Source organism: Coffea arabica, chromosome 3c (genome assembly GCF_036785885.1).
Source record: "Coffea arabica cultivar ET-39 chromosome 3c, Coffea Arabica ET-39 HiFi, whole genome shotgun sequence".
In the NCBI taxonomy this organism is placed as follows: domain Eukaryota; kingdom Viridiplantae; phylum Streptophyta; class Magnoliopsida; order Gentianales; family Rubiaceae; genus Coffea; species Coffea arabica.
Window position 1 is genome coordinate 15,219,871 of NC_092314.1, and position 138,288 is coordinate 15,358,158.

The window sequence follows — 138,288 nt, forward strand, 5'->3', positions numbered from 1 at the left end:
TAATCCCAAAAATGCGTCCTTTTCTTTTGGATCGACTTTCCTTTGTTTTCTAATAAATCTAACGCATTCTTTCTTCTTTTGGCTATCTACATTGAATTCTTCTAATGTTACAATTGCAAAGCTTTAAAAATATGTTAAGAAAAATAATTTTTTCTCTTTTTTTTTTTTCATTATGGAAACACCAAATCTCCTTAATTTTTATTTATTGCTTTAGGGAATGTTATCCTTAAATGTCGCACTAATATTGCACCAAATATTCATCCAAGTTATCTTTTAGAAAAATATTTACAAGAATTCTTACTTTTATCGCCTGTCAAGGGATTTTTTTTTTTAATTCCTTTACCCAGCTTATCTGATTTTTTTTTTTTTTTTGTTTTTGTGGATAAATAAGGTGGAAGAAGAGGATGCCTGCGGCAAGTGATGAGTGATTATGATACAGGTTTTGAGATTCAACTCTGATAACACTTCAGTATTTGTGTTCACTTGTAGCTTTTCTAATATTGTTTGACTTTTAATTGTAGTAATACCCTTTCATATTACAGCAATCATTTGAAAATTAAGTTTATGGCATTTTGTAGTCTGATTCATGCCTCACAAGCTAGGGCATATTTGTTAAAGGACAAATCTAAGATCAGCTTACACCATCGTACTTCTAGCTAAAACAAAATGCCAATAGACAATCACTATGAAACGCTTTTGTAGAAAGGATCTACCTTTGTAGAAAGGATCTACGGGCTACCCGCGCTGGGCGCGGGGGCCAAAAACTAGTATTGGTGTAAAGTGAGAATCGAGTATAAGTTAAAAGGGGGGTGCAATGCAGCAAATCCAGAGACAGCAGTTTACTATTGCTTTATATAGTTCCGTCTGCAAATGGTCGGCAGATAATCAACACCGCCAATGGCGGCAAAATCAGCTCTCAAAAATCTCTTTCCATACAATTGTTCCCTTAAGCTACCACCACCACCTAAATTCCCCCTCTTTTTCCGCTTCACCGCCGCCAAAGCCATCACCCCTGCTGCCGCCGACTTTTCCACACTTGAATGTAGTAGCAGTAGTATTTCAAACTCTGCGCAAAAGAAGCAGAAGGCAAAAAATGCAAAGGTGTTGAAGCAAAAGACCAGTAGCTTTGTGGAGTCGCAAGTGAAGAGGCGGACGCGTTCGGATAGGGAGATTGATGAGGATAGCTTGTTAAAGTACTATGGAAATGATAATAGTTGTCCACATGTTCCTGTTTTGCTTGGTGAAGTCCTGGATGTCTTTGCTTCCGTGCCTCTCCGCTCTTTCGTTGATTGTACCCTCGGTGCTGCCGGCCACTCCTCCGCGGTATGTGTTTCTGCTGTATTTCTCATTATTAAGGTTTCATTTCCCTTTCCGTTTCTTTCAATTTTGGGGGAATTAGTTAGAATGGCCCGTTCAGAGCCCTAATTCGTGAGAAGTGTACAATTTTGGGAATTTTAGTATACGATAAAGTGGACGTTATTGAAATCGGAATTAATATGAATGCCCTTTACGATATGAGAGAAATTTAGAAAATTTCCCTATACTTGTTGTTGGCGGATGTTGTATCAAGATTATTATGTGTATGGAATGTGAATGAACGTATATATCCATACACTATAGGTGAATAAGGATGATTAATTATCTCACCATTTATCATCTGTCCTCGAAATGAAATTTGCTAATTAATTACCTTCCTATTGATATATGCGTTCTTTTTTACTTGTTTTGAGATTTCTTTTTTAGTTAGCAGGAATATGACCATATATCACAATTGTATAAGGAATCGTGCTAAATTGTCTACCTCACATGGAAATAAAAGCACATTTTGAAGAAGATAATGTTGATTTTGGGAAGTAGACTCAGGGGAATACGTAGAATAGTGTTGATCTTGCTTTAATGTAGTGACTGTATCGTACCTAGCTTAGTTTAAGTTTGTTTATGTTGCATTTAATTTGTAATTGCCCCTATGTCTTTTTGTTGTAAAATGGAGAATAATTCTGAAATACTCCGTGTGAGTCATGTTTGCTGCAGTTATTTAAGTTAGTCGTAGACAACCAATTAATGATTATTGGTAGATCAAATTGCAGTCTGATGATTAGTGGTGTTAAAGTAAGGTCAGAGAAGGATGGGAAGACTTCAAACCTTGAATTTTTGATTTGGAAGGTCTAACAGATTTTGAAAGGACAATTTGGTGCATTTTCTAGCTGAATACAGTTGCTTGATTGTAACCATAGAAAAGTTTTCTGGAAATAGCATGGATCTAGGCAATAATTTTTCCTTTGGAAGAAGAACCATGGGCGAAAATCAGCAGAAGTGTGTACTGACTGTAAAGACTCTTCTAAGTAGCGGTGAGCACTATCCATCAAAGCAATAGTTTCCTCTTCATATGTTCCTCATTAGGATGAACTATTTCTTGCAACATGTACTTCTGTAACATATATTAGCACATATAAAGGGCTTTTTCCATGCTAATTGCTAATTAAATTCAAGAAAATTGCTGCTACAATTGAGCACTTACAAGCTGTCTGATGCTAATTCTCAATCTCAGTGGGAGGATTTTTCTCATATGTTTATCCAATATCTTCTCTTGTTTTAATTTTGATAATCTTGCCGCTCATTTGCTTCTTGCATCAGCCCATGTACCAACTCCTTGGGGTTTTTTCTTTCCTGCACCAATCCCCATTTTTAGATGCTGTTTCTAGTCTATTAGACTCTTTAGGTATTGGGTGACTGATTTTCCTCTTCATCACCTGTGTTATTTTACTTTAATATGAGAAATTATTATAAGGCTTGGTTCGCTCTATATAGTAGCGTCCTTTGATTTCTTCTGAGGGATCTTCTTCTGGAGAATAATTTGATTGCTCTGAATATGTTTCTACATCTACAAATTTTTATAAGGTTAGAATTGTGTTCAATTTGTGAGTAAACCAAATTATGCTGAGAAAATTTTGTTAAGCTTTTCAAATTAACTAGCCCAGGTATTAATCTTCCCAACCATCAAATTGTTAGACCCCATTTCCCTCCTCTAGCAAGATTTATCAACTGTAGATCGCCTAGCTCTGATAAATTCTTCATGTAATGCAAGCTGAATGGCTCAGAGTGATTGATCTTACCTTTAGAAAGATCACCTATTGTTTTCAAAACAACAGATTTCATGTTACAACGTACATGAATTCATCATTTGACCCTCGAGTGGTTGTAAGCATGATAGAACTCTGGTTTCTATGCTGGATGCCTGGATCATTGTCTGAGCTGTGCGGTGTTCTAACAATTGCAGGTGTTTTATTTGACTTATGTGAGGGGTCTCTAAGAAGCTGCAGAGAATTAAATTCTGATGTGCAACTCAAAGTCAACAAACGGGAAATAGTTATATTAGTCAGTATTATACAAGTGGTAGAGCAATAGCAATACCTAAATTATTGGTGGAAAAGTGACACCTGTTCTATATTAGGTTAACAGTTCTTGATTGTCTAAGTACATAGATAGTGATAAAACTCATGAAATTGCTTCATGTTAACTGCACGTGAGGCTAAATTTCCTAATAAGCCAAATGAGTCCTACCTGAAACTCTCTTCACACAATTTACCTCTCATTGTCGAACAATATATATAAATTTGGAAAAATTTAGAAAGAAAAACTACTAGCTGTTGGATTGACCATTATTCAGTAACAATTATCCATAGTAACTTTTTAAGCACAACTAGTAGCTTGTCCTTGTCCATTGGTGTATTTCTAATAAGCCAAATGAGTCCTACCTGAAACTCTCTTCACGCATTTTACCTCTCATTCTTGAACAGTATAATTTAAATTTGGAAAATTTTAAAAATGAAAGATACTAGCTATTGGATTGACCATTATTCAGTAACAATTATCCATAGTAACTTTCTTGAGCTCAAATAATTAACCTATCCTTGTCCGTTGCTGCATTTCTAATTTAAATTGTAGGAGGTTAACGTATCTGACTTCTAGAAAAATACCCAGGAGTAATTGCTGATCCCTGTGCATGAACTGATATGATTCTTAGCTTTGCCTGTTAAGGTCATTCTCTACTTTATATCAGGTAGACACTCAGCACTGTTCTGGCTTCTTACCCCTTTCTTGCTCCTCCTGGACAATTGCATCATAGGAACCTGTGATATTTCTTGCTTTGGTAAGTCTTTGTGTGGCTGGTGGATCTTTTCTTTTTCTTCTTTTTTCCTCCTTTTTGTTGATGTATTTGGAAAGTGAATCTCTTTGGTTTGTTCAACCCAACATTCAGCTATACTATTAGACTAATCTCACCCTAAGTATACCAAATAGGATAGTTTTCTTGATTCATCTCAAAAGGGATTAAAATCAAGCATGGGGAAAATCAATGGGGTTCCTGCTAATCGATTTTCATGAGGGATAGAGAGTAAAATACAAAACTCATTATAATTTTGTTGTTCATCAAAGCACGATGTTTTTGACTTCTTGTTAAAGCCTATAATAAAAGGAATTCTCATTCTTATCCTATGCCAAGCAATAAGGGAATTTGAGCCAAGTTGTTTAGCTTGAGGGAGTTTCTATTTGCATCCCGGTTTCAGTTCTAAGAAACAAAGGAAAAACGGTCTCACTTAGAGCTTAAAAGGTAGTCTTATATTATGTCCATTCTTTTCAGACTAGAAATGGATTTTCTTATCCTCGTTCAACTTTTGAGTGGCAAGGCATCTGTATCCTATTGGCTTACTTTTGTCTTTTGAGTTTTTCTTGTACCATGAGAGGGTCAGACTGGTGCTTTGAGAGTGTCATGTTTTCTTCATTTTTGCATGGTGGATGCTAGTTGATGGGGGCTTTCAGGTATCTAGAATTAAAATTCATATAGAAGATTATGGATACTTCTTTTCTCACTGCGAGTAGACAATGAAGCTTATTTGTATGTCTATTTGAGAGGATTTTGCACGTGAACTATGAGCTTTGTGCTTGACTTTATTACTGTATGCTAATGTTTGCTAGCATTTTAACATAGTAAATCATATTTCTACTGATCCTATAAAAGTATTTGGAAACTTCCTTGGTTTGGAGAAGGGAATCCCTTTTTCTACTGGTAAAAGTTTCCAGGGAGGTGACCATATGTATTACTCTTCCTACAAAGAAGGATAGTAATCTCTTGTAGCTTGTTTTCACTATTACATTCTGAGCTCTTGAAGATTGTCTTTTGCTTTCTGAAAGTATCTTGCTGAAAATAACAGATAATTAAGGCACACCCTGAGATGAAATTATTTCTTGGCCTGGATGTTGATCCTGTTGCCCATGAGATTGCTCAAGCTAGGATAAAAGGTGACTTATACCCGGATTGTTGCAAGTTTACTTCAGACTTACAAGTAAAGACTTTTGTCAATAATTTTAAGAATATCAAGTCTGTCCTCCATGATATTGACGAGAAATTATTGGTCGATGGGATATTAATGGACTTGGGGATGTCATCCATGCAGGTTTGCTCTTTTGACTTTATGCCTCTTTCTATCTGAATATTATCTAGGAGACCATTATTCACCTCTCATGTTATCAGGCTTTGCTATTAACCGCTATTGACTCGGTAAAACTCTCACGTGCAGGTGAACAATGCAGAAAGGGGATTTAGTGTGCTAAATAATGGGCCACTTGATATGCGAATGAATCCTCAGGTAACCGCAGCCACATCCTTGTGGAGTAGTATGTTTTAAGTGTGTGCTGAATATGTTAAAAATCTCGTAAAAGAGGTAGGAACTTCAGCATTTTTTATTATAAGTGTTGAAAACAAATCTTTCTTCAATAAAAAGCGATAAATGAAAGATGAGAATGATGTGCAAAAGTATTCCCCTGCATCTTTGGCATCTTTTTGCTGTTGGGTGTAGTGGGTGTGGTATACAACTATTATTTTCCCTTAGGCTGGCCAAATTGCGCAGAACTTCAGTAGCCTTGTCCGAGGATTTATTGCTTAAGCTGTTAAAATATATATATATATATATATATATATATATATATATATATACTGTCCCCCTGCTATAGCATATTATCATGTTTTATTCTGGTTAACATTTGATGCAGCCATAAGTAGAATGAGTAGAGCACAAATGTTCAAAAGAAAACAGTTAGGTAATAGATTATACACTGATGTCCAGTGTCACTAGCTCAAATAATTTGCAGAAAGTTATTTCTCTCCAACAGTGGTTGCATGCACCAAACCAATTAGAAAGTTGGATAAAATACCCTAAAGAATATATTTGTGTGGATACATTACCATAACCAATTTGCAGATGTGACTCCCTTTTTTTTGCAACCTTTCTTGTGATATTATTCTTCTCACATCCTCAGCTCTTGTTTGCTTACTTTGCTTTTTCTTTCCTATAGACCTCAAAAGGGCTGTCCTTACTGATTCTTACCATTCAATATTAGAGATACAGCTCTAATTTTAGACCAAGAATTATGTAATAAAACAAAAACAAAGATTTAGCCAACTTTGTTGACTTTGTCAATTAAGAATTATAAAAATGAATTAAATAGTGGCCAAGATTTTTAGCTTTTGGGTTTTGTCTGACTGTTGAAATTAGTAATTTTCATGGACTGAAGTAAGAACTTCAATACCAATTTATTGAGGTAAAAATAAAGATATAGCTAGTGGTATAAAGTGCATAACAGGTTTAATCCTTCCATGATAAAATGTGAATCTGGCGGATGGAGTAAGATTTGAGAAAGTTTGTAGTGCTTGAGGAATGAAATAATGAGAAACACGAAAAAAGATTGTTTGCTGAAGAATTTAGATTTGAGATAGGGATGAATGGCAAAGAAGTGTTAGAGCCACTACATTCTTTTACTATCAGGTTTTAATGTCCACAGAAGGTTATACATGCATGTATCTTCCTACACACCACACTCTGCATACATATATATGAGTACATATGAATGAATGAATGAGGGGGGAGGGGGGCCGGGGGGAGGTATACCTGAAGAATAATTTTTGAGGTCTTATACCTCCCTGCTTTTTTTCTGAAGTAATGTGAAATGTTATGATGATAACTATAGTCTTGGATTTTAAATGGAGTTTGCAACTTAGATTTTATGGAATTCAGTCTTTCCCTGTGGTTGGGCATTACTATACATAAACTTTGAACTATCTATTTGTGTCAAGTAGCAAGTTCTTTAATATCTTACTTAAAGAGAAAGTTTTGCTATGGAATACTTAAGTGCCCTAGACAAAACCGTCATTATTTACCAACGAAGAGATAGACAAATTCTACATTCAACACTTTTTCCTACATTAGTAGAAATGCATCTTACTAACGGTCTGTTTGTTTCAATGTAGAATATTTTCCCTAAGAAACATATTCATTGAAAATCCTTTCCTGGAAAATATCTAATTTTCCCTTCATTTTCTGGTGTTTGGTGCAATTTTATGAAAATGCTCCAAAAAAATTAAAATCCTCCAACAATAATGTCGTCCCCGGATTTCTCCTTTGCTAATCGCTACTACTAATTATCACTGCCTCTACCCACAAGCAATCCCCAATCCAAATCCTTTCAAGTTCCAAAAAATAAATCAAAGACCAGAACCAGGAACTCATAATCTCTCAAATCCAGTTGAGTATCATAGACATAAAGAGTTTAAATTATATGCTTCCCACTGATTGAACCATTATAAGAAATTAGCAATTGAAACTTCATGTTTATTGTATTAACTCTTCTTCTAAAAATGTTCCTCCTGCCTCAATTCGCTTCACTTATTTTTCTTCTCCAAAACTTCTCAATGCAAAGCCCAATCTAGATCTAGAATTGTATAATCCATAATTGTGTTTGTGTGTGGCGCAAGAGAAAAGGAATAGTAGGGAGGAACATAAGAAAGAGGAAGAGCTCACAGAGATGGAAAGCTGCGGGATTTGCAGCAGCAAGTGCAGGGATGCTGCTGTTGATTTGATCTGTGGTTTAGTACTTGATGGTTTTGTACAATAGCCAAGTGCTGAGGAGACTGATAAGTTGCGATATTGTCAGAAATTAACTTCCGCATCTTAATTCCGGAAGTCATTTTACACCAAGAGATTTCTAATTCCGTATCTTAATTCCGGAAGTTGCGATAGTTGTCAGAAATTACCGAAGTTATTAACTTCTGTAAAAGATTTTCTACCAGAAAATTTTCCTAACCTCTTTTGCAGCCAAACACCAGAAATTGAAGAAAATATTTTCTGGAAAAGATTTTCAGTCCAAACAAACAGAACCTAAATCTCCCAAAGTGCTTTAAATTCGGTTAATAAACCTTATAGAAGGACTTGAGTTTGGCGGTAGAAAAACATGTATATTGAGATATTGCTGCACAAATAAATCATATATGCTATGCTCGAAGAAAATCACATATACAAATAAACACTAATGTTAAAAGGAGTATGGAAATGCATCGTATCCATATTAGTAATAATCTGTAATGGGACGTGGCATAAGGCCAGTATTGGAGACATGTCAGAGCCTCAGCCAATATCCTAAATTCACTTTGGCTATTGTCAAAGACCTCCCTTCAAGCTTTACATACAACCTTCACTGAGTTGAGCTGTCTGCAGAATTCTATTTTTATGAGATTTGAGTATGGGTTTCTGTTTACACACTTTAACTTGAGTGTCCCATTCCTGCAGCTTTGTTGCAATAGAGGGAAAGTTGTGTGGTAAAGTTAAACACAAGAAAGTGAGGTAAGCAAAGTTAAAAGTCACATTCCCGCGCACTTTTGGTTTACAAGAAAAAAGTTGAGAGAGTGGTCTGTTACTCAAATTTAGTGGTAGTTATTTTGATTTATGTGTCTATCTAACTATTTTGGTAATAACTCATTGTTGATTAGAACTGCAGAGACATTGAAGATTCTAGTGCAGGAAAGTCTAGGAATATTTTATAGCAAGCTTTAGGCATCATACCACCAGGAATGTAGCTGAGAAATCTTCAGGTGTCAAGCATATAATGGCTTACAAAATCTCTCATAACCAGAAAGAAATGCTTCTGAACTGCATTCTTTGCTTTTAAATGAATTTTGAATAATTGCATATATGGACTTAAAAAACCTTTTACTAATCCAATCTTCAATATTGAAAATGAGACACTATTACTAAGAAGGCTTAGTCCAAATTAAGTTAAGAATATGGATGCGGTTGCATGTAAGACAGAAGAATCAAATTGTGAAACTACAGAACAATGGTAATTTCGAATTACTGAAGCATAAAAGATGACTAATGTAATGTAGAGCACATGAAGGAGACCACGAAACTAGTTGATTACGGAAAACTGTTTGTATATGGTTAAAGATCTGATGATTTACTATAAATTGCCCACATTTTCCAATATGTGCTCAGTTTAATCTTGAACTAAGATTTCCACAATCTTTTCCCTTGCAATTAGTTTTCTCAGTTAACGAATTAGATCGGTGCTATGACAGGCCAGTCTAAAAGCAGAAGACATTCTAAACTCATGGCCAGATGCTGAAGTGGGGAAGGTACTGCAGGAGTATGGAGAAGAAAGCAATTGGTACCACATCCAGAACAAAATAGTAAAGGCCCGTTTACATGGTGGTTTGCATTCTACTGCTGAGCTAGTAGATCTCATTCGGAGCTCAGCTTCGAGGACAAGAGGTTGGTTGATTTTTTTCATCTTTTAGAATGTTACATGTTTTTAAATAATGATCAATTTTGTATTCTAAGACGCCCATAATGTCAGAAGTGCTATACGCTTGATCAAATAATCGTATTAATATTTCTTTCATGGTCAAGGATTTCTTGTGTTGTTGGTACTGAGACTAGTTCTCTCTGTTGCAAGTTCTTTATGATTATCTATGCCTGATAAATAGTTAATTCAAATGTATCAGGAGGGAGGCAAGGTTGGATCAAGACAGCAATAAGAGTGTTTCAAGCTTTAAGAATTGCAGTGAATGATGAACTCAACACGCTACAGGATTCCATCCACGCTTGTTTTGATTCCCTAGCTTCAGGAGGGAGGCTTGCAGTAATCTCATTTCACAGTTTGGAGGACAGGATTGTAAAGCAGACGTTTCTTGATATTATTAATTGCAATGGAGGCAAGGATGAAGTCCAAGATGGATGGTCATGTGATCCAGCAAAAGTCATTGTTGACAGAGGTGAAAAAGAAGCATGGATCAGACGGATGATATCAGGACAGATAGGATCTATCCTCACAAAAAGACCCATAACACCTTCTGAAAAGGAGGAGACATTGAACCCTCGCAGCCGAAGTGCTAAGCTCCGGGTGATTCAGAAAGGCTAAAGAAAGATTTGGCCAGCAACTAACAAGAAGACCTTTACATACACAAGGTCATGAACCATCTTTATCCAGCAAAAATCGATTCTGACAGGTGAAAAAGGAGTTTCGATCAGACAGATGATATCAAGGAAGGAAGGAACTATGCTCACCAAAAGACCCATAACACGAGAGAAGTAGGTGATATCGAACCCTCACTACCGAAGTGCTAAGTTCCAGTTGATTTTAGATGGTTTGATGAATGCTTTGACCCAGCAACTTTCAAGAAGAAGATGTAAGGTCAAGTACCATGTTAAAAAGGCACCTTCTTCAATTTGTAACTGCATTGTTGTGTCAGGGGCCAGCTAAATTCAGGTCATCTGATACCGAGATGCCTTTTGTATATACCGGGATTTTGGGAGTTTGATCTTGGGGGTTTGCGTTCACAATATCCTCTATATGTAATGTCTTTGGTTTGATCCTTTCAGATGTGGGAATTTATGTGGAAGTGCCATTTTACCATGAAAAAGGGGAGTTCTAATCTTTGACTATAGAAATTTACATGTATTTACTTATATCGTATTTCTTATGGGAATTGGGCCAGCAGATGTTTTCATTGCCACTAGTTGAAAGGAGCATTTCATCTGTAACTTCTCAATCTAGTCCTATTATCAAATCTGGAATCACCTCAATAGCTTGTCTAGTGTCAATTACTTGTAATGACAATTTTCATGTTTGTAAGGCCGTTTTTGTAATATTCCCATCTTACGGCTGCCTTTATGCAAACAATTACTTTTAGTACTTGTTTTGGCTTTCTTGGGTGTGGAGAATTTAAAGGAACTGCTGCTACACATAACTTTGAGTACTCTGCAGTATTAGGCAATTGAGAACTTTAACAGCCTCAGTACTTTCAGAAGTCGTGGTTTTGGGGTTGAGATGTCACACTGAAGCTGATGGTGCTTGTATCAAATAACATGTGGTTTTATTTATTTGAATATGACAATTCCTATATCACACATATGTAATTAATTTATTGAGACATGGACCTAATTTGATGCAGCTACAACAATGATTGTTTTCTAGATTCTAGGCTTTGTAATGGGTCTTTCTAACAGATGTCCATAGGACATTCGTTAAGATATATTTTCAGGTGCCATATTTTAGGAAATGTAAAATTAATTTGAAAAAATAAATAAATATAAGGGAGGGTTAGGGTGGGTAAGATTGAATAGAGAAAGTATATAAATGCAAGAGAGGGTAATAATTGTTAATCTGTGTATATATATGGTGGGTTAGGTGAATATTAGATACGTTAACAGAGTACCCCGTTAACAAAATTCTTGTAAATTAATTGGAATGGGGCAACTTCCAATTGCAGCTAGCCTATATTTAGCCTGTCTTCAGAATATGCATTTTCATAGTTTAATGTCATGATATTATGATTCCGAAGTACCTTTATTTATACGACATTACACATACATGTAATCAAGATCACTTTATTCAAACATGGTATTATGAGCTTAAATTGAAAGGGAAGAAAAAAAAAATACTCTAGCATCACTATGGAGATTGTTGAAGTTTTGGTGTCTTAGATTTAATGGAGAAGATAGGAATTTGAACTTCCAACCTACTAGAAATAGGAAAATAGTGTTGAGTTATGCATCATTGATTAGATTAGATTGCTCGGACATTTCTTCTATATCTTTGTGTAATGTATTTCAAGGTAGTGCTTTTATGTTCCAATCTTAATACAAGTAGAGTTCCACACCAAATCCCATAATATATACCTGGTGGTTTTCCTTAAAAGAATTCAAAATTAAAAAAGTTTTTTCTTTTTCACAAAATTAACAAAAATTGATCTCTATAAGCTATAAACATATGGCCTTAAACATAGAACTAATGAGTGTATATCCTCAAATGAAAACATTACTCTCCAAAGGCAAATTTTTTTTCCAAAAAAAATTTCCTTCCTTCCCACCTCTGAATTTTTTCTTAGGTAGTCTTGACTCTCTCAGAAGCAATTAGCAAGAGTAAACAATAAAAGTAAAGTTTTTGAAACATTGTGCTCTTAAATTTTGGAGGTAGTCACACTTTATCAATATCAACTTTAGGAAAATGCCTTTTGTTCCCACTATAGACTAGTTAAATATTGGAGATGATTGCAACTAAAACCATAAAAAAAAAGCTAATGAATTGTACTCTTTCCCATGAATTATTAGTGCATTACTTATAAAAAAGAATGAATTATTAGTGCATTGAAAAATTATCATTTGGCTTTTAGGTTCCTTACTAAATGTGACTAGGGGCAATTATGGACAAATGCACACTTTTATATATAAAAGAAAATGTACGCTTTTTAAGAATAAATAGTTATGATAACAGAAGGTCAAAATTTATTTTTATATCTATTCTTAGTAGAAAAAAAATATTAAGTGATATTGCAAACAAAAATTTATTGTGGATAAAAAATATTAAGTAATAGAAACACATATTTACATTACTTTACTCCAAACAACATTACTTTACTTCAAACAAAATTACATAAGCACCCACTAATGATTGTTGTTTATGTGTCATTTGTTATCTTTTATAATGTTAATCTTGACACCAAGTTTTTCCAAATGTTTTTGTATAGAAGTTATTGGTCAACTATTTGTTGTGGCCAAACTTGTTCCCTTTTACAAAACTCAACTCTAGTTTTTTTTTCAAAAAAAAAAAAAAAAAACATTTGGGTTATATGAGGCAAAAGTACTTGACAAGTTTCCTTTTTTTTTTTTTTTTGCAATTATTAAAAGAACCTTTAATATTTAACCCATCACATTTATTCTTTAATATGTAGTTTGAAAAATAAAATTTAACAATTGTCTAGCTAGCTCCATCTTGGAAACATTAAATGCAAAAAAAAAAAAAAAAAAATCAAAGAAAAGCTTATGATATATCATTGTTTAAGATTTTTATCACTAACTTTAGAGTAAAATAGATTTGATGATATGCAAATTTTATGTTGTAATTTTATAACCATTACAAACAATATTCTAAACGAAGCTGTTAGCTCTCAAATAATCTAAACTTATGCTGTAATTAATTTTATAACCATTATAAAAAGGGCTTTTGTTGGAAACGTATAAATAGTGTGAGGAGTAGTACTGTAGTAGTAGCAACATGCAAATAGAATAGTAAACCCCCGAAGTACAAAAGTCCAATCTCCAAATTCTACTCGATGATTCGGACTCCATGCCCTTTGGAGAGTCTCTGAGGAAATTCATGTCTCTGGACAAAATGTGCAAGATTTGCTTGATGATTTTGACCAGTGTTTTAGAGAGTTTGGGATTCTTGTGCCAATATAACCAGCACATGAGGTTTTGTTGAACATCTTGGATTAGACAGTCTGGTTAAGGGGAGTAATGAAGATTCTTCCACAGGTTGCAACAAAGTCTTGGAAGAAAGATGTAGTAGTTTATACATGTGCTATGAAAAGATTGTTGGTCGTTATGGAAAAGATGATTTTCATGTTTGCCTGTTTGGAAAGATGTTGCCTAAGTGTCCTAATAAATTTCAAGAAAATTTCAACTGAGAGTGAGAATTTTATTATAATGTCTCGAAGAAAATCCTATCGTATTGTGTGACGTGTGTTCCTCGAGTAAGTACATTAATTAGATAACTTCTAGTTGCAAGCATTTGTTATTAACAATAGAGTATGGTGGATTAGGGCTTTTATATAGTTTTGAAAATTTAGATATACAGAATTAATTTGTTTCATTACAAACTATTTGTATGAGTGTGGTGGATTAGGGTTGATACGTAGTTTTGAGAATTTAGTCGTACTGAATTAATATGTTTCATTTGCCAACTATTTGCTTGCATAGACAAATTTCATCATCCATGTTTCTTGGTAATTAAATTTCAAACATACGTAAAAGTTCACTAAGCTCTAAAAGTATCTAATAAAGCAGGACAACCACCACTTTGCATCCCCGAACTTGTATAATTTTTTCACTTTGCACCTTAAACTTTAATTTTGGATGCTTTACACTATAAACTCTTAATTTTGGATACTTTGCAACTTAAACTCTCAAGTTCGTCCTATTTGAGTCTAATTAATGACAATTTTAGTAAAATTAATAATATAGAAGACCCAACAAATCAATGATAATGTGACTAATGTAGTCAAAAGGTGCCAAGGTATTATAACAAGGGTAAAAAACAAAAAAAAAATCCCTGTGGTAAACCTAATACACAGAAAAACCCCGCATGGTTTCAAAATATACAACACGACCCTTCATACTTTGAACTAAATTGTAAAGGTGACAGAATCCGTTAAACTTAACGGAAATGGACATAATGACCAAAATGCCCTGATATAATTAAGCAAAAGACAGCTCAAAAAAATCATTTGTTTTATTCTCTAAATAGAGAGAATTGAGGGTTAAGGGGTAGAATAGGTATATTTGATAAAAATTAGGTATAAAAAATTTTTTTAGATTCCAACAAGTCATTTTCGTTAAATTTAACGGATTCCCTCTCCTTTACAATTTAGTTCAAAACATGATAGGGGTGAGCAATTACGGTAATAACTGAATTACCGATCGAAATCGATTTGAATTTGGTAATTCGGTAATTCGATCGGTAAATCGGTGATATCGAATTAGTAAGAATCGAATTAGGGTCGAAAATGGTTTTGGAGTTTTCGAATTCGAATTTACCGAATTCGAATTTATTTCGGTAAAATGGTAAAATATTACCGTTTTCAAATTCAAAATTCCGAATAAAGTTTAATATAAAATAAATATATTCAGAACTTTGGATGCTTAAAGAAGTGGTTTTTACTTCTATACAAACAAGCAAGATGATTGCTTGTCATGATTGTGTCCAAGTGCCAAGGCCAGGAAATAATTGCTTGTCATTATTATGCTTTTGACTAAGTTGATTACTTGATTACTGATTAGTGCTAAACTCGTATTTCATTTTCTAAGTTTATTCATATTTATTGATATCTTATTATGGTGGAAGGCCAATAGCCTTAGATTTCCAATCCTTTCCAAAGTTGCTCATGATGTGTTAGCAGTCCCAATTTCTACCGTGGCCTCCGAATCTGCTTTTAGTACCGGAGGTCGTGTTCTTGATACATTTAGGAGTTCTTTGACTCCTAGAATTGTGTAAGGTTTAATATGTGCTCAAGATTGGTTTCAGTCCTCCAAGACAGAATTAAACGTAGAAGAAAATCTAGAAGAGCTTGAAGGAATCTGGTAAGCTATCAAAATTTTTATTGCAAATTTTGAAGTATTTATTTGTTTCTAATAATTGCCTTTATGATACTTGATAAATTTTGTTTGTTCTTGCAGAGTTGCTGAAGACCGGAGGTTGAACCAACTATAATTGACCTTTGAGAGGGTCACAAATGCTGAAGTTTGCATTTTGAGAGTTGAATCAACTCTTCTTGCAAGTTGCAATTTCTGGACAATTGGCTTTCTGGATTGTGTATTGTAGTTTATCATTTCTGGACAAGTTAATTTAGACTTTTATCTCTGTTGAGTTATGATTTTTAGATTGATTTATAATTTTGGAGTATTGTTTCATGAATTTTATTTGTGGACAAGTTAATTTCGACGAGTTCATACTTTTATGGACTGTGGAGTGTGAATTTTAGTTTCATCATTTTGTAATTTGTGGATCAGTGATCCAACTATTATGTGTGTTATAAATTGTGGAATATCAATACTCATCATTAGTTCATGTTTGTTTCATTGTTTGTGGCTCAGTTAGTGTAATAGTATTGCTATTTGCTGATAAAAAATGGTCCAAAGAATTTGTTTTCTGAAATTCGGTTAAATCGATAAATGTCCGTTTTTCGAATTGAAATCGGATTGAATTCGAATTCGGTAATTTCTATTTCGAATGCGAATCAGGTCAAATTTTCCTAGAACCATTTACCGAAAAATACCGATTTCAAGCTACCGAATTACCGATTTCGAATTCGATGCTCACCACTAAAGCATGAGGTGTCGTGTTGTATATTTTGAAACCATAGGGGGCTTTTCTGTGTATGAGGCTTATCACAGGAGGTTTTTTTTTATTTTTTACCCTTATAACAAAAATAAAACAATACATTGTCATTAATTTGTATCATCTTTTATCTCGTTAATTTTGCTAACAATATTAATAGTTGAGACCCTATAAATCAATAATAATGTACTAAAAGTGGTAATAAAAGTTAATGGATCACAATTAAAATAAAATGGTACACTGTCATCAATTTTCACCGCTCTTTGTCTCATTAGTTTTGCAAACATAGTCATTGATTGGATTTAAATTGGACAAACTTGAGAGTTTAGAATTCAAAGTATTCAAAATTAAAAGTTTAGAGTGTAAAGTGTTCAAAATTAAAGTTTAGGGCGAAAAATGAAAAAGTGATACAAGTTTGAAGGTGCAAAATGAAATTAATCCAATAAAGCATGACTGCTGCTGAAGTAAGGGAGGTCAAGGCCTCAAGGGTGATCAACTCTAAAAGAAACTTCGTAAGATCCCAAGAAGAAACCAGTTATGCCTTGCCAAGGCAGCCTATAGCAACTTTGGGATTTAACCCTTATACTGAACGATGTTTCCATATCCAAGATTCTTTCCCACTAGCATAATTGGTAGGGTTATGAAATTGGTAATTCAATACTTAATTCTGTAATCTATTTTAATTTTCATCTAGGGAAAGAGATTATAATTGGCCGACTGAACCAAGGGAGAAAGAATAAGGAAACTTGATTCTCTTTTTTCCCCTTTTTATTCTGGCATAAACAGAGTAACAAAGGCTTGAATTGTGTGCTATAAGAAGACGCCCTTTTTCCCCTTCTTTTAATTGCCCCAAACATGGCATTCAATCGCTGTTTCTTCAACAAGGGTAGCTTGATCTTTAAGCCTCCAAAGAAATCAATCTGGTGGTTGAGAATGGTGGTATGGATGTTCTCAATTGTTTGTGGAGTTTATATATGTTATGTATCTCTTAGGCAAATCAGTGCCCCTTCCAGTGGAAGACTGTCAAGGGTTGAACTGGCAAGGCCATGCAAGAATCCTAGGATTGAACCTTCAGAAAAGCCTTTCTTGCACTATCCCAAACCCAAAACTTTTAGCAGAGCTGAGTGTGAATGCAATCCTGTTCGATATTTTGCTATTCTCTCCATGCAAAGATCAGGGAGCGGATGGTTTGAAACATTGTTGAACAGTCATATCAACATAAGCTCTAATGGGGAGATCTTCTCTGTCAAACCCCGGAGAGCTAATGCTTCAACTATAGTTGAAACTTTAGACAAACTCTACAATCTAGATTTCTTGACTAGTGCTTCCAAGAATGAGTGCACTGCTGCTGTTGGATTGAAGTGGATGCTTAATCAGGGTGTAATGCTGCATCATGAAGAAATACTAGAATACTTCATGAGTAGAGGAGTATCGATAATTTTCGTCTTCAGAAGAAATCTTCTGCGCAGGATGATCTCTGACCTTGCAAACTCGTACGATAAAAATGCGAAGCTATTGAACGGGACACACAAATCACACGTGCATTCTCTTGTGGAAGCTGAGATTCTAGCAAGATACAAGCCAACAATTAATGCAGCAATGCTGATAGCCAACCTGAGGCAAGTAGAAGAGACGGTAACTAAAGCTTTAGAATACTTCAAGAGCACTCGACATATTGTTCTATATTATGAGGACATAATAAAAAATCAGACTAAACTGATAGATGCTCAAGATTTTCTGAGGGTTCCAAGAATGGAGTTAGTTAGTCATCATGTTAAAATACATAGAGGGTCCTCATCTTCCCTGGTTGAGAACTGGGTGGATGTTGAAAAGGCGCTTGCAGGAACATCTTATGAGAGCTTCCTAGAGGAGGATTACAAGATGTAGACTTTCCTGAAAACATAGGATATTCATTTTGCTCTCTCTCTTTAAGTTTTTCATTCATTATTTTTGTCAGTAGAAGCTAGCATAATCTCTTAATTAACAAACAATGTACTCCATATCTTGTGAGACCTTGTCTATGTTAAGTCGTTTCAAGTATCATGTCTTGAAACTTTTTCTAGCTTTACATGATTCATATTTCAATATAGAAGGTTTATGATATAACTGTTGAGTGGTTTGGTCAAATGTTGAAAAGTTTACATTAGATATCAATTATAATAACTATCCTTGAAATGTAAGAAGTGGGTTTGAGGTTTTTTTTTTTTTTTTTTTGGTGTGGTTTGGGGGGGGGGGGGTCTCAATCGTGACAGTATCAATGGGATGAAAAAATGCAACCAATACCATGAGCAAATCGTCAAAAATAAAACCAATTATTGTTTAAACCCTTCAGTCCTAAGTTAATCTAACATTTTCAAGAAATCTGAATAATTTCACCTGTTCTATTCATAGCAATCTTGAAAATATATAACAGATCTTATGAATTGAGATTATTGGCCTTATGGTCACAGCCAAAAACCAAGGATTTTCAAGGCATACTCAATTATCCAGCAAGTCTAAGATGTATACTACAAAAATTGCAAAGCAGCATGGATTTCAAATGATAAGGTTTTGTAAGTCGTAGCTTCCTAATTCATAAAAGAAGAACCTCCCACACTCTCCAAAGCAAGTAGGTGCATCTCCATTCAATCTTCAGCACTGTTAGTCGACCTAGATTGTACCTTCACATCAAACTGAGCATGAAATGCTTTCAGATGGTACTGGAGTTGAGGACTGTAATTAGGATGACATGACCACATCAGTTGGCTGCTCAAAGTTTGCAACATTCCTTTTCAATAGAAAAGGCCAAGCACCCATGTGTACATCTCCTACAGTTCTGATAGGATGTAAAGATAAGAATATGCAGTCTTTAAACATTTGTACATATTAACTATGCATTAGGTACATGTATATTTAAGGGGACGGAGAGTGACTGCAATAACATCCCAAAAAGTTGCCTGTAGAAACATATGCTGTTGATTTCCAATCTTATGAGGCTTTAATCCATCTATTGTTCTTATTGACTTACAGTCTCATCCAGAAATGTAGTGGACACATTTAGGTTCATAAATTGTAACTTAAGCAATGAGAATATCCATGATTCTTATCATTCTGTGCCATTCTTACATTCTATGTCGATAACTTACCCATTTCTCACCATTTTACAAGATTTGGATGTTTCTGTTTCCATGGAGGTCTGTCACATTTAACCATAGGCCCCCATTTGGAATGCAACCCTTTATTTTATCCTTAGCTAAATGCTGCGAAAATGAACATGTAATTTTACAGGATATGCTCCTAAAGCTCTATGGTACGCAATCTATTCTATGACATTCAGGACATGCTCCAACAGCATGTTTTTGGAGCTTAAATATGCAAATCTACTAGAGGACATACTCTGCTTTTGTGCATGTTGTGTTATTTTATAATGCAAATTCTCGTTTGAACTACTACTATACTTTTATGCAAATTTCTTCAGCTTCTTTTTTATCTCTTTTTTTTTTTTTTTGGATACCCCCTCCAATGAAGACACAACTGGAGGTTATATCCCTCCTTGATAAATTTCAACTTTAAGAGTAAATAAAGTTTTATTTTCCCCTATTTTTAGGAATTCATTAATAACCCAGTTCTGCAAATTGCATTCCCTGTCCTTTAGAAAATTTAACATAAAGTTGGTCGATACATAGGTTTTGTTGTTTGATTAAAAAGCTATGTTCAATTCTAAAACATTGAAATCTTAATTTACTAGTAACAGCTCCATTTCAACTTCCTATCTTCATTTCCCAGCATGTATTTACCAAATTTTCATTTCTGTCTAAAAGTGGAGAAGTTGTAGTTTGTCATTCTTAAGCGTTAAGCGGACATGCCTTAGCTTTTCTCTCTTTTTTTTTTTTAATTAAATCTTCTAGCACGGGAGGAGTGGGATTTATTTAAGAAGCGGGGAGGGAAGAAGGGGGATTTGAACCCAAGACCTCTTAAGGCATGGGGCACACTTACATGTTTTAGTTATGAATTCATTATGTATCCTATCTTGTAGTATTTGCGTACCATTCTTGTCTAAGAAAACATCTTATTTTATGTGTCTAGATTGCTTATCATCACTTCTTATGCTTACAAGAAGTAGTAGGAAATAGTATGAAGTCTAAATGAAGATGTAATCAGCGTGCCAGAACCTCATAACTGAACCTCCAAAAAAATACAATTTTGCTGGATTCTTGAGTTACAAAACAACAATTAATTTTTTGTATCATTTGCATTCTCAAATTAAATAAATAGGTCAACTTAAAATCCTGGAAATTGTTAGCAGTCCTCCGAATCTTAATACTAAGTGGTATGCCCAAAATGGGTACAATCCTTATCTACATTGCAAAATTCTAAAATTTTTGGATTATGTCCCATTTGGTTTGAGAAAATAATATTAATCTCTTCTCAAGCAAATTGGGGCAACAGGATATAAGTCCTTAGGGCTAGGTCGAAGGGGAAATAAGCCTTCCCATCTTGGAAATGAGAAAAAGAAAGGTAAACCATATATCCTGTGTTTATTCGTTTGTCAACAAATTTTTTTTTATTTTTTTAGTCAATAAACAAAATATTAGGATATCTAGAAGATTTCGGCAAGCGCTTCCACAGGAAAGAGAAAGGGAAGGAGGGAAGTTTAATTAGTCAATCGATCTAGCTTTGACACTTGAATGAGAAAGACTGAGAATTTTGTCCATTTGAAGCTGAACGGGATAGCTTGTAAAGGTTTCGCTCACTAGATAGGAATACCCAAGCCAAGGCAAATTCCTAAAATTTTTGGATTAAGTCCCATTTGGTTTGAGAAAATAGAATTGATCTCTTCTCATGCAAATGGGGGCAACAAGATATATGACCTTTTCCTAAACCAAGATAAGCACTATAAGATAATCCAATGAGGTAATAAAAACACTAAATAACTAACATAAATCCATATGGTACAACGACATACAGGACAAGCTCAATCCTTTATCCATGTTCATGCAGTCCATGTATAAAATATTCATTTTGTAAAGATTCAGAAGAAGCTGTAACTTACTGCCCAAGGCTTTAAAGAATGAATTTCATGTCTTTATTCCAAAAAGACTTGAATCCTATCACCCATCCTGTCTTTGAAATCTAGTAAAACTTTGCCACCTCCTCCATCAGCATCATCCAAGAGCGCTTTGATGTTGATACCCCCCAACGCTGTAGAAGTGGAAAGATTATTCTGAACTTCACTGAAGATATAAGTCATTAATTTCAATTATCTCCAACATATTAAAAACGTATACCTGGAACTATATTGGTTATTCCTTCCAAGAATCCAGCCTGAGGAAATGAGCTAGTCAAAATATATTTCTAAAACAGATTCTGATTTCAAGACAAGTCATGCCAGAAAACTAACAGTAGCTTGAATGAATGACATTTAAAGATTAGGTGATTACTCTATTGACTACATGTACTTGTTATTCATTCACATACGATGAACAGTACAAAATGAAAAAGAAAATTCTGAACAAACTAGAAAGAGGGATTGCATAAATTGGGCAGGTCCAATCATCAAGATCAACAAGAAGGAATCCCATTCTTGGCTTTAGAAAACATAGAAAGGGAAAAGAAATAGCTTGATTCACATCGAGAAAAGACTAGAAGCAGAGAACAAAGAGCATAATTCTAAATAACATATGCATAAACCATAAACCATTTTAGTCCACTTCAAGTGGCCAAAGATCAGGGCATTAATCTTTATTGTTTTATTGATTTGATTAGAAGTATGTTGAAGTCAAAATGCATGAACCAAAGCCTTACTGGAACTTGTGGATTTGGTGATCCATGTTTCATAGAAAATATTCTTGTATGCCCAGCTTACCTGACCAAGGATCATGATTTTGAACTCAGCTGTCTCTAGATTTAGTGATTTCACAAACAGAAATGAATTTGCAATTAACTCATTGAAGCTTTAAGATTGCAGATCTCATATATGTATGTCCACACACACACAAAAAAACACACATACATGTATATACAAGTACATAAATACATACATATATACACTTGATGGAAAAGATAAAAATAAAAGAAATCAAACAGCAATAAAAAAGAGGGTGGCTGAAAAAGTAATGAGAAGATTAAAAGAGGAAGAGGAAAAAAGTCCAGCTAACAACATGGAAGCAAAACTAAGCTGTGCTAAAAGTAGTGCAAATGGTGCACAAGTTGTGGACATTTCTCTCCGTCTCTCTCACACACAACAGAAACACATGACCTCACCTCCTGCAGAAGAACCTTCACAAACATTACAATATCCGTACATAGGCTCAAATTGAACCTACATATATCTACAAATTGAACCTATGTACCTGTGGAAGAACAACGCCCAGAAATTGAATCTATGTACCTGATATTGCAATGTCCATTGAGGTCCTTCCACAGGAGGTGACGCCATGAGTTTGTGTGGTGTGTGAGAGAGATAGAGAGAAACATCCACAACTTGTGCACCATTTCCATTACTTTTAGGGCTTAGTTTTGCACTACTTCTAATTTTCCTCTTCAATGTTCTCATTACATTTTGAGTCACCATCTTTGTTATTGCTGTTTGATTTCCCTGATCATTTATCTTTTCCATCAGGTTTATATATATGTGTGTGTGCACCAGTGTGTGTATCTGCGCACACACATATATATGTGGAGCACATAGGTACTTACCTACTTGCTGAAACATATCTAAGTAATGGTCATTAAGTAATTTAAAACATCTTCTCAAAGTGTTCTATTAGGGAATCTCTATTTTTTTGCATTTCAATTAGTAGTGAAGCCTTAGAATTCTTGAATAAGTGTTAATCTTAGTAAGCATAGCAAAAGGTCCTAGAGCCTATGTAAATAAGGTACTCTTCAAATTGTGATGCACTCTAAGCTTAATAATGACACCTAAAGATATCAATGAGCAATTTGAAGGGTTTAATTCGTCTCTTCTTTATCTTTCTAACTTCCTACATTTTTTTTCTAATTTTAGCCCGTAAATGTTGTTTAATTTCTACACCCTCGCTTCCAAAACCCTAAACTGTTGCCAAACAAGTTTATCAACTTCTTGCAATCTTTGAAGCTGGGTGCTGTAACACATACCGAATGACCTGATGAACAAATGTTTGTCTCGTCTCAATCCCGGCCGATCAAATGACCTGGAAACAGAATTCACATTCTTGTTGCATGAATAAGCCCCCTAGTAGATGACTGGATTTAGCAGTCCACTAATGTTGTAAAGACGGAACTTTCTGCATTTCAAATTATCTATTTTTCACTTTCATTTTGCAACAATCGTAGATTCATAATTCATAATTTATTCTATAATGTTTACGAGTATCTAAAAGCAAGTTATAATAATTGGGTTACCATTCCTTAGATTCTAAATGGATTGTTTCAGTTGTTAATCTGCAGGTCTTGAGCATTCAGCATCTACATTCTTTCATCATTGCACTGCATGGCACGAGTTTTGAAAATCATTCTCAAGTTTCAACAATTGATTCTCATAAGTTCTAAGCTGTGATTCAAGTCATTGTGAGCTTCAAGTTCCAATACCTAATATGAACTGTCTTAGCTAAGCGATTCTTGTAATTTAAATATTTATTTTATATCAAAATCATTTGACATGGAATCTTGTCCAATGCTTGTAGTACCATGATAGGCAGTCTAATTTTTGGTTGATATTGACCAGTTTTTCAAGACATCCAGAACTTCATGAACAGAAGAATTTGTTAGCATGCCAGGGAGTAAGACCTTCTAACCGTTGAGAATTGAAAGCACTACACTCTGGAATGTCCTCAAGTTTGCCTTCCTTAACATACAAGGAAAAATCTCTGATTCTGACTGTTCTAAAGAAGAAAGGTACGCTTAGCCAAATATTGTTCCTTCTATGTCGCAGTGTTAAAACCAAAAAATATTTGTTGTTTTCTCACACAATAAAACCTTCTCATAAAAGTATTTTAATGATATTTTCAGTGCAGCGGGTCGACACTCTCCTTATCAAGAAACCAGGGAATTTTAGCGTAGCCCCTACCACCTTTATCTGATATTACCGCAGGAAGAGTGCATTCAATTCATCCACACAGCCCACAAATCGTTGTTATACCAACCACTCGGGTGTTACTGTATTTATCCTCAGATAATGCTTCACCAGGTGCTTTAATATTCTTTGGAGGACTTGTCATAAAAGCCACAAGCATCACACATACAAATATTTATAGGCATTGTCCAGACCTAGATTAATTGCCTAGCACAATATTTGTTTGACAAGTGACTGAAATATGCATGATGGGATCATAGAACTAGTCAGAATTAAGTTTAAGTGCTGAATATTCTATTAAAATTCTGAGGAATGTAGAAAAAGTTTGGTTTAGCGAAATCTGAGGGAAGCTTGATACTATCTGTTGAAGATATGTAATCTGATATAATAGAAAGATTTTATATTTTAAATATTAGGAAAGATTAGATTTGATTGATTATAGTATCATGTGATTATAGTATCATATATTAATTAGGTAATAGTATGATTATAGTATCATATGATTATAGTATCCACTTGTGTATATATATTTATATATTATGTAGTCCAAAGAACTATGAAGAAGAGTATTTTCTCTCCCTTTTTCTTAGTTTACATGGTATCAGGGTTTCAGGCTCTATTATCAGTTTGTCTTTTGACGTGACCCTAGTGAGTCACTTTTAGATTTTTTTTGTGTGAATCTCTGTTATCAGTTTGTCTTTTGACGTGACCCTATTGAGTCACTTTTAGGTCTTTCTTGTATGAATTATAATGGCAGATATGAAAGGTAGTAGTAAAGAGATGAAAACAGTAATTTCTAATGTTATTCCTACAACATCAAAAATTACTGAATATAAATTGAGTGGAAAAAATTTTTTGGATTGGAGTAAAACTATTCGAATATATCTGCGCAGCATCGATAGAGATGATCATCTCACTGATGACTCACCCGTTGATGGGGGAAGAAAAGAAGGTTTGGCTAAGGGAAGATGCAAAACTATTTTTGCAGATCTGAAACTCTATTGATAATAAGATAGTCAGTCTCATCAATCATTGTGAGTTTGTTAAAGATCTCATATGAATTATTTGGCTTTCTTGTATTCTGGTAAGGGTAATTTAAATCATATATATGATGTTTGCAAGGAATTTTACCGTCCCGAAAAACAGCAAAGATCTCTTACAAAATATTTTATGGATTTTAAATGTGTATGAGGAATTGAATTCTCTCCTTCCTTTTAGTACTGATGTAAAAACTCAACAGTCTCAACGGGAACAAATGACTGTAATGAGTTTTCTTTCAGGATTACCAATTGAGTTTGATGCTGCTCGAACACAAATTCTCTCTAGCCCACAGATTGTTTCCCTCCATGAAACTTTCACACGAGTGTTGAGAACCGAGGGATCTTTGTCTACTTCCAATCTTACTAGTACTCTCGCGAGTCGAAGTGAAGCTGGTCATAATGGTAGAAACAGTGGCAAACAAGGGACTGGTGGGATTGCTGGTCAAGAACAATACAACTCAAATCAGCGAGTCTGTTATCACTGTAAGAAATCAGGTCATACCATGCGTACGTGTTGGGACCTTCATGGTAGACCTCAACAGCAGCCCTCGTTTGCAAATTTCGCATCCCATGAAAAAAATTATGTGCCGTCTGACAAATCCATACTCATCTCTGTTGATGAGTTTGCCCGCTTTACTGAGTTTCAGGCCTCACAAAAATCTGCTAACCTATCTTCTAGTACCAATTCTCCTTCTATTGACCACTCAAGTAAACCTACTACATGCCTTGTGTCATCTTCTAACAAATGGGTCATCGATTCCGGTGCAACAGATCATATGACCGGTAATAAAGGTATCCTCTCCTCTTTTAATCCTAACAAAGATCATTCGACTGTTACTTTGGCTGATGGATCATGTGCGTCAGTTGTGGGTTCTGATATAGCAATTGCTGTGTCATCTATCCCCCTATATTCAGTCTTATGCTTACCTAATTTTTCGTTTAATCTACTCTTAATCAGTAAAATTACAAAAGCTCTCAAGTGCTCTGTCTCATTCTTTCTTGAATATTGTGTTTTTCAGGATCTTATGACAGGGAAGATTATTGGTAAAGGACGCGAGTCTGGCGGTCTGTATACACTTGAAACCCCTTCATCAAAAGTGCCAAAACCTGTTGCATGTTCCTCCACCTTGACTCCGCTTGAAATTCACTGTCGTTTGGATCATCCATCTCTACCCATTTTGAAAAAATTGTGTCCAAATTTTTAGAATTTATCCCATTTAGATTGTGAGTCATGCCAGTTTGCCAAGCATCATCATTTACCTTACTTGCCTAGAGCCAATAAACGGGCTTCATCCCCCTTTGAATTAGTGCACTCTGATATATGGGGCACTTGTCTAATAGTATCTAAGTTTGATTTTAAGTATTTTGTCACATTTGTTGATGACAATTCTCGTGTTACTTGGTTATATTTAATGAGAAGTCGTTCAGATTTATTTAATATCTTTTGTTCCTTTTGTTCTGAAATAAAAACACAATTTAATATGTCTGTCCGCATTTTGCGAAGTGATAATGCAAAAGAGTACTTTTCTAAACCTTTTAATTCATATATGTCAAAAAATGGAATCCTTCACCAATCTTCATGTCCTGACACACCACCACAAAATGGTGTTGCTGAAAGGAAAAATAGGCACTTATTAGAAATTGCTAGAGCCCTTCTATTTCACATGAAGGTTCCTAAGCAATTTTGGGCAGATGCGGTTTCAACAGCCTGTTTTTTAATTAATCGCATGCCATCTTCTGTGCTTGCTGGTGAGATTCCTTATTCAATTTTGTTTTCAACCCAATCTTTATTCCCCATTGAGCCACGCATATTTGGGTGTACTTGTTTTGCTCGTGATACCCGTTCTCAGGTGTCTAAATTAGATCCCAAATCGCTCAAGTGTGTGTTTTTGGGTTATTCACGTCTTCAAAAAGGGTATAGATGTTATTCTCCAAGTTTAGATCGTTATTTAGTCTCTGCTGATGTTACATTTTTTGAGATGCATCCATTTTTTCTTGAGTCTAATATCTACAGTAGTCGGGGGGAGGGAGATGATTTTCTAGTTTACATTGTTACAACAATTGTTCCTACAAAACCACCGATCATTCAAATGTATTCTCGTCGTCCTCAACACAGACTCACATCCTCCACCACCTTCTCTGTCTACAGATCCGAGTCCTGATCCACCGCTTCTTCAGTCTCTAGATTCCAGTCTTGATTTGCCTATTGCTTTAAGAAAAGGTAAAAGACAGTGCACTTACCCAGTTTCATCATTTGCTTCATTTGTCTCCCTCCTTGCATTGTTTTACTGCTTCCTTAGATTCAATATCTCTTCCTCAACCCTTATCTGAGACTTTGAAACATCCTAGTTGGCGGGCTGCTATGGAGGAAGAAATGATGGCCCTAGATAATAATGGTACCTGGGATTTGGTTCATCTACCAACAGGTAAGAAACCTATTGGTTGTAAATGGGTATTTGTTGTAAAAGTCAATCCTGATGTTCTGTTGCTCGCCTCACAGCTCGTCTTGTTGCAAAAGGGTATGCTCAGACATATGGAGTGGATTACTCAAACACGTTTTCTCCCGTAGCAAAACTCACCTCTGTTCGATTATTTATTTCCCTTGCTGCTACTAATAATTGGCCTTTGTACCAGTTAGATGTTAAGAATGCATTCCTTCATGGGGATTTGCAAGAGAAAGTTTATATGGAGCAACCACCTGGATTTGTTGCTCAGGGGGAGTCTGGTAAGGTTTGTAGACTCCGAAAGTCACTATATAGTTTAAAACAGAGTCCTCGTGCTTGGTTTGGGAGATTCAGTGAGGTGGTTCAAGAGTTTGGCATGAAGAAGTGTAATTCTGATCATTCTGTCTTTTATCAACAATCTGAAGTTAGTATTATCCTATTAGTGGTATATGTTGATGATATTATTATTACTAGTAGTAACAATGCAGGTATTGCAGCTCTTAAAGATTTTCTTCAATCGCACTTCCAGACAAAAGATTGGGGTATGTTGAAATACTTTTTAGGCATTGAGGTTACAAGATGTAAACAAGGTATCTTCTTATGCCAAAGGAAATATGTTCTTGATCTTTTGAAAGCAACGGGAAAGCTAGGTGCTAAGCCATGCAGTGCACCAATGATCCCCAACATGCAACTTACAGCAGATGATGGGAAGTTATTTTCAGATCCTAAAATGTACCCGAGATTAGTGGGGAAGTTGAATTATCTTACTGTGACTCGTCCGGATATTGCATATCCGGTTAGTATTGTGAGTCAATTTATGTCCTCACCAAGAACCACCCATTGGGCAGTTTTAAAGCAAATCTTATGTTATCTTAAAGGAACTCCAGGATGTGGTATACTATATGATAATCATGGTCATTCTCATGTTGAATGCTTCTCAGATGCGGATTGGGCAGGTTCTAAAATTGATCGAAAATCTACAACTCGATATTGTGTCTTCGTTGGAGGTACTTTGGTATCGTGGAGAAGTAAGAAACAAAGTGTAGTATCTCGCTCTAGTGCAGAGTCCGAATACCGATCTATGGCACAATCCACTTATGAGCTTGTATGGATACATCAATTATTGTGTGAGGTGAGAATCAATAATTCACTTCCAATGAAATTATGGTGTGACAATCAAGCTGCCCTTCATATAGCATCAAATCCAGTTTTTTATGAGAGAACAAAGCATATTGAAGTTGATTGCCACTTTGTTCGTGAAAAAATTCAGCAAAACCTGATCTCAACCAGTCATGTGAGAACTGGAGAACAGTTAGCTGATATTTTCACTAAACCTCTAAATGATCCGAGAATTGATTACATTTGTGGCAAGATGGGCATGATTAACATCTATGCTCCATCTTGAGGGGGAGTGTTGAAGATATATAATCTGATATTATGGAAAGATTTGATATTGTAAATATTAGGAAAGATTAGATTTGATTGATTATAGTATCATGTGATTATAGTATCGTATATTAATTAGGTAATAGTATGATTATAGTATCATATGATTAGAGTATCCATTTGTGTATATATATTTGTATATTGTGTAGTCCAAAGAAATATGAAGAAGAGTATTTTCTCTCCCTTTTTCTTAGTTTACACTATCTTTAATGGCTTTTTTTTTCTCCAGCTAGGAATTAATATATGAGAGAACATATAACTGAACCATGGCACACTGCCCATGGGCCTTGCTTGCAGTAAGGCAACAAAGTTCTGCCTAAGAGAAGTGGAAATCTGAAATATAGCAAGCTTGCCTCGCTGCAAAACTAACAAAACTACATTGCCAGTAAGCTCAATCTTGAAAAGTAGAACTATAGCAGAAATCAAGCTCCAGATTTATGTTTATTGTTAATGTTGATAGTGATAGGCGTCTAGGAGCCAACGATGTGGGAACTTCCTCTCCTTGGCTGGTTCTATATTAACATGCTTGGATAGAAGAATGAATCATGTGCGTAGTTAATCTCTAGCTAGATCTCATGAGATGCACTCCTGTAAGATGTAAGATCCACTCGACAATCATTCTTATGGATTATGAGAGCTTGGACTCAACCTCAGGCCAAGCATGATTGGAAACAAAGAACTGGAAGTTGGAATACCTCATTTTATTTAATCACAAGATCAAGTAAGATAACTAGAATCGAGATTTTGTTTCCCACGGCAGCAAGAAAAGCTTAGCTTGTCAAAAATTAAACAAGAAGACAAAGGAAACAGGAAAATGAGAGAGGAAGAAACATAGGAGAAGAAAATGCAGCAATGCAGATACAGAGGCAAGACGTGTGTTATGATAATTATGCATTAGCAAATACTTACTGTTACAAATACTCTTCGCATGTTCTAAATGACTTTGACAAGTGACCTAGAATTTGTTCAAAGACGGAATTTATACCATGCTGCAAATTGTCATACATTCAATTGCTTTCCTACGCACATCCAGAAGCATGTTTACGTGTAGGTGATTATCAACAAGCTACACAGTCCAATCAATTAAGATATTTGAGATAAATATCGATATACTACCATTTTAATTGCATTCCCTTCCTTATTCATAATTTCTTTTATTTTCACCAACACAAAATAAGTTAAACAAAGATATGGTATAGTCATTAAATCATTAACAAGATCACTTACAGGAATTTGGATATCAAGCTTCTCAAACCCATCACGTCCAGTAATTTTAACTCTCAACTTTATTGACCAGATCCCTGAAAATGGACCGCTAGAATTATCTGCAGCATATTTATTATACACTTCAGGAGTGAATACTTCAACCACAGGATCTTGTACACTTTGATTTTTCTGGTCTTTATCACCTTCAGAAATTTGTTGAGTACTGTATGTATCGCTGCTTGCCGAAGAATAACCTATATCACCAAAAATTGATAAGTGAATTGTGCTCAGACTAACTGTTCCAAAAGTACGACAACAAGAAAGTCATACATCAAGCTGCACATCTCAAAAACAAGACGCAAACCAGTGTTTGGAAATTCTAGAGACTTCAAGTGGGCTCTACTAAAACATATTGACTTCAAACTGGTATTGTTTCCAAACAACCTATAGGATAGAAAATTTAATTATATGCCAATCCACAGTCAAGACAATATTTTTTCTCTTTTGCTGGGTCCAAAAACCTAAACATTTTATTACTCACTGCCAATTTAGCTTCTACAAACATGACAAGAACAAAAACCTAAAAAGAAGTTGATATTCTACTGGAAGAACAGCTTTTCTTTAGAAAACCTATCCAGGCCAAGTATACCTGAAAAAGTCACAATTACATCAAGAAATGACTCTCTATGAAAAGCATAATGATTCTGGCTTGAATTTCTCTATTCAATTTTCACCCACCGCTTTGTGAAGTAAGTTGAGAAATGTTGGTTGCATAACGTTTCTCTTCTTCATAGTACTTGTTAAACCCTAGTATGTCCTTAATTTCTTCGAAGGACGGCATACTTCCAGGAGATGGCATCCGTCCTCCTTTAATAGCTGTGAGGGCATCCTGCAAATATTTCAGGGTAACTACACACCATCATTTATGATCAATGAGTAAATGCAAAATTAAGAAATAACAGTAGGATTCTAGAGTAAAATTCAGCCAGATTGAGAAATTGGAACCTAATCACACAAGGATTAAATCAGCCAGGCCAGCCAATATATGCCAAAAAATTGCATTGCGTGACTGAAATCCAATTTACACCTTACTGTGTGCAGCAGCCAAACTAGATAAATCAAGTACGATGCATCTGAAATATTTTATAGTTAAATAAAGAAAATTCATGGATGCTTTATCACACCATCATTCAAAATGGACGAGTGTAGGCATTTTTTTATGCATCCGGAAAAGAAGTTTTCAACAACCTCTAAAACTTGTATGACATTTTAAAGTTGTTGACCACTGATGCATTAAGAATGCATGACACTATCAAACGCATTTTCTACTAATCATATGCGTAAGTAGAGATATGATTGTAAACCTATCTAGAGACAAGAATTTTTGTCCATAAGATAGACATGCCAAGGTACACAGGGATCACTTGGAAATTAGTTCAGAAAAGATATGTACATAAAATTACGAAGCACAGAAAAAAGTCTGAAATGTTGAGCTTATGTTGGAAATTCAACTCTCTATCTTTTATTTGTCATGACCAACATGGAGTATGTGTAAATGCCTTATTAATGTATATGCACCACTGACTTTGGAAACATCAGAAGTTATATACGAACTTTATTTAAACCCAATGCTGAACATTCTCAGCATTTTGAATGTATTTACCAACTTGCATCTGAAGTATTAACTTCAAAAAAAAAGGTAAACAATAGTTTCTAAAGTTTTGCTCTTTCAATTATACCAAAATGTTCTCTTTTGTATGTTTTATTGGTAAACTAGAATTATCTAGATCAAGATTTGTGAACACATCAAGTTTTTGTAAACATCCCTTGTAGAATTAGATGTGGGGGATTTGACCTGGGAGGAGAGGAGTACTAATTTTAGATATCCAACTTAAAGATGTCCATCCTAAAGTATCCAACAGTATTGAAGAAACATAGCCTTCAAATGGTGTACATTTTCTCGTTTGCTTCAAATTTTCTAATACCTTTCCCTTTCTGTTCCGTCCACATAGTTACATGAAAAGTTCCATGGTGATTGTTCTCTTTCTAAAGAGATACAGATGTTAAACTACTCTTCATGTTGCTGGCATAGTGCCAAATCAAAGCACTCCATATATTGGCACTAGCAGAGCCATCTCAACCATGGAACATAATATTCAAGTTCAGATAATAGATTTGAAGTCCTCTTGCCATCAAGGGAAAAGAGTATCCAGCTGACATTTTACTTAAACAAGAAAGACAAACAGCATGTCCCCAAAACTTTGAATTTAAGTGCCAAATGACAGAAGTGCGCATTCTTTATCAATTTCTTTATGTTATAGTTCTTTCACTTGACCAGCAGAACAATAAATTCTGAGTTCCCAGTGATTAGAAAGAGTCTTCAGCAGCAGTTAACATGCAGATCTCTCAGCAATATAAGCATAACATCATAATCTTCGATTTTTTGCCTCTTTGAATGCCTTTCTAAACCATATGTTTCCATCATGCTTGTACTTTCATTCTGATTATCCACTCTAAGCCTACCTTTAGAAGGCCACAGGAAACACAGAAAAGCAATTTTAGTTGTGTCAACTTCTGAACTAAAACTGTTGCTTCTTTTGCTTCCTTTCTTCTTGGTTTTTTGTGGTGATGATAAACTAAGAATGAAGAAATTAACTGAAATGCAATTACCATACATTGTCCATGTTCGCAGAGCTCATACTACAGAACATACTAAGATCTGAGTTTACTCATAGCCGATGTGCTTCTTTATGTTTGATATTTGTCAGACTGACAATCTTTGGATAATAAAAACCAAAGAGAAAAGCAAACAGGCAGGGAAAAGAAAAAGTTAATGGACGAAATATCACCATCATATCAGAATTCATGATTCAACAGTTGAACTTATATCTGAAGAAATTTTTTTTACCAGAAAGATATTAATAGTTAAATTTGTTCTTTCAACTAAGCAAAAAGAAAACATCTGGATACCTTACCTGCATCGCACGAATAGATACTCCCATCAAGGAAAGTGGATATACCACAAGCTTGTATCCAATTTCCTCGAGTTCCATAGGACTGAGAATTGGTGTCTTCCCTCCTCCTTCAAGCATATTGGCCTGGAATTCAATAGGTTTGTCAATGTATATATTTGGTACAGGTGCACTGGATTACGTTGCCCCCAAGTAACGGGCAACAATGTCATGTCTGTCAAATTTCTACTGATTTTTTAAATTAGAAAAGAGAGATGGCAAACCAATGTTGTAGCTGATAAAGTATTGTTTAGGGTTTAGGGTTTAGGATGGCTACTACAAAGATGGCAAACGGTGAATACTTGAAAGCAATGAGGTTGGAAAATTATCAAACTAATTAGAAAATAAGTTAAGGTTAATCAACCTCATGGTAGAGCACAATATAAGAAAGAAAAACTAGAGATAGCTGTTTGTTAATAATCTTAGGAATAAGGAAATGTGTAGTCGCTCATCATGACTTGTTCCCCCATGCTCAAATATCATAGACAGAAAAACAGCAACCACCAAAATATATGCAAAGCCAAACCCTTGGAAGAGTCACTCAAATAATAAATGATGTACCATTTTGGGGACAAGTGGATAAACTTCACAAAGGGCCTTCATTTCTTCTTTTGATTCAAGTGCATCAATAAATAGAACATCAGCTCCAGCATCAGCCAGAGAACGTGATCTCCAAAGTGACTCTTCTACAGACACTGCCTGTCGGGAATCAGTTCGTGCAACTATGACAATATCAGAGCCACTTTCTTTTCTAGCATCAACGGCAGCTTTTATCCTCATGACTGCTTCCTCTCTTGACACAACTTTCCTGCCACGGGTATGGCCACAAGCTTTTGGAGAGACCTTTCCAAGACAGTATTACCAATAGGAAAAGTTTAATACTAACCAGGCCACCGGGTCTTGCAACAAGAACAACCAACACAGGTAACTAAATATAAATTCAATTTTATTCTGAAAAAGGTATAAAAGTTTTAAAATCACCTAAAGCAGAAGACGCAAAGATACTCAGTTGTAATTCTCTTTGCATATGACAAAGGATGACCAGCAAACACATACTCATACACGTGCTCTTTTTTTATACCTTTTCAAATCCAAATACATACTTCACATTTTGGTTTCTTGACCAACCAAGTATCCTACCACCATATTTTAAGATTTAGAGTATCATATTGCCATTCCATTAGACAAAATCAGGCATGTTTGCCCTCCAAATCCCATGAAAAGTGCTATCATTGAATTTAAGCTATTTGATTTTCTGCAAAAATAACTCTAATATGTATTCTTCAAATATTAATGATGAAAAACTTAGCTGTAAAATTCTTGTTTTCATGATTAGGATGCTCCAGACAGAATTCATTTTCCTCTAATATCTTATTATTGTATTTCTTAACTTGAGACTAAGATGTATCTTTCTAAATCTCAACTATGTTATGCATTTTGCAGTAAACGAAACGATGAACATTATTAGATTGGTCTTTTGGCCTCAAGATATAGAATTTGAACAACTTGGTACATGCAAGTTTGCAAGATGTTGAATTCAACTTAGCTAGCTATGAACCTTTGAGGTGCATTATTAATATAGGAGATAGCAAACTTGAATTCCCAGTTTTTTTTTCGTCTTTCTCAAAAAGAACAATTAAGGATGGAGGAACATGAAACCATCTACTTTCCCTCATGTCTAAACAATCATACATGAAAATAGTGAACACAAGGTGAGGTTTTGGGACATTAAACGAAGTGAATTTGTTCTGACAACACAGTCAACCATCAAAATGCCCTTCATTGAATTATCCTACTTCATGAACTTTACTGATAACTACCCCCATTCTGGTGCCTGACTATTAATAGAAGTCCCTTCTATCAAATCCATCAACCTTACCAGATGGAATTATTTAGTCATTTGTTAGGATGACTACTAAATAGAGTAAAGTGATTCACATTGCTCAAGAAAAACCTTAAAATCTTCCCGTACCTATTTTTGCTTCATAAAAGATAATTATTTCAACTTATGTGTCCAAAATTGATATGGTTATTGCTAACTCATCCCCAAGCATATGTTATCTTTGTTTGACATTTGTCTCATCAGAACAAATACTAGTAGAAATCTGAAACAAACAAGATATACATGTCTAGTAACACAGATTTGATGAGAAAAGCAATGAAAATGAAATTCACAAAAGCTGAATTCAACCATGTTGAATTAAAAAGGAGAGTATCCAATAGTGCAAACCTGATCTTCAAGAATAACTCCAGCAAATCCTGCTCTTATATATCCCTTCACAGTTCTTTTGACATTGATGGCATTACCATATCCGTTATCACCATCCCCAATGATGGGTATTGATACAGCTTGTGTAATTTGCTCTCCTTGATCCACCATTTCCCCATAGGAAACTAGTCCTGTGTCTGGCAGCGCCAACCGAGCAGCCGATATTCCAAAACCTTTCAAAAGCATGAACTCAATTAGTACCTTTACTATCTAAGAGAGTAGAGTAAGCTGAAGTGGAATAGGATTACTATCATGATCTATTGAGCATAGAAAAGGCTTTAGATGAGACAACTTAGAACTCAATCTCAGTGAAAGTAAACAATATGCTTCCACTCTGCAACGAAAAATGCCATAAATTGCTTCCAAAAGGTCAAAAGAGATATATATATATATATGCAGTAGGAGTTCAAAAACTTCTAGGAAACAAGATGTATTACTTAGTTCCAAATATGGAGTTTCAGCAAGCACACTTGCTTCTTTCCTTCCATTTTTTCCACATTAAGCATATTGGAGCAATTTCCAAGTTCTAGCTCCATCCTCCCTAAAGTGCATACAGCAGCTACAAAATTTTATCCAATCTGGTAGGGCCATACCTACTGAATACCAAGAACTGCAGGTTAAGGGAGGATCACAATTCTCATGGAACTTTGAAAGGAAGCCAAACAGGCTTAACACCTTTTCCTTGCTTTACAAGTGCATAACCAAATTGCATGCATTTGCCTCATTTTCATAGAAATTTTGTAGTTAGAACAGTTTTTCAGGCAGCATTTTACATGGAAAACAGAAAAGAACAAGACACTTATACTAGATCCTGGATTGTCCAATGGACCTTCTATGTAGGGCCACAACTTTTCCGTCTATTAGACATCTACCAAAAACTTGAAGTCTCACAATTCCTGAGTCTAATTATTAAAAATCCCAACCAAGTCTTGTTACTGCCCCTGTCAGTTTGCATCATTTCATCCTTGATGCTAACTGCAGCACCTAGAGCACCAAGCTAAAATATTGCATGTCGCAATGTCTCACTTCCACTTGACTCAATGGTCTCCCCTGAAAACTGGAATTGCAAGTAACAATTTCAAGGACTCGAGAAAATTTCATTTCAAAAAAATTCTCCAACTACCAAATCTTAAATCCAAAGAAAATTGGTTCACCATTTCCCATTCTCCCTTTCTATTCAATTGGTACAACTTTCCAATGCCAAGTTTATTATCAACTTCACTACGTTTCTGGCAACACATGGTTGGTTCTCCAAGGATAATATTACCATATTGCTCAAAGAAAATAAATGAAAAATACACACAAAACAATAACATTCAACTGACCACATAAATTAGAAGCAAAAAAATTTTGAAACTACAAAATCACTCTTATGGCGAGGGATTTAAAAATAACATAAATCTAGCCCTTTTCTTACAAGCAGTTGTTGTGAGAAAATGAAGAAAGCTGAGATTCGAAAAAATGAACTTTTTGATTCTATTTTCCACAAAGAATAATACAATATGACAAAAAACACTAGTGGGACCAAAACCAAAGTATAAACCTCTGGATGTATTCAGGTAGATGACCTTACAGCCTTTTGTACATTCGAGAAGCCTCAAACCTTAGTATTCCATATAATCAGACCCAACTCCCATTGTTCCAATGGATAAATGGACTTAGAAGTTGCTCTGATCGCATTAACCAGAATCTCGGTACAATTACTTACTATTGAATGCAAAGCAACCTTAGCAAATAGGGGGCATTGTGCATTAATCACATAACAAGGATCTCACCTGGTGCCTGCAAAGTTACATTGCCACCACCTATTAGACCTTTTCCAGCTAATAAACAGATCTGTACAATTTCACAGCATATTCTAATTGGTTATTCAATCGCCACATGTGCAAGCATAGTTCTTGATTTACAAATTTTGCACAAACATCACCATCTATGTGAAGCTTATTGAGATGAAGAAAACCTACAAGAGGTAACTGTAACCTTCGGCAGTTGCACACTAGGCTATAGAAGTTGTACCTTGTCTAAAATTCGGTAGAAAGCACAAGAAATTAAGACAAACGGGCATTCACACGAATAAATTCAAACAAACAGGATAAAATGATTAAAAAAAGGGGCTGAACAATCTATTAATAAGTCAAAAATTAAAAGAATTTGATTGTGATGGGTTGGGAACCACATACCAGTAGTGAAGCAGAAATCAAAGCCAGCTTGCTCCACCAGCTTAGCACTCAGAGCATCGAAACAAGCCGGGCCCAGATGAATCCCCGGGGAGCCCAGAAGTTTCCTGAGCTTTTCGGCTTGATAAGAAGAAGAAGGGGGGGAAGGAGTAGCATCAACATTGTCATCATAGCTAGCTGAGACAGACATGGAACTGTGGAAATTCTTCGAATTAATTCTTGCATTTTTATTGATTGAAGCTGAATTGATGATTTTCCTGTGATTGATTCCAGAGGCCAAGAAAAGTAGCCGTTGTAGGTGCGAGGGTGAAGAGATGTTGCTCAAGCCCATCTTCATGCTTATGGCTGCCTGCATTTGCATCGATGTGTTTGCTTGACTGATTGTGGAAACGGAGGAGCGAGAGTCTAAATGTATATTTATAGAGGCGGGACTATTTACATTTTCGTCCTAACAATTTTGGCAGAATTGTCATAAGGCCCCGTTATATTTGGCAAATTAAGTATTTCGCGGAATAATAAAAATATCTCTATTCACAAGTTGATTAAAACATAGGGGAAAAAAAAAAAAGAAAACAAGTTATTAAAGCATACAAAAAAAAAAAAAAAAAAAAAAGAGTGGGGGAGAAAGAACTAACAAATAAAAGGGGCATTTTCATTCCCAGAGTTTCAGCCATGTATGTTTTTAATTTATAGCCGGTGACTTGCTCTTTGATTTGTAGGGTCATATGATTTGCATATGTATTTTTCTTTCAACTTTCATCTATAAACACAAAATGAACAAAATTTCAATTAAGTTGTTTGAAACCCATTGCACTTGCTAATTGTGGCACAATAGTCAGGATGAAAGAAAATATGTAAAGGAATGATCAAGAATAATCTTAAAAGATAGGATTCAAGAAAAACTTTACAGTTTTACCGGCATGATATATGTAAATTTGAAGTTCGACTTCATACTTTTTATCCAAGTTCAAGTGTTTCTTATGTGGTAATGTTATAAAATGAATTGATGAATTCGCAATTCTATTTTATTAGTTTGAATCAGAGAACAAATGATTAGTGAATAGTTTGAACTCAAGAAAGAAGAATGCCTTATTAATAATCTTCGATCATTCAATACTTTTGATTAGGTAAGATAAGAGAAAAGCAGAATTTTCTTGACCTCAAAATATTAATAATAGAAACTTTTTGACTTCAAAACAATAAAAATGGTGTTTGGGTAGTATAGACTAAAATAAAGATATTCAACAATTGCATTTCATTAGTTACACCTCGCAATAAGCTTCTTCTCATTTTTTGTGGGAAGAAATATTGTATTTGATGGTTGTATAAAGATTATTTGAGGTTGAGTTGTAAGATGAACTTTAGTACAATATTCTTCTGTGTAGGTCAAGAATATGGCGAGACTGAGAAAGTAGTGGCAAAGAATTTGAAATATTTTTAAAAGACCAATACAATGCCTGCTATCATCATCTAATGAAAGTGGAGGTGAACCACATAACAGCAGCAAGTGATGAAAAAATGGTGCAACCCAAATATCTAGTACTGATCATAAGGGATGGATGGAATAAGAGTAAAATGCAGTTCTAGTATATAAACTTAGACCCTTAAATGATTTTGGTGTTCAAATTTTGGATGAAAGCAAATTTGATATCCAATGTTACAATATTTAAACAAATTGGCATCCTTGATGGGTGTTTTCAAAATATAAACATGAAATCCTTTTTTTTTAGTATTTCATTGTAGGGCACGTGACAACATATAATTTTTCAATAGTAATTTGAAAAAAAAAAAATCCATCAAGGGTACCAAGTATATTTAATTATTATAACGTTAGGATACCAAATTTACTTTTGTTAAAAGTTCAAGTACTATAATCATTCAAGTGTCAAAATTTAGGTTCTAAAACTGCATTTTACTCCTAGAAATAATGTAATCAAATAAATGTGGTAAAAAAGAGATAGACTTTGTCAATGTTTCCAGTGGTGTGTCAAATCATCTGAAGAAATATTTAAATTGAATATGAATCTTAATCAATTCTACTATCTAACATCATAAGCTGTGGGTAGTCCCCATACATGTTGGTGGATAATATGATGAGGAAATGTTGGTATTCCATGGTACCAATTAAATCCAATTTTTCAATACGAGAAAGATAACCCTAGTCAAAGCCTTGATATGATTTAAGTTTGAACGAAAATTCTAAGGATTGGTATAGTGGTTTGTACCAATGCATCGGTAAAGTGGTGTAAAAAGGTGTGGATGAAAAGGGGACGAGACACGTTAGCACAAGCAAAATTGAAGGTTGTTTTTGGTCTGGCAAAGGCAACCGAAATTGGAAGTGACAGTGGTTCCACACTGAAAAGACAAGATTGTTTGTCAGTGGAGGGGAACCCTTGTGAAGGATCAGAAGAAGACTTATTTCGTCAGTTATTTTGCTAGTCCGAGGAACAATGTGACGTAAAAATTGGCTAGCATCATACGAGGTATAAAATCTTATCTGGCAAGAGAATTAATGAGGGACATTAATCTGTACAATTACTTTTACCAACCAATGTAGGGTGGAAATTAATGGTTAAGGTAATAAATCAAGATGGATGGATCAGCATGAAATAATTGTAAAAAGAGCAAACAACTGAGCAAAAGTCTTGTGAATAGTGGAGAGACTGCATCCGGGAGGAAAAAGACGCAAGTAGATATAGGTGAAGGGACAGCTGGTCTGTGGATAAGGTAATATGTTTGGTAACAATGATCAGTTAGTGGATATAGTTTTGAAATATTCATTTTGTGATCGAGGAAAAAATTGAAATGTGGAATAAATTTGCTTATGCATTATTGTTTGTAGCTGGTTTAGATCAAAAGAAAGAACAGTTTGATTGTAGGCAGGAAAAAATCAAAATATGTAAAAGAATATGCTTTTAGATTATAATTTGTAGTTTTTTTTTGAAGATGAAATAAAGAGCTGTTTGAATATATGTTGTATTTTTGTTTATGAATGGGAACTCTTTTCATGAATCAAGAATCATAAAGTAGGATGTAATTAGTTTATATATGACATAAAATAGGTAAGAGCAATTTAAAATATTTGTTAATATTGTTTTCTAATTTATGAATAATAGAGTGGTAGAATTGCGAATATAGAAGAAATAACAAATATTGTTTTTAGATTGATTGTGTAGTTGTAGAAAGTAGAAAAAAAGAAACCGTTTCGTAGAGGCAAAATATTGTATAAGGTAAATATTAGATGAATTGAATCTATTTGAGCACGATTATTTAATCAATGTTTGTATAGGTTGGATAAGAAAATGCTAAATACAACTGAAATATTTAATAAAATTAGGCACAAATGTACTGATTCATATGGAAAACCTTATGGAATATTGTAGTTGGATAGCTCGAATCGATTATGGACCGACTAATTTCAGATTAAGTGAAATGTTGGGATCATTAATGAATTTCCACTAAAATACAAATTTTGAAGATTAAATATAATTTTGTACCTGTTGTAATTGAAGAATTAGAATAAAATTGTTAGTAAAGTTTGTTGTTATATTAGTTGAATCAAAAATTATTGACCATGTTGCTTGGTTCAATTGAAAATTGAGTACCGGCCTGATTTGTAGGCAAAAATAATATGGCACTGTGAAAAATATTGTCGTAATAGGAAAGGCAATTAGTGCACGTTAATTGAGTGAACAATAGACATAATGAAGAAAATACAAAGTTAGATACATAACTGAAAAGAAGTTAGAAAAAATAAATAAATTGACATCAAAGTAGATAATTTAAATATTTTGAAAGAAATTTCGGACTAGATAATATAAAATTAGGTAGTCGTAGTACAATTACATGGACAACAAAAAATAAATAATATATGTATATGCAAAATTAGATTAATTTAATTACGTAAAATGACATAAGAGCAGAAATTTCCAGCCTAGATAATATAAAATAAGATAGTCGTAGTAAAATTTGGATAAATTAACTATAAATAATTATATTGTGTTCATTGACAATCGTAGATGGATCGAGAGAAAGGAAAAAATGCAATAATAAATTTGAACAAAGAGAACGAGGATTGCGAGTCATTTAGCTCAAGTGAAAAAGAATCCATTTCCTTAGAAAAGATAGAAAAAGATTATCTTGTTGATGATATGGATGAAGAAGTGATGAATATGGTATTTGACAGCGAGGAAAATGCATATGAGTTCTACAATTTATATGGCAAACTTACTGGTTTTGGCATCAAGAAGGCAGATGTTAAAATTAACCAAGATGGAACTACACGGTATAGAAAATTCGCATGTTCTAGGGAAGGAAAAAGGCACGCGAGATATTACAATCTAGCACAGAGGATTAGGCAACCCAAGCCGGAGACAAGGACCTGATGTCTTGCATGTCTGTGCATCAGACATGACAAAGCCTCTGAAAAATATGTGGTGACGAATTTCCTGAAAGAACACAATCATAAAATGGCTTCCAAGTCTAGCATTCCATATCTATGGTCTCATCGACACATATCAGATGCCGATTATGCTCAAGTACGAACAATGAAAATAACAGGGATGAAAACAAGTCAGGTTATGAAATTTTTTGCAATGCAGTGTGGTGGATATGGTAATGTTGGATTTGTATAAAAGACATGTATAACCGTGTTGATGAATAATGGAGAGTGTTGATTGAGGCTGGGGATGCAAAAAATGCAATTGCATATTTCAATAGGAGGAAAGCCACCGATAAATCATTATTCTTGAGTATGATATGGACGAAGAATCAGGTTGAAAACCCTTTTTTGGGCAGATTATGAGTCCCAATTGGATTATAAATGTTTTGGTCATGTTCTAATATTTGATTCGACTTACAATGTCAATGAGTACCATAAGCTGCTTGTTGTATTTTTTGAAGTGAACAATCATTATAATATTGTTGTATTTGGTACAGCGTTGGTATCAGGTGAGAGTGTTGAAGACTATGAGTGGCTCCTTCACACATTAACCAAAGCTATGGGAGAATGAAAGCCAAAGGCCGCCATAACAGATAGGGACAAAGCAATGAGAAGGGCAATAAATAATGTGTGTTCCCGGATGACTGAAATAGATTATGCACTTTGCATTTGATGAAAAACGCAGACGCCGAAGCCAAATCAAATGTATTCAAGCCAATGTTTGGCAGGATGATGAAAAAAGCGTACCCTATTTCTGACTTGGAGGAAGAGTGGTTTGCCGTTGTGGGTAATGTGGACTTCGCGAAAATAAATGGTTGGAAAAGATTTTTGAAATGAGGTTGTTGTAGGTCGAATCGTTGTTTCGTGATAATTTTTTTGCTGGTATGCAAAGCACTCAAAGGTGCCAACAATTGAACGCTTTTCTTAAACAACATTTGAAGAAGAACATGCGATTTTATGAGTCAGTCATAATCCATGAGTTGGCTCTTACTTACTTGAGGCACACGGGGGCCTGGCAGTTCATGAAACAAAAAATAAAACAGAAGTTTTGGCAACTGAATTACAAAAGTTGGAGAAGCATGCATCCGAAGTGTATACCCAAAATATTTTCTTTCGGGCAAAGAAGCACCTTAATAGATAAGGTCTATATGATTGTTATGAACGGAAGGAAACTTGGAATGGTTGCATATTTTTTCTCAACAGGTATACCGATGATAGAACATGGATCGTAGAGTTCAATCGGAGAACCCAATCATTAAAGTGTTCATGCAAGAAAATGGAATGGAAAGGGTTACCATGCGCACACATGTTCCGTATAATGCTAATGAAAAACATGCAATCAATGCCAAAATCCTGCATTTTGGAAAAATGGACATGCAAGGCTAGGGAGGAGGTGAAAAATGAAGTTCTTGAAGGGAGACAGGAGATATATGTTGAATTGGTTCAAACTGCAAGATTGGGAACTTTGACATCAATTTGCAAGGAAATGTGTTTCTTTGCATCCCATATGGATGATGGATTTGCCCGTGTACGAGATATTATTACAAAGGAAACTAATAATTGGAGAAGAGTCTGGGTGGAGCGTGGATTTGATTGTGGCACTAATGGAGGGTTAGTCGTGGATCCAAATGAATCATGCTTAAGCCAATATTATGTGAAGGACTCCAAGAGGACAAGAGTTAAAGGTGACCGAGTTCATACCAATAAAAACAAACATGCTAAGTGTGGAAACTATGGGTTAGTTATCATAAATAATAAGTTCGATTATACACAGTGTTTTGAAACTCAAACCGCTAAGTGAACCGCCTAGGCTTCCAGTTCGCGATTTTTTCGGTTCCACCAGTTCAATCGGCTGGTTCACCCGTTCAATATTTTTAAATTAATTTTTAAAAATTAAAAATCTGAATAATATGGTATTCTATTAAACGAACATAAATATCCTTGAGAAAATACATCCCACAAGTGCCGGAGTATTAAACAAGAGAGAAGTAAAGGAAAAATGAAAAGAAATGAAAGAAAAAAAATATTTTTTTAAAAAATAGCACATAAATGATAAATCCATAGTACAAAGCTAATCTGATGTATTCAGATCTAACCTTGAACATGATTACAACTCCCAAAAAAAAATATTTCGAGCAATAATAGTAGAAAATGGAAACATGCTTCACTTTCTTTTTTTTCCCTGACCCACTCACCTTTTTTTACCAATCTATGAATCTTGCCTACTTTCACAGCATCTTCTTTAATGTTCCAGGACCCATGGGCCGATAGAGCCAAGTATTAGGATCAAGACAAAAAACAAGAACAAGATTTGTCCACTTGTTCACCCTGGTTTCAAACAACAAAGGCCCAATATTTTGCTTTGCATCCTTTCGTCCGATGTTTTAAAACTTCCACAAAAATGTCAGATGCGTTTGTTGAGAAAAAAAATATCAGATGAGCTACCTTGCAAGGAAGAGTTCAATCCCATAATTGTTTCATTGTGTGCACAAAGACAATTTCAGCCTAAAAAAAAATAGCTTCAGCCTAAAAAAAAAGCTAATTTCAACAAAATAAATGAAGAAAGTAGTGTCAACCTCATATCAAATCTTATTGCCTTCCGACATAAATTAGGAAAATTAAAAAAATCAATAAATAAAAATGAATTTGAAAAAAAGAGCAAAATCAGAGAGTTGATGGAAAAACATTAACCTAGGCCAAAATTAAGAAAAACCATGTCATGATATGGCAATTCAAAACCGTGAAAAACAAGAAAAAGAATAATCACAGCAAATTAATTAGCACACAAGTAATATAAAAACAAAATCGTAAAAAGAAAAAGGAGATTGAGAAGCTTTGGTTTCTATAGAGCCATGGAGATTGCAAACTGGAGAAAGGAGATAAAAGGTTATAGTCCTGAGGAGAAGCCAAGGAAACTGTGTACATTTGAAATGGTAAAAAGAAACTAGAGCAAAGTTAGAGAAAAGAGAGAAAAATAGAGAGGAGAAAGAGGGAAGTTGACGGCTGAACTTTAGGAAGCTAACTTTAGAGTTTACAACTATGCCTTTTATGTTCTTTAGTGGGGTTATTTTGGAAAGATATAGAAAATCGCGGGTCACGGTTTGATTGGATTTTTACCGGTTCACCGGTTATAATCGATTTTGACCGGTTTCTTGTCAATCCCGGCTTTAGTATTGAACCGGACCGGAGGAATGGTCGGTTCGCTGTTCAACCGATCGAACCGACCGATCCGAACCCCAATCACAAGTTGCGTGATGGCCACAACAAAAGGACATGTCCCTATAACTTGCTTAGTTATAATGCATGTGGTATTTTTTGAAGCCAAACGATTCATTGTAGCAACCTAGGATCAAGGACTATGGGTAACTCAAGATTCTAGCTCGGTGCATCCTCATCTGGTGATTCTCAAGAAGTCCAGTATCCACTCCTGAGTCGTTCAGGAATGTTAAATAGAGTTGGCAGAGATGGGAGCAGTAGTCCAACGTTGATCATAGTCAATCTCACATGATGTAGGGTCCCTGGAGTGAATGGAATGGAATAAGATTATACACAATTGCAGGCGTTAATGAAACATAGTGGACCGAAATAGCTATTCAACTTCTTTTTGGAAAAGTTAATCGTTGGGTTGTACTGTGATAGGAAACAGTAGGCCTTTTTTCGTGGGCCCACTGACTAGCTCATGTGATTTTATTGTCTACTCCTGCCTATTTTATTTTTATTATCTACTTTTTACGCACCACTCTATGTTTACAATTTTGAATACCAAATTCAAAATTTTCATGATATGAAATTTGCACATGTGTTTGAAAAATCAAAAGATATCAATTCGTTTCTGTAGCCTAATAAAAGGCCATCAAAAGCCTTTCAAGTGGCCATTTCAATAGCTGACACATGAAACAGCATGTCTTCAGCTTCATCTCAATTTCACCATGGCTATGCAGTTGAATGACTCCAATGTTTGCGTTTGTGTAGAAGGGTTTGTGACATCAAGATCGTCGAGAAATCGGAGAAAAATCTAGGAAAATATTACTATGCTTGCCCAAAGGAATCGGTAAACTATTTATTCAACTTGGGTTGCCTAGTTTGGAATATGTGATTAACTCCGACCCATGCGCATCATTAACTTGTTCTTTTATTTTGTCAGCAAAATGTCCCAGATTTAGTGGGTAGTACGATGTCTATGCAACAGCCATTAGAAACTCAAATAAGCAATCCATCTCAGGAAATGAAGGCGAGAATTCGACAACTAACCCCATGTCCCCTAAGAACACCTTCGACCACCGAGATACAAAGATAGACATCGAGCATGTGAGCATAGATGTTGTCCAGTTGAAGGCGGACATAGCGAATATAACGGATGCTATGTGGAAGATCAAAGCAAGAGTTGTTTTGTCATTGAAAATTGCATTCGTTCTTCTATTAAAGCTATAGAACTTTTCTATTTATTTATCTATTAAAGCGGTAGAACTACCCAATTTATTTTCCATTTGTTGTTCTATTTATTTAGCGTGTCAGTATGCCGATGAGTGGAAAGTTATTATGGGATAATTCCAATTTTACTTTGTTGCCTTCATCTCATTTGCATCTTCCTAGTGTTGTGTTTTGATGGGACTAAAAACAATAGTAAAACTTTTCTTCTGAGCTTATCACATTCTCTTGTTTGAGAATTATCTACGTGACATCACGAGGATGAGATTGCTTTCTAGCCACAAATTCTAGACAAAAAAGGACCACCAGTTTAAGGAGGCCAAGGAAATAATAAATCGATTTGGTGGATATTCTTCAAACACAATTGTAAACTTTTTATATCTCCCACTATGGGCTAAGCTCTCTTTAAAATGGTAGCTTAAATGGTTAAGTTTTTTGGTAGTAATGGTATTTGACTGATTTTATAGCTACAAAATAACCAGAAACAACTTTAGGAGATGAAGAATAGTTTTCGCCAGGAATATGTTGCCCACCGAGGAGTAAGAAGGTTCATAAAGCTTGACAAATGGAAAGTTTTTGTTTAACTTAAAGATTTTTTTGTTTAACTTAAAGATTTTTTTTTAAATTCTTGAAGTTGTTGTTTAATGAACAGTTTTTTCTTTAAATTCTTGGAGTTTTTATTTAATGAACATAATTTTTTAGTTAAACAAATTTTTTTTAAATTCTTGAAATTGTTTAATGAACAGATTTCTTTAAATTGTCGAAGTTGTTGTTTAGTAAAAGGGATTTTACTCTTAAAGTTGTTGTTTAATGAACAAGTAATTATTTAAATTCTTGGAGTTTTTTATTTGATGAACATAATTTTTGTAAAATAGATGTTTATAAATTCTTGAAGTTGTTGTTTAATGAACAGATTTTTTTTTATTTCTTTAAGTTATTGTTTAATGAACACAATTGTTTAGTTAAACTTTCAAGGTTGTTATTGAATAAACTAATTTCTTTAAATTGTCAAAGTTGTTGTTTAGTAAAAGTGATTTTTTTTAATGAACAGATGTTGCCGAATGAGTGCTTATAAGTTGCGATGTATGCTTTCCAACAGAGAGCTGCTTTTTAGTGTGTTTGGCTTCATGGCTTATATATTTGGAAAGAGACCATTGAAAGAGGCCATTGAGAGGCCATTGAATGATAATTTCTTTCTAATTATCACAAAACAATGGGAAAGTCTTCAGCTACTTCTGGCAGGCTTAGATTACAAAAAATATTTTCAACAAAAAACCTACAAAGGAATGGGAAAACCTTCAGCTCCTTCTAATTGTAACCGTATTCGAGCTCCTGCTGTTTACAAAAAAAAAAAAAAAAAATCAAGCACACTTGTTTATTGTTCATAGGTTTATGCCCTACGTATCAATTCCCAACATGTCCATTACTCATAGGTCGCGTCCCTTAAGCTGGTTTTTATCATCCAAGAGTAGTCTAACAACCACCTTCTTACGCAACAGCAGTAGTAGATAATGAAATTGGTGAGTATGAATGCATTCCTTGGTCTAAAAATATTGGTGCATATATTGCTAAAATCGGGATTGTAATACCGATAATCACAAATTCGAACTTAGAAATTGACACTTTTTCATGAACGGTAGCACGTATATCCCACAATCACATCTATAAATGAATCGAGCATGCAATTTTTTTGTACAATCAATCAATGAATTGCATTAATTTTTTTTACAAACTGCAATGATATCTATGCAAGTACTAATATTATCACGAGCTCCCAAGGGATATTACTCACAAGTTGGGCTGCCTTGGGCACCAATCGGGTGCATTAATGATGAAATCTATAAAAATTCTGTGAATTTTTCTCCCGTTCATCCCAACAAACAAAGGCATTTGAAATTTGCCCCACTGTGGCTAATTATCGTATTACCAAATAATATTACACAGAATGGGAAGTTTGCCAACAAACGGTCTATTGAAATTATTCGAAATACTTACTGGTTTTTTCGTCATTGCCAACCGTAAGTTGTTCTCCAACTCATTTTTAGCTGGCAATAAGTCGAGGAGAAACACAGTTTCAGACATCAAATCAACTACGATTAATAGCCAATGGACCCTTTCCCAATTGAAGTGGATGCATATCCTCTCACACACGTCAATAGGCCCCTCCAAATCGATCTTCCATAAAAAATGCTCTATACAACATATCATCACACTTGTTCAAATCCAGTATTACAACCTATCCTTAGGCAATGTTCCAATTCATAAGTACGCGCTCAGCCTATCATTTCATTTCCCATTTCATAGTATATTTAGAAACTAATCACAAAATCAACTGGTAGATACCACATGAGATAGCTTATCTCAACTATGTATTTCCTTTCTCTTCATGTTAGCATTGACACGTAGCAAGAAATCACCTAACATGAATCAATTGCGACTTAGGCCAACCATTTCCATTCAAGTATAATTTGATTTGGAATTACATAAATTAAAAAATCAGCACATTAAGTTCATAATTGGCTGACTTCACCTCGGAGCTTAACTATCCTCCAGGAAGCAATGTCTACATGGCCTCTTTAGATGCCGTGTGAGACAGAATATAAATGATTATGGAGCTGCAATTCAAAGAGAGTAGCATTCTTACCATGCATTATTTCACCAAAATCTTCAAATATATATACATGATAATTTGTACATCAATAGCAAGAGCTTCTCACCTACGAGGTATCGAGTCATCAACAATATAATCGAATATCCTATTTATTCTTTTAGAATTTTCCTGTGATGACTCCGATATCTGTTTTATCTACCCATCACCAGTATGTTTTATATCTAAGGTCACATCATTGGAAATCAAGGCAAAAAAAATAAAATTGCAATGACTATAAATGGAATATGTATTATCACATTTACCTGGTTATGTGCTTTCTTCCCATGCTTCCTCCCCTTCCTAACCATGATCCCTATTTCAAAGGGACTCAGTCTTTGCCCCTTTAGTTCACTTCTACCTTTCTTTCCTTTACATTTTTCTATCGTGACTACATTATTACAGCTTAACATAGCTGCAGTTATTGCAATTGCTGTGTTGGCGCCAATGCCATCCCTCCTTTTACTAGACTTTGGCTCTCATTTTGTTGGCTTCACCTCCGGAATCCTCTGACGCAATGATAAGATATCATCCACATCATAAATTTTCTCACATACTGTATGACAACCTTCCCCTAACTTTGGTGGTGTTATTGGGTTATGAGAATTAGTTTCTAGATATCCACTCCTATTCCCAATCTCTTTAGCTGCCTTCTTTCCTTCCTGCCTTCTGTCATCGAATTTCTCAACTTTTTTGGCGTTACTAAATTCCTCATACAAGTCCTTTTTGAGGCCATCGTCTTGCCAATCACACTTTTCATTACATCTGCTACATCTCTATCAACCGAACACCCTTTCCCCTCATTTATTGTAGCAACAATGCTCAATAAGATCCTGTGATTCGCGTCTATCTTCGTCTCCAACCTAAACATCCCCGCTTTCAATTCCTCTTGCTGGCCTCCTAATTTCATCATAGCCATTAGCACGTCTCACAATGCATCATCTATTAATTGGCCTGTACTATCTTGTTCAGCTTTTTCTTCATCATATAACTTTCGATCAACTACTCTCTCATCCACTATAATATCAATCTACAATAATAAGCAAATTTTAGGAAACTTAATCGAAATAAGTATATGATCGTTAAATTTATTTTTTATGAAATCTTACCTCATTACCATCAAAAAATCCAGCACCTTGGAGTTCTATTATTCTGAATTACAAATCAATTTCAGCCCAATACCAAATTCGTGGCATTGGCCTCATGCTCGTTAGAATAGAATATCCTTAAATTCACATGCTCCAAGTAGTATTGCAAATCTTTACCAAGTTAGTTACTAAAATGTAAATGCAATTCCAACTTTTAAACAACAAATTGAGCTCACCATCAACAAAACCATGCAGCCCCCCATTTCCGAAAATGGTTTCTCTACTCTATTTGCTATGCCATTGGCCAATTCATCTAAAACGTACTTCGACTAGTTTATCATTTCCAGTAGGTCCACCTTTGCCACTACAGGAATTAAAGTCCTACTTGCTTTGATCTTCCATATAGCATCTGTTATATTCGCTATGTCCGCCTTCAACTGGACAACATCTATGCTCACATGTTCGATGTCTATCTTTGTATCTCGGTGGCCGAATGTGTTCTTAGGGGTTAGCACGCGTATTTCCCTGACACAAACCCAATCATGTCAATTGTCACTATTTTAGAGTAATTAAACAATTACTGATTTAACCCCCCAATTGACAATAGATTACCAAATCAATTAATTATCCGGATTCAAGACAATCAATTAATTGAGCAATCATAAGCACTGTAATTAGAAAATATGCGAATACCAACAAATAAAAAAAGATAAAATTAAATCGATCTCATAATTTTTAGACTAACCAAAACCTCCATTATTTTTCGACTAGAAAAAGAGATTAGCTCATCCTGACAAGAGAGACCCACGCAAAATTGATGAAACAGACGCAGGCATGTTTGTTTGGATTGTAAGTTATTTGAAATATTTTTACTGTAGCACTTTTTGTGATGTGATGTTTGTGAGATAAAAAGGTAATTGGGAAGATAAAAAAGTGTATTGAAAATTGTAATGATGATGTAAGCAAATAAAATTGGAGAAATAATGCTCAATCTAAACAATTATGTCTTTCGAAATTGGGAATGCCTCTGACATACGAAAAGATAGCAGAGAATGATTTTGTCTTTCTATTGCCTCTGACAGACGAGAAGAAAAACTACGGAAACTCAAAAGCCAAAGAGAAAAGTCCAAAGCTATCTCCCCCTATTTCCTATCTAAGTCCTCTCTCTTCTCGTATGCGGCGCCCCCAATTGGAAAAGAAACTCTTCAGTCTTTTTCGGTCCTCCCCATTGGAAAACTCTCGAAAGGATAAAGGTTCCCAACTTCCAAAAATGCCCCTGGAATAAGGAAGCACAGTAGACTCGTTCTCCACTGTGTTGACTGCTACTTGAATTCCTTTCTTACTACCAATCAAATTGGCACTTGTTCTGGTATTTTTGCCAAATTGCCATCAAAAGCCTTTCAAGTGGCCATTTCAATAGCTGACACGTGAAACAGCATGTCTTCAGCTTCATCTCAATTTCACCATGGCTATGCAGTTGAATGACCCCAATGATTGTGTTTGTGTAGAAGGGTTTGTGACATCAAGATCGTCGAGAAATCGGAGAAAAATCTAGGAAAATATTACTATGCTTGCCTAAAGGAATCGGTAAACTATTTATTCAACTTGGGTTGTCTAGTTTGGAGTATGTGATTAACTCCGACCCATGCGTATCATTAACTTGTTCTTTTATTTTGTCAGCAAAATATCCCAAATTTAGTGGGTAGTACGATGTCTATGCAATAGCCATTAGAAACTCAAATAGGCAATCCATCTCAGGAAATGAAGGCGAGAATTCGACAACTAACCCCATGTCCCCTAAGAACACCTTCGGCCACCGAGATACAAAGATAGACATCGAGCATGTGAGCATAGATGTTGTCCAGTTGAAGGCGGACATAGCGAATATAACGGATGCTATGTGGAAGATCAAAGCAAGAGTTGTTTTGTCGTTGAAAATTGCATTCGTTCTTCTATTAAAGCTATAGAACTTTTCTATTTATTTATCTATTAAAGCGGTAGAACTATCCAATTTATTTTCCATTTGTTGTTCTATTTATTTAGCTTGTCAGTATGCCGATGAGTGGAAAGTTATTATGGGATAATTCCAATTTTACTTTGTTGCCTTCATCTCATTTGCATCTTCCTAGTGTTGTGTTTTGATGGGACTAAAAACAATGGTGTAACTTTTCTTCTGAGCTTATCACATTCTCTTGTTTGAGAATTATCTACGTGACATCACGTGGATGAGATTGCTTTCTAGCCACAAATTCTAAACAAAAGGGGACCACCAGTTTAAGGAGGCCAAGGAAATAATAAATCGGTTTGGTGGATATTCTTCAAACACAATTGTAAACTTTTTATGTCTCCCACTATGGGCTAAGCTCTCTTTAAAATGGTAGCTTAAACGGTTAAGTTTTTTAGTAGTAATGGTATTTGGCTAATTTTATAGCTACAAAATAACCAGAAACAACTTTAGGAGATGAAGAATAGTTTTCGCCAGGAATATGTTGCCCACCGAGGAGTAAGAATGTTCATAAAGCTTGTCAAATGGAAAGTTTTTGTTTAACTTAAAGATTTTTTTGTTTAACTTCAAAAATTTTTTTTAAAATTCTTGAAGTTGTTGTTTAATGAACAGTTTTTTCTTTAAATTCTTGGAGTTTTTATTTAATGAACATAATTTTTTAGTTAAACAAATTTTTTTTTAAATTCTTGAAGTTGTTTAATGAACAGATTTCTTTAAATTGTCGAAGTTATTGTTTAGTAAAAGGGATTTTACTCTTAAAGTTGTTGTTTAATGAACAAGTAATTATTTAAATTCTTGGAGTTTTTTATTTGATGAACATAATTTTTGTAAAATAGATGTTTATAAATTCTTGAAGTTGTTGTTTAATGAACAGATTTTTTTTTATTTCTTTAAGTTATTGTTTAATGAACACAATTTTTTAGTTAAACTTTCAAGGTTGTTATTGAATAAACTAATTTCTTTAAATTGTCAAAGTTGTTGTTTAGTAAAAGTGATTTTTTTTAATGAACAGATGTTGCCGAATGAGTGCTTATAAGTTGCGATGTATGCTTTCCAACAGAGAGCTGCTTTTTAGTGTGTTTGGCTTCATGGCTTATATATTTGGAAAGAGACCATTGAAAGAGGCCATTGGTAGGCCATTGAATGATAATTTCTTTCTAATTATCACAAAACAATGGGAAAGTCTTCAGCTACTTCTGGCAGGCTTAGATTACAAAAAATATTTTCAACAAAAAACCTACAAAGGAATGGGAAAACCTTCAGCTCCTTCTAATTGTAACCGTATTCGAGCTCCTGCTGTTTACAAAAAAAAAAAAAAATCAAGCACACTTGTTCATTGTTTATAGGTTTATGCCCTACGTATCAATTCCCAACATGTCCATTACTCATAGGTCGCGTCCCTTAAGCTGGTTTCTATCATCCAAAAGCAGTCTAACAACCACCTTCTTACGCAACAGCAGTAGTAGATAATGAAATTGGTGAGTATGAATGCATTCCTTGGTCTAAAATATTGGTGCATATATTGCTAAAATCGGGATTGTAATACCGATACTCGCAAATTCGAACTTAGAAATTGACACTTTTTCATGAACGGTAGCACGTATATCCCACAATCACATCTATAAATGAATCGAGTATGAAATTTTTTTGTACAATCAATCAATGAATTGCATTAATTTTTTTACAAACTGCAATGATATCTATGCAAGTACTAATATTATCACGAGCTCCCAAAGGATATTACTCACAAGTTGGGCTGTCTTGGGCACCAATCGGGTGCATTAATGATGAAATCCATAAAAATTTTGTGAATTTTTCTCCCGTCCATCCTAACAAACAAAGGCAATTTAAATTTGCCGCACTGTGGCTATTTATCGTATTACCAAATAATATTACACAGAATGGGAAGTTTGCCAACAAACGGTCTATTGAAATTATTCGAAATACTTACTGGTTTTTTCACCATTGCCAACCGTAAGTTGTTCTCCAACTCATTTTTAGCTGGCAATAAGTCGAGGAGAAGCACAGTTTCAGACATCAAATCAGCTACGATTAATAGCCAATTAACCCTTTCCCAATTGAAGAGGATGCATATCCTCTCACACACGTCAATAGGCCCCTCAAAATCGATCTCCCATAAAAAATGCTCTATACAACACATCATCACACTTGTTCAAATCCAGTATTACAACCTATCTTTAGGCAATGTTCCAATTCATAAGTACGTGCTCAGCCTATCATTTCATTTCCCATTTCATAGTATATTCAGAAACTAATCACAAAATCAACTAGTAGATACCACATGAGATAGCTTATCTCAACTATGTCTTTCCTTTCTCTTCATATTAGCATTGACACGTAGCAAGAAATCACCTAACATGAATCAATTGCGACTTAGGCCAACCATTTCCATTCACGTATAATCATTTCCATTCACGTATAATCTGATTTGAAATTACATAAATTAAAATATCAGCACATTAAGTTCATAATTGGCTGACTTCACCTCGGAGCTTAACTATCCTCCAGGAAGCAATGTCTACATGGCCTCTTTAGATGCCGTGTGAGACAGAATATAAATGATTATGGAGCTACAATTCAAAGGGAGTAGCATTCTTACCATGCATTATTTCACCAAAAATCTTCAAATATATATACATGATAATTTGTACATCAATAGCAAGAGCTTCTCACCTACGAGGTATCGAGTCATCAACAATATAATCGAATATCCTACTTATTCTTTTAGAATTTTCCTGTGATGACTCCGATATCTGTTTTATCTACCCATCACCAGTATGTTTTATATCTAAGGTCACATCATTGGAAATCAAGGCAAAAAAAATAAAATTGCAACGACTATAAATGGAATATGTATTATCACATTTACCTGGTTATGTGCTTTCTTCCCATGCTTCCTCCCCTTCCTAACCATGATCCCTATTTCAAAGGGACTCAGTCTTTGCCCCTTTAGTTCACTTCTACCTTTCTTTCCTTTACATTTTTCTATCGTGACTACATTATTACAGCTTAACATAGCTGCAGTTATTGCAATTGCTGTGTTGGCGCCAATACCATCCCTCCTTTTACTAGACTTTGGCTCTCATTTTCTTGGTTTCACCTCCGGAATCCTCTGACGCAATGATAAGATATCATCCACATCATAAATTTTCTCACATACTGTATGACAATCTTCCCGTAACTTTGGTGGTGTTATTGGGTTATGAGAATTAGTTTCTAGATATCCACTCCTATTCCCAATCTCTTCAACTGCCTTCTTTCCTTCCTGCCTTCTGTCATCGAATTTCTGAACTTTTTTGGCGTTACTAGATTCCTCATACAAGTTCTTTTTGAGGCCATCGTCTTGCCATTCCCACTTTCCATTACATCTGCTACATCTCTATCAACCGAACACTCTTTCCCCTCATTTATTGTAGCAACAATGCTCAATAAGATCCTGTGATTCGCGTCTATCTTCGTCTCCAACCTAAACATCCCCGCTTCCAATTCCTCTTGCTGGCCTCCTAATTTCATCATAGCCATTTGCACGTCTCACAATGCATCATCTATTAATTGGCCTGCACTATCTTGTTCAGCTTTTTCTTCATCATATAACTTTCGATCAACTACTCTCTCATCCACTATAATATCAACCTACAATAATAAGCAAATTTTAGGAAACTTAATCGAAATAAGTATATGATCGTTACATTTATTTTTTATGAAATCTTACCTCATTACCATCAAAAAATCCAGCACCTTGGAGTTCTATTATTCTGAATTACAAATCAATTTCAGCCCAATACCAAATTCATGGCATTGGCCTCATGCTCGTTAGAATAGGATATCCTTAAATTCAAATGCTCCAAGTAGTATTGCAAATCTTTACCAAGTTAGTTACTAAAATGTAAATGCAATTCCAACTTTTAAACAACAAATTGAGCTCACCATCAACAAAACCATGCAGCCCCCCATTTCCGGAAATGGTTTCTGTACTCTATTTGCTATGCCATTGGCCAATTCATCTAAAACGTACTTCGACTAGTTTATCATTTCCAGTAGGTTCACCTTTGCCACCGCAGGAATTAAAGTCCTACTGATGTCATATCCTATGGGTAGTGCAAGTAATCTACCTATCAAATATAGCACAAATTTCACTTGAAACTCTACTCCACTGCTATCCAGTTGTTGTATCTTCCACCCTAAATTTACCAAACCGACTTGGTTTCCAATAACGTCTATATTCAGCTCCCTCTCAATTTTTGGTCAACACCATGTGTACTTAACATCAGTTGCATTTCATGACTTTTAAGTCCTAGAATGTACTCCACATCCCATGGAGTAATCTGGAGGTTATATTCATGCACATTCAGTGTTTTTTTGCTTGCATCAAACCTCTCAATGAGCCATGACATGAGCTCCATGTTTATGTCAAATTGATTCAACTGCAAGATAGAATCGAATCCTATGCTTTCCGCCGCCTTAACCTGGTCATTATTCAGTCCCTTTACTATCTCCCTCACCATATACATCGAAGAACTAGTGTTGTATGTTACCTTGTTAGAAATATAAGTAATTTCATAACTATGTCTTTTTTCGATATTGCTAAGCATATTATTGTAATACTTGTTATTTTGCACTATTGTCTCACCCCTTTGCCTCCACTTCCTATTCCATCGGGGCCTCCTCATACCTCCTTGCTAGCCATAGACAAGGCAAAGAAAAAAATTATCCCAAATCCATGTCCATTTCCAAGTCCAAAATCAAATGGACTTAGCTTCCATACTAACAAGTCTCGATACTTAACCAAAAAATGCACCTAATATAACATAGAATGCTGTTACATGCATTTACCACAACACAATCACATTGAAATTTTCGATTTTCAAGTCCAAAATCAAATGGACTCGGTTTCCATGCTAACAAGTCTCGGTACTTAACCAAAAAATGCACCCAATATAACATAGAATGCTGTTACATGCATTTACCACAACACAATTAGATTGAAATTTTTTATTTTTCCCCTTTTCTTAGCCTATGTGAACATAATTAGATTTCATGGATTTTCTACGATTTCTGCCTTCAAATTTTTTCACACATATCTATACATAGGCCAGATCGATCCTTTACCTGGCCAATCTGCTTCTATTCCAGAAAATGCCATTGTTGATCCGTTCGTTCTTGTAGTTGATCCACTCATTCTTCCGTTCAATCCATCTATTAGTTGTTCTTACCCATCTATTGCCATTGCTCTCTTGGCTAATTTTTTGTTAGCTTTGCCTCTTGTAGGAGACGATTCATTACACCATTTTAGATGTCAATCTGGTAATTAAAATTTGTAAGCAGCCCATCTCACCTTGGGTCTCTTACTGCAGTGGGAGTATAATTTCTCCGGAGATGGACTTGCCAGTTCTTCCCACTCAACTTTACTTTTTGTTTCATGAAAAGTAAATCAAGTTTAGTTTTCGTTTCTTCCCACTCAATTTCGTCTCCAGAGATGGTAGCCCAATTTTACTTTCACGTGATGTGTGTCTACTTGTTAATTAGGTTCCCGGTAAATAAACTTTTCCTTCAATTTCCTTTTTACCACTTTATTATTACTTTATACTTACTTGCCCCTACAATTCAGACTTGTTAGCCATTATAATTGCTTTAACCTTCAGCTTAATACTTGTGTCAGACTAGTCAGTCTAATACCAATTGAGTGTTACAAACCACTGTATCATTTTGAAGAGGCTTCGTTGAAACATGTTGTTCAGTGTTTACTTTGCGTGATATAAAACCGATCCATAATAGATCCATGGCAAAAATGAAAATGAAGTAGAGCAGCCAAATCCTATGCCGGATCCTGATAGAGACAAATTTCAAATAGAGCTACATTGTTTCGGGCTACCTAAACTTGGGATCCGGGCTAGATCTATAATGGTTCTAATGGTGGTTGGGATTTTCTGGAGATTTTCTAACATGTTTCTTTCATTTTATGCAGCCACTTTGCTTCCTTATAAATACTATATGCTAGGTATTTAGAAAGGAGGTTAAGCACCATGTAACTTCAAGAAACAACTTAGTATTCTTTTATTGTCTTTAGTCCTCTTCTAGTTAGGGTTTGTTAGTATTTTCTATGTAACTAAGCTTTGATGAAAATTAAGAATTTAAGGAAAGGGATTGAGGCTCACTTATGATAAGAGTTTCTTATTCGTTAACTCTTTACTTCTTGTATTCGAATTTAAATGTTTAGTGCAATAAAAGAATGTTATTTGCTTTCATTTTCTTTATGTTTTACTAAGTTTTATTCTTAGGGTTAGGACGAACTTTTTATGCTTTTTACTTGATAATTTCTTAGTTAATTAAGCCTATATTTTGTGCAAGCTATTTAGTGTTTTCAATTTTTCAATTGCAATTAATTGGGCATTAATTGTAATTATCGAAAGGTATTGAATGATGTAGTGAAAGTAGAAGTCGATATTAGTTTGTAAAAGTATTAAACCTAGGGGCTAGACTCGCGAAAATAGAGGTACACTTTTGTAGTTTAAACCAAGTAATTTCACTAAACTTAATGAACTTATAGTTAGTTTATATTATGAGACTAAGCATCAATTAGTTATAAGTATAGTAGATAATTATAAATATAGTAGATACTCTAGCGAAAGTGAGTAATACATACATAAGGAAATTATGCCATCATTTAACCAATGTAATAAAACTCAATTAATCGGCTAGTTACAGTAGCAAGGGTAGTTAGGATATCCAAAACCCTAGGAAGCTTTCATTGCCATTTCCATTATCTTTTGTTATATGTTTGTAGACTTGTAGTAGTGGACAATGCTTTAGTAACGATAGTTATAGTAACGAAATAGTTTTTACCTGATATAACAGGTTGTTGCACTTTTAACAACCATTTGATTATTTATTGGATCTATCCACCTAAATAGGATAACATCTAAAAATAAGGAAGTAAGTTTCCCATCTAAAATAATAAGCTAACCGTAATAAATTAGTAACTTTTATACCTCAAAAGGTAAATTGGAATAAATATTAAACTTACTTTTTAAATAAACAAATTACTAATAATCAAAACTTACTTTTTAGAGGGTAAGTTTAATTCAAGTAGTAGTAAGTTTTTATACATAAATAGTAATCCTTACTGATAACATGGTAAATTTGATTAATGATTAAAACTTACTGATTTATGGGACACATATACTATTTTACTATAAAAACTTATCTCAAACTAGTATTAGGAAGTTTATTTGAAATAACAATAAGATATTTTATTAATGATTAAAACTTAGTATATTAGTTAGTAAGTACTCATAATATACCTGCATAATACATGACTATAGGTATAATTTAAAATTTTTTTGTATTTATATATTTTAAAATACTATGAAAAATAGTTTGACTTTTCACATAACCTTATAAAATATGTAATAAAATTTTGTCATATTATAAGCTTTTAATCATTTTCAATTTTTAAAAAGTTTGAAAGTTTGGATAACAATAACAACAAATCTTCCTAGTTATATATAGAATATCACTTGTTTATATATCACAATTTTTATAATTTAACACCTATGAATATAATAAGATAATAAACTTTAATAAATTTGCATATGGAACACAAGAATTAATAAGAGTTAAAGCCCAAACAAAATGAAAAATAGTATAACAATAAAAATGACAAAATTAGTATAACAATTAATATGAGAAAATCAGTATGATTCGGACTTTTTTTCTTGAGAGATTGATCATAAAAATGAGATCTAATAATTAAATGAAAATCACATGCACTTATAATCTATTGTATAATTTAAATTAAATTCAGTTCATGTATAAAATGGCCCTAAAATATTTAGCACACTATGATACAATGTTATTTTAACAACAAAAATTTTTTTGACTGAAAGTTTCAAATATCCATGGCATACATATGAGGGATATTTTACCATATTTATATCTCACATCTAATCATTGAAGTCAATTTGAGGAAGAATATTTTTGATAATAGAACTATTTTGAATTTAGTTAACAAGTTGAGATTTTTTTAAATAATAAAAGTGAAATATTTTAGGAACTTAGTTTTTTATTTTTCCATAATTAAAAATTGCCATATTTTAGCAATTGTTGCCATTGACTTTTCATTTTCTAGACTAATTTTATCAATGTAAAATTAGTTTTATTAACAATAATTGAAGTTCCATTGGTCCGAGGATTGGCATTCTATTGCTATTATTTTATATGTAAATATTTAACCTAAGTAACAAAATAATAATAGCTACTTGAAAGAAGGAAATTGGTGCTCAACTGATTGTGTTCAAACTACAAATTCCATTAATGCATCATTGTTAAATTATATTTTCATTTGTAGGAAATCAATATGCATCGTATATTGACTTGGACTAAATTACTGATTATTTAAATAAATCATACCTAAACTCACGATGTAATATGTATTGCATTTGGTCACCTTTTTAATGTAATAGTTATGTTTATTAAAAAATTAGTAAACTATTCTTACAACGCATTGTTTCTCCTAAAAGTACTAAAATTTATGTAAATAAATTGGAATAATTTTGTAAAAGATTTTATGCTTTTTCATTAGTACAATCAAGAGAATTTGGCACCTTTAAAATATAAATAGAAAGAAAGGAAGATGGCATGAATATAAAGGTGACCAAATGCAATACATATTACATCGTGAGTTTAGATATGATTTATTTAAATAATCAATAATTTAGTCCTGCTCAATATACGATGCATATTGATTTCTTATAAATAAAAATATAATTTAGCAATTATGCATTAACAAAATTTGTAGTTTGAACGCAATCAATTGAGCACCTATTTTCTTTTTTTAGAGTAGCTAATATTTATTTTATTACTTAGGTTATATATTTACATGTAAAATAACAACAATAGCATGCCAATCCTGGGACCAACAGAACTTCAATTATTGTTAACTAAACTAATTTACATTGATAAAAATTGGTTTAGAAAATGAAATGTTAATGGCAACAATTGGTAAAAAAATAGCAATTTTTTAATTTTGGGAAAATAAAAATTAAGTTCCCAAAATATTTCACTTTTATTTTTTTTAAAAATCTCAACTTGTTAATTAAATTCAAAATGATTTTATTATAAAAAATATTCTTCCTCAAATTAACATCAATGATTAGATGTGAGATACAAATATGAAAAAAAATAGATAAAAATATGATAAAATATCTCTCATACATATGTCATGGATATTGGAGACTTTTGGCAAAAAAATTTTTTGTTGTTAAAATAATATGGTATTATAGTGTGCTAATTATTTTAGGATCATTTTGTACATGATTCGTGAGCAATCTTATACTCGTTTAGTGGTTGGATCTTATATATTCTTGAGCAATCTCCATAGAAAAAAAATTCCAGATTATACTAATTTTGTTATACTAATTCTGTTATTTTTATTGTTGTATTAATTGTTACACTATTTCTCTCATTTTGTTAGGTCTATATTAATATAAGTTTAATTCTTATTAATTCTTGTGTCCCAGACAACAAATATATTAAAACTTTAACATCTTATTATATTAATAGGTATTAAATTATAGAAGTTACATAGATTAGTGATATTCCATATTTAACTAGGAAGATGTGTTGTTATTATTATCCAAACTTTTAAAATTTTCAAAAATTTTAAAAATTATTCAAAATTATAATTCAACAAATTTTTATTACATATTTTATAAGGTTATGTGAAAAGTCAAAATATTTTTCATAGTGTTTTAAAATATATAAATACAAAAAAATTTAAATTATACATATAATCATGTATTATACAGGTATATTACGAGTACTTACTAACTAAGGTACTAAGTTTTAATTATTAATAAAATATTTTATTGTTATTTCAAATAAACTTCTTAGTATTGGTTTGGTATAAGTTTTTTAAGTAAAATAGTACATTTGTGCCATAAATTAGCAGGTTTTGGTTATTAGTCAAATTTACTATGTTATAAGTAAGAATTACTATTTATGTATAAAAACTTACTATTAGTTGAACTAAAATTACTCTCTAAAAAGTATGTTTGGGATATAAAGCAGTAATTTATTTTTTAAAAAAGTAAGTTTCATATTTATTTCAATTTACCTTTTGAGACACAATAGTTACTAATTTATTATAGTTAACTTACTATTTTAGATGAGAAACTTACTTCCTTATTTTTAGGTATTATCCTATTTAAGTGGATAGATCCAATAGGTAATCAAATGGTCGCTGAAAGTATGATAACTTGTTATATCAGGTAAAAACAGTTTAGTTACCATAACGATGGTTACTAGAGCATTTTCCTGTAGTATAATTTAATTAAGTGTATTATCACTCGTCTAAATGATAGAGAAGTTCAATGAAAATTGATAGTTAATTAATCTTCCTTATGGATCCCTATACTTATGTATAATCTGTGCACTTGCAGTTGGGATATAGGATTTATACTTGCATGAAAAAGTTATATCACATCTCTTAGAAAAGTTAAAGGTATGGAAAATAAGTAAATGGCAGAGGAATCTTCATTGATATTTTAAATTAAATTGTTTATTCTTTCATGTTGAGCAAAATTGGAGTAGTTTTTTGTACCCGCACGCACACCAAAAAGAAGAACATATTATAACATCAAATGCTTAATAATTTTGATTTTATCGATTACAATATGTGTTTGAGAAGTAATTATGGCAATACTGTTTTCATTTGGTATGTGTTTTTACTTTTTATCGAATTTATGACTAGAAAATCCATTTTGTTATTTCAATTTTTTCTAGGCTCGATAACACCCAAAAGCACTATATCCAAGGAATATGAATGATTGATGAAAGTGAATTTTTGCTGTTGAAGAAGATTTATAATGAGGGCATTTATTTGTTACTTTGTCATTTGTTTTCTCTTTTCAACTTTTTAGGTTGTTTAAGAAATATCTTTGTTCATCTTTCATAATTTACACCGCGCTACCTTATTTTTCAGAAGAAGCTACATTTGCCTTTATAAACAAAAGTTTGCCATTCAAAATATGATAAAATTCATATGAAATAGCTGTTATTTTTCAAAACACAGAGGATCTAGTAATAGTTTGGCCAAAACATGAGAGATGTAAATTAAAAATATCTACTCCTTATTCATGTCAAAACAATAGATAGGAAGTGGAATCAACCAAAAAGTTTCAAAATTAACAATCAACACCAATTTTTTTTTTTTTTTTGTAAGAGGATAAATAGTGGTCCCCACTTATTTCCCTTGATGACTCGAACTCGTGACTTGTCGATTACAAGTGAAGCATCTTGCCAATTAGGTTATAATTTTCGGTAAAAAGTATTGCAATTTTAAAAAATGTAACTTGAGCTACCCTTTCACTTGGGCCCTAGATAGGTGGTTGTGGTTGTCTGCTCAAATATTACACTTTTATTCAAAATAGGCATATCATTATTATTTTTAGTATCATCTCCAAAAATAAGTTGACTTTTTTTTTTTCTCTGGTTCAAGAAGAGACTCCAAAGTTTATGAGATTGAAAACAGAATGGAAAGCGCTTGACAGTAGTTAAGCTAGATATTGAGGATGACTTCAACTATTAGGCCTGTCAACGGGTCGGGTTTAGACCCGGATCCGTGAAATTATTGCGGGTATGGGTAGGGATTTAATTCCGTTACCCGGATCCGGATCCGGATCCGTTTTGTCAAACAAAAAAACGGGTCGGATACGGAATATAGTATTCTGATCTGTATTAGACCCGGATCTAGATATAAATGAATTAATAATTTAAAAAATATATATTTATCAATATAATTTGATTAGGGTGATGTATTTGAGTAAAGTCAATTTGATTTCTTTTCATATTTGGTTTTTTCTTTGCATTAGTTAGAAATTAGTTTACAAATATATTTTTTTCTCATTTTTATTAGAAATTATAAATTTGCTAAATTTGTTCGGGTAGACCCGACCCGGATCCGAGACCCGCCGGGTCCGGATCCGGAACATAGAATAAAAGACCCGTCGGATCCGAGTCCGTTATAGTAATTCGGGTCCGGGTTCGGAATAATGAATTCCGGCCCGGACCCGGCCCGTTGACAACCCTATCAACTATATCTCGAGATAGTCAAATCAAGGATCTCAAAGTTATTTGATTAATATTCCCAGTCGTTAATCTAGATATTGAGGATGATTTCAACTATATTCCGATAATAACATTTACTTTGTAACCCTTCTTCTTCTTCTATTACCTTTTCCTCAACTTCACTCTTCACCTTTAAAACTCGCAAAAGTTAGCTGGTACTCAACCTTGTTACCCTATCTTTTTTTTTTAATCAAAATTTTCATATCCATCCTCCATCTTTGATTGCCCACCAAAGCCATCATTTTAATATCAAGGCCACTGGGGAAAGCTTTGAAAAAAAAAAAAAAAAAGCTATGGTAATATTGGTGTTAGCATAATCTAAAAATAGTAGGTACAACTGTTGATATTTCTTGAGGATAACAGCTATTATAATAGAATTACACAAAGTTGATAATATGTATACAACGGTGCAACATTACAATAGGAGACATTTTGTTAAAATAATTGCCACCCTAATATGGTTCACATCTGATTTTGAACTTGATATTGATTGCTCATTACTATTGAAAATCCCTATTTTAAAAGAATCATGAGATTAAATGTTAATTCGAACACTTTCAAAGTAAATTTCTTGACTATTTTTAATCATGAATTAAAAAAAATTAATATCTGCATCATAAATATAATCCTACAATAGGTGGACCATGTGATTTATCTCATCATTAACTAACATATAGACAGGAACATCTGCGCGTTTACTGATCCGAGTCATCAGACCAAACCATCAGTTTCTGGACCTTAGAAAAAGGCATATATATATACTAGGTGGTGAGACCCCGCGTTCGACGCGGGGTGCCCATATTAACTGAATTGGTTGTTATTTGTTGGTTTTGGTCGAAGTAATTTATGTTTGTAAAGATATTACGATAATTTGTAAGTAATATTAAGTTGTTGGTGATTGCAAAGATAGATAGAGAGGTGAAAATCACGTAGGCTCTAGTCTGTCACCGAAAGAACAAAATCACGTTGTTGTTTGAACAAAAACTGATGCATGCCTAACCAGTGTTTTTGCATGTCTAACAAAAGTAGATTTTTTGTCATCTCTTTTCTTGATTACGAAGTTCAATCAAGCTTTGGATGTTTTGTTGTCTTTGTCAGTTCTTCCTCAAGACTTCGTTTTACTGAAGATGAGGGACCTTTGTGGCTGCCTTGGTCTGTTGAGACAACAGATAAGGTTGATGTTGGAATGAGGCTCGGGGAAACTTCTTCAATAGAAGCAACATTTTCTGTGGTGCTATCTTTTAGAAAGGATGGTGGAGTTGCAACTAACTCTGATGACTGTATTTCAGCAATTTGGTGAGTTTGTGGATGCTGTTCTGGTTCTTCTGGAATGAAAGTTGTGAGGAAAAATAGTGGAAGAAGGTGCTTCTGAGAGGGAAGATATGATCTCATTTCACAGAGGAAATTCTGATTTTGCAATTTTTCATTAATTCTGCTAAAAGGCAGCAATTCTCCCTGTAAAAAAATAATTGCTGTTGGTGATTTTGGTAGACAGTATTGATTGAAATTATATTTGTTTGTATACTTATAACAAAGTTGATATACCTGTAGATGCTTTTCATATATTTGAGTGGCGGTGAAATCAATGAGGTCTCAGCATTTAGATCCTCTATTGTTGCATCAATGAAACCAGTGTCGTCATAAATGTGTGCCTGGAATCTAGCTCTGCAGCAGAGATGATTATTAGCATATGAGATAAAATATATGAAGTGTATAATAAGAAATTTTAGGAACTTAAAAATAAAGTTACTTTGGTTTGGGTTTTATATCTCTGAGTCCACAGAAATTGCAGTCAAATTCCATATCCATTGGTGCACCAGTGATTTTGTTGCAGCTGGTACATATCGCAGAGAAAAATCTCTGATTGCAGTTGATGATTCTGATTTTTCCTCTGATCCAAAAGTTCTTTATCTGATTCAAGCACAGTTATATAGATGTTAATATAATTGAATCAGCGATACTATAAGATAATAAAGTATGTAGTTGATAATGTAGAATATTGGTGGATATATGTTCTTGTTTTACCGGATTTGATGATGCAACAATCTGTCCAATCAAACGAACTTCAGTGTTGGCTGGCGCAACTGTTTTTTGTTTATCTTTCTCATACAGTCTTTCATTGATAACTCTGTGAATGTAGGAAATATTTTCTTGAGACCTATGACAGCAAAAATAAATGTTAATAGTTATGTGGATAGTTAGGAAGAGAATTTTGAGTAAAAGAGGGTGATATTTGTACGTCAAAACATACCAGATTTTGAGAGACGCAATCTGATGTAGTGGTGGATCCAGGACAATTGTGCTATTTGGCCTAGTGCTAATGTCAATTCCTGATTTATTGTGCCAAGAAAGTAAATGGAGTTATATTTATTTAAATTAAACGTAAATACAATCAGGTTGATCTTAATATATTTTTACCATGATAGGTGGTGACTCTAGGCCGTAGAATCAGAATTGGTGGATGAGTGTGGATTGCGTTAACAAGTTCAACACCCTCATAGTAAATATAAGGTTCCCACATTGTGAATATCAATGGTCTACATCTGTAAATTTCAATATATAGATGATAGAGTTAAGAGTAAATCATCAATAATCTGTTCATATATAAAATGCTCTATAACTATATCTATTTTCCAGTTTTCAAAGTTAAGATCATAAGATACTTACTCGGGATTGACAACTATGAATCTTTGAGTTGTACGTGGTCCTCTTGCAGTAGTAACCACTTCTTCTGGGAATGCATGGATTGCTACACACAGGACATCTAGTTGAACATGAAAATTTTGTGATTAGAAAATGTACAGTAAACTATCATATAGTATTTATTATTCATGAGTTTTTATACTGAATCTGTCTGCATCACTGTTCTTGTATTTGTCAAGGCTCCAAAATGGAGTGATAGGAAAGCAGTTTGCTAGTTGTAGTGAGTCCGTTTTGCTGACTTTCCTGATGAAGCCAGCTTTAGTGAGTGTTAACTGGAGTGGAACAGAGCCAATTTGGTTTCTTGGATCAGTAATTGGCACAACAACAGCATTTGCAATGTAATAGGTCTCATAAAGTTGTAATTTGTCATGAACGTAATTGACATCTCTATTAAAAGAGATTGCTTGAATTGATTCATGCTGTCAAAACAAGAAAAAAAGCAATAAGTAAATGAGGAGATATGAATGGTTTCAAATTTTGTTTACAGTTTGGTTATTCAATGCTGTTGTTTTCTAATTGATAACAAAAGAAGTCTAACAATTGTCTGGAGAGTGATTTATTGGTATATATAAATTGATGTGTATCATTTAAATAACTAAATTTTAGTATTCTTAAATTTGAGTATTTTAAAATTGAGTTACAGAGAGTTTCTGTATTTGAATCACTTTTTTTTTGTTTTGTTGGACAAGCAAGTAACTAAGTAAGTAAATGAAGTGTTTATTTGACCTGTTGATCTGTAAACATCAGTCTGATAAAGCAAGAACCTTGGTTCTTTCCCGGATAGATTGGTGATTTTTCCGTGAGAATTGCCTTGATCATCCAATCTGTTGACTCATGAGTCAAACTGCTAACAGGAATGCATCTGTCATCCATAGCTACAATATACGAAACATAAAAATTAGTGAACACAATTATTAGCAGTTATAATTGGCAATCATAAAACACAGGCATATTAGATATGATAAACAAAGCAGAATGCGTTGTAAATAATGTAGATGCAACTTGATATAAATTAAGTATAAAGGACATGATAGATAGAATACAAAAATTTGGTACTTAAGTAGCAGTTGCAGCTGCAAGTATTTCTTTATAAACAATGTTTCGTGTGCTACTGTCTGCCATGGATTCAAGCACAACTGGTGTTAGAAGTATCTTTAGTTTCTCTGCAGTTCTTGCCCTTGACATTGCAACATACAACTGGCCATGTGAAAAAACTGGTTCTTTTAAATATATTCCAACAAAATCAAGTGTCTGCCCCTGTGATTTGTTAATAGTCAATGCAAAACACAATGAAACAGGAAACTGAGTTCGCTTGAATGGTATTGGATAAAGTGGTAAATCTGGCCTTGTACTCTGAATGTATATATACCATTATTTCCTCTGCTAAGATTTTATCATAATGAACGCCAAGAGATGTAAAGGCAAACATGTTATTGTAACTCCTGATGCACAGTCTGAATTCTCTAGCTTCAGGAGTATTTGCTCTACAAAGCTGAACTAATTTTTCTGGCATTTGAGTTTCTGTTAAGTGAATTTCGCCTGCTGAACAACAGAATCTCGGTGGCTCCATGTAGAATCGCTTAGCACGACAAAAGATACAGTCTGGAACCTCTGGTAAAACACTTGGGTGAACTGGTATTTGTTCCAACAACGATATGCGTTTTCTTCTACGACGTGGACTATACATTATGGAATATAGGTGCTTCTAACTAATAGAGGAACGAGAAAAAGTATAAACAATCTTAGTCACACTCGTATACAGATAGTTATATATAAATCTATAATATATAGCTACCAGTTGCATGCTGCAGATTGCGCTTGATGGTTGGTCTTCAGATACAACAGTTGACAGTAGAAGACGGCAAGATTGCAGAAGAGATCACAAGAAAGAAAAATGGATTTAAAAGAGAGGAAAGTTAATAGTTCCTAGTATATAAGAAGAGAACAGAAATATAGTTCATAAATAATTCGTAAATCTACCTAGATGTACAGCTGAGGAATCATCGAAGATATTTGTTTGAAAAGCAGTCGAAGAAAGGATGTTTTCAGAGAGTACAGAATCAGTTGTTGAAAAAACTGGTAATAGAGGAAAAGAAATAAGCGGCAATAATTTGAGAGCTTTAATAAGAATTTGAAAGTTAGTATAAAACAATTAAATTTGAAGGCTCAAGAGAATACTTTCATGAACAGCATCGTTTGTCAAACTGAAATCCATGGCTGACTGATAAGAAAAGTTAAGAACAGGCACTTGAAAACATGTACACTTAGCTTTCAATAGAGCTGAAAGCGATACATCATTACGGATAGAAACATGAACAAGTGTATCATCTATCGGAGAAAAAGGTATAGCATGGGAAGTCTGGCTGTTTTTGTTTTCATATTCAATTTTACTCTGTTGTGTTCTTTGTTGTTTCTCAGCTGCTTTCTTAGCATATCTTTCTCGTCGACGCTGATTAGCTTGTATAGGACGCTCATCTTCAGAAATAACTTTGCGCTTTCGGCCCATATCACAAAATGATTCTTGATAGCAAAAGTCACAGAAGCGACAGTGAATGTCATGGCAGAAGTTTTATAGTATAGATTATATAAAAAGCGTAACAAACAAAAGCGATAGAAAGTGGAAAAAGATTAAAATGCGATCACAATGGATAATGAGAATAACAAATATGTTTAAATAAAATAAAAACAAGAGCAGAGAATGAAAGCAAATGATATAGGTATGAGATTAATATGCAAGATTTAAATTAAAAAGAAATACAGTTACCTTGAAAGTGGCACAGGAAAACCTTCACAATCCGAATTAGACAGGAGACAACTGAGACAACTAATGGAAAAACAGATATGAAGCGCAAAATGTCAATATCCTAAAACGGTATACAAACGATAAGTAAATTTCGATACTTATAGTGTAAATACCAGCTCTAAGAAACAGAGGATACAATGGATATATACATTTTGTGTTCACTGTGACTATCTGTTTATATATCAGACCGCAGAATACAACAGACGAAGAGAAACGCAAGGGAGAAGACATTCATGGAGAAGACAACAAAAACGAAAGAGTTCATTAGAAAGAAAAATCATCTGTCCTAAGTCATGCACACATGAGACAACGTACATGAAAGACAGATGAACAAAAAGAACCAAAAGTAGAACTCACCAGCAAGACAAAGGAGGGAAAAAGTAAAACGCGAGGAGAACAAAAGAACACGAAATATCTATGGTTTTCACAGGAGAAAGGAAGAGCAAAAGATAGAAGAAAGATCACGGAACACCGGTAGTTAGCATCACGAAGACAATGAAAGCCTCGTCAGATACACAAATTTAAAGGATAGAAAAACTCAAATAATACATTAAAAATGATGAATGGCCAACAACAAGATCGATGATGAGCAGACTTCACATGAACATTTAATGCAAATGAGATAGCTGAAATCCCAATTGCAGTATCAGCTAAACAAAGAGCTGAAGACAGGTGGAAGTCCATGCAAAATAGACGCGCCATGCATGCATTGTATCCTGTCAACCACTGTAATATAAAAATGCACTTAGTTGCTAAAGAAACAGTGAAACACCCACATGAACAAATGCGCAGATGGTTAAAAAATGGAGTAAAAACGACGGCAAACAAAAGCACAAAGAAAACACTCGGTTTAAAGCCACCGGCAGAATTGCGGGAACCAAAATGATCAGAACAAAAAAAAACACTTGGTTTGACGCCACCGGTAGAATTGCGGGGAGCAAAATGATTAGACAAACATGACATCTTATTACTTTCAAAGCGGTAAAAGGACGAACACGTCCAAAATTGAATCGCAAATAACAAGATAACCAAGACAAAAGGACAAGATAGTCCAAAAGAAAGTTAGCAAATGAAAATGAACAGCGGAAGAATTGTCCTCATGCAACTCGGCAGCTCCCAAAAGACCATGAAGGACAAAATGAGCAATGAAATCACAATATAACCGACACAATCAATTGGGATGCACTGTTCATCGCCCTTCCACGCTTTATGTAAAGTAGAGATACTTCTCGTTTGGCAGAAAATACAAGCGGAACATTTACAACGGAACAAACAAAGAAAAACCAGCGAAGCATCAAACCAACAAATTGAGAATTCCGTTTTGCGGCTCTGCTAATCTGCTGACTGTTCTGCTTTCTCATTCAGTGCCTTCCTTCCTTCCTTCAAGAACATCCTTTTTCCTTTTCCTTCCTTCTTTCCTTCCTGACTGAACTGAATTGAACCATCTCTTTCTTCATACATGTGGATCGCAACAGCAGCAGCAGCAGCAGCGGCTTCCTCGTCAATTTCCCTCGGTAATCAACTGCTCTTTTTTTTTTTTTTGTTCGTTCTAAACTACATATGGACCAGATGGTTTTATAATTTTTTCCCCTTCCCTTTATATTCTCTGTTTTTGTTTGTTTGCGTTTTTCGTCACGTAATTGTTAATGTACATTCCTCGTTTATGCAAATCTGGATTCTGACCAGCAAAAGTTCTTGTTTTTGCCTTTTTTTTGTGGATATTAGAATTCCAAATAGACTATATTGCCGCGTTTCTTGAGAACCCTTTTGTGTGTGAATCCTTTGAAGCTTACTGGGTGTTGGAATTGTTCTTTGGGCTTTGAGTGTTGGATTGTATAAAAATTGAATACATTAGATGGAGTTGGTCAGTATAATGTCTTGTCTTGCTCATCTTATATTTGCATTTGTCTACACGTGCTTGGAATTTTATCTTAAGGCAACAAAGTTGGTTTGGATCATAAAACTGTTCTGCAGTGATGCTACAGAAAAAATTACTGATTCTTAGCTAAATTATGACTTACTAGCTAATTGAATTTGCAAATTAACCAAACACAAAATCTAATCATGAAGTTACGGAAAACAATTTTTTTGATCAGTCAACTTTGAAGTGGCAAGAGTAAAGAAGCATTAGTCCATGACTTCATATTAGCCCCTCAATTGGAGAATTGCGGTTTGCTGATAATAAATGGTTGCAAAACAAAAATTGAAACTTAAGTGCAATTTATCTCATTGTTCGGTGTTGAAGATGAAATTAAAGTACAACAATTTGAACTGCTTGGTTTAAGGAATTGAGGATTGGATCAAGAGAGTATGACTTTTGGCACTTTGAGAAGAGTGTAAGCGAAGGTTTAGAGAGGAGCTGAACATATAAAATAGTCAGTATTGTGGAATAAGCATTGGGCTTATTGCAGTCACTAATTTCAAATCACACATAGAAAAATGTTTCTAACTATAAAGGACAATTTGCTTCATATCCATGCTGGTTTTCTTTTAAGTAGAGAGACAACTTGTATGGGAAAAAATAATGGTGAATAAGAAGAAACTGTTTTTCATACCATGATTGATTTTTCTTTTTTCCTTTTTTATTCATTTTACACATGGAAATCACTCATTTGTTGTTCTTTCAAATTTTATGCGTGTTTGTATTTTAGGTCCTTCCAGCTGCCACTATTGTCCTTCTGAAGGAATTTGCTGCTCAACATCATATGGAATAACCGGGAGTTGGACGAAATCAGTTGCTGGCATTCATAGAATTTCTGCGCATTCAGGATTAAGGTCTATATCTCGATACTAACTTTCTTAACTCTTTATTTTATTCTTTTGATGGAGAATACCACCTGAGAATGGTGGTATAGCCTTGGGGAGTTGGGCTACAGGTTGACATTTTTACTTGATCTTTCTCTTGATTGTCCACAACTGATGCTTTCCTTGGATTGACTGTTTAATATTCTTATTTTGCTGTCTCTGTGAACTTTATTATCAGTTTCAGGTGCGACAATTCTTTCTTTGGAGTTACACTTTGGCTGCCAAATGGACATGAGAATTGCAATTCAAGGGTTTCAGTTGCCGCTGATTACTCAGATTCTCTACCTGATTCCTCAAGTTATGGTGGTGATAATGGTTATCACCCACTTGAAGAACTAAGAGAATGTAGAAGAACTCGAGTTACTAAGCTCACAGATGCTGAAATTGCAAGGTCAACTGTTGAGGTTTGCTCTCTTTGTGCATCTAGTGTTCATGACTGTTACATGCTAATATAGAAAGGAAAAAAAAGCCAACAAAAAAAAATATTGCTATGTTCTAGGTGCTTCTGAAGTGTTGGAAGGAACGGAACTATTTGAATTACTCTTTGAAAAGTAACATTAGGTCTAACTTTAGTTCTTGTTTTAGGCTAACAACAGAGCGTTGTTGTTCTTCCCTAGTATGGTGCACTGTGAACCACATGAACAAGTCTCTTGGGATGATTTTCCGTATGTTATCGATGAATATGGAGGTTTGGTTTCTCATTTTTGTATTATCTGCCAAAGTGTTTTTCTTACACTAGATTTTAGATGTTTGAACTCTGATGAAGTTAAAAAATGCAGATATATTTGTTGAGATCTATGACAAAGACAATATCTTGCAAGATCCTCAAGCAAGTAACCCTGTGGTGAGGATCTCTCAGTTGCTGGATAGCTTTTCTCCTTTCTGGATGATGCATGGTTGAGTAGCTGTGTAGGTTGATTTTTAAATTCAATATTCAAACAACTTTCACAGAGCCATTTCATTCTCTGGTAGGATAGTGGTCCTTTCTTTTCTTTCCAATGCTAGTTCTTTTATTTCTTTTTTTTTTAACTTACATTTTTCCTATGCTTGTGTCTTAGTATCAGAATGTATCTTCCTTCTTCATCCTTTCAAGTTTAAAGACCTGAAATGATGAAATTTATATCTTCTCAGGATGCATCCTTACTGTGTTGCTTATCCAAAATCCATTTTAAAAAAGGGACTTTCTATGAGAAGATAATGGCTTGATTAAGGATCCAGACTAAAACATAGTTGGAAAACTTGTTTAAGGAACATATCAGAAAGTTTTTTAAAGTTCAGGCTGAAAAAATATGTAGAATATTTTTTTAACAATTGCTTTTCAGACCAAATCACCAAAAATGGACTTTATATTAGACTTGACTGCAGATCTCGTCTCCTTCCAGGATTAAGAAGTTTTTCTTCTCTTAGACTTTCTTGAAAGATTTTCTCTGGCAGCACCCAAAGCCATCTGTTGAAATTACAACCCATGATGTAGGCATTGCGTTAGCCTGATAGTACTGTAAAACACAAAACTTAAGTTCTGCATTTGTATCAATCCTTCTGTCATATGTTAGGGTCTATGGTGATTTACTATGTGGCATTTTAGTTTTCTTACTGTACACATCCTATAATGATCAAATATGCTATTGCTTGTTTGCAGAATGCTTTAATTGGAATGGACATCTCGCAGTATGAAAACAGAAGGATAGATACCTCTGAGTACGGCTTTTTAGAAAATAATTATGGTGATGACATAACTTACCTTAATGATTACGCTGAGGTGAAATTAGCTTTAAGCTACTTATTTTGAGTTTCCTGTTTTTAGTTATAGCTTTTTCTGTGTTAGGAGAATATTAGTATTCTTATAGATAATAAATTAGTAAGGGTATTCTTGTAAATAGTCTGTTAGGTTTGTACTCCTATAAATACTAGTTGGTCACTCATAATAGGGTGACTAGATGTCTTCCTCCCAAGATACCTGTTGACTGTAATAATTTATTTATATATTTTACCAGTTTGAAGATTCTGAGATGTTGGGTGTACGAGTGGATTGGGGAATGCCAGACAGTTCTAGCTGGGTTCATCCAATTTATTTTGCCAAGTGCTTAACGAAGGTGGGTACTGTTTCTTTTGCTAAATTAGATGCTGGCTAACTGCTTTTGGAGCTGCTTCTTCTTGCAACAATAAGCAAACTTGGTTGAGTTTTAAATGTAATGAGAAGGATTTTAGTTTTTGGAGTGCTTTCCAATGTGAAAACAACTTTAGTTCACATAAAAGTAACAGGTCAAGCACAAGGGGATCCTTGGGCACTATTTGGTCCTTCATGTAACAATACTTTTTGTTTAGTATCCTGAAAGTATGTTTCATCACTGGGAGTATTCATCACATTTTTTTCTCTTAAAAGAAATGTTATTGGTTGGTATCATGGTTATACTAATAGTAGCAACAATTAAAAGTAGAGTTATTGATTTCACAATTAGATGCATCAATGAATTTCTACTCAGTGCTTGTCAAAGGTTGTTATCACAGCCTCATACCATGTTTGATAACTTAGTTTTTTGCACCATCTTTATTCTTTTTTTTTTCGATTGTATGGAGTGCCTCTTGCCCATTACATTGGAATTAAACGACTAATTGCACTTAAAGAAAGTAAAATTTAAGTGAAGCTGGTGGCTTCCTGAGATTTATGAGACCAGCTGGATATGTTGTGACTCATTTTAGCTAGATGATTGGCACAAGCGTTCCCTTCTTTCCATTTACGTTTTAGTCACCATCCTGATCAGATTATTATGAGGGCTCTCCTTTTTGTCTTTTTTGACCGGTTGTGAACCAGATTTGACTATCCACTTCTTCACACCTAGATCCAGGCGAAGGTGATCCAACACATCATTGCCCAAATTTTATCCCCAATATTACCTGCCAAACCAATATTTACCGTGAAACCACATATCCAGCTGCCAAACTCATCTCTAATCAACCCACCTGTTGCTGCTTTGCATTGACTTTTGTCCAGCTAGAGTGGGGTTTATCCCATCCAATGCAGAATAATTCCTTCCAGCCCCTAGCCTGTAGAGTCCGTTTAAATTCTCCACTTTATTTGCTTGTTCCAGAAGTTTAGGAAGTTGAAATTCCAACTTTGGCAAGTCTTCTTTGAAGACAGCTGCATTTCTGGATCTCCATGCATGATATGCTACTTGTTGGAAAAGGATTTGCCAAGTCACATCCTCAAATTTGCCCAGATTCAGACCTTTGTTTCAGTCTATTCAGTCCGATTTTTGTTTATAAAATCAGTCCAATGCTCAGGATGAATAAATTTTTCCCAAAGTCAGATATAAGACTACAATCTTGTAGTCTTTTGATTTTATTAGACCTTTCTGTGTGACTTTTGAAAATGCTGGTGCCAGGTCATTGATTAGTTAGGTTACAACAGCTTTTTATGGTGTTATGACTTAGTTCAACCTTTTATGACACCTAGTTAGAGTTATTTCTAGTATAAGGCTGATCAAGTAAAGAGTAAAGATGGTTATCATAATATATAGAATTTAATATTTGACATGACATGTATTTGGTACTGATGATAGAAACTTCTTGACATATTTTTCTTTCAAAGGATTTCAAACTTCACTAGTTATGATAAATAAACTGCACTGTCACAAACCATTTGAGATGCATTACCAGGCTTTATTTAGGTGTGAATTATTTGAGCTTGGATGTAACCATTGAAGGAAAGATACAATACACAGTCTAACAGAAACATATTGCTGTTACAATCTTTTTTCCTCCTCCATGAATTATGAATTACTCTTGCCGATTTGGTGGATCTTGTAGGATTTCTTAAACTCAATTTTTGGTTTATACTGTCCCATAGGTTGTTTCAGCGGAACATGTCAAAATGATTGACCATCCTTCTAATGGTGTTTCTGTTTGGGGACACCTTAAGCCTGCTTATGTTGATGAAGAATTATATCTAAGACGGCTTTTTGATGATGAAAATAATGATGGCTACACTTCAGGCTGGACAGGTATTCTGATTCTCTTACAAATTTATCAATGTTGATGCATCTTTCTTTTAGATATTACTTTTTATATCTTCCATCCCTATTTGTGCATACCTATGTTGAAGATCCCTCGGTTCTAACATGGGCCACTATTCTAAACACATGTAAGTTGTAAAGGTGGCTTGTAACTAGTAGCAACAGCATCACCATGCCTAACTAGGGCTTTCTCTTTCTCTTCATATTTTTCAAAACTTTCCACTTTTGAGCCATGTTAGTGGATTTCCAGCATTTTAAAGGGAAATTCTAGCTATAAATACCATTTTTTTTTTGTTGAAATAATTTTGTAATAAAGAGATGGAGATGCAACATGCTACCGTATTGTTCTCATTTATTTTATATTACTGAATTTAAGTGCCCCCACTTTTTTTCACTAGCACCTTTAAACTACTGTGTTTTCTCCACACTCTGCCTCAGTATTTTAGGTTGCCAGAGTGGGAAAGAGCTTGAAAATAGTATTATTACCTTCACTATTTCGTGAAATCCTACAAGTAAGTGCTAATTGGACATTTAGCTTCTGTGTTAGCTTATTTATCAAAAGCTAAGCTCTAGTAACGCATTAAATTGCTAGTCCTCTAGATCTCTTCTAGTCGTTAGATCCAACAGATTCTACCACTAGGTCCACCAATAAAACATCAAGGGACTAATGTTCCATTTGGAAATCAGGAAGGCTAAACTGGTAAACCATGACCATGGTTCACTCTACTAGTATCATTGGTCCTAAGTTGAATCCTATGGTTACCGAAGTAAAATGTGTAAAAGTGGTTAAGAGGGCTCCCTTAACAGTGGCAAACCTCTAGGGGAAAGGGAACTTATCTGCCAAAGGCTTTCACCATGGGAAGATAGTCCCCTTTAGTGCAATTTCAGGGTATGTTATGGCTGATTTTGATGTTTGATTCTGTGGCTGATACTGCAACTATCATTCTTTCAGAGTTTATCTTCTTGAATTGCATTCCATTGTGAAAATTCCTTTCTTCTTATGATTTACTCACCTCATCTGATATTCCTATATAATTTGAACTCCTTCAATCTGCCTTTGACATATTTGTGTGGGCTGTTACTTTTGCAATCATTGACAGAGAAGTCAGCAAAGTTCTCCAGCAAGAGGACTGATCGTCAACTTTTTGTGTAGCAAGAATACTTTTGTTCTTTTCCCCTTTCCCTAGAAAACTTTCTTTGGTTGGTAAATATTATTAGCTTAATACCTTGGGAGCTCAGCTGGTTTATTCATTTTCCATTTGCAGATGGGGAAGGCTTCAGTTCTAGTGACTGTGGAAGTCATAAGAGATCAACCATCTACAGATTGGATATCATGAAAATGGACCTATTCTCTGTCTATGGTGAACAGGCATGTATATTGTAGCCTCCAGCTTGATAGGTCTTGCAGATTGTTGGTAAATTTTTGGCATAAATTATCTCAGTTCCAGGGAACATATACTTTTGTTTTGGATAACAATATTTTTTCATTTTTCTAGGAAGATATATCTTACAATTTCCCCCCGTTAACTATATCAGAATTTCAACTTCCTATAGCCTGAAATAGTGCTGCTGACAACAGGATATAGGATAAAATTGGCATATTAAGTTACCCACTTGAGGTGATGGTTGCATGTCCTATAAGCTGCTTTTACTTGATATATTGTATGCATGTGGAAATCATTTTCAAGCTTATGTGGGTAGCTGCATCTGTGATAGATGTCAGTTATTCCTCCTGGTAATTGCTTACTAACCAAGTATTTGTTTTTTGTTGTGACATCATATTTATTTTCTTGGTCAGCTTACTAGGCATTGCATCTTGGTCGATTACTAGAAATTCTTGATCTGCATCCATAGTTTCAGAAGTACTGAATTTGGTGGAATGTAGGATAAAGATAGCTTCTTTGTTAACCAAAATGTCAACTTTGTCATTCAAGACATGATTTATTAATTGAAAAAGTTAGTGCTTCCCGAGTCACCAGAATAATTTTGGACCATACTTCAGTACCTTTTTCAGAGAGAGTCCATGATGTTAAGATATGTTGTTTCATGAGTTATGTTCAACTTCTTTTGACTACCTGAGGGCATAAAAATGACCATTTTTTCACTCTATGCAGTTGGCTATCAGTTTAGAAGATTTTCAGGATGCTGAGCCTGATATTCTTGTACACTCAACAGCAGCACTTGTAGAGCGGTTTGATGAGCCAGGAGTGAGATGCAATTTTGCACTCAAAGCTCTTTGCAAAAAGAAGGGACTTCTTGTTGAGGTAGTTTTCTCTTCTTGCTATAAGATTTTGGTCCGAGGAATATGGCCATGTTTCTCGAAAACATAATTAAGAGGTATTAGATTATAGTCATGTCTGACATTGTAGAATTGCTAGGGAAAAAAAAAAAAAGATAATACTGCTGTTGGTTGTATGGAGTAACAAAGGCAGGGCTCCGTGACAACTGCCTCTTACTTCAGCATGAAGTAGAACTTCTGGCATTCAACAGAAACTTGCTGCTTGGTTGGACTATGCATGACAGATTAGGTTTGCATAGAAAACCTTGTTAAAATATGTATTTTGAAGGTGCAGATAAAAAATATTTAAATTGGTGATTTTTCAACATTTTGGTGAATATAGTTTTAAGTGAACAAGGTATATCGTATGAAAATGAGTTACATGTTTGGATACACACATTATTCCAAATAATATTTCGCTTGCATCATAAACACATTTTCCAACCCATCTTTTTATATTCCCAATCAACTTTTTATCTCACATACATCACATCATAAAAAGTGCTACAGTAATTATTCCAAATAATATTTCAAATAATACCCTATCCAAACAAATATCACCCGAGATTATGGTCTCTTTCTTGGACATGTATGAGCTACAGTTTTGACCAAGTTAGTTGTTTATTAGAGATTTTGACTTTGTTGGTGGAAGTCGTTTCATGTGGCATTAATGAGAAGTGGGATCCACCGCCGATGCTAGATGTCAATGTCCCATTGTACTGCACTCAATCTAGACTGCAGTTAACTTTTTTAACATTTCACCTAAGACTACTTTACTAGCGTAATTCCAGTTTCTCTGCTTTGTTTTCTGTGACAAATTCCCTGATATTGTAGTGTCTCTCGCACATTCCTATTCTGTTTATGGATTTTTGGCTTTATCCAACATGTATTTCTTGGTGGTTTGTTGCCAATAACATGCATGGGTATTTATATAGCATATTGTTTTGATAACTGATAACAATGTTTGTCTGCTCCATTTATTTAGGGGGCAAATTTGATTGGAGTTGACAGTCTTGGAATGGATGTCAGGGTCTTCTCAGGATCAGAAGTGTTAACTCATCGTTTTCCATTCAAAGTTAGGGTAAGGAAGCTGCCATCTGAACTGCAAAGTTGAAAGTGCTGCTAACAGTGGAAAATACTCACTTTTTGAAGTAACAATATAAAAGGTTCTCTATTGCTTCAATGTTCTAGTGCTAGTAGAATGATACAGAAAGAAATCTGACTTTTAATACAAATACTGTTGGGACTTCTAATTTAAGGTGCATGCTAACACTAGCAAAGACCAGATAATACTTTTAGGGGTTTTCCCCAACACAAACAGATCACAGAAACTAAATAGTTGGAGATTATTTCACTGAAGGATACCTTTCTGAGTTACCTAGTGGAGTCAATTGTCCATTGTTCGATCAAAATGTTCAAGAAAAGTAACCCCCTTGGCTTCAAGAGAAACACAGATTTAAACATCATCTGATTTTCTGGAGAGGATTCTGGGTAGTCGATTCTGTATACACTCTCAAGGCCCCGTGCTAACTTGCTTTAACTTTGTTCTCATTAATCCGAAGTATCATGAATAAACTTTTCGTTCTTTTGAGATCTATTTGGCACGCATTGTGCCTATGGCAGTAACTTCCACCATTAAGGTACAGCAAATCAAAGAAGTTAGTTTCACTGATCTGTACTGCAAATGGCACATGTAACTAGCTTCCTGTCCTTCTATACTAAACATGCTTCTAAATGAAGTCCTGTTTTTGCATAACTAACTGTAATCCTGGTCTCTCTGTATGTGCAGGCAACATCAGAGGCTGCTGCAGACAAGCAGATTCAGCAACTTCTTTTTCCGAGGTCACGTCGAAAAAAACGTAGGACTCTTGAAAAACTTAGGGACACAGATTCATTTTGATTCTTAGGATGTCAGTTTTTTTTTGGTAATAAGCATCTATCAATAAACTTCAGGCGAAAGTAATAAAATTTTACCAATTTTACTCAGTTAAATGCTCTATCAAATTTCCTCTTCTCCCATCTCTTTGTTGGTCCTCTGCATTGTATAAGCTTCTCTTACACTGGCCAACAATAAAATCAGAAAATAAAAGCCAGATCTAGCTAGTGCAAGAAAATTTCTGCTAAAATATTAAAGATCATTTCTAGACCTTGCTACGTAGATCAGTTGATAAACCTTCATGGGTGATGATGTGTAAAACCATCCCTTCTTCATATCAGTTTAGTTTCCTATAGGAATTCTATAGAGGATACACACTACACAGGTCGATTATTAGCTCTTTTCCTTTTTTTTTTTTTTTGGGCTGTGGTGGGTATAAAAATTTGTTAGCCTGAAGTGATCGATGGTTTAGTTACTGATGTAAAGTGGGAAGATGATTTTCCCATTGCTGAAACATTCTGCATAGGAAGATGCAAGGGCGGCTGCTTCTCTTTTGTAATTAATCTCTTGATTATTAAGTGTTAATATACAATGATAAAGTTTGACCCCCAAAACAATAAATAAATTGAAACGTCCTCTATTGAAATTCACTTCAATTACTGGGAACTAAAAGAATTGTGAAGCTTTGGTCACTAATGTCCTTCAAATCTTTATTGCCATACGATATTTACATTGGTTATGTCATTAGGACCGTGATACTTGAGAGAAAGTTTACTAACAAAAAGATTTAAGCCACAGTGATGTCTTAATATCAAATAAAAACACAATTAAATTTTAACAAAAAAGCTAAATTTGTAATGAAACAATTTTCATGAGTGAAATAACCTTTGTCACATTTCTCAAGCGTCCAAAGCTGCACAAACTTGTAAAATGAATATGAATTACTGGTTTGGTAAAATGAAGAAATTTGTAAAGCGTCCCATCCTGGAGGAGTCAAGCCTTTTGTCTCCCAGTACCTATTCAAAAATTTAGCATTCAGTCTATCAGGTTTTACCCAGCAGCATGTAGCCACAAAAATTTTATATAATGCATAACAGAAACACAAGTATACTTTCAAATCAAACAGAAAAGGTTATCCACACAACTAAAGATGCATAAATAACAAGCATCATGACTTGTCCAATTCCACTTTGATAAGAGTATCTGAGAACTAACAAGCCAAATGCATGGAATTTTAGATAAATGTGGCTAAGAAATATTCAGTATCCCAAAATTCAAGGGCCCTGTTGCAAGCGATGACATGAAACGTTTAAACGCTATTCTGAAATCAGATAAACAAAAGTGTCTGCATAAGATCAAGACTGACTTCAGCATTTTCCCATGTTAAAATAGCCAAAGCCAACAACATTGTTATTCAAGGCAGTAAATGGCGACTCAACATGCACAACACAAATGCATATCCAATTCGAAGATTATATCTTTGCATATAAGATATATATGTATGTATATATATATGCCAGCAACATATTATTTGGCATTGGTTATGGCAAAAATCACATCTGCATTTTAATCTTTTATTATAACATCACTAAGTTAGACTGCTCTGGGATGTGTGCCATTCATTGCAAAGACCGTGCTCTCCTGCAGACAAGCTTTTCTATACTACCACAGTGAATGCAACCATGATCCTGATATTATTGTTTTTGCAAGAGACCAATTAGCCTTGATGTTGAAGCTCGTTGTCAACACAAGTAAATATGTGACAACCAACATTTCCACAGTAGACAAGAAACGAATCAACAACAACAACCTATACTAGCTATTCTAAATATAACCCAAATAGATGACTATTACTTTACATTTCTTGTCTACTTCTGCGACTAAGCAACCACTACTGCAATGTTCAACTTAGTCAAGAAAAAAGGGCTTCAATACGTCTCGACAAGCCTGCTAAAGTCAACATCACTTCTATCACCTAGTTGACACCGAGTCTATCCTTTCACAAGAAGCCAGATTATCGACCAGAAGGGCTAATATAGTGTCATGAGAGGAAAGGAAAAGAACAATAGTATAGGCAGAAGATGAACGTGGTGTCACCCATACAGGCTGAAATAGTGCATGAGGTACAAGCTGACATGGATGATTACGCAACTCTCTCTACATTCACAAAAATAGAGATATTGTGTAACTAATCAGTCATGCAGAACTAGAAGAATAGCATACCCATAAAAACCTGGAATCCCAAAAAGCTCCCATCCATGTCTCATTTCTTTCTCTCGTTTTTCATAAATAACGGGAGCAGGCCTCTGGTTGAGTTGAATAGAGTCAAATTCTTCATGCAGTTTAACACCAGAAAGCAAGGGATAAGGTTCTTTTATTCAGTTGACACATCTACGTAAAAGAGGTCCAGCAGAAACAAATTTCATATATTAAAACTAGAAATGGTGAATTATAATCATTCATCTTTATCTTTACAATTGCTTAAGTCACCCAGAGAGTGAAGAGATAATGAGATAATAACAAGGTTTAGGAGAATCTGGAAGGAAAACTTTATTCTGCGATAACTAATAGTAGATTGGAGTGCAAGTTTATTGACAGATATTTAATATATGAACCTTACTCTCATGATGTTTATGATAGGCAGTTAAGCATATGATGCAAGTAGTGTAAATTGCAAGGCTTCGTGCAATTTTTTATTCATGAACAGTAACTAAGCACAGAGCATATATTCACTCAGTGAGACAGGTAAAGAATACCTAGGCGCAAACACTTCTCAGTATAGTACTGGTGCATGCTCAATCAGATGGTTGTCTCACATTAGGATGTATAAGCTCGGAAGTTTACAGAAAAACAGAAAAAACAGTAAAGTATATATAATCAGATATCAGTTATGAGACTCACTAAGATCAAATACACATGACCAAAAAATAATTATAATTTCACAAGGAAATGTCAGGTCATAAACAAGGGATCCTACCAACAAAGAAGCAATGTCTGAGCATAGAATTATATGAGAGGTCAGAAACTACAACTAGTGAATTGCTCTCAAATGAACAAACAATTCTTCCTTGTCTAATCTCAAGGACGCATTGACAAATCAATCTATTCACAAGATCAAGTACTTTCCCTAAATCAAAGGAAGCTAGTATTATCATATATTATGCATTGTATACAACACATAATGTTATGCTACATAACTTAGGAACTTTGCTCCAAATGTAAGCAAATTTTTTCAAAGGCAGAAATACTCAATTTTACAAGCAGCAATAACTTCCTTAAAAACAACTTAGATTCATACTAACTATTTTAAGCAACCATCACGCCACATAAGGTTCTTCAATATATCATACCAATAAGTTACACTATCCCATGTCCCCCTAATTATGCCACAAATTAGACACATGCATTACATATTGTTTGAATCTTGGGCAAAAATGATGAGCTGCAGACACCCTGGATCACCTAAAAATGATCTAAAGATGCATCTGTATAAAGGTGACTAGAAGAAAATATCACTTGATCTTTAACCACCACATCTTCATCATCGTGTGGTACATGAGCTCAATCAGTTCAAGCAAGCTGCACCTGCTCCTAGCTGAGTGAAAATAGATGCAGCAATAAGAAGCACATGGATTTGTGAAATGCAAAGTCAAACAACTAAGGCCAAACTTGCAAACTTGTCTTAATTCGTCTGATGCTCACCCACCACATCAACAAGGGCAAATTTCTCAAAATATTGTCCAAAACAAAAAGTCGCAAAATGTTGTTGGGCAAGGCACCTTTTCTTAATTTATGCTCATGGGCCAAATTTTACCCTTAAATTAAAAAAAAGTTTTGGCAAAATGGTCCCTCCAAATTTGTGAATTGAGACAGCCATGTTCTCAAAACACGGCAGGCACCTTTCTACTGAAAAAGAAAAAATTACCGCTTTCAAGGATCAGTATAGTAGAAAAAAATTATCTATCATCTAGCAATATTCAGATAACGCAAAAGCTAGCTACACATGGCAGGTTAATTTGATATACACCATAGCCTAATACTCTATGCATGACATCACTTATTTTCAACAGATAGTTTGGGTCCTTCAGGGTTTTCAAAGTTGCCTAATATGAGGTCAGTAGCTTTAATTAATAAACTAACAAATATTTCAAAGATCTGCAACAATCAATCAAGAAGGGCCATAATTGTTCATCTGGAGATGGTGGGATGAAGGAAAAACAGAATCTAAGCATTCTTTTTGTAATAGAATCTAAGCATAACCTTCAAAAAATCTATAGCATTGACTTCAACTTCAACTGAAGAAAGAAATTGTCTCAGTTATGTCGGCAGAAAGCTCGAGATGGGTCAAATTGGATACCAGTTTCAAAAGTTCAACAGTTCCAAAAGCTCAACAGCTCCAATTCCAGGTACCCAAAAATTTATCAATTTCAAGAAAATGATCAAGTACCACTTCAGGAACTGATGAGGAGCACTTGGCAGAATAAAATTTTCCAGGAAATCTTCATCACTAGTCCATATCTTATAAGTGAGACTAGGGGCTCCTCCCAAAATCTGAATTTCTTCATATTTTCCACTATTTGTTTTATACATTCCCATTTAAGTTTGTTAGACTACAAAACCCTTATTCTTTGGAAATTATTATTTTGGTATAAAAATCCAGTGTTAAAATGGAAATAAGATGGTGCGGAGTGAAGTTTGCTACTTGGTTTGTTTATATAGACCCTCGGTGAAAATCTAGCCGTTCCAACGAACGGCTAGATTACAAAGTTGAATTTTTTTTTTTTAAACTTACCATACTACCGGGCTGAGACAGCCCGAAAGGGGACAACACGTGAAAAAAATTGCTCACGGGATGCTGTAGCAAAAAACTTTAGACAGATTCTGCTAGCCTTTTTTTTTCTGTCGACTTATATAGCCAGGCTAGGCCAGCCTTTTTTTTTTTTTTTTTTTTACTTTTTGTCAGCCTGACAGCACTGACACAACTGGCTACTGGGCTGACATTCAATTTTTTTTAAAAAAAAAATTTTTTTGAGCCGGCAACTAGTTCTGTTTTTATGGAAAAAAAAAACTTTTTTGCTTTTGCTACCGGGCTGTATTTAATACCACACCATTGTCAAAACCGTAAATGTCCGATTTTTTTTTTGGCAATATTCTGAGTAATTAACCAATGACTTGCAGCTTCCTTTTTTTTTCTAAATTTATCTTCATTTTTTTTATTAACAAACTCGTGAATTTTAACACTGAATTTTTATACCAAAATAATAATTTCCAAAGAATAAAGATTTTATAGTCTAACAAACTAAAATGAGAATGTATAAAACAAATAGTGGAAAATATGAAGAAATTCAGATTTTGGGAGGAGCCCCCAGTCTCACTTATAAGATACGGGCTAGTGATGAAGATTTCCTGGAAAATTTTATTCTGACTACAAAACCCTTATTCTTTGGAAATTATTATTTTTCTATAAAAATTCAGTGTTAAAATGCATGAGTTTGTTAGTCTTTTCACATAACCAAAAAAATGAAGATAAATTTAGGAAAGAAAATGAAGCTGCAAGTCATTGGCCAATTACTCAAAATATTGCTTAAAAAAAAATCGGACATTTACAGTTCTGACAATGATGTGGAATTAAATACAACCCGATAGCAAAAGGAAAAAAAATTTTTTTTTTTTGAAAAAACAGCACTAGCTGCCGGCTCAAAAATTTTTTTTTTTTTAAATTGACTGGCTGCCGAGCTGACACAACCCGGGAGCCAGTTGTGTCAGTGCTGCTGGGCTGACAAAAAGTCAAAAGAAAAAAAAAAGTTAACCTAGTCTAACTACATAAGTCGACAAAAAAAAAGGCTAGCGAATCTGACTAAAGTTTTTTGCTTCAGCATCCCGTGAGCAATTTTTTTCACGTGGTCCCCTACCGGGCTATCTCAGCCCGGTAGTATGGTAAGTTTGAAAAAAAAATACAATTTTGTAATCTAGCCGTTCAAATGAACGGTTAAATTTTCACCAAGGGTCTATATAAACAAACCAAACAGCAAACTTCACTCAGCACCATCTTATTTCCTGATATCTGAACTTTCTCCCATCTCTATCTCCCATTTCAACAGATTCACTTCACTGCCCGACAGAATTGGCTAAAGTTCCGCCAGATTCATGAGTGCCTGATTCTGTCGAAACTCCGTCAGATTAACCCTATTTCTTATGCTCAATTTGTAACAAGTCCAAAGCATCAAAAGTAGCGTCCGCCTGCCCAATCATGAATTCATGATCTTCAATGTCCAATGACCCGAGAAGAACAAAAAGATCACTTTGAAGTTGCACCACACCCTTAACAAATGCTTCTGATACTTTTTCGTGATATTGTTTTCTTAGTGTCCAAAAATTGAGCCCCTTTACTGAGAGTTACTCACGGATGTTGAAGAAAACGTTGCGGTAAATTGAATCTAAACTCACACGTCTAACCAAGTCTCACACGTCTAATCAAGTTAGGAGATGGCTTTTGTTTTTAACTTTTTGCAGCTGCTGCCGGGCTGTATCACAATTGGCTGCCAAGCCGGTCAAATTTTTTTAAAAAAATTTTGACTGGCTGCCCAGCTGACAGTGCTGTTTTTCAAAAAAAAAAAATTTTTTGCTTTTGCTGCCGGGCTGACAGAGCCCGACAGCAATAGTTTAATACCACACCATTGTCAGAGCCGTAAATGTCCAATTTTTCTTTTTTTTTGGCAATATTCTAAGTAATTAGCCCAAGTCATTTCCCTTTTGTTATGGTTGGGTTTTACAGATAATTAGAAAGAATTTCATCTTATATTTGTTAAATTGACCGCTGCAACGGCAGGCTCAATTCACAAATTTGGTCCCTGCTGTGTATTTGCAAATACTACCCGCTGTGTTCTCAAAGTACGGTAGACTTGCTTTTTCAAAAAAAAAATTAAGGATAATATTTGGTGGGCATAAATTAAGAAAAGGCCCTTCACCTAGCAACATTTTGCCAACTTTTTTTTTATTTAACAATATTTTGAGAAATCCTTCAGTAATAATGGGTTAACTATCACCTAATCTTTTGTTCATATTTGAACCATAGCATTTTACCGTATCTCAAACTATTAATTTGTTTCCATATATTGAAAAAACGTAATACATTAGTGCAAATAATGAATGAGTTAGCACCTATTCAAAATTAAATACATGTTGCTCGCAATTTACGGGTCACATAAAAATGCAGGAATTGGATAGGAACAATTGTCAGCTTGGTCAATAACTAAATTTCACCACTTTTTTGGTGTTTGAACCATAGCAATTTACCATATCTCGAAGTATTAATTTGTTTCCATCTATTGAAAAAAAGTAGTACATTACCATAAACAATGAATCAGTTAGCACCTATTCAAAACTAAATATGTGTTGCTTGCAATTTATGGGTCACATAAAAATGCAGGAATTAGATAGGAGCAATTGTCAGCTTGGTTAATAACCGAATTTCACCACTGACAAAACTTTCAAAAATGTGTGGCCAGGATTTAGTGAAATATATCTAGACCCACGAAATCTGGACCACGCATTTTGAAAATTTGTGTTGATGCCCAATTATTAACCACCCAAAATACAATAGGACTGCAACTGACAACTGTCCTTGCAACAATTGCCACCAAAAGAGGACTAACTACTCCTCAAGACATTGCCACCAATTGCCACAACCTACTCCTCAAACATTGATCATAATAGCGATGTGTTACAAATGTCAAGTACATGTAGCAAATGGGCAGGATGTATTCAGAAGTTTCCAAATATTATGTCATGCCAAAGTGGATAAGCCAATATTGCTCATGCCTATTCACTGTTATTTATTAACTAATACAGGCAAAATACATGACATTTACTGGGACAATTGAGTCATGCACTTGTTTCACTTTGAATTTCTTTCTCTCTATCTTTCATTTTACTTCCCCTTCTCCAGATGTACTTCCCCTTCTTTCATTTTACTTCCCCTTCTCAAGTACATGTAGCAAATGGGCAGGATGTATTCAGGAGTTGCCAAATATTATGTCATGCCAAAGTGGATAAGCCAATATTGCTCGTGCCTATTCACTGTTATTTATTAACTAATACAGGCAAAATACATGACATTTACTGGGACAATTGAGTCATGCACTTGTTTCACTTTGAATTTCTTTCTTTCTATCTTTCATTTTACTTCCCCTTCTCCAGGGGTAGCAACAGTGCCAACTCTGTAATCTTCTACCTAGTTTTGGCATGGTTTTGCTAAGTGTCAAAACAAAACAGCTTGTTAGTTGTCTCCCTCCTTCCAAGTGCTCTCTGTCAAAGGACCATGTTGACCATGCATCCAATATAAAGGAATCCACTCAACAATTAAGGCAGTCTACTATTCAATAATATCTCTCTCTTTCCATTCAAAATTTATACAACTTGAGAAACAAGTTCTAATATACAGATTCATATTTCTTCTGGATTTTATTCAAATTTTCACTACCACTTGATTTTCCACTAAAAATAGAATTGCATAGAATAATATTGCATTCAAAACAACATAGTAAACATTCATACCTCAAACCCCATCAACTTGTTAACCCCAACACAAGGCCAAAAAAATATTGATACTTAAAGAACAAATATCAAGAGAACATATAACCAACAATTAGAAAAATCACACTAACAATGAAAAGAAAAATTAGAAAGAAAAATTACCTCCACCTAAGGAATGGAAGGAGCCGGTGGTGTTGCAGACAAAGAAGAAGCAGACGATGAAAGATTGGGAATGGTTTCCCAGCGGAGCTCCTTAACAACAGCAGCTAGTGCCTCAGGGTTGAGACCCATTTCACAAAGGGCAATGAGAATCGAAAGTGTATGACGATCCAGCCCAGTTTCAAGAATGTTTGACATGTGGAATACTAGGTCAAGAGATTCTCGTGCTGTTCTTGCAGCTTCTGGGCCCATCTACAACAGTAAAATCACTATTAAAATGTTTTCCTTCTACTACTGATTCTCTAGTAAAGATTTATATGAAACCACAAATAAAAGAAACAAACATGCAGAGAATAATGGGCTCAAAAATGAAAAAGAGTTCAAAAGGAATCATTAAAAAAAAAAGATAATTTCTTTCAACTCTTTTTGCCTAATTCATTGGCTCCCAAGCAAAGTATATCATTTGCCTCATCATTTCACTCAAATCAAGTATTCTTAACACTAAACATGTTATGTTTGCTATCAAGGACACGACTACACCAAAAAGCCAATAAATGGGGCAGAAAGGAAAAAGGGGGCATGCAGTCTAAGACTTAATTGAGGCTTAGGTTAATGTTAAACAAAAGAAGAGGGAAGAAAACAGCAAAGCACTTATACTGTTTTCTTTATTTACATTCGGCTTATAAGACAGCTAAAAGAGACTTCCTCATAGGAATTATTCTGAATTGTTAATCAAAGAAAGTGAAGTAAAGATTGTTATATTTTCTACTGCACTCTTGTTTATAACAAACTTAATAGTGTAGTTCCTCATCTACAGGTAAAATATCAAGCAAAGGATTCATTGAGGCCATTAGCAATGCATCAAATCCTTACATCAGTTCCAGCTATGAATCTTTATTTCCCTCGAGCTTTCCCAATTTCAATCCCAAACTGAAAAATATTACTATTCTAGCACAGCAAAATTTAGAATTTAAAGCCCTTATACACTCAATATAGTAGCAAATAGCTGCTGATTTCTAACCAGTCTGTGTAACTAATGGTCAAATTTAGGTTACAGCATCCTAAGTAGCAGTCTCAGCAGCATAATTCCAAAGACTCATCCATCTAATCAGCACAATAATCATACAAAACCACAATCTATTGCCCTCGAGGGGGGGGGGGGGGATTTCTGTCAGTTCCATTAGACACAAAATCAAGGACAATCTTTTGCAACAGCCCAAAACAGTTCAACTAAAAATAAAGAAACGCAAGTACACTATCGAGTAAAAGGACAACGGCAAATAAAAACAAAAGGGAAGTACAGAGATTCCAATCAATGAATAAAGGCTTTAAATTTAGTTAAATCCGCAATATTCCAATTGATCTGTAACCAACCAAGGACTTTAAATAAAATAGTACTCAGAAAGCTAAAAATATAGAGAAACAAATAAAGGCCTTATACCTGTCGAAACAATAGCCAAGGACACCACAGAAACAAATGGGGTTAAGGTTCGAGAGCTTTAATCTGAGATTTTGTGACCGGAAGAATTAAGGAAAAGACAAAATATAGATTGTACTAGGACTTCTGCTTGGATTTGGGATGATAGAACTGCAAAGGGGTAGAACCCACAGTGGGATTGAAATTTTGTTTCTTTTGATTGAAAACGTTGTTAGCAAGAAAGAAAGAACTGTTCGTCGAGGAGGCTTGTGAATTTGCTCAAAGAGTAAAGGCGGCGAAAGTGGTGGTGGTGGAGATTTTAATTTGTTTATTTATTTTTTTAAATTGGGTAATGTTGTCCAACACAAATATCCAAATCATCTAAAATATACATGAGTTTTTATTATCAATCCAAAATTGACCCAACACCCAATTTATCCAACCCAACCTCTTAAATTAGTGGGTGAATTGGGTGGGTTGTTAGGTTTTGAGTCTAATTGCCAGGTCTATTTCTAGTTTTTGGCAGAAATTTGGTAAACCTAGGACCTGTATAGTAAACAAGTTTTTGATCAAGTATGTCTATTATAAGTTTTTTAATAACTTTAAACCCCATTTGACAAGTGAGTTTTTTGAATGTTTGTTTAGAACTTTGGGCCTGTTTGGCACCTCAAGTTTTTACCAAGTTTGTATAATACTAGTTTTTTAACAACTTTTGCTACAGGAACCCCAAAAAACTTATCAAAGTTTTTAACCTACACACTTCAAAAATACACAAAAAACTTTCCTTTCAACTTTTTTTTTTCTTCTTTTTCCTCCCCCACCCAACCCACCACATCCTCCGACGCCGGTCACCACTCCACCACCACTTCCGCCGCCGGTCATTATTCCGGCCGCTAGTTCCGGCCTTCAACTTTTTTTTCTCTCTCTACCTCAACCCCTCTCTTCCTCTCCCCTCCCCCTTTGACCAATCTATGGTGCCTTTCTGAAAATTTTTTCCTTTTTTTTTTCTCCCTCCCCCTCTCCTCTTGGCGTCTGCCTCCCCCGCCACCTTCCCCCTCCCCCTTTGACTGATCTGGTAGCGCGACCAGATCGCAAAGGAGGAGAGGGGAAGGGAAGAGGTGGGGGGGAAGGGGAGGGGCGGCGGGGGAAGGAAGGGGATGGGGAGATGTGCGACCAGAACGCGTCGCGAAGGGGGAGAGGGAAGGTGGCGGGGAAGGGGAGGAGAGGGGAAGGGGAGGGGCGGCGGGGGAAGGAAGGGAGAGGGAGAGGGAGAGGGAGAGGGAGAGGGAGAAGAGGGATGGTGGGGGAAGGAAGGTGACTCCCATGGAAAAGAAAAAAAGCAAAAAAAAAAAAAAAAGTCAGAAGGAAAGTTGCTGCCATGGAGAACTCGGGAGAGGGAACAGCGGAGGGAAGGGGGAAGGAGAAGAAACGGGAAGGGAGGAAGGAAAAGAAAAAAGAAAGAGAGAAAAAAAAAGAAAAAAGAAAATGAAAAGGAAAAAAACTTTTTATCTTACAAAAGTTTTTCTACAACTTCTACAGTGATCTACAGTAAAGTTTTATACAAACACCCAAAAAACTCACCTTCCAAACAGGCCCTTTATTGTAACTTACTGTAGAAGTTGTAGAAAAAAATTTTGAAGTGTGTAAATTTTGGATATTTTGAAATATATAATTTAAAATTTTTGAAAAATTTTGTAAGGTTACTGTAACTAAAATTGTTAAAAAACTTGTAACAGACAAACTTGGCCAAAAACTTGTTTGGCAAACAAGGCCTTAGTTAAAATAATCTCAAAAAATTTCTCAAAACTTTTAAATTATACACTTCAAAATAGAGTAAATCTTATACACACTGACAGTGTATACATTATCACCGTTGGATTCATAACATGTGTCAAATTCAAATTTTGCAAAGTTATCATTCATCGAATGCTGACAGTGTAGGAAAGATTAATTTTTCAAAAAAATTTCCTATAACTTGTACAGTAAGTTACAATAAAGGTTTAAATAAACATCCAATAAATTCATTTGCCAAACGGGGCCCTAGTCTTGTAAATCTAACGGTCTAAATTTTGCAACATCTTCAATACTTAGGTGGCGTTTGGTAAGAGGATTTCAGAATGGAAAATTGGAATAAATCGCATAATTATTGTTTGGATTACGACTATCGGAATTGGAATTTTGGAATAATATCTAAAATTTTGGAATTCCCTAATTCCTTAGTAATTTGGAGGGTTTTGGACAAAACTCAAATCTGATTCTCGTTTAGAAATGGAGCCGTCCAACCACCCATTTAAAAAATTAATGTATAATTATATACATATATATAATATATATTATAATTAAAATTATATATTTTATTACAATATTAGTATAATTATATAAAATATTTATATTATAAATTATTTAATTAAATATAATTATATTATAAATTTAATAATTACAATATATATTTATTTAATATATTATAAATTTAATAATACTATATAATAATATATTTATATTATTTATAAATATATATTATATATGCATATAATTATAATACATGTGTATATACTAATATATTATATAATTAGAGTTATATTTATTATTATAAATATAATAATATATAATAATGATTCTATCTAATAAATAATATACATTATAATTATATAATACACTAGTATAATTAATATTTATATATATTATATAATTATGATTATATATTTATATTATAATATTTGTATAATTATATTTAATTATATATAATATTTAATTTAGTTAGTTACAAACTTATAATAATGATATTATTAGTTATATGTATTATATAATGTATATTAGTATATGTAATATAAGTGATAGTATTAATTATGCTAATAATTATACATGTTTACTAATAGAAATTATTAAATAGTTATACTAAAATTACTAATACATTTAAACTTATACATTTAATTAGTGAAAATTTCTTATATCCCATTTCGAAAGAGTCAACGAATCAAATATCAACTATAGTAATGATATACATTCTTGGTATTGAACCAAACAAATTTATTGAAATAACAGACTTCATTCTAAACCGAAGATGAATGATCCCAAATCCGAATCCGATTATAAGATGCAAACCAAACACTACCTTAATACTTGAATTGGTGAGATAGTCAGTCTTTTGACTCATTTTGACTCATATATTTGTTGGAAGAAAATTACGTGCATGTCTCACAAATTCTAGGGGCAAAATTGAAAGATAGGAAAAACGAGAAAACTCAGGGTGGGCAAAATTATCCACAAACCCAAAAATCTGACATATTTGATCTGATTAAATTCGAAAATTAGGATACCCAATCTGCATTATTTGATTGAATCGAAAAAGGATCGAATACCCGTTAGGATGTGGGGCAGGTTATGGTCACACAATTAAAAACCCGCGGATACCCAACCGCCTCGCATATATATATATATATATATATATATATATATATATATATATATATATATTTTATACACCTACCATAAAATATTATTTTTAGAGTTAAATAAGCAATTTCATTGAATAAATTACATTACAAATATGAGAGACTATAGTTTATTTCCAAGATTCATTTGTATAGATTATGATCTTTTGTTTTATACAAAAGAATTTAATTAATGTGGAACAAATGTTTAAAAAATGTGCTACTTATGTCAAACTTTTATTGATTTTGAATTCTTTTAATTTTTTTTCCTTTTCTTGTATTCTCTTCGCATGTTTATTTCTTAGTGGGAGACTTTTTTTGAGAAAAGATCTTTATTAAATTTTAGATGAATATGTAAAATACAAAATTAAATTAGTACAAATCATTTTTTAAAATAAATAAATGATAAATAGGGTGGAGCGGGTACCCATTGATCCGACCATATTTCAGCGAGCACCTGATATGTGAGGCGGATAAGGGTCAGAAAATGGCTGACCCACAAAGTGCAGGTTGGGTCAGCCAAATGGTGGACGGGGCGGGTACTTGACCCACGCCCACTCCTAGGGAAAACGTCCTTCACATTTCTATCCTTTTCAACCTATTAGGCACGACTACCACTACCACTTTCTATCACAAAACTTTATGAAATTTTAACTCCCAACTCAATTTTTTTGTGTAGAATCTAATTTTAATATTAATTTTTACAAAAAATAAACAAAAGCAGGCAAAAAAAAAGGTGATGGATAGAATCTTACACAACCAATACAAAAAAATGCTAGTGTTTTTCTATTAGCTACATGAGTTTAGAAAAATAAAACACGAAACTATTATTGAAAAGGAAATTAAATTTTAATGAAAATTTGTGACCGAAAGTGAAGGCAATCGACGACGACACCACCAGCATGGCAACCGAAGGTAGCCATAGCTATTGCCACACTCTTGATTAGGAAAATAGGGCAAAGAAGAAAAAAACACATCTTTTAGAAGCCTGATACCACCAGGGAACATACTCAAATTTTCATGAATTTCATGACAAGTTAGGGAAACCCTGCCCTCTTGGCAATCTTAAAGCCCTGCTCTATTATGAAATCTCAAAGAAAATTCAAAATTTTCCCTTATGGACCATTATCGAGTTAGAGAAGAAAACTAGGAAGAAAGCTGTTTAGTTCTGCATTTTATGAAAACAAGACTGACTTTTATTTCTTGGGGGGATTATGCCCCTTTAATGATACAAAGGATTCTCATATAAGGGAATCCTTGACTCTTTAAACTTATGAAAAGTCTCTTGACCCTTCGAAAAAGTAAAATACACTTCTCTTAACCCTTCAGAAAAGTTGGCCTTGTTTGGATTGCATTTTTCTAGATTTTTTATAAAAAAAAATTACTGTAGCGATTTGATATATGTGAGATAAAAAGGTGATTGAGAAATACATTCACCGAAAACATAGCAATTTTTCTTTAGAAAAATACCTATCCAAACAAGGCCAAACACACTTGACTCTTGACTCTTCGAAAAAATAAAGCACACTTGACCTTTTGTACAGTTAATTGACTCTTCAAAAAAGTAAAGCACATTTAAACGTTTATTTCCTCATCAAAAGGGGTGTTTGATGGGGTGCTACCAGGATTAGTAATATTATGATCAGTAATATATTCCTAATGCCTTCTCCTATTGCATCTTTTATTGATGGGGTGCTATCAGGATTAGTAATATTATAATCTGTAATATATTCCTGATGCCTTCTCCTATTGCATCTTTTATTGAGTGCATGTCTAGTCTTTGTTCTGCTTTTATACTTTGGTGAGTGCCTATTGCTACTTTCAGGATAAGGATCTTGTGAATATTGCAACATGTTGTCGGTCATCATATCATATTAATCTTGTCTAGCTTTGGCAATGACTTCTCAATGGGGACGGGAGGATGAGAAATTCAACGACCCATAAATTTCTCATTCTCCCATCTCCATTGGGAAGCCATTGCCAAAGTTAGACAAGATTACTTTGATATGATGACCGACAGCATGATGCAAGATTCACAAGATCCTTATCCTAAAAGTACCAGTAGGTTCTCACCAAAGTATAAACGTAGTACAAAGGCCAGACGTGCACTCAACAAAAGGCGCAATAGGAGCAGGCATCAGGAATATATTACTGATTATAATATTATTGATCTTGAAAGCACCCCATGAAACACACCTCCTGATGAAGAAATAAACGTCTAAGTGTGTTTTGCTTTTCTGAAAAGTCAAGTTACTGTACAAAAGGTCAAGTATGCTTTATTTTTTTTGAAGAGTCAACAGTCAAGTGTGTTTACTTTTCCGAAAGTCTAAGAGAAGTGTATTTTATTTTTCCGAAGGATTAAGTGACTTTTCATAAGTTTGAATCGTCAAGATTCTTTTATATAAGAATCCTTTGTATCATTAAGGGGATAGAATCCTCTAGAGAAATAAAAGTCAATCATGTTTTCATAAAATGAAGAATTAAACAGCTTTCTTCCTTGTTTTCTTCTCTAACTCGATCATTGTCCATAAGGGAAAATTCTGAATTTTTGTTGGATTTCATAATAGAGCAAGGCTTTAAGATTGCCAAGAGGGCAGGGTTTGCCTAGCTTATCATGAAATTCATGAAAATTTGTCCCTCTTTTTTGCAATATTCTGTTTTTGTCCCTAAAGTTTGTGAGGCATGAGTTGCACATGATTTTTTTTTTCTTGGCAAGATTTTTAGCAGAAATAACCCAAGGGAATAAAATTGTGGGTTTTTCGTTTATAAGGGATGAAAAAACATTATTTCATATGTAAGGGATGAAAAATCATCATTTCATATGTCAGGTATGCAAAATGTATAAAAATAATATGTGGGGAGTGAAAAATCATCGTTCCATATATGAGAGATATAACAAGTACAAAACCAAATATGTGAAGAACTATTTGTACGAGTTTTCTGTTTGATTAATTACAATTTAGGGGTAATTAAGAAATATCATCCCCGATATAGCCAGTTTTACATTTTATCCCCTAATAATCTTTTCCTCACTTTGTGCCTCCAAAATTGTTAGTCAATTTTAATGCTCTATAGCACTAATATCAAACTAACACACACACACACACACACACACACACACACACATACATATATACATACTTACATACATATATATAACCTCTATAAATTAATAACCTTGGGACCATACAAATTTTATTAACTTAAAGAAGTATTAATTAATTGATAAATAAATAATTTATTAATTCATCTAGTAAAAATGTTAATCGCACTCCACTTTTTGTTAATCACAATCTCGCCATTTGTTTTATTATATAGTCTATTAAATTAAAACCATATGATAAAATTGATGATGAAAATGTGACTAACAAAAAGGAGAATGCAATTAATTTTTCCTTTTATTGAGTGTACTTACAATTCAAAGACACACTTATTTAATTAACTAAAGTGTTATTTTATTTTATAAAAGGTCAATTATTCTATAAATAAAATGAGCCTAAAAGTCAAATATGAACCAATCTACATCTACCTTTTCTTTTTTTTGCATAATTGCAAGGTTTTGAATTTAGGATCTCTTATTTACAATCTCTCCTACCTTATCACTAATTCCAACCCCCCTCCAAACTATATCTACTTGAGTTGTAAGTGTAATTTAATTCTATTAATGTATTCAACATACTTTAATTGATGAGATTTTTCTATTATCAAAAGGCCACAAAAATTATAAATATTAAATGAATCAGATTAACAGTGATGACAAGGAAGTCTTGTGAGGACCCGAAAATTTTGCTTATTTTATTTATTTTACTGGCTAAAATAAGTATTTACTCACCCGATTTCTCCGAGTATTATTTTCTAAGCTTTTTAGGTCTAATTAAACGTATTCATAGTTTAGTTATACTTTTAAAGCGTTTCGTTTCGAAATTTAATTTCTGTAGGCTCGTTGAGTGAAAATAGTAAATACGCGATTGGAGTAAATAATCGATTCGAGAAATTACATATAACGAATAAGTGGTTAAATTAAAAGCCTAATTGAATTTTTATAAAAATTGAGAATTTAGAAATATCCTGATTTAACTAAGAATAACGATAAGAATTTTGAGTGAGAGCTTGACAATTTTATTCCTTATTTAAAATTTAATACATGTTCCATTTTCTTTTATTTATTAAAATACATGTTTAATTAATTCTTTTCGTTAACGAGTAAACCGATAATACCTTTGGAAATTATATCACCTACACCATTAGATATTAGTATTAGTTAGAATTTATTGTTATAAAAATAAATAATACAATAAACTTGGAAAAATTGGAGACTTGTGCATTAGTCTCAAAATAGGTTTTTTTATATTTAAGCGTTCAAAGGTTAGTTAGTTATATTACCGTCATAGGCATTTCTTAAGAATTTTTATTTCCTCGCGCTTAAATTGGAAATACCTAGGATGGTGTGAGAAAAACTCTTATAGGGGTATGTAAATTAGAATAAACTAAAGTTTGAGACAATACTTGAAGATGATAAAATTCCAACCCCTTAGCAAATAAATACTTTAATGTTAAAAGACCATTAAAGTCTTTTTTTTTTTTTTTTTTTTCAGTTGGGTGTGTTCGGGGCTACACCCGACTAGTCCCCCAGCCCATTAAAGTCTCAATACTTGAATAAATAACCATGCAACCAACTCTATTCCATTTGTCTTGACCGAGAGAAACATTTGCCAAAGTTTCACTTTGTTTTGCTCCATATAGCCGAGAGAGTGAGAGTATTTCTGGTTGCTCTTTGCTTCCAGCTGAAGCCGAAAGAGTGTGAGGTAGAGAGAGAGGGATATCTTCATTCCATTCCCACGCACAAAAGAGAGTTGAGTGAGAGGGGGAAACTGCAACTCCTTGGTGTCTATACCAGCCAAATTGGGGAAAGAAAGAAGAGGAGCTGGTGCGATTTGCTTGAGGAATCGAGAGAGAGAGAACCGTGAGCTTTCCTAATTCTGTCCGTCAGCAAGAGGGAGAAAGAGAGAGAGACAGAGCGTGAGTTCCTTCTACATTCGCCACATCCACCAGCTGCAATCCTTTCTAACCGCAACACCACAGCTGCATCCATCGCGTGCGTGAGCTTAGCCGAGAGGAGAGAAACTTCAGCTTTTCTTGTTGCATGAACTGACCTTCTAGCTGAGGTAAATTCGAGACTTAGATTAACTAATTACTGGTAGAAGAAGCTGTTTAAAAGCTTGCCTGTTGAGTTTGTGCGTTTGGACGATGAAATCAAAGCATGAGGAAAATCTGGTTTGATGGAAATGGATATTGCCGTGAGCTTGAATCAGAAATGCAGACTTGATCTTCCTTAATTGAAGTAATCTGAGCTTGTAATTGCGATTAACTAACTAAGAATTAAGTGTTTAAGCTTTGCATGCCGTTCGTTAGCGTGGTTAAGTACGAAAAAGAAAAGGAAACAAGGAATCTGTTGCATGCAACCTAGCCGAGAATAGGTGAACAAATTTTGGAATTTTTGGGATGATTAAAACTGTTGTTTGAATCTAATTTTGAACTGGAAATGTTAATTGGCTAGTTAAGAAATTGCATGCCGAAATTGAGTACTTAATATCATGTTTTAGCCGAGTAAAAAGTTGGATTTATGACCAATTAGCTGCTGGAAATTCTGTTTAGCCGATGACAGATTTATTGTGGTGGAATTATTTGCCAAAATTACATGTTATTTGTTTTATTTCATGTCGGAAAATTTTGATGGTGGGCTCTATGAACTCCCACCCTTGGATTGATGATGGATATAATGCTAGTTTAGTGTTTAAATAGGTAGATTAATGATACCTAGCTAGTCTAGACTCCAAGAGATGCATGGTTCAAAAATGTTCAGATTTGCCCTGTTTTAATCGCAACCCTTTTTGCAAAATTTTGAGGGTTTCATGACTTGTATATCATGTTGATATGTTGAATATATGGTGTACAAAGTTTCATTGAAAAATATTGAGGTTTGGTTGGTCAAATAAATCGATTTCACAAAGCTAGTAAATCTGGAACTATTTCCGAAATGCTCTGACCAGCTTTCGTATTTCGGCCATAATTTTGAGCTCCGATGTCAAAATCGAGTGCCGTCAGCGGCATTTGAAACTAGACATTCCAACCTTTCCGACGGTATAAAATGCACGTTCTGGTTCCATGTACGTGAGCCAAACCAACCATTTTAAGTCGGCTGTTCTGTTTCTCTGTTTTACAAGAACAAAATGCTGAGGCTGCAACTTGTGGCTCGAATTCGAGCTAGTTGCGCGCCAAATTTCAAAATGATTTCTTCTGTGAAATTATAGCTTTATGAATTTATTTTCCAACGCCTTAAACTATGCCCAATTCCGAGTTAATTTGAGTAATTTGTGATCAAAATACGGAACTTGCCCTGCTCTTGAAAACCCTGATTTTTAGACAGATTTGATGCAAGGCATGGTTTAGACTTGATAATTAAATTTCTTGGTGTTAAACACCCACCAAAGGTACCATGAATGTTCTTTAGATTTTGCCTCAACAAATGAACCATGTTTAGAGGATTTTCTCTTGGTCAAAAGTTTAGAAAAGGAAATTTTCATACACAAGGCAGCCTTGCCTTAAAATTTTGGAAACTTGAGTGATTTTGTTAAGTGACTTTCCGTGCATATTTTTCTATGAAATTTGACAGAGGAATAACCCTTATATAATAGTATTATACTGCTAATTATGGTGTTATTTCGAGACCGTTTCATGGGTCAAATAAATTACCAAAGTTCGAGACTTGATTTTGGAAAATCCTTGTTTAACAAGAAACTTTTAGTAACTTTGAGCTACCGTAACTTGGTGCTCAAAACTCCATTTTTCATTCCGCTTATTTTACTATAAATTTGGATTGCAACTCTAAAAGAGTACCAAATTTCAAAAGTTAGTTCCAATCAAGTGAATTTTGCTGAATTTTCAAAGTTGGCCAAAAACCAACTTAAATCTGCCTTATGAACCAAAGCAGATACTTTGAGCTTATTTTTGAATGTTTTCCATGTGGAATCTTAGAAAAGTGTATTCTAGGAACTTTTAGTACTTTCAAAGAGGTTTTCAATAGTACCAAGTTTTCCAATTTTGGGCTTGTAGAGAGTAAGATATGATTTTTCAAAAATTACTTGTTAAATCTGAAATTTTCTAACTTAAAGGAAAATAAGGGGTTTCGAACTCTTCATTTCTTTCAATATCATTTGATTGTTTTACATTTGAATCCAGAGATGGAAATCAGATTTGTCTTGTGTTTTAAAACCCCACTTTTGAACCTTGAGTTACACGAATTCTTAGGCTCGTCTCCGCGTTAATTTCTTAGATTGCACTAGTGTACAATCTTCATCGAAAACTAGAGAATTCGTAGCGATATTGAGTGGTACTTGAATTATTGTTTGCTCAGGCAATCGAGGAGATCTCCAAGAGGAACTCGGAGCGGACGCCTAAAATGCTTGTTTGAGACCTATTGCGCTTGTTTGACTAGGTGAGTGTTCCATATAGGAATACGTAATGGAATAAGTCTAGGACATGCTCATTTCATGATTACTAAGTGTTAAGTACTATGTGTTAAATATTTACCATACCCATACTTGAAAATGCTCGAATAACATGACTTGGTATGCTATGGTTGTATACGTCGTTGGAATGAATCTCCTCGACTCTCACATGGTAAAAATGGGATAACGGCCAATGATGGCCTATTAATATGGCAAATGCCTGCCAAATAACCGTCATTACTCAACCGTTAACCATCAACCGTTAACCGTGAACCGTTTACCAACCCACATGACTACCTGATTACTTGACTATTTGCTCACATGATTTTCAATCTACATGACTATTCGTTATCCGTGAATTACATGCTCCCATGAAATCAACTTGTATTGCTTACGTGCTTACGTGCTAAGTATCCACTTGATTACTTGATTGTCATGAATCACATGTTATATGAAGTTGTCCATCATTGTTAGGCGAGTGTGTACTTTACCTCACTCGACCTATTCAAATGATGAATTTTACCTTTTGTTGAATTACTTGGTTACCTGTGCATGTTGTAAGCTATAAGCTGAACTTGGGCCCTGCCTCGGTTACTAACCTACTCGAGCCAGGACTGGGCTCGGTCGGGTAGGTTGGAACCCTGGACAACCGTTTCGGTATACTCGAGTACTACCACTGGAGGGATAAGGTGATGGCCAGTCAACCGAAGGAGTTACCGATCGGAGTTATAAGGATGGAAAGTGGACCGAGTACTGTATCCTTTTGTGCTTGCTTTGCTATTAATAATGTTATTGCTCTCCTAGTTGACATTTCTCGGGTAAGACTCCTCATGAGCATTAATCTCTGAGATGAAGCAATCCTTGTAATGTTTTTCTAGTCAGACGAGCCACTATTTGTTTGACTAAAAATTCATGAAAATATATTTATATGGTCATTCATTCCAAAAATACGTTAGTGATTTTAGATAATTTATGAGTTGTACTCATAGTAAGGTTACCAGCAAATGTACTACTTCTACATGTGTTTTCAAAGTAGCAATTACCGAGTAATGATTATCACCTCATGATAGCATGCTATTGTGTAACCTCGAACCATGCATATGACATGCACAACTTTCTTGATTTGTTTGAACTGTTAGAGTGTCTTGGAATCTCATTGGGTTATGTAGCTCATCCCACGTTGTGGTTTTCTTTTATAGGGTTTGAGACCAAGGGTGCCGGAAGTAGTACTAGATTGTTTACTTTTAGGATTGTAATTCAAGTTAAACAATGTAGTTTTGCCTTGGGTTGCCACTTGAAGTGGGAAAAGTGTAAACCCTGGATTTGTATGTGGCTTGTATGAATTTGTTACTTGGCTTGTAAGGATGTATTTGAATTGTATGTTTTGTTTCTTGGATCGTAATCGGGAAGGTATTTTAAGAATCGACGTTGGCTATCTTAAGGCACTGTTATCTCTGAAATTAATGTGATTCTAGAAACCGGCCTATTTGGAGGGAAACGATGTTGTAATAGATTAGGTTATACTTCGGAAGGATTTTTGCTAGCTTGCTTGCGTGAGTCCTGGCGAGAGCTAGACAGACGGCCCGCCAACCCTCTGGTTCGCCTTAGGGGGAAGTAGGGTCGCCACAAGTTTTCTTATAATAAATAAACACAAAACTTTCTTATATATCTCATTGTTAAACTATGGTGTTCCATTTAAAAGGTGTTCATAAATCAACAATTAGACTCATATATTTAGAAAAATATTATATGTAATTTTAGTGAATTATTAATTTATGTTATGAATAGGAACAAAGGGTTATGTTAAGGTGTTTAAATTATTTTATTATTTTATCAAAATTACTAATTTGCCTTGTTAGCCCAAGTCGAGACTGACAAAAATTGTTACATACTAGAGATTATTAATCTATCAAGTATATATATGTGTGTATAAACATACACACACCTAGAGGTTAATTACTGCAAGACTTAGTTTGGGAGTTGAGATTTGGAAAAAAATTAGGAAATTAAGTTTTCCCTTGTTTGGAAGATTTACGTGGGAAGAAAAGAAAGGAAAGTGGAAGGAAATGGAGGGATGGATTGGTTAAAAAACTTTCATCCTATAAATGGAAAGAAATGAAGGAAAGTTCCACTTAACCTTCATAAACTTTTTCAAATGCCAACTTTACCCATAAAATGTTAAACAATAAAATTATAATATCTAATATGTCCAAAATCATTTTTTTTCTTTCCTAAACTCTCAATCAACTTGAGAAGAAAATCATATATATTTTCTCTTCTTTTCTTTTTTTCATAGGAATTTCTTTTTTTGTTATAACTTATTCTTTCTTTTCTCTTCTCTCCTAAACTCTCAAACTAAGCCTAAATCCGCTTAGGGCTAGTTTGAGAGTTTAAGACAGAAGGGAAAACTTCAAGTTTTCAGAGAAAATAAGAGAAACAAGAGAAAAGAAAAGAATGTGATGTTGTTTGGGAGTTTGGAGAATAAGTGAAATGATTTTGAATATGTAAGTCACTAAATATTTTTTCAAAAACATTTTAAAGATAAGTAAATTTTAAAAATTTAACAAGCTTCATTCAGGTTTCTACCTTAAAGTTTGGGCCACTATAATGCTACACTATATTCCTCCAAATCCTCCCGCTTCCCTTATTATTATTATTTTTTTTTTTGTTCTTTCTAAAAACTATCAAACAAGGGAAAACTGACTTTCTCTTCTTTTCCTCTACTTTTAGCCCAAAACTCCAACTCCTAAACTACACCTTAAGGTATAGCATGTTTTGAACTGTACCCATTAACATTTTTTATCCTTTCTCAATTTGTCTATTTGTTTTAAAAACCATTAGTTATCTCCAATACTTTATGACACTTATGACACATTATGTCTAAAAAAAATAATATTTCTATTACAATAATGATTGCATAATATATTTATGGATATGAATCTAATTAAATTTCATTCCATAATTACACTTTTTTCTAGATAGAGGGAAATATCTTACTCATTTCATGTGATAAGGGAAAAAAAATTAACGAAAATTATTGTTGAAGAATTAAAATGTGAAAATATTACTAAAGGCCTAAAAATCCATGGATATTGTTGGTCTCTATTTCAAGACACACAGGTAGCTGCACTTTCTTTTAATAGCTAGATATTTTCTTAACATGAAAGTATACATTTTTTACTGGTAATCCTAAATAAAGGAGAGAAACATGATAGATTTGGCTTATAAATATTCTAGGTTCATTTTTTAATATAATATAGATGCTACCCATGTATATTTAGAGCTTTAAAAATACTATCACAATTTAGTTTTTAATAGTAATATTTTTGTTAAACTTTTTCCTTATCACTGTGAAAACTCGATGTACAAAAAAGTGTAATTATGGGATGAGATTTAATTAAATCCATATCCATAAATGTATTATTTTTACATTATTATGTCAGCAATATTAATGTTATTAGACATTATTTGTCCTAAATTGGTCGACGGTTTTGGGACAAAAGGAGAAATTGGGAACAAAATGATGTAAGGGGGCAAATTGCAAAAGGATTTAATACAATTAACTTTTAGGGGTGTAAATTTATTTTTGACATTATCGTTATACAACATCAAGTTGACTAACAGTTTAGGGAGTAAAGTGAGAAAAAATAATTTTAGGGGCTAAAATACAAAATTGGCTAACTTAAGAGGAGTTTTGTAACTAATTCTACAATTTATTCCCTTAAACTTTAGTCCCACTCAAGCTTGGCATTTTTCTAGTCAAGCTTATTGTCTTCTGGTGTTTATTTTTTTCTTCCACTTCATCTAGAAATGGATTGTGACAATGGTAAATTGAAAACAAAAATTCTCTCTTACCAATGTGTACAATTTTAATAATTTATTTATTTTGATAGAATTCCAATCCGCTTACACTGGACAACAATATCCATAAGATTTATGGGATGTTGGCCTCTTTTTCATGGTCTGGTGATTTAAAAGGACAATATGCAGCTAAAGGCGAAATGGAGTGATATTTGCAAGCCAAAGAGGGAAGGTGGTTTGGGAATAAAAAACATAGCTCAGTGGAATACTTGCTTTAGCTAGTTTGGAACATTTGCAGCAAAAAAGACACTTTATGGGTGGAGATGGATTCACTCAGTAATGCTCAAAGGGGAGAAGTTTATGGGAAGTCAATTCAATTTCTAGTTGCTCATAGATTTGGAGGAAAATAATGAAATGCAGGGATTTGGCTCAACCATTCCTCCATCCTTGCTTACAAATTTGGGGTATGAGAAATAAAATACACAGATGGGTGATATGGTTGAATAGAAAATCTTGGATTGTGCCATCTTTGCTTTCATTTCAAAAGCATTTATTTTTAGCTTTTCTTTGTACAATTTCAAAGGGAATTTGCAAACTAATGATGTATTTTTCAAATCTGTCACGTCTCAAATCTAGAAATATTTTTAACCTCTTCTCCTCCAAACTTAAATTTCCCAAGAATCTAGTATGAAACCAAAACTATGGATCCCAAGTAAAACTCATAACTAGAACAAAGAAAACTAATAGATGGAATTTTGGATACCCATCAACCATGTAAAATTGCAAATTGCTCATGGAGCCACCAAATTAAATGATTTTTTGACAATGGATACGAGCATTTTTTTTTTTTTAAATTTAAATTCTACCCCATTTGGCTTCTTGCCTTTATTTCCCCTTACCACTAGGGAAGTCAAGTTCTACATCATCCTGCATAGCTAACAAGCAACTACTGTCTACCCCTTGTAAACCCCTAGATGCCAAAATTTGTTCCCTTGTGTTTCTCTAGCCATGTCTTTGCCTCTTGGAATCTTGTCCTTCTCTGAAGCACTGGTGGAGGTAACACCAGGCCTGCTGTTATAAACGGTTCTTGATGAGCTTCCTGAGCCAGCTTCCTCGTCGAAATGCTTGCTTTGCTGCTCATCACCAGTCTCAGTGCGAATTCCATCCTCTTCTTTATCGCTCCTACACAACATAGGCAGCCACAGAGACTCGTTAGTTTGCTACCAAAAAGGTGTAGTTATTGAATGATGCACTCATGAATGTCTAAACTATTTGCTGTTCCAATATAGGTCTCTGCAATTCAGAGACAAATATCTACAGAAGTAAATCAGAGATTGATGAACCACAACTTTGCCAAACGGCTACAAATCAAACTTGTTTTGGTTAACACCACCTTGTACTTGTGACATTCGTGTTAGGATGACGTTTTGATCAACAGATGGATTAACAACACGCTTAGGTTAGGTTCAATTCCAACCAAAGTCATAAACCAACTCATTATTGTTTGAAGGGTTAAGGTCATCTAATTGACTAAACTTTGCAGCAGTAGATATCATAAACCGTGAAAACATAACTATTCTAACTACTTTTAAAGGAACTTCAAGAACAGTATGGACAAGTATAGGAACAGGTAACAACCAACTGCAGAAAACATTTGTTAAGGCAAATCTAGAACCATTCAAGTTTTGGCACCAGGCGGCACATTCTCCTTAGAAGTAGGATACTTGATAAAATCTATTCCACAGATCTAAAAGAATATTTCTAATTTTTTTTCCCCTTTCAATATAATCAACAGGTTGTACTTTACCAAACAAGTACAAAACATCAACTTCGCCAGGATAAAAAGATAATTAAGTTTAGACAAACTCTTTCAACAAAAAACCACCAGAAACAAAATCAACAGGAAGAAATATGCAGTAATCAAACTGCTGAAACCTGGCACAGTAAAAAACTCTAGAGGCTTAGCACTTAATCAAACTAGTGGCAGAGGCACTCCTTGTGTTCAACTTCTTCCGGAAAAGAAATATAAGAGGAAAACCTTTAAAGACTTCAGTAGTAATAGGAGGTGAGGAGAAGATATGGTACTCATTGTTAGTGAGTTTGAAAAGCAAGAAGTAGGTGGTAGTTAGATTACTGATTCATGCTTGGATGTAATTATAGAAAATATTTTGTTAAAAGATAGTTTTGGAAATTTAGAAAGTGACGTTGCACCAAACACTTCCATAAGCTTTATATGTAGTAGCACATCCAGTAAACCTATTGATTAATATGGCAATGTATGCAACATAGAAAAGGCAGCAGAATGTGATCTTCTGCAATCCTTCTCTTTAGGGCCATTTAAAAGCCTATGGCCATTTAGCACACATCAGACAGCTAACGCATGCAAAACAAGAATATCTTGCTTTATCAATTTGTGTAAAGATCAAGTAAGAAGCTTCATCTAATCAGCTGGTAAACTGCAAGAAGAGCTAAAGTTGAGCCAAAACATAAAATAGCCATCCATTAGATTCACTACTACTCCTCTGAACAAAAAGAGAGAACATGTATATGTTTTTATACCCTGAATAAACTACGAGCCCAACAGCAACACCAGCAAATGCTACAAAGTACATCCAATCAACCTGGACAGCAAAGAAAAATAGGTTAGAAAAAGGTAGAAGAAACAGCTACTCAAATTTGTTATATAGAATGTAATACTATTCAACAGTTCAATTCTTGTTGATCCAGTTGAACCTTTTCATGGTACGCGAAGATACGAATTAGAACAGCCCACATGTCTGATGTAAGTAACGATAGATTCAACATTGTGGAACCACTAATCTGCATAAAAGGAGAGGCCTTCAGTAAGAAACAAGAATTTCAACGTAATTGAGTGAAGTGCCCTCACAAATATGGATAACCAAGGAAGCAAAACATATACCCCCTCCATCCCAAATTTATGGTTGTGTTTAGGAGTCCATGAGTGCAGAATGAAAACATGGACATTCATAAGAACTTGTATCCAATTTTATTGACTTGAATTGCCATTTTTTATATTAGAAGCACAAGAATTGTCATGATAAGCAATATTTGATTTAATTGGGTCATAAAATCCTTTTGTTGGCCACTGAAAAGTTGAACTCTGTTGTTGCATAGTTACAAACTTTAACAATTCTACAATGATCATTTTTAGTGTATATGATACATGCTCAACTGCAATCTTTTGAGTGTTGAAGGGAACCTTGTTTGAAAACTTATGTGCCCACAAACTATGGAAACACAGTAGTAAAACAATATGGGTAAGAGCTGGAAACTAGAAAAAAAGTAGTTTGAGATTGTGGGTAGGAGACACTAATTGTGGGACGTACCAAAAGGGAGTCAAAGCATGACATTAACATTGGGACACAGTAAGTTTCCAGTTTGCCATTAATCTACAACGTCAGTGATGGTTTATCTACCTTTTATAAGTGTAAGTTCTACCCCTACTTACTATTAGCAGGCAGTGAAACCAAGATTCATACCCCCTTCATGCCATGCATGAGAATATGAAGAACAAAGAAATAGCAAGGGAACAAGAAAGGATTGGGCTGCAGGGAAACTATTAAGATTGGTCCGAAGAAGACAAAGACGACATTTCAGATGGCTTTTCCTCCCTTGGTACTTCTAGTGCTCTATATCAATTCTATGAAAACTGGTCCTTTGTCACCCGCAAGAAAAAACCTCGCTTGGTGATGCTCCTTTATTCAACTTTGATCCCCTTTATTGGTGGTCAATCCATCTTTGGCTACAAATAATATTTCAAACAATTTTGTAAAGTTGGCCTCAAGAAAAAACTCTTGCTGCCTGCATTCATAAAGCTGATTTTCAATTGGTTGCTTAGGATGAGGGGCATGTTATAAGAGGATCACACATGAAAACACAAAAAGTCGAAAAAGGATACAGTAAAGTATGGCATCAAAGTGAAAAGACACAGACAAATTAATTCGTCAAAGGGAAACTTTAGTGGACATCATCAAGCATGTTTCTTGAAACAACTACATAGCTGTCTTTTCTAGCACCTGAGAAAACAAGCCTCATCTGTATTGAAAACACTGAAAACATGTGTAGGAAACTCCAAGTTAATCCATACCTTTAGTAAGACAGGGACCAATGAGTAAAAGAAAAACATAGCCACTGAAAATCCAAAAAATGGAAGAGCCTGAAACCAAAAGATTGCAAGGAAAAATACAGGGATAATGTTAAGAAATTACTAAAGGAAAATACATAACATGCATACAAAGAAGCGATAATTAAAACTGAACTGATAAAGCAGAGATGTACATACAACTCTTTGACACAAAACATTTTCTATCTTCTCCATGCTTTTCTGATCAACTTTGATAAAGTTGTCTTTAGTTACGAAAAAGGTCCCAGAAAGGAGTATTTAAAAATAATTATTACCATTCTAGACTGAATCCATTAGCTTGACAAGTCATAACTTTTACAGAAGAGCTGAAAACATATAAACATGTGAAGAAAAAGTAACGACACATTCTGGGGACAACCATATGGGTGCATTTATCTTCTTTAGTCTATAAAGTATGGGATATTTGTGTATTAAATGTTTCTGCTGTAGAAAGGGCAATATATTCAGGATTAACCAAAATGGGAAGTAAGACAAGTCGATTGGGGACCATTAACCTCAAAAAAGAGTAACTTGAAAACATAAAAGATCTAGAAACTTGCCCATGCATATCTAGGACCAAAAATTGATTTTAAGTCATCAAACTTCAAAAAATTTGTTGGGCACGATTAAAATTTAATTGCACATCTGATAACTCGTAAACCTAAAAATACACCCATTTATAGATCAACAGAACGTGGTCAAAACAAAAATCTACACTTCTAAGTTTTCTTTTGATGTCAACATACAAAGTGGCCTAATATTTACAGACAGGAAAAAAGTGTGAGCGTATAATTTATAGTGTCAACGTAAGCAGGTGAATAAAATATTCCATAGAATTTGGTCATATTTCTGTAGAGATGTATTCAATAGCTTGGCTTTTACATCTCGGAAAGCTCATGCATTTACTTACTATTTTTTTTTTGAAAAAGAAAAGGGTTGGTCAGTGGAAGAGCAGAGGTTGTGTGATTTTGTGTCTGCTAGAGAAAAAGAGAGAGAGAGCGAGAGAAAGACTCACAGCTCCAGCTGACCAGTGAATAGACTTGAGTTCATCCCGTTCAAGTATGCTTCTATATACATGATTAAGGACAATTACTAACCCAGACATAAAATTATTCAGTAAGTCAACCCATTCCTGGCCTGTAGAAGCAGAAATCTCATACTGTGATTTTCCAAACAAAAACTAACATGACTAAGCGCCTGTTTTGCAGAACTATGGCTGTATGAATTCATGACAATCAATAACCATATTGCAAAATTTAATGGTGGGTAGCTTCTAGTTAACTGCAGATATTATCATTTGCATACCCAAGAAATATGCTTATTACAGTTCCCAAACAGGTGAAGGAATGCAGTTTAGGCATCAGAGCTCTCCAAACTCCATCCCATACAGTTCGTACAAGTGAGTTTTATACTAAATAAAACAGCTACCAAAAGAAAACAACATTGAAGGCTGTTTGATTAATAATAATAAGTGGATTGACCTGAATCATTACAGGCACGACATCTATATGTCAAATACAAGTAGAAGCATGCAAATCTTATAAAGGATACATTTGGCAAGCACTGACAATTGCACCAAAGAAGCCCAAGAATGCCATAAGTTCAACCCTGTCAGCACTTTTGACAAGAAACTCCTGTATATAGAATAAGAAGGATTACTAACACCAACTTCAGATCAATTTAGGGAAAAGAAATATAACAAATATGGTTACAAGAGATACACTAGACGCCAACTTCATGCAATTGTCATAGAAGAGAGTAGTCAAAGAATTCCATTTATTAGCTTACTGTATGCACATGAACATAAACATATGGACATACAAGTCTGCATGTAAACACCAATATCTCTTGGGATCTGCCTTTAAGTAAAGCCAACCATCAGTATATACATAAAACAAATTTTAAGAATCACTCCGCCTCTGCTCTAAAACTCATTTTGTCTGGCTCTGTGTATTGATAGCTTTTATCCAGATGAGTCCATTAAAATCAGAAACACTTCTTTCAGCCTTCCAAAGCCATCAAATTATAAACATAAACTTCTTCTGACGGAAACTTCTGCCCATTCAACACCTTGCTTTCTTCTTTCAGGTCTTGAGCAGAGGCTGTCAAACTTCCAATTTATTAACAATCAACCCCAGTAAAAAGTAAGAAAGCATCCCATAGAATGGTTCTTAACTGTTATAGACTTGTGACATCCCATGAGAAAAAGAATATCATGTCTTGCCACAGATGATCATGGAAGCATTCCAAGGACATTTTGCCAAAAAAGAAGTAATATTTACAGTAGCCTCGGACTTAACATCAGAGCTGCTTTTTTATAGTGCACCATCAAGGTAATAGACTCCAACCAAAATCAAGGTAATAGACAGATTGGCATTATTTTGAAAGTAAAGCTAATAGTAGCAAAGTTTGGGCAAGCAACTGCTGCTTATATAACACATAGGGTTACAGGTCAAGGACCCTTTTAATTCCAGAACAATGCTTATAGCTTCCGCTCTCGCTCTCTCACTTCTTCTCTGAGCCCTCCCCCCCTCCCCCCCCCCCCCCCCCCCCAAAAAAAAGCAGAAACAAAAATATGTGCATATGTCTGGTGTATGCGCACATAGATGGAATTTTACTCACTTTTATCTTGAGCGAATTTCAAGTCTGTAACAGGAAATGGTTAAATGAGACAGATATTGAAGGCAGAAATGACTTTTCTGATGGCAGATTAATCATTTTGTATATGCAAAAGGTTCGGATTGTTGATTTTACCAACCTCACTGACATTACTGACAGCATAAAGTGTAGCCCCAGCAATTATAAGTATATCGCCTTTAATTGGATTGCTGCCATCTACAGCCAGACAATTAAATTAGTGAAAGAAAAAGTAATTCCAAATATGAACATCAAATGAATACTCAACAAGATAACCAAGGTGAAAACTGGATAGCAAAATCTGTCCAGTAAATGCGGATTCAATGGATCATGCAGCATGCAAACCATTGTGAGACCAGAAATAAATCACTGCAAGTACAAGAACACAATAGCCTTCTTTTCGTTTAGAAACAATATACATGTGTACAAGGTTGCAAGAAGATAATAACCTCGCATTATTCTAAATTCTTTCCTGTAGAAAAGGAAATGGCACTTTCAACTTAATTATACTTACTTTTTGAGAAAAGGAAAACTTGAAAAATACTGACTATCGGTTACAGACATATCATCATCAATAAATAAAATACAAAATTAAAAGCAAAGGCTGCAATATGACAAATGGAATGCTGCAAATGAAACTGAAAAATCCATAGCCAAATTAAAAGAATTAGTAACAACATTACTTCTACCTTTAATCCAATTTTGCAATTCATATATATATGTATAAATTTTTGAGATCAAGCATTAACTCACTCAAGAAAGCATAAAATTAAGATGCCCATAAAGTAAGGTCACTTTGCATTGTTTATCAACCATTGACTACAAGATAACAAAAGAGAATAAGCCTTGACCCACATGTTACAAGAAACACATGCAGACATATTCCATTGTATATAGTCCAAAAAATTTGATAATGGATAAGATGTAAGTCTCACTCTGTGCAAGAAGTATAAAAAATGGAAAGCAATGGAAGCAAAACAAATGATTCATATTATTAAACTTTTGGGTTTGTATGTTACCCAGTTTTGATAACGTGGCCATGTGGGAAAGGAAGGGTAAATCCCATCAGGTGATTGCACTTATACAACTTTTATCAATAAGGAAAAAATATACATGAAAAACAAGGTAGAAAGACTTTACGTGCTCGATCTGCTGAATGTACGTCCGAGAAAATGACCAACACCAGCCCAGCCACACAGATTGCAACACCAACAAATTTTCTGTATTTGTATTTTGTCTTCAAAAAAAGCCATGTAAGCAATATGACACACGGGATTGACCAACAATCCAGTAGCATTACACTAGTTATGGATGTGTACTGGTATGACTTCACCACTGTAGATCAACCAAAAACCAAATCATAATCTAGAGGAAGATAAATGCCATTTTGCAATAATTTTTAAAGTTTCCGCAAAAAATCTCGTTTTTCATTTTCATATATAAGCTTGGGAAAATATTCCTTTTTCCTCATTCTCATTCCAGAATACACTAGTAAGGAAAACACGTGAGTGGGTAACTTTCTCCAAGTACCAGCATAAACACATCAGAAGACAAAACTTATACACTATCACACATCAGATTAATCCTTCCTGAATTTTTTAAAATTACTTTGAAGTGTATAGGATTTAATAATCCAACAACGCTGAGTTAAAAGAGCTTAAAATGGTTGTTCTTTCTCCTGTCAGTCATTGACCCATCGGCTTGATCCAGTGATCTCATTTTCAAAGCTCTACCTGTATCTTGGAATAAAATCAGGATGACAGAATGCTGCCAGCCATGGCACGGAATGTTATGTCAGGATCATTGCACAAGAAAAAAAAACTCTTTCAAAAAGATTGCATTTACTTTGATAACTTCCATTTGTTCATAGATAAACTGAATCCTGTTGTGACTTGTCTTCTTGTCTTTACTAGTTCACATGTTCTTCTACTTCGATGCCTAAATTTTAAATCAATACTTTTATTCTGGGAGCTTCAAGTTCCAAATTTTCACGTTATCATCTCAGACAACCCTCAACACGCATTCACAGTATCTTTCAGTTTCCACCAACTTGTATATTACAAAAAAATCAGTTCTTCCATCTTTTCTCTCTGCCTTCACTTTCTTTTTTCCATCTCAACTTTTCTTTACAGTGAACTATTCACCACCTACCAAAATATTGACATAAAAATCTAATTGCAGCCATTGAGGTATAGGATTTAGAAAATTAGTGGAAATTTCTACTTAGAGCCCCAAAAATGACATTACAGACAGTAAAAGGTCAACAATTGGGTTTGTGCAATTAATTCCAAGAATCATAGGGGGGTTGAGTGATACAATGTAACAACATCAACTACTCCTTTGTTTGAAAATTTAAAGTTTCACGTGGCAATATATTTTGGGAGAGAGTGGAAAATCACATTTTAAGAAAGAGCGAGTAACTTAGTTCCGCAGTCTAAAAGTTTGGGATGACATAAGATGTATAAAACTTCTTTTTTTTTTAAATATCTAGCCAAAAAGAGAACTACAATAATATGTTAGTTATCCAGAGAGTCTTGAGACGCTAATTAAGATATTTATTGATGCTTAAAGGAAAAAAACAATCTAACATGTTAATTATTCAAAAAATCATAAAAGTATGCATGTAATTCTCACCTAGAAAATTGGCCTCCACATCAACAACTGCAAGAAGGACGTAGTAATACCATTTTGCCTGCTCAACAGCAATGAAAGGAAAAGGTTCAAAAAGATGAAAAATCATGAAGGCCACAAACATCTAAGGCTGGTACTAACAAGTCATCAGTGCTGCATGTTCACAATCCCACTTCTTAACCAAAAGCTGACATCTAATCAAAGCAACAATAGAAATGAACTTGCTGGCTTAATGATTACTAAATCAATTTCAATGGCATTGCAAACCAGTAGGCTAGTTTTTTTCAACAGGAGTCAGTCTGACAAACTTTCCCCTGTCATGCATTGTATATCTTACCTTTTATCTAAACATGAAATATTGACCAACTCAACGCTGGTCAAAGTAAATACTCTTTTGAGGTCCTGATGACTGAATTACAGAATTTCTCAACTATATTTCACACAATCACCACCAATCTTGTCCATTATAGCAATAAAAATTTCTATGATAGGCAGTTCTTCAGCAACCTCAACCCCAGCTGAGTTCTCTTCATTCCTGCAATGTATTCTCATGAGTTATAGCTCAACTCTGAAAAATGGAATTCTCCTGGAGAGGACTCATAACTTTTCTACTCCATTCAATTCACTCTCTTGAAAAAGATGCATCTCAACCCAACACCAGTCTCTAAGTGACCAACTTTTCAGCCATGTTTCTGAGTTTATCAATCTCTCTCTCTCTCTCTCTCACTCTCTCTCTCTCTGGGAGCATTTCTGTAGCTGTGAGTATGCTGTCATGCCTATATCATTAGCTTATTTGCAAGTTCATGTTCATCAGTAATATATGAACTACGTTAGATTTCATCTCATTATTGTTTCTTCTTTCTATCCACACTTTCTTCATCCAGAAAAGTAAACATTACTCCAAGCTAAATGATATGTTAACAACTTTCTCTTAGATGACTCTTTTCCCCCCCTCTCTCTCTCTCTCTCCATATGTGTATATGTGTGTGTGTCCATGTACGTGTGCATGTATATATGTATATATCAAAAACAGACACATGTACGCAAATCAGAAACACTACTTAGAAATTTACTTAAAAGAACAAATCCTCCCACGATTACAAGCAGAGAAATGCAAACACAAACATATATACGGTTTGCCATTGAAAATGCAGAGAAACTTTGTGGGATATTTCCATTCAGGAAATGTTAGTTACATAATAACAGAGGTTAAATAAGACCACAAATGTCTTAGGAACAATTTTGCTCACATTATTTTGCAACTGCTATGGAACGAATCTGAGTAGATAAAGACAACCCCATCACCATCTTAAAACTCCATGGAGTAGCCATTGTCCTCACATAACATAAACTGCATGTTTGAGAGATTGGCAACTCTGCTTTTACGTTTAAGAACATGAAAATCTTGAGCATTTGACCAGAGGCAGATTTAAAAAACCTACCATTAGTTTTCAAAATCTTAACTTGATAGACGCTCATATCACAATACTGCCAATTCTATGAGGCACAACCAGTTCATAAGCGAATTGACATATATCACCATATACTATCAACTTGATAGACTGTTATCTATAAAAACCATTTACAGATTCAATCAACTATTATCACCTCAAGATCAGAAAACCATTTACAGATTCAATCAACTATTACCACCTCAATATCAGAAAGACAGCTATAACATCAACTTATTACCAACTAATTATATGGAAATGTAAGCACCCTCGCAAAAGCTCAGATACATAGATAGCTAACCTTCAGTGGTTTCCGTCTGTAGATCATAACCCCTCCATATATTACACCCAATAGAACGTAATTCAAGAAAGATTGAGAAGTTGGAGCATTAATTCCTAGGAAAACATGGGAGAAAAAGGTTGGTCAGATTACAATTTTATCAAGAAAGACCTCTTTCCGCATTAAATGCACACAATATTACAGCCATAATTTACTTAGAATAGACTATCACAAAAGGTTGGTTGGATTACAATTTATGAACAAAAGCCTCTTCCCCCATTAAAGAGTTTAAGAAGTGCACACAAGGTAACAGATATAATCCACTAAGAATAGACAATCACAAAATCTAATTCTTCTTTTCCCCCGCAAATTTGAGAAGTCAATAATCATATATACCTCAAAATTCATTCAGAAAAAACAGACTAATACTAAAAGAAGCAGCAAAAAACCATTTTCAAGTACTTCAAACAACAGAAAATTACGGGCTCTTCCTCAAACACAGAGATAATATAGAGAGTTTCAGACGTGAAACAGACCTTTTCTAGCAAGTTCTGAAGATGAAAATCCAGTAGAAGTGATCAAAAGAGAGAGCAATTGTCCCAAACCAAAAGCCACAACTGTCTTCTTTGTGAAAAACTCCTTAATAAAATCCGCCATGCTGATTATCTACCCACCTCTGACTACCGAATTCTCTCTTCCCTCCAAGTATTTCCCAAAAATGGGATGAACCCACAAAAATCCACTCCTCGAAGAACCCAAAAAGTCAATCAAGAACCTCCATTCAAGTTTTTTTTTTTTCTTTTCTAAAGGCACTCTTTGTTTGCACCCAAAAAGGCCTTTTCTTCAGCTAAAAGTACAAAAAGAGCCCACTACAATAACCAGTGAACTGTTACAAAGTAAAAAGTGATTATGATGAAGAACTTACCTATCGAGCGATAATGCCAATGGAGACCAAAAAAAGTGAAGTCTATGAGTGTGAGGAGTCTCCAAATTCCCCTTGTTTGGAGATTCCTTTTTGCGTGCGGGCTCTCTCACCTATCGAAGAAAAGTGGTTGGAGATTGTAGGGGAGGAATTTATGATTTGATTCAATGACGTAAAAACAAACGGTGCTTTTTTACCCCTCCTTTATCCTTCTTGAATCTTGCTTGTTTCTTCAACTTCTTCGATTTGACACAAAAAAAACTAGATAAGACACATATTATGAAAGTATTTTATGTTGTTTTTTAAGCGAGCAATTTGAGAAAATGAAAACTTTGCAGGTAAAATTTGGAATATTTATTGTATTTCATTTCAATATGGACAAAGTTTGTATATCAAGGTTGGGATTTTAAAACTCAAAAAGAATTAATGGATTGAGCTAATATATTTTTTTCATAATATTGATAAAGGGAATTTTAAAGGAAATTTTTTTTTCCATGTTACTTTTTATGTTTATCCTTCCTCGCTCATAATAATATCTACAAGAGGAATTCAAATACCTCTTGTGTGAACACAAAAGTGATTTGCCACAAAAAATTATTTAATCTTAACCATGTTTCTACAGCTCAGATTTGTTAGTATCCTTAAAAGAAAAAAAAAAACTTAAACTCTGCTTTTTGTTTTTTTTTTGTGTTAGTAACTAGGCCAATTAGTTAATATTTGTTTGTAAGGAAAAAATGAAGAAAAGTTAGTTATTTTTTCCTTTGTGTGCATTTGTTTTGTGGGAAAGTTGAAAAATTTTTCTATACTTTCCCTCACTTACTTATTACATTTTGTACTCTAAAAATTACCAGAATTTTGGAGAAAAAATATTAGTTATTAAAAATATTGTCAAATAACTACCACTCTAACTACTCATTTTGTCGCAAAAGTTTTGTCAATTAAATATAGATAAAAGTGATTTTCATTTTCCTTCCTCCACTTTCTTTCACAAATTTCCCATTTTAACATTTTTCTTCTGACCAAAGTATGCAAAAGTTATAGTATCTTGTTTGACTTTTATAGATGCATCATTGATTGTCTACATGTGGTTCTGAAATTTGATTTAATCGTTGTTTATAATTTTAAAATCGACTAATTAATAACAGATTGAACATTAGAAAAAATTATTGAGAAGAATTCAAGATGAATATTCCACAATTGGAATATTATTGTTACGCATAAATTAAAAATTAGAGAACTTCTGAAAGTATATTGAGTAGGATTTGAACATGCATGCACAATTGAAAAGGTGTCTACGTATATTTGTGTGCATGTATATATATATTGTGTATTTTTCATACAATAGAATAAGCATTTGTCACTAAAAAAATGCCTTGAATGATTAGCTATGCAATCACATTCTTACCACACAAAAAAAAAAAAAAAATACAGTTTCACAACTTGACTGAAGATGCAAATTATTTGGCATTAAGTTCAATTCTAATTTGATCTGGAATTTTATATTGATTTTTTAACATAATCTAGGATGTCTAATTGAGTGGTTGTTCTAATTGGCTCAAAAAAATATATTTGAAAACTAAATGGGTATTTTTATCTCCAAAATTTGAAGGATTAATCTTTCTTACTGTCAATTTTGAATGAATGATAATTATACAAAATTTAGAATTAAAATCCAATTTTTGCACTTGTGTCGTAGATTCAACGGCGATAGTATATATACTATCAGTATGTATCAGAGTTACTCAAATTTTAAATGCAGAAACTTTTGTGAAATCAATAAAACTTTTTTTTATAGCTCTAAATCAGCAAGTTGAATGTCAAAGATACTTTTTGAGTTTTTCTCTTTTTATTTATTTATTTTTCAAAAAAGTTAGGATGTCTAATGCAGGATTGTTGACAATTGACAGTGGGTCACATATGTCTGGAAACTGAAAGACTTGACATGAGAATCGGTTCAAATGGCTTTTCGCGAAGTTGACTGTTCAATAGTAGAATTGATTGGTCTACAAGCTATGATGCGTGGTCCACTAAAAGGTGATATCAAAAATGGAATTTTTGAAGTAGAGCAATAGTGATCAATTAGCTAAATTCGATTGCTTCGTGGGTCCTCTTTAAATTATTCGTTTGGATCGTTTTTTCGGTTCCCACTGAGTGTTAATCTAACTGGATGCGTGTGTTGTTTGATCCTTGACTCAAAGGTAAAAAAAAGTAGAGCAATAGTAAAAAGATGAAAATAGTAAAAAAAAAAAGATGGAAATTTTTTAGCTTGGCTTTTATAATGGATTTGTTTAACAGGTATGCTGCTGACACTAATTAAAATGCATTTTTGTAGTTAATTTGTTGGATATTTGAAGTTAAATCGGATAAACGTCTAAATGTGAGTTAAATATTTATTTTACGATAAACGACATAATTCCATTATCATGAATTTGCCTATCTTCAAAAAAAAGAACCCTTTTAGATAAATTTTCACTTTAGACTCTTGTTTAAAAAACCATATCTGAATACAAAATCATTTAGGTGTTTTGGGTAATTTTTTTTTTTCATAACGATAGGATTCCTATAAGTTAAACTAGTCTATTTTTTATCTCGATGTATCATGTGAGTAGAAACTCCATTGAAGATGGCCAATAAAAACCGTCACATATTGTGATAATTTTTGTAGGAGATAATGTTCGAATCCTTGACCTCCCACCTCACCAAACCTTGCAGAAGACTTGGATGACCAAGGCCCGGTGGCTGTTTTGGGTACTGCAACTAGAAAAGAATTGGGCACTGTTTCTTGTTTGACTCTTGCTAATCATTGTCTGTTGATCATTGTTAGTGTTCCCTATTTTTTGTTTCAATTATTTAATCTTTTAATAAGACTGTTAGTATTCCTTCGTAAATTGAACAACTTGAGGAATGAAGTGCCCATCACATAACCCCAAACGCCATTTGATTAACAAACAAGAATGCACAACTAAGCTCCCAATTTAAAAAAAAAAAACAAAAAAGGAATACACAACTAGGTTTTATCTGGTAAATGTGCTTTTCTTGGATACCTTTTGGTGCAAACAAAATAACAAAATACTTCACTTCAACTATTTTAGAGAAAGAAGAAAGAAGATGCCAAAAAATTAAGGAATTGAGAATTCAAATGTTCATGATGTTAACAAGAAACTACATCCTTAATTAGCTTTACACCAGCAAGATTCAACTTTTACATTAACATCATAGATTAGTTTTTTTTTTTAAATGGTGTTATGTCCTTGAAGCTTTTTGTTTTCTTCTTCTTTTTTTTTTTATTTAAACAAAATGTTTGATCGTCTTTTTTTTTTTTTTTAAGAAAGAATGGTCCTAGTATTTTTTTTTAATGAAAAAAGCCCCTAAAAGATTTGCCATCCAAATTGAGTCTTAATATTACCAAAAATGCCAAAAACTAGCTATCTTACATAATGCAAAGGAGTCTAGAGATATCATAATCAAGTATTAGTCAAAAAAGTAATTTGGAATTTACGTATTACTTGAAAAAGAAAGGAACCAGACAAGGCAGCTCCTTTTTAGTGTTAAGTAAACATGTAAAGAACATTGAAGCAGGAAATAATCCTCTAGGGGAAAATTTTATACTTTATTAAGATTTTAAGAAAATAAATTGTTATTTATACAAGGGCATAAATGAAAATATTGATAGTTTCAATGGGAACAAATACAACTTCTGTATATTTGCACAGCAGGTTATTTTCAATCATAATTCACACAAACATACATCAATTTAAGCTACAGTTACTTGGGAGTGGGAATTAATATCCCTTTTTGCTGCTCTAACTGCTTAAAGGATATCAACAAAGAAATTAAAGGAAATGTAATAAAGAAATTAAAGTTTAGGATTTTCTTTAATCAACTCAATAATCACAAACATATACCTGGAAAAAGCACCAAAAAAAAAGTAATGTTTTTACTGGAAATGAATTAAAGCTTAAAACTTTAATCAAAGTAAAATTGTCTTGATTGTGTAGAATAAGGGGACCTATAACTGATATTGTGTGTTCAAGAAGTATAAATTGCGTGACTTGCAAAAGAAGTAGCATAATGCATCATTTGATACCCCAAGCCTTAGAAAAGGAATTCTGATGGAAATTATTTTGTTGAAGCATATTATTGTTGCCTCATGTATCCATCAGATAAAGACTTCTTATCAAGAATATATTGTGGCTTCTTGAATTATACAGAATTACATGCGAATCTAATACTTGTGTGCAAAATTCTATACCAAATCATAACAAAGGAAAAAAATTCTTTATTCTTAAAAGTTTATGGATAACTTTTTTATACACTATCAGTGTATTAATTTTTTTTTTTTTTTTTTACAGTAGCAGGTTTAGATCATACCACATAACATAAATTCAAATTATACACATGTGGCATAAATCCAAACTTGCTAATGTAAAACAAAAAAATCATTCTACTGTCAATATATAAAAAGTTAATCCATGATTTTTAGGACAAGATAAAACATCTTTAGGAGCAAAGAACACTTTTAAATTGATTGGAAACTCCATCATAGGATAAGGTACTTGGGATTATATTTTCTTGGCGTACTCTTAAAAAAGTGTTCTGTACATCTAATTCTCTCAATTAAATAATCAATTTATCTCTAATACTTGGTGATCTAGAAAAGATGAAATCATATATTGTTCTACGTATTTATATACATTTTTTTCAAACCAAAAGCTATTTGAATGGCACTTATTAGTTTGAAACAAAATCGAAGGAATTTTAGTATGTGATTACATGAAATGTACAGTACCCACTTTAAAAGAAATGAATGTTTTCATTTCGTTTTGAAATTACATTTTGTAAATTGTATTTCGAACCATCCATGAAGATTTTGTTATAAGGGATTATGGTTATTAGCACATCGTTAGTATTTAACATTTGATATTAAATATCAAAATAGCCCATAACTCATAAATCTTATCCGAGAAGAATGTTACTAGCATTAAAATAGGAGCGTATTTAAGCATATTTTTGTGAACCATTCCACTTTGTGACGAATACTTGATTATGACTAATAGTTGTTGTGAACCATCCTGGTTGATGCAAAATACCCCAGTGGCCCTCAAACTATTACGAAATGAAACTTTGGGCTCTCAAACTATTAACTAATAAATTTTAGCCCTCCAACCAATTAAAACATATAATTCTAGCCCATCCGTCAACTTGACCTATTATGTCTAAAGAGATAAAGGATTCATGAGATGCTAGTGGCCCTCAAACTATTACAAAATTTAACTTTTGACCCTCCAATTATTAACTGATAAATTTTAGTCTTCCAACTAATTAAGACATATAATTCTATTCTTTCCGTCAATTTGAATTGTTATCTCAAATAGAAACATCTATTGATAAATAATTGGATGTGCCCAACCGAGTGTTTGACAAATCAAGAAAGTTTAGATATAGTGTTGTAAAGTTTTGAGGAATCTCACCAGAGAATTGATTATTTGAGAGATTTAGAAAGTTCAAACTTGGAAGAAAACTAAGACTTGTTGGAATATTTGCCAGATTTATGTCATTAAGAGAAGCACATGAACTCAATGAATTTGGAATAGCATTGAAAAATAAGTTAACTTTCAAATGAAGATGAGTCAATTGATTCAAGTTGCCTATCATTGCTGGAATTTCTTTATTCTGGGTTTTGGGTTTTACTTTTTCAATTGATTTTGGCCAAGTTCAGCAATTGGAGATTTGGTAAATTAGGTTATGAATCCAATGGGGTAAAAACAATTTTACCTTAACACATGTCATGTGAAGACAAAAGCACCCATCGGTTATGCCCTTATTGTGCACATGATGATGTTTTTGTTCAATATAATGATTCAAATTGATGAAAGGATTAGAATTATATGTTTTAATTAGTTGGAAGAATAAAATTATCTGTTAATAGTTGGAGCGTCAAAGTTGAATTTTATAATAATTTGAGAGCCACTACTGCGCATGTTATGCTATTTTTGTTAAACGTGATAGTTCAAGTTGATGAAAGTGCTAGAACCATATGTATTTAATTAATTGAAGGGTTAAAACTTATCAATTAATAGTTAGAGGATCAAAAATTCAATTTTATAATAGTTCGAAGGCCGCTGAAACATTTTACCCTTAAAATAATTAGACTTCAACTTGGAGCACAGTTGTGAAGTGTGAACCATTCCTTTTGGTGACTTTTTGGCTTTTTTATTGTAATGAACCAAAAATTATGCTTTGTCTCTATCGGGTATAATGGTAGGTTATCAACATCGGCCATCTTCGCTTCATTTGACCCGTCAAAAAGGGCAAAGCTATTAATTTATAGCCAGTTTGGATTCTTTCTAGTAGAGCATAATATTACTTTGGTTCCTTCTTAGAGCATCTATCTATATATATATATCTATATAATAAAAGCGGGAGTTGGAGGATGAATAGTGCTTTTTGGTCAAGCGGTTATAGCGTAATTTTGGGCAACTTTGAGGGCAAATTTGTTGGCTCTTGTATTTGTTGGCTTTTGTTGGATTTTTCCTTTTTTTTTGCACAAATTTAAACATTTAATCAATATAATCACAACAATTATTTTTCGGAGGGTGTTGGCTTATGAATAGTGAATTTTTTGGCAAGCGCTTATAAGATAATTTTGGGCAACTTTGAGGGCAAATTTGTTGGCTTTTTTATTTGTTGGTTTTTTCCTTTTTTTTTGCACAAATTAAAACATTTAATCAATATAATCACAATAATTATTTTTCTTTCATATTTTTGTAAATGCTGCTTACTAATATTAGATCATTAATCTACATTAAGAGCCATGTATTATTACATTGTTTTTGAAATTTACAGTACTTTAATTTTTTTAATGTAAGAAACAATCTAAATAATATTGAGTGTTCTGTAAATACACAATTATTGAGGAAATAATTAATAAATTATGATTGGCTTTAGTGACTTTAAAAAATGGATTTTATTACTACGACATGAAATAAAATTATTTGGAAAAAAATGAATGCATATATTGCAAAAAAAATGAAATAAAATAGTGCTCTGTAAAATTGTTGAATGTAGTAATTGTTTAGCATGTTCAGCAGTAGCTTTTGACTGAATGATTCCCAAAAGTTGAACAACAGTAAAAAAAAAAAAAAAAAAGGAAAAGATGTCCAACATTGTTATCACAATTAACCAAAATCGGTTAAGGTGTCATGGACTAAAAATGATTTTTAATCCTACTACTTTTTAAAACATACAATTATAAACATGTATTAGTCTATATATCCATATTACTCTATATAATTATTACAAATTTTTAATGCCCTTGTTTTTATTCTTATTTTTTGTTCTATAAAAAAGAATAATTAGTATGTTATTTACTAATAGCTCGGGCATCCAATAACAATTGTAGGATAACCGCTTGACAAAAAAATATTGTTCATGGGGCAACTCTCACTTTTATATTGTTAAATAAATATCCATATTTAATGTATATATATAATTATTATAAAATGTTTCCTAATGGCTCTAAATTTAATGTGTACATATTCATTTTTCCTAATGGCTCTAAATTACTCTAAATTGAAAAGCAATGTTGTATGCTATTTTTTCATTATTCTTTTAGTCAAACATGCAACATTAATTACATTGTTTCTTACATTAAAAAAATTAAAGTTTGTAAATTTCAAAAACAATGTATAATACATGGCTCTTAATGTGGATTAATGATCTAATATTAGTGAGCGACATTATACAAAAATATGAAAGAAAAATAATTCTTGTGATTATATTGATTAAATGTTTTAATTTGTGCAAAAAAAAAAAGGAAATAGGCCCATATTTATGGAACTTAGTGAGTTCAACTACTTAACCCACACCACATAATCTATACTAATCATATCATACAAAATATCAACACTATATTATTTGAACTAATTCAAGCCAAACTTATACCACCTATATAATTCTCTACACTACAACAAATATACAATAACTAAAAATTGTGCAACTTAACACGGGAAATATTCGCCCTCCTGCGCAACGCGCAGGCCGTCCCAACTAGTATATATAAAAGCAAGAGTTGGGTAATGAATAGTTTCTTTTTGGTCAAGCGGTTATGCTGTAATTGTTGTTGAATATAAAGGCTATTCTCGTCAATTGCATGAAATGATATAGATTAACACCAGACAAAAAAAAAAAAAAAGTGGCGGTGGTATGCATAAACTGCATTATTATGATGCGTAGCTTAGGAAATGGTGCATCACGTGTCTTCGCAAGCACGAGTTGGGTAATGAATAGTTCCTTATTGGTCAAGCGGTTATGCTGTAATTGTTGTTGAATATAAAGGCTATTCTCGTCAATTGCATGAAATGATATAGATTAACACCAGACAAAAAAAAAAAAAAAAAGTGGCGGTGGCATGCATAAACTGCATTATTATGATGCGTAGCTTAGGAAATGGTGCATCACGTGTTTTCGCACTCTAGGATCATCACCATCACCGTATTTCTCCGGAGGCAGTGTATGTGCATCGCTAAGACCACTTAGATATCTAACAATTATATTATACCATATTATGACATATATATATATATATATAATCTAACTATATATATATATATATATATATATATTGTCTTCTAATTATATAAAAGGGAGAGTTGTCCAATGAATAGTGCATTTCTTGTCGAGCAGTTATCTCGTAATTCTTGCCAAATGGTTGGCCTTTTTTTGTCAATTGGACTGCTTCATTTGCTTCCAGCTGTTGCTACCTCTTCGTTTGCTACTTTGCCTATAACTAAATGGAAGGTGATTGTGGTTCCGTGGTTCCGTACCTACCAGCAAACGCCCATCACGCCCTCCTTTTTCATGATTCATCCCTCTCGGGTTTGGGACTTCCTTTTTGAAATTTGGATTGAATGTAAAATGCTAAATTTCATTGATTTCTTATATTTCTTTAATAGTACTACTTGAAAAGAAGAAACAAAAACAAAATTATTGATTGCCAAAATTCACATGTGCTACTTTACCATCCAATCTAACCTTTACCTTATATGTTGTACATCTTAAAAAGAGACAATTTATGTGATTTAATGTTATTATATACCTTTTTATTTAGGTTCTTTAAGTTGGAATGTTGAATTTAGTGATTTTTTTTACTTTTTAAAAAAAATTTAAAAGTTAGTCTTGTATTTTTAGTAGAAAGTTAATTTTGTGGTTAATTGTTTGCTTTTGAAGTTTTCTGTAAGTGCACAATTATTGAGGAAACAATTAATAAATTATTGTTGGCTTAACACAAAATAAAATTGTTAAGTGTTCTGTAAATACACATTAAGGAAATAATTAATAAATTATTATTGGCTATAGTGACTCTAAAAAATGGATTTTATTACTGTGAAATGAAATAAAATTGTTTGCAGAAAAATGAATGCATATATTGCAAAAACATGAAATAAAATAGTGTTTTGTAAAATTGTTGAATGCAGTGGTTGTTTAGCATGTTCAGCAGTAGCTTTTGATTGCACAATTCCCAAAAATTGAACAGCAATTAAAAAAAAAATAAGAAGTCCAACATTGTTATCACAATCAACCAAAATCGGTTAAGGTGTCAAGGGTTTGGACTAAAAATGGTTTCTAATCCTACTACTTTTTAAAACATACAATAATAAAGATATATTAGTCTATATATCCATATTTACTCTATATAATTATTACAAATTTCTAATGTCCTTGTTTTTATTCTTATTCTCTTCGTTCTCTAAAAAACAATAATTTGTTTGTTATTTACTAATAGTCCGGACATCCAATAACAATTGCAGGATAACCGCTTGACAAAAAAGCACTGTTTATAGGGTAACTCTCACTTTTATATTGTTAGATAGATATCCATATTTAATGTATATATATAATTATAATAAAATTTTTAGCATATTCATTTTTCCTAATGGCGCTAAATTGCTCTAAATTGAAAAGCAATGTTGTATGCTATTTTTTTATTATTCTTTTAGTCAAACACGCAACATTAATTAGATTTTTTCTTACATTAAAAAATTAAAATACTATAAATTTCAAAAACAATGTAATAATACATGGCTCTTAATGTGGATTAATGATCTAATATTAGTGAGCAACATTTTACAAAAATATGAAAGAAAAATAATTGTTGTGATTATATTGATTAAATGTTTTAATTTGTGCAAAAAAAGGAAATAGGCCTATATTTATGAAACTTAGTGAGTAATAGAGATATACATAAATATCAATGGGTATCTTTATAATTACCTCACCCAGACCACATAATTTATACAAATCATACCACACAAATGTCGACACTGCATTGTCTCAATTATAATACTTTATTAACCATTATATTACAAAGTATCCTCCATACTACACAAACTATTAACACTATATTCACCCAACCAATTTACCATACTATTATTTTATAATTCAAGCCAAACTTATAACAATTATATGACTCCCTACATTATAAAAAATATATAATGGCTAAAAATTAAGCAACTTAATATGAAAAATATTAGCCCTCCTGCGCATCGTGCAGGCCGTCTCACTAGTATTTATAAGAGTGTCAGTGTACTTTTGGTCAATGATTCTAAACTCAGATTCGCGAGTGACCTGGTTGAGTGATTGGTTCCGGTTTCACTAGTTAAACCAATTGGGCCACTAATTCTTTATTATTATTTTTTATTTAGGTAAATTTTATATATACCCCATACAGGATTCGTTTGGAATTACAATAACTTATTGAAAAGTACTTTCCTGTAGAACTTTTAATGAAGGTACTTATTAACTACTTAAGTACTTTTAAATATATTGTTTGAAAATATAATTCAATAAGTATTTATTATATTAGATAATGTGTAATTTGAAAATTTTTGAAAGAATTTTGAAAATATGTGTATAGGATAGAATGATTAAATTTGATGTTTTATTTTTTAAATCACAAAAGTTACTTTAAAAGTACCAAATTTGAGTTTTTGCTAAAAGTGCTTTCAATATCAAAGTTTTATTCCTAATTTTATGGGATAATATTCACTAAATACTTTAAAAATACTTTTAACACCTAAAAGTCTTTTTTTTTTTTTATCAAAAGCACTACAACTCCATAGTCAAGTGCTTTTTAAGATACACTCCTTTTGGGGGAGACGGTTGTATTGGGTGATGACAAGAGAAAAATTGTAAGTAGGCAGTTTTAGATTCAAAACCTCCAAAAAAAAAAGGTTAAAAAAAAGGCACGCTCTTTCTGATTTAAAAATATCCACTTTACATCCCTTGTTCTAAATTTAAGTGGAAAACAAACAGAATTAGACTCTACTAGTGAAAATTAACCATACACAAAATCCAATAGTGTAAATTACTTATTTCTAGTGACACCAAACCTTGGTAACGTTTTTCTTCCGAAATTTCCTCCAAATGAATGTTTGTAATCTATAAAAAGGTTCAAACATTTTATATTGTACAAAAGGTTCAAATGCTTTGATAGTGGCAATGGTAACTTTTTTTTTCTTTCGAAAATACCCCCAAATGAACGTTTGCAATCCATAAAAAGGTTCAAACGTTTTATATTTCATAAAAAGTTCAGATGATCCAATAATGATGACTTAATTTCATAAAAATTTCAGATGATCCAATAATTTCAGAGACATTTTTTGGAAGAAAAACATTATTAAGGTCTCACATCATTAAAATCAAGTAACTAGTTGCACTGTTGGAGCGCAAATGATGAAATTTCCATTTGTGAACATATTTGTATCACATGGGATGTATTTCAAAAAGCACTTAACCACAAGGGGGTATACATGAAATTTATCCTTTCTATTTTTCATAGAAAATGTAGACAATAAAAAATAACACAACTTCTGGAAAGGATACCAATTTCTAAAAATGTTAACAAAATCAAATAAAGTTCACCCAACATTTCAAATATAACATAACCGTCGAATTTTGTTAATATACAATAAGATAAAGTAAACAAAAAATAAGTATTGAGCCTTTTAAACACCAAAAGAACACCAAATATTTTTTTATGTAATGCCACCAATTATCATTTTCAAAACCAAATATAAGATCACTTTGGTTAAATGATCCCCAAGAACATCATTCCCAATATGTAAAACCCTCTTCATCATTCAAGATGAAGATATGTCTAATGTAGAAGAGCTTTCTAAAAGAAAAAAATGGTTAAGTGTGTGATAAGGAGGAAATTTTTCAAAAGAAAGAACAATGAAGAAGAAGAGAAAAAAAAAAAAAGAGGAAATGAGCTCTAATATTGGAGCTCTCACAGCAGTGGTAAACAAATTAAGGAGTAGGAATCCTATTGGAATTTGTTAATTGTTTGTTCAGATATATTTGTTAGTATGTATGTCCTATAACCACGGGCTTGTGTGGCAAATAAGTTTTTAATCAAATTTGTCTGCTACAAGTTTTTTAACAACTTTAGCTATAATAATCTTAAAAAATTTCTTAAAGTTTTTAAACTATACATTTCAAAATATCCAAAAATTTACACGTTTAAAAAATTTTTTTTTTACAACTTTTACAGTAAGTTGCAGAAAAGTTTTAGACAAACACCCAAAAAACTCATTTGCAAAACAAGGCCCATAGATTCATAAGATTTCTTATATACTTTTACTATATATGTATTAATGAATAGCATTTTTAGCATTTTGATTGCATCTATTTTACGTTAGAATCATAAACATCTTAGAATAAATCTAAGTCATTGAGATCATAAGAGCTATCATGAGGAGATTAATTGACTTATTTAGGGTTTATTCTTAAATATCTTTAGTCATAGTATTAATAAGATAAGATATTGTTAATATGGATAGACTAGCATATTTTATATTTTTTTTTCTTTTGAATGAAGTAGTAGATATCATCTAATATTATGTATGGACAACTAAACTAATATATGGGTATTAGATAGATGATCAAATTCACTAGATTAATCAATATAAAGATCTCCACAAGAATAACTACCTAAGTGCTAATGGACCAAAAATGTAAGTGATTTTAGATTTGAAGTTATCATAATATCTTGAGCATGAATTATTATACTCCGACCTAATTAATTGCTCCTCATAAATGAGTGACTTAAATCGCTAGAGACAGGGAATAGTGTGAATGTGGAAGGATAGCAAATAATATATAATGATATGCCTATTATGCCACCGCTAATATTAGATAAGTTATCTCGTTAATAACCACTTGTTGAAGTATAACTAAAGGAATCTTGGCTCTAAATGGAAAGATTTTAGATTGATATTTCTAAATTTCTCTTCCTAGAAGTTATACTTTTGTAACAAAGAAGTATCATTAGTCACTTTAGAATTAGCACATATTTTATACTCTAAACTAATGTGCGGTAAGGGTATTAATCACATGAAAAATGTGCACAGAAGTGTGAAGTCATCTAATTAACTTTTCTCCTCACTAAAGTGATCATGATGTCTTATTAGATACCAATTTTGATTTATAAGAATAAGTTGATTAGTTAGTTGAATCAATAAGAAATTAAAGGACTTTAATTTATCTAACCCTAATTCATATCAAGAGTTATTGCCAACTTGTATGAGAATCTAGTGGACACATACATTAATGATTTCATTAGCAAGACTAAAAGGGCTTCAAACTTGAATTATAAGTTTTAATAACTTATAATTTAATTTGTAAGGCAAATTACACTTAAAAAACTTATAATGCAAATAAGATTAGATCTTTTAAAACAAGAGTTATATTAGAAAATGAAACTAAATTCTATTGAAAATAAAGTATATGATTTTTATAAGAATTCATACATTCTATGTGTTTATAAATACTCTCATGTTTTAAGTTAGTGAGATATAAAATCAAATCAAGTTGTGAGATTTTAGAAAAAATTGGAAGATTAAAAAATAAAGAAAAATCAGACATCTTGGGAATAAATTTGCGTATGAAAGTTTGTAAAGATCAAAATGGAAGTAAATTTTGGAATACAATAATTATATGATATAAACATAAATAATATATAAAAACATTATTCATGAATTATTTATGCCTTGCATCGATTCATTACTAGTCATAATAAAAAAAATATTCTATGCTAAATGCTAGTGAATGAGTGAATATAGAATTCCAACTCCAAAAGATTTCCAATAGGCTAAGGGATTAGGGCTGGGGATTTATCAAATCCAAATTTGCCAAAATCCCTTTGTCTAAATACAAACGTACTAGTGTGAATACTCGTGCTACGCACGGTGCTGATATTATTAAAAAAATGAAATAAAAGGATGAATTAAAAAAGGTTAAAAAATTATAGGGAAAATCGTCTAAAACGTCCCTCACATTTTATAAAATAACTTTTTTCGTCCCTTACTTTTAAAAGTATAATTTTATATCCCTTACATATTCACATCGGTCAAATTTAGTCCCTAACTAGGTTTCCGATCATTTTTTTGCCGGAATCCATCATGTGCAAGGCACGTGATCATTTTTGAAGGGTAAATTTGTCAAATTTTATTTTACATAATCTGATCTATAGTCCTCCACATTTTATAAAATAAATTTTTTCGTCCCTCACATTTTATAAAATGATTTTTTTCATCCTTCACATTTCACAAAATGAATTTCTCCATCCCTCACATTTCAAAAAATGAATTTTTCATTTCTCACTAATTATGTGTATGAATACATTTTTTTTAAACACATGTATATGTCTATTTGATTTTGTTTAATAATAATTGCATAAACACATGTAATTGGACCCAACTTGTGGGTTATCTTCTCTTTTTGTATGATTATGACCAATATTTACCAATAGAATCTTAATTTGCATATTATTATTGTATTTTGACCGAAAATAGCTTCATTGGGCAACTTGACAATGAATGCAAAATTTTTTACTAGCTAATACTAGATGAAATCAAATGATCACGTATAATATATGGTATTTATATTGTTAAGTGAAATAAAAAAGACACATACATATATTTATGTTATTTGTATTATTAAGCAAAATCAAATAGACATATACATGTGTTTAAACAAATTGTATTTACACACATGTTTTTTTTTTTTTTAGGGTTTCCCTTACACACATAATTAGTGAGGGATAGAAATATTCATTTTTTGAAATGTGAGGGATGGAGAAATTCATTTTGTGAAATGTGAGGGATGAAAAAATCATTTTATAAAATGTAAGGGACGAAAAAATTTGTTTTATAAAATGTGGAGGACTATATATTAGATTATGTAAAATATAATTTGACAAATTCACCCTTCAAAAATAATCATGTGCCTTGCACATGATGGATTCCGACCAAAAAATGATCGGAAACCTAGTTAGGGACTAAATTTGACCGATGTGAATATGTAAGGGACATAAAATTATACTTTTAAAAGTGAGGGACGAAAAAAGTCATTTTATAAAATGTGAGGGACGTTTTGGACGATTTTCCCAAAATTATACCAACACAATTAAAATATAATATCTGTCTAACAATAGTTTGAAATATGATAGAATGTGTATATTATTCAAAATTTACCTTTTTTGGGATCTTGAAAAAATAATAGAAATTTATATTAGAAAATGAATGATATATGAATAAAAATGAACGTAATTAAATGTTTTAAAATGAAATACTTACAAATATTATGCATTCGATTTGATAATCTTACATGAAGGTGTGAACACTCTTCACACCAATCAACTTTTAGTACGACAACCAAAATTAATGATTTAATTAATTCTAGTGAATTTTGTGGAATGCATAATACAAATGAAAATGCACAATCTTTGTATGAATTGATTCGTTGGTTGAACAACCTATCACCATTGTCCTGAGAATTAAGTACGTGCGAAATTCAAAATTAGTGTATTTTTTTTACATAGTTTATAAATAGCATTATAAAAAATAAACATATATCAAGAAATTCTACTTTTCTTTGTAATTCTTTGAAATAAGAAACATCACAACCAAATACGAATCGTGCATGTCTGTCCTGTAATTAAGATGCATGTTACCACTGGAATCTTTGATTTGTATGTTAACATTGTACCTATTTGACAAATAAAATGTTATATACAATACAGAAAAATTTGTTGAAATTAAAGGTACATGAAATTAATTACCTAACAACATTGTCGACCACGTCTTTACAATGTAAACACACCATTTTTGAAAAATGACCTTCACATAGTTGTCCACAATTGTTACATAACTCGTAGAACATGTTTTCTATGCTAATGCTCTGAATGTAAGCAAGTATTCGAAAATATTTAACCTAGTAAGAATGAAAAAAGGTATAGGTTATGATTATAAATTTAAAAAATTTGTGCAGTAATTAAATTAAATAGAGTAAGTTTACCGTATGCATGATTGTATATTCGGATATCCATATTCTCTTTGAATTTGCTATCAACAATGCTTGTGATGTTGTAAAATTGCTTGATCTCAACCACGCAACTAACTTTCAAGCACATGTATCATTTTCAAACCTACAATTTTTTGAAATACATGTTGATAAAAGTATGAAACAACATTAAAAATTTGATATAGTGTTACCAATGGAACTCACCAACTGCGCATGTATCGAGCAAAATCTAAATTGTGATTGGTGTACAATTTGTTAGCTCCAATTGTACAAAGTAATGGTCCTGCATGGTTTGGTTATATTCACTAAAAAACTATTCAAATTATATATAGTATAAGTAAAAGCATTTGATTTACCTCTGAAATTTCGTACGTAAATACCACATGCTAGTAAAATATTATTTTTTGTAGCAGACTGATATTATAAGATTTGTAGTATATTCAATAACTTGATACTCAAATTACGGATGAGACAAAGTTTGCCTAAATAAGCTTTTACAGTGCCCTAACTCCTTGCCAAAAAAAAAAAACGCTAAATAGTCCTAATTGGCATCGCAAGTTACGGCAACGTGCCAGTGGCATCTAGGCCTAATTTTTTTTTGGGATCAAAATCTAGTCCTAATTGGTTCTGTTGTTTCTTAATCATGTTGTATGCTTCCGAATTAAAATTATATTAAAATAGCATGTGAATGAGCATTTGTCTTTAATTAAGGAGTAAAAAGGATTTAAAGTATAAATAACAAACTATAAACGGTTTATGAAGTAGATTACGAAAAAGTTTTAAATTTTAAATTTGACTGGTGATAGGGTTGGTTATAACCCACTACTTTTTATGTATTAAAATAAGTACAAAAACCTATACAAAAATCTATAACCCACTACTTGTTCGGTTCTTAGAATTTTTTTAGGGTTAAATATAGTAAACCCCTTAACTTTACATTTAGCTGCACTTTACCCGCTACACTTTACATTTAATTGCACATTTGTGATTTTTTTGAAATGTAATTGTAATTTGCAAAACTCATTTGTAAGGGTGGTTATAGGGGTAGTATGGTGACAAATATTTCTTAATTATAAAAATGTAACATTATATTAAAATAGTCTACAAATGAGCATTTGTCTTTAATTAAGGAGTAAAAATGATTTAAAGTATAAATAACAAACTATAAACGATTTATGAAATAGATTATGTAAAAGTTTTAAATTTTAAATTTGACTGGTGATAGGGTTGGTTATAACCTACTACTCTTTATATATTAAAATAAATACAAAAATTTATAACCCACTACTTGTTCCGTTCTTGAGAGTTTTTTTAGGGTTTAATATAGTAAACCCCTTAACTTTACATTTAGTTGCACTTTACCCCCTCAACTTTACATTTAGTTGCACATTTGTGATTTTTTTGAAATGTGATTGTAATTTGCAAAGCTCATTTGTAGGGGTGGTTATAGGGTTAGTGTGGTGACAAATATTTCTTAATTATAAAAATGTAACACTGTATTAAAATAGTATACGAATGAACATTTGTCTTTAATTAAGGAGTAAAAATGATTTAAAGTATAAATAACAAACTATAAACGGTTTATGAAGTAGATAGTAGAAATGTTTTAACCCACTACTTTTTATGTATTAAAATAAATACAATTTAAATTTGTTTGGTGATAGGGTTGGTTATAACCGTTTACTTTTTATGTATTAAAATAAATATAAAAATCTAGAAAAAAGAATGAGAAGTTTGGAAGCCATTGAGAAGGTATCTGCTAAAAACCCCTTTTGCAATACATATAGATATAGATTATAGTACTATGACAAGTCAAGACAAAGTTTCAATTTGATGGCAAAAAGGAATGAAGGACTATCTTATCTTCAATCATTTCTATCCTTTATGATTTTTTTATTCAAATCCGATCTAGTCTTAACAATCTACTTCATAAGTACAGGGAGGGACTATTCAATTTATAGCTATAACACAAATTACAAGCACACTGGAAGAGGGGGTGGATTGGCAAATTTGGGACTAATTTCATTACATCCCTTGTATATTCAAGAATCTTCACTTTGCATTCTAAAATTTTACTTTGAATGCATTGCCCCTCAAGTTATCAATACCTGTCATATTGCACTTATAAATTTTATTTTAAACACATTGCAGTGCAATATACCTAGCTCATCCCAAATCATGTTAGTCTTACATATTGTCAATGAAAATATACAAAAAAAAAAAGTCGCCTTTGCATGATAGCTTGATCAACTGAATCAAATGTCTGATGTTCAAGTTTTATTCGTATACTACACAAAAATTGTTGAGTTTGTTCAATTAGGTAAACATATATTATTTCCAATTTTGATTTTTTTAAGTGTGAGTTTGAATAAACAAACAAAATTCGCCTATGCACAACAAATAGTTCAACCGAGTCAAATATTTGATGTTCAAGTTTTATTCGTATACTACACAAGGTTGAGTTTGATCAATTAAGCTGTAGATACCAAATTTTTGACAAATTTTAGTGTTTTCTTAAATTTTTTCTAGTTAATGAGTTATTTACTTTCTTGCATTTTAATGTGTATTTTTTCATTTTTGCAAGTTTGGTTTTAGGAAAAGAAAAAGAAAAAACAACAACAACAACAAAAAAGAGAAGAAAATATCTTCCCCTAATTATTTTTTTTTCATCAAATATACTATTAATCAATTTTTACACCCAATGTCTCCATGCACCTTTCTTTTCATTTTCGGTCAAAAACCATCATTTGACAAAACCAAGAGACCACCTAATTCTTTGATTTTTTCTCTCGGCTCTTTCTTTTTCCCTCAAGAAGGGAAGAAAAAAAAGAGAAAGAGATTGTTTTCCTCAATCTCCATCTAGCTCTCAGCCGCTCCTCTCTTCAAAGAAGAAAAGTTTTCCAACACATCTTTAGGCTCTTTGTTCTCATACTGTCACAAACTAGGAGGTTATCGGCTGTGTTAAGCACAGCCTAAGCCCCCTATAATCTGTTGTGATATATTTTCGTATAAGATAAGATTAACAGTAATGTTTGTGAAATAACATTCTTAAAATTATAAAGGGAGAATTGGAGTTTTGGTCCCCAATTTATTACCAAAGCTCGAAACTAGTCCCCAATCGATTGCACATAACAAATGTGGTCCCTAATCTATTTAATTTTGCTCAAAAGTGGACAATTGACGGGTTTTCATCATTTTTTGACGGAAATTGATGGGTTTTCATTATTTTTTTGACGAAAATAAGTCACGTGAAAGCATGTGCCTGTACTTAAAATCCTTTTTCCATTTTTTAAGCGGGAAAACTCATAAAAAATTGTTTCCTGCTTTCTGGTGCCTCCATTCCTAATTAGCAAAGACAAAACACACTAATTGTCCCCCCTTCTTCTCTTCAGGCTCCAGAAACAAGAACGAAAAACCAGATGAGGCCATGCCCCCAGGAGGTTGTGAAGTGTTTCCCTTAGAAACTTAAACCCAAAATGTGACAAACATGGACGGGAAAAGCTCGAAACTTGCAGGTTGCAGCAGAACCCGTTGCCCGCCTCTCTTATGATATTTTCCTTGCAGAAATGCTCCCTACTGTATGCACCAGTACCACACGGAGAGAGCATTGAAAACCCCACAAATCTCAACACCTTTTCTTTCACACTAGTCTCTCTCTCTCTCTGCATCTTCGCTCTTCTTTGTTTTCCCTTTCACATTCTTTTCTTCTTTTATTGCCTAATTCATTATTATTACTAATAGCTCTGATTTATTATTATAATTATTTTCTTTTCTCTTTTAAAGTAGTCAACACCATGGGAATAGAAGTAAAGAATCACATCAAACAATTCTTTATATATACAATTCTTTAGTTATTATGAACTCCTCCCAATAGTATTTGATTCGCTTTTAGAATTTTAATGAAAGATGATATCCAACAAGGCA

At 33.5% G+C, this 138,288-nt stretch overlaps 7 protein-coding genes and 1 long non-coding RNA gene across 19 annotated transcripts; 4 read left to right on the forward strand and 4 right to left on the reverse strand.

The window, feature by feature from the left end:
- The first annotated feature begins 776 nt into the window (after positions 1 to 776).
- Positions 777 to 10,764, forward strand: LOC140037652 (uncharacterized). Of its 2 annotated transcripts, XM_072082363.1 has the most exons (5): positions 782 to 1,323; positions 5,211 to 5,453; positions 5,577 to 5,645; positions 9,407 to 9,599; positions 9,833 to 10,764. In XM_072082363.1, the coding sequence occupies exons 1-5, from the start codon at positions 898 to 900 to the stop codon at positions 10,246 to 10,248; spliced, it is 1,347 nt and encodes a 448-aa protein (XP_071938464.1). In that variant the 5' UTR covers positions 782 to 897; the 3' UTR covers positions 10,249 to 10,764. The 2 variants fall into 2 exon arrangements, with proteins under 2 accessions (XP_071938465.1, XP_071938464.1); XM_072082364.1 differs by lacking the exon at positions 5,211 to 5,453 and having other exon boundaries at positions 777 to 1,323.
- Positions 10,765 to 17,079: 6,315 nt separating this feature from the next.
- On the forward strand, positions 17,080 to 18,111 carry LOC140037653 (uncharacterized). Its single transcript, XM_072082367.1, has one exon. It carries the CDS (start codon positions 17,080 to 17,082, stop codon positions 18,109 to 18,111), a length of 1,032 nt encoding a protein of 343 aa, XP_071938468.1.
- On the reverse strand, positions 17,352 to 38,232 carry LOC113734768 (uncharacterized). 4 transcript variants are annotated; one of them, XM_072082366.1, is made up of 10 exons: positions 37,853 to 38,232; positions 35,634 to 35,845; positions 33,965 to 34,246; positions 33,368 to 33,490; positions 31,131 to 31,281; positions 30,596 to 30,646; positions 30,414 to 30,511; positions 21,492 to 21,528; positions 21,257 to 21,405; positions 18,588 to 19,039 (listed from the first exon to the last, which is right to left on the reverse strand). In XM_072082366.1, the coding sequence occupies exons 1-9, from the start codon at positions 38,208 to 38,210 to the stop codon at positions 21,290 to 21,292; spliced, it is 1,428 nt and encodes a 475-aa protein (XP_071938467.1). In that variant the 5' UTR covers positions 38,211 to 38,232; the 3' UTR covers positions 18,588 to 19,039; positions 21,257 to 21,289. The 4 variants fall into 4 exon arrangements, with proteins under 4 accessions (XP_027117238.1, XP_071938467.1, XP_071938466.1 ...); XM_027261437.2 differs by lacking the exon at positions 18,588 to 19,039 and adding an exon at positions 17,352 to 17,838 and having other exon boundaries at positions 30,414 to 30,646; XM_072082365.1 differs by having other exon boundaries at positions 18,588 to 18,936; positions 30,414 to 30,646.
- Positions 38,233 to 65,667: 27,435 nt separating this feature from the next.
- LOC140037840 (uncharacterized) lies at positions 65,668 to 67,778 on the reverse strand. Its single transcript, XM_072082983.1, has 7 exons — positions 67,273 to 67,778; positions 67,024 to 67,148; positions 66,857 to 66,935; positions 66,631 to 66,763; positions 66,356 to 66,516; positions 66,151 to 66,270; positions 65,668 to 66,037 (listed from the first exon to the last, which is right to left on the reverse strand). Exons 2-7 carry the CDS (start codon positions 67,124 to 67,126, stop codon positions 65,668 to 65,670), a joined length of 966 nt encoding a protein of 321 aa, XP_071939084.1. The 5' UTR covers positions 67,127 to 67,148; positions 67,273 to 67,778.
- A 3,554-nt stretch (positions 67,779 to 71,332) lies between these two features.
- LOC140004023 (uncharacterized protein At3g49140-like) lies at positions 71,333 to 81,193 on the forward strand. Of its 4 annotated transcripts, none has more exons than XM_072082369.1 (12): positions 71,333 to 71,625; positions 72,763 to 72,886; positions 73,101 to 73,320; positions 73,502 to 73,604; positions 73,696 to 73,760; positions 74,556 to 74,675; positions 74,911 to 75,009; positions 76,764 to 76,917; positions 78,195 to 78,298; positions 79,044 to 79,193; positions 80,193 to 80,288; positions 80,997 to 81,193. In XM_072082369.1, exons 1-12 carry the CDS (start codon positions 71,571 to 71,573, stop codon positions 81,105 to 81,107), a joined length of 1,401 nt encoding a protein of 466 aa, XP_071938470.1. In that variant the 5' UTR covers positions 71,333 to 71,570; the 3' UTR covers positions 81,108 to 81,193. The 4 variants fall into 4 exon arrangements, 3 of the variants coding, with proteins under 3 accessions (XP_071938470.1, XP_027117242.1, XP_071938469.1); XR_011841602.1 differs by having other exon boundaries at positions 71,335 to 71,625; positions 73,095 to 73,320; positions 80,193 to 80,373; XM_072082368.1 differs by having other exon boundaries at positions 71,337 to 71,625; positions 73,095 to 73,320.
- A 676-nt stretch (positions 81,194 to 81,869) lies between these two features.
- LOC113734772 (mitotic-spindle organizing protein 1A) lies at positions 81,870 to 91,603 on the reverse strand. 4 transcript variants are annotated; one of them, XR_011841604.1, is made up of 4 exons: positions 91,219 to 91,603; positions 89,781 to 90,029; positions 83,307 to 83,389; positions 81,870 to 82,099 (listed from the first exon to the last, which is right to left on the reverse strand). XR_011841604.1 is itself a non-coding variant. In XM_027261442.2 (3 exons), exon 2 carries the CDS (start codon positions 90,027 to 90,029, stop codon positions 89,787 to 89,789), a length of 243 nt encoding a protein of 80 aa, XP_027117243.1. In that variant the 5' UTR covers positions 91,219 to 91,540; the 3' UTR covers positions 81,870 to 82,099; positions 89,781 to 89,786. The 4 variants fall into 4 exon arrangements, 2 of the variants coding, with proteins under 2 accessions (XP_027117243.1, XP_071938471.1); XR_003459378.2 differs by having other exon boundaries at positions 83,307 to 83,474; positions 91,219 to 91,602; XM_027261442.2 differs by lacking the exon at positions 83,307 to 83,389 and having other exon boundaries at positions 91,219 to 91,540.
- A 7,714-nt stretch (positions 91,604 to 99,317) lies between these two features.
- Positions 99,318 to 103,676, forward strand: LOC140037654 (uncharacterized). Of its 2 annotated transcripts, XR_011841606.1 has the most exons (3): positions 99,318 to 99,790; positions 102,040 to 102,120; positions 103,333 to 103,676. It is a non-coding gene; the product is annotated as an uncharacterized lncRNA (long non-coding RNA). The 2 variants fall into 2 exon arrangements; XR_011841605.1 differs by having other exon boundaries at positions 102,040 to 103,676.
- A 2,984-nt stretch (positions 103,677 to 106,660) lies between these two features.
- On the reverse strand, positions 106,661 to 118,054 carry LOC113734773 (uncharacterized). Its single transcript, XM_027261444.2, has 11 exons — positions 117,614 to 118,054; positions 117,099 to 117,193; positions 115,350 to 115,407; positions 113,856 to 114,050; positions 112,837 to 112,913; positions 111,630 to 111,712; positions 111,094 to 111,145; positions 110,043 to 110,111; positions 108,668 to 108,754; positions 108,494 to 108,555; positions 106,661 to 107,116 (listed from the first exon to the last, which is right to left on the reverse strand). Exons 1-11 carry the CDS (start codon positions 117,732 to 117,734, stop codon positions 106,888 to 106,890), a joined length of 1,128 nt encoding a protein of 375 aa, XP_027117245.1. The 5' UTR covers positions 117,735 to 118,054; the 3' UTR covers positions 106,661 to 106,887.
- Between the last annotated feature and the right edge of the window lie 20,234 nt (positions 118,055 to 138,288).

Excerpts from the sequence above, each read along its gene's own strand:
- LOC140037652 (XM_072082363.1), top strand. The coding sequence starts at position 898 with ATGGCGGCAAAATCAGCTCTCAAAAATCTCTTTCCATACAATTGTTCC. Across the intron at positions 1,324-5,210 it reads CTGCCGGCCACTCCTCCGCG|ATAATTAAGGCACACCCTGA; the intron begins GTATGTGTTTCT and ends TGAAAATAACAG. Across the intron at positions 5,454-5,576 it reads TGGGGATGTCATCCATGCAG|GTGAACAATGCAGAAAGGGG; the intron begins GTTTGCTCTTTT and ends TCTCACGTGCAG.
- LOC140037653 (XM_072082367.1), top strand. The coding sequence starts at position 17,080 with ATGGCATTCAATCGCTGTTTCTTCAACAAGGGTAGCTTGATCTTTAAG.
- LOC113734768 (XM_027261437.2), bottom strand. The coding sequence starts at position 38,210 with ATGCAAATGCAGGCAGCCATAAGCATGAAGATGGGCTTGAGCAACATC. Across the intron at positions 33,491-33,964 it reads ATCCACTTGTCCCCAAAATG|GCCAATATGCTTGAAGGAGG; the intron begins GTACATCATTTA and ends ATTGAATTCCAG. Across the intron at positions 31,282-33,367 it reads TATCTATTCGTGCGATGCAG|GATGCCCTCACAGCTATTAA; the intron begins GTAAGGTATCCA and ends AAATATTTGCAG.
- LOC140037840 (XM_072082983.1), bottom strand. The coding sequence starts at position 67,126 with ATGTGGGAACCTTATATTTACTATGAGGGTGTTGAACTTGTTAACGCA. Across the intron at positions 66,271-66,355 it reads GATATAAAACCCAAACCAAA|AGCTAGATTCCAGGCACACA; the intron begins GTAACTTTATTT and ends TCTCTGCTGCAG. Across the intron at positions 66,038-66,150 it reads TATATGAAAAGCATCTACAG|AATTAATGAAAAATTGCAAA; the intron begins GTATATCAACTT and ends GCCTTTTAGCAG.
- LOC140004023 (XM_072082368.1), top strand. The coding sequence starts at position 71,571 with ATGTGGATCGCAACAGCAGCAGCAGCAGCAGCGGCTTCCTCGTCAATT. Across the intron at positions 73,761-74,555 it reads CTCAAGCAAGTAACCCTGTG|AATGCTTTAATTGGAATGGA; the intron begins GTGAGGATCTCT and ends GCTTGTTTGCAG. Across the intron at positions 80,289-80,996 it reads GTTTTCCATTCAAAGTTAGG|GCAACATCAGAGGCTGCTGC; the intron begins GTAAGGAAGCTG and ends CTGTATGTGCAG.
- LOC113734772 (XM_027261442.2), bottom strand. The coding sequence starts at position 90,029 with ATGGGCCCAGAAGCTGCAAGAACAGCACGAGAATCTCTTGACCTAGTA.
- LOC113734773 (XM_027261444.2), bottom strand. The coding sequence starts at position 117,734 with ATGGCGGATTTTATTAAGGAGTTTTTCACAAAGAAGACAGTTGTGGCT. Across the intron at positions 114,051-115,349 it reads TGTGGAGGCCAATTTTCTAG|TGGTGAAGTCATACCAGTAC; the intron begins GTGAGAATTACA and ends GTTGATCTACAG. Across the intron at positions 108,556-108,667 it reads TCTTCGCGTACCATGAAAAG|GTTGATTGGATGTACTTTGT; the intron begins GTTCAACTGGAT and ends TTTGCTGTCCAG.